This window comes from Diabrotica virgifera, chromosome 5 (assembly GCF_917563875.1).
Source record: "Diabrotica virgifera virgifera chromosome 5, PGI_DIABVI_V3a".
NCBI classification, from domain to species: domain Eukaryota; kingdom Metazoa; phylum Arthropoda; class Insecta; order Coleoptera; family Chrysomelidae; genus Diabrotica; species Diabrotica virgifera.
In genome coordinates this window covers 98978464-99122642 of record NC_065447.1, presented here as the reverse complement: position 1 = coordinate 99122642, position 144179 = coordinate 98978464, and the positions used below count along the sequence as shown (strand labels likewise).

The 144179-nt window shown below is 32.6% G+C and overlaps 4 protein-coding genes across 5 annotated transcripts in view; 3 read left to right on the top strand and 1 right to left on the bottom strand.

Annotated features, from left to right (window-relative positions):
* LOC114341184 (uncharacterized) overlaps positions 1–16599 on the top strand; it is a 25187-nt gene extending 8588 nt beyond the window's left edge. Inside the window, exons 3-6 of the mRNA XM_028291968.2 lie at positions 7914–8041; positions 13348–13564; positions 14943–15078; positions 16386–16599. Of these exons, the coding sequence (XP_028147769.1) occupies positions 7914–8041; positions 13348–13564; positions 14943–15078; positions 16386–16533 (629 nt within the window). The 3' untranslated portion in view covers positions 16534–16599. The remainder of the gene's footprint in view (positions 1–7913; positions 8042–13347; positions 13565–14942; positions 15079–16385) is intronic.
* A 6817-nt stretch (positions 16600–23416) lies between these two features.
* On the top strand, positions 23417–61132 carry LOC126885415 (uncharacterized). The gene is made up of 2 exons (XM_050651983.1): positions 23417–24624; positions 61021–61132. Exons 1-2 carry the CDS (start codon positions 23417–23419, stop codon positions 61130–61132), a joined length of 1320 nt encoding a protein of 439 aa, XP_050507940.1.
* A 13321-nt stretch (positions 61133–74453) lies between these two features.
* Positions 74454–98053, bottom strand: LOC114342413 (uncharacterized). The gene is made up of 6 exons (XM_050651497.1): positions 97931–98053; positions 93331–93369; positions 89363–89490; positions 83019–83235; positions 78218–78353; positions 74454–74669 (listed from the first exon to the last, which is right to left on the bottom strand). Exons 1-6 carry the CDS (start codon positions 97965–97967, stop codon positions 74546–74548), a joined length of 681 nt encoding a protein of 226 aa, XP_050507454.1. The 5' UTR covers positions 97968–98053; the 3' UTR covers positions 74454–74545.
* Positions 98054–139053: 41000 nt separating this feature from the next.
* The window catches only part of LOC114342414 (uncharacterized), a 26650-nt gene continuing 21524 nt past the window's right edge, over positions 139054–144179 (top strand). Inside the window, exon 1 of one of the 2 annotated variants that reach the window (XM_050651496.1) lies at positions 139054–139205. In XM_050651496.1, the coding sequence (XP_050507453.1) occupies positions 139169–139205 (37 nt within the window). In that variant the 5' untranslated portion in view covers positions 139054–139168. The remainder of the gene's footprint in view (positions 139206–144179) is intronic. The other variant, XM_050651495.1, reaches the window with a different exon arrangement.

Below are 144179 nucleotides of genomic sequence, written 5' to 3'. Positions count from 1 at the left end.
AGCTATTTGAGTAACTGGTACTAAAAATAATTGAACTGTTAGTCAACATAACTGTTTCTTATTTCGGACTAAGATACCGTCACTTAACAATACAAGTACATAAAGTAATATCATTTTTATTATAGAAAAATCACTTGAAGAAATACAGTATTGGCTAACAGTATTTCTTTATATACATATTGCAGTTATTTTATAGAGTTAGACACATATAACTTCTCCATAATATGAGTAGACGGCATTCTAGGAACTTAGTCTCGGTAGATTATCGGAGAATAGGCCATTTTTGGGAAAAGTTAATTACCAGCGATTTTATTGCTGGAATCGAATCTTATGATGGTATATATTAATAATATAGGTATGCAAAGTCCGCAGAGAGTGTGCTACTTTTTTTTCAACAAAATGTTTAATTTTTAACTAAAATTTTAGATAACTAATTGTTTATTAAAAATAACATAAATTGGCAATATAAAAGCTCTTTTTGCATAGATTATAATTCCAGAAACCGATGGAAATTTAATGAACAGTTTAGCAACAATTGAATTGTTAATTGAAAATTTACGGTCGCTATAATAACTACAATAATTACGATACATAAGAATACCTATGATTTTTGTATAAAGAGACACTGTATCTATTTAATGTACTTTGAAGAATAATTGAAATTGGACCATTTAGACGGCCTCAGGAATATTTTAACATTATAAACAATTTTTTGGCTTATAAACAAGTAGAATATCTCCGGAAATATTAAATTAAATTAAATCATTAAAACAGTATTGGAAAAGATACGGCAGGGCGCTTCTTTCAAAAGAAAAAACATTTAATTGTGATAAGTGGTTCCTGAGATACAACCGGTCAAATTTGACCTGCATTTACGGCAAAAATATAAACATTAGGATCATAATTTTCAAACCATTACCTTTTTATTTCGGTCCTCTGTCTTCGTACCCATTTTTATATCTTTAAATGCTCATAACATATATTATTATAATAAACACTATCGATATTACGAGTGCAAATTGCCAAAAATAGCAAAATTCAAATCAAAAATTAGGTTGGAGAAAAGTTAATCTGAAAGTTCAAAATCGGTATACGTTAAAAAAATGCATTTTCTCGGCTTCCCATGGAGCAATTTTCTTCATTGTTTTTTTTGTTCCCAGGTAACTCGAGCAGAGCCATCTAACTAACGCATTATTAAATGTCAAACTTGCTTTTGTTTTGTTATAATAGATTAATTTTTTTATAGGAAAAGAAAACTTCATATTTTTTCCAGTTGTAGACTTTTTTTAGATGAACTTACTAAAAGTGTAGCTTTTAACGTTAAAAACACAAATATTCTCATTTGAAAGCTGTATAATTAAAGGTAAAATCTTTGGAGTTATAGAGCAAAAATTGAAAAAAAAAAAGCACGATTTTTGGGTGCCATTTTGTTTACAACAAAAGTAGCACACTATTTGGGGACTTTGCATACCTATATTATTAATATATACAATCATAAGATTCGATTCCAGCAATAAAATTGCTGGTAAATAAATTTTCCTTGTATTTTGCTAATTAGCCCAGAGTAACTGGGAACGTCCGTCAATTACTGGAATCATATTATATTGTCACATGAAGAAAATTTTTTAACATTCAAACCAATGTCAGCTCCATTACCCTAGTGTAGTCTCTCGGAATTCGTCCTATAACTAATTGGTTATTCAGATATTTCAACAAGATCAATGAAATAATAATAGGTACAGTTGCACAGGACACTTTCATTATGGCAAAAGATAACGCTCAACACAGAAATTACAAGTTGGTATTAAGGATGTCTATAAGTGGACCAAGGATTTAAACCGTAAACTTAACAGCTATATCTCTTGGAGAACTTAACAGCTATATCTCTTGGAGGATGTCAGTTACGTCAAGCAGTCTCAGCAAAATATCGCCGACCCACTTTTATAGGATAATACATTGTAGAATCATGTCAGACAGAAAACTAAAAAATTAGCTCAAAACTATTCAAATGTACTGGGTCATGGGAAAAAATGACAAATTTGACATAAGATGTGCAAGATTAATTTGTCAATATATAATAAAATCAATCTGAACAACTTATGTAGCTCAACTGTGAGGTTGGACGCCACAGTGAATAAAAAAATAAACGAAGGGCCTGATAATAAAACTAAGTCAAAACAAATTTATCGGAAAGATTACAAAAAAATTTGAAATTATTTGTCCACTAAATGACATGCCAAGGATACCCGAAAAAACATGAGAACAACTTATCAGTCATATCACCATCGAAGTTATTCAGCTCCTAGGTAATCAGAATGTCAGAGTGAAGGATTAAAACATATATCAGACCGTTCGTAGAGATATATTATATTATGTACATATGTTTGAGATATGTGATCTGGAATAACCCATTTATGAGAATGGACAGCAATATTAGAATTTATAAAACTTGCATCAGACCTGTTATGACCTATGGCATTGAATCAAGAGAAGACACCAATAAAACCAAAAGCATGCCGAAATGAAGACACTAATAGCAATAGCAGGGAAGACAAGAAGAGATTGATTACGAAACAACATCATCAGGGAACAATGTGGCGTGCAAGATGTAGTCAGATGGGGCAGGCAAATATGAAGACAATGGTTCAGTCATGTAAAAAGAATGGAGGAGCACATACTACCAAGAATTGCTCTAGAAGGAAAACCAGCAGGCAAGGGTCCACCGGAGAAACCACCAAAAAGATGGAGAGATAGCTGGCAGTCTACCTCTCAAGAAATACTTCAACGTCGAAATTAACAGATCTACAGATGTACAACGAGTATAAGAAGAAGAGAAGAATATTTATTGAAACATCTCTTCTGTAAAAACAATAATTATTGTAAACGACTGACTATACTTTTAGATCAGTCTTTCAAAGACTGAAACCGAATCTCAAACGGTAAAATACGTTGCAGATAAAAAAACAACAGACGCTGTCGAAAAAATCGCAACGATGAAATGAAATTGGACAGAACACGTCCCAGAACGAATGACACAACGTATTGTCATATAGAGGCCAGGACAAGAAGCACTACAGATCAGAGGACGCCCACAACCAGAAGGTCTGATGACCTGAAGAGTATTAGCCGTAACTGGATACAAGCCGCACAAGACAGAGGCAGATGGAGAAAGCTGAGATGAAAAAGACCTATGTTCAGCAGTGGTAGGTTGATGAGGATAATGATGATGATGATAGAGGAAATGATGATGACTATTTCATTCATAGGAGATTTGGACCAATAGAAAGCTACAGAAATCTGAATTAAATCGATAATTTTTGATAATTGCCCGTCGTTAAGTATATTAAGTCAGATGCCCTTCGTTGCTACGAAAAAATACATTCATTGAAATTAATGACAATTAATGTTTTAAAAATTATAAAAGTGATGACTTTAAACCGTAAAATATTTATAACAACTGTATGTTGAATTTGTACTTACATAAATAAATTACAATAAAATTTTGGTTTTGAACAGTTTTATTCATGAAATAATCACAACAAATTGCACTCGAACTCTAAAATTAAAATAGAATTTTAGAGCTCTTGTGCAATTACTACTGATTATTTCATTCATAGGAGATTCTGACCAATAGAAAGCTACAGAAATCTAAATTAAATCGATCATTTTTGATAATCTCCCGTCGTTAAGTATATTACGTCAGATGCCCTTCGTTGCTACGAAAAAATACGTTCAGTGACATTAATGACAATTAATGTTTTAAAAATTATAAAAGTGATTACTTTCAATCGTCAAATATTTATAAAAACTGTGTGTTTAATGGTACTTATATGAATAAATTACAATAAAATTTTGGTTTTGAACAGTTTTATTCATGAAATAATCGCAACAAATTGCACTCGACCCCTGAAATTAATATAGAATTTCAGAGCTCTTGTGCAATTACTACTGATAATTATTGTAAAATAAATCTACCATGCAGTGTTAAAAAATATTGCGAAATACAGAAATTTAGACAATTCAGATTATCATAATGAATTCAAAAATAACTACCATCACCCAAGAGGTAGAAGATTAGTTATGAATAAACTATAATTTTCTTTGGCAATATTCATAGACTAGAGCGATTAAATTATTAATAAAATGAATAAAAATTAAATGTTTGTTATTTGAGTTAGTTTTAAGAGGGTTATTTTTTTGTGATAGCGACTGCTTTGTTGGTTACACTGCTTGTTTTTTGCGTGTATTTGCTTATATTTCTAAAATCAGCAGATATAAAGTCATTACTTTTTTATATAAATTTCAAAATAAAGGGAATATATTATAAAAATGAAAAGGTTATCAATGTTTCATTAATCTCAAGAGATAATGGTTTATTTTTAAAATTAACCTTAATTTGTTAACAACATCAGAATTAATATATTGTAAAATATTTGTAACAAATAAACGAAAATAAAAAATAAATTGACACTACAATAAATTAAATTAAATTAAATTTTACTTGAGAATAATACAATTATTACACAATTTACGTGATTTTAATTGCTGATTAGCTTTTTGCAATGACAATTTTCGATATGGACAAAAATGAAAGTGCGTTACTTTCAAGCAAATTTTATATGTTTCACAACTAAAATTATTTAACTTTTCATAAAGAATAAATGTTTGCTTAAAATTAATATTAAGAATATTTTCATATAGTTCCAACTTACATAAAAAATAATATATGTATATACATTTACATACCTACAGATTGGACCAAATGTCTGGAAATGTCGAATTAGCTCTTAAATAATTGAGGTACCTAGAGCAAGAGTGGCCTAACCCACAACCCACAATTTAAGTAAAACGCTTTTATTCCATTGAAGTTATCCCTTATTTAAGTATTTTCAGAACAATAGTTGCTTCAGACACTCTGCATCTGAAAATTATTAAGAAATCTCTAAGAAGCTTAATAACATTATTAATAAGATTTTTAGAGATCCAGTATAAGTTTCAAATGATAGAGAAAACACATATTACCTTCATTCTCTAGAGAACTCATAATTGAGGTGCTCAGAGCAACAGTGGACTAACCCACAACCCACAATTTTACCAAAATGCTTTTGTCACAAACATTAAAGTTTTCCCTTATTTAAGTATTTTCAGAAGCAGAGTGACTCAAGCAATGGTTGCTTGAGCCACTCTGCATCGCAAGGTTGGTAAATCAGGTAAATCGAAGACCACAAAAACTAAAGCATGGTCGGATAGAAGGGTACTAGAGTAATGGGAGCGTTTTTTATAAATCAAAATTTAACAAATGTTAACTACCAAAATGGAAAAGATACGAAAATTCTACCAACAGATAAATAGCTGCAGAAAAGACTTCAAACCCAAAATAATAGCCTGTAAAGATAGCGACGGCTCTATAATTAATAACAAGAAACAGATACTAAACAGATGAGCGCAACATTTTGAAGAACTACTTAGTGGCAATTATGAAGATGGCGAGATGGAGGATCCCATGCTTCAAATTAATGAAGATGATCGGGAGCCACTCCCCAACGAAGAAGAAATTAGAGAAGCCATCTTAACACTTAAAAATAACAAAGCCCCCGGTTCGGATAATCTCCCTGCTGAACTCTTCAAAAACGGCGGCGACACCCTCTTGAAACCCATGCATAAACTGATAACTGCAATTTGGCAACAGAAAGAAACACCCACAGACTGGAAGTTGGGTGTACTGTGTCCTCTACACAAAAAGGGAGACATGATGGTGTGTGATAATTATAAAGGCATCACTCTACTCAATATTTTATATAAAGTGTTGTCCAACGTATTGTACAAAAGACTTCTCCCCTACGCTGAAGAAATAGTAGGAGGATATCAGTGCGGTTTCCGTCCTAATAAATCAACAATGGACCAGATATTTACAATGAGGCAGATCCCTGAAAAAACCCTAGAGTTCGGCGTCGACACCTACTACATATTCGTGGACTTCAAAGCCGCATACGACTCAGTTAATAGAGGTAAACTTCTACTTGCTATGGTAGAATTTAAAATACCGCTTCATCTTGTCCAATTAACTGAATTTACGCTCACAGGAGCAGAGAGCGTGGTAAAGATCCAGAACGACTTCTCAAGACCCTTCCATTGTAAAAATGGACTAAGACAGGGTGATGGACTATCGTGTCTCTTATTTAACCTGGCTTTAGAAAAAATAATTCGAGAGTACCAAATTAATACGAATGGTACTATCTTTCACAAATCAGTACAAATTGTAGGATACGCAGATGGCATAGATATCATAGGTAGATCTAAAAATCTCTGGCTGAAGCATTTCGGTCGTTAAGAGCATCTGCACAGAGAATGGGGCTAAATATAAATGTTCAAAAGACCAAATATATGTGTTGAACTAGGTCAAGCAACCCGACACCTACAACAAGAATAATTGACGACCTAGAACTGGAAGGTGTCGACACCTTCATATACGTAGGCTCGCTGCTAACTAAAGATAACAATGTCAGTGAAAAAATTAAAAGAACAATAGTGCTCGCCAATAAGTGCTACTATGGCTTAAGAAACCAGATGGCCTCAAAAATACCTAAAAAAATTAAATTGACGGTCTACAAAACACTAATAAGACCAGTGCTAACATATGGCTCAGAAACTTGGTCATTTACTCAGAATGAAAAAGAACTCCTCAAACGTTTTGAGCGAAAAATTCTAAGACGAATATATGGTGGCATACAAGAACAAGGTTTGTGGCGCAGGCGTTACAACTTTGAGTTGTATAGAAATTTTGGAGAACCTGACGTTGTACAATTCATTAAGGTAGCTCGCCTTAGATGGATACTGGATAGGTCATGTAATCAGGCGAGAGGAAGATGCCATAGTCAGAAAAGTTTTTGACCGAAGAGAGCCGATTGGACAACGAGCAAGAGGAAGACCGAGACTTAAACGCTGATTTAATATCTATTAGAGTTAGGGCATGGAGAAGAGTTGCCAGAGACAGAGGCGAATGGAGGATTGTTCTGAAGAAGGCTTTCGCTCATAAAGAGCTGTAACGCCACTGATGATGATGATGACAATTTAACAAATTTAATAAATTACATTGCCAAAGCTACGGAGACATGGACAAAGAAGTGAGATATCAAGTAGAAGAAGCAAATATACTGGCAGGCTGCCTTAATAATACTATGTTGCGAAACCGACACTTTAACACTGAAATGAAATCAAGAATTTATAAAGCTAGTATTCGGTCAATGATGACATATGCATCAGAAATAATACCCGATACAGTTACAACTCAAAAACTGCTAGAAACGGAGAGACGAAAGTACTGAGAAAATCACAGAAATTACGTTGAGAGATCGGCAGAGGAGTGAAGACGTTAGAAGACAATGTAACGTACATACATTGTATAAACGAATAGACACTAAATAGAAAAAAAAGAATGGAATAACTAGGTACCTAAGGAGAATGAGGAGACAGTTGAAGATAAATCACCAATCGGTAGAAGAACTATCGACTGACCGCGCAAAAGTTGGAGTGACCACCTTTCTTAGTGGTATCAATCTACCAATCGATCCGCCAAAGAACAAGAACGAGAATTGCCTATAAAGAGAAAGGAGGGGAAGAAGAAAAGTTAACAAGAGATAATTATGAAATGCTAGTTAGGAATTAAATTGTACTTTGTGCTTTCAGAAAACTGTGTTTCAGTGAACTAATTTCTGTGAATTGCTTTCGGTGAACATTTTCGTCGAATTTTTTCGGTGAACTCTTTTCCTAATTTCTTGCAGAACATGCGTATCCCCTTTTTTGTTCAATTCGTACCATCCTTTTAAGAGATAATTATTAGTTTCCAGACTTTTGGTCCAATATTACATGTATTTTAAAAAGTTGATCTATTTTAATAACAAATATATCCTTAGTCCTCAGAAGAACCACCAGACAAGCCCTAGGATCCATGGGAGGTTCATTTTTAGCACAAACTGAAAGGAATATTATAAACAACTGTAAGAAAAATGGACTATCAGATCAAGGCGCTGACGATCTACAGGTAAAAATTCAAATATTAGTTCGAAATTTTCAAAAACAATTTAAAAATAGAAATTTTGTTTTGATGCAAACTTTTAAACACATAATGTATAGTGTTTAAAAAACAAACGGAATAATTTCATTATTTCGTGATTGAGCGATCTTGAAAATACATCACAAAACAGGACTATTCTTATTTTTAAATTATGATTTTATGACACATAACATATCATACAGGCGACATAATCCATCTGGGAGTGATGACCTAATCGATGATTTTTTTATTGATAATAGGGGTCGTATGCTAGCTCATTTTAAAGGTTATTTAATTATCTATTCTGTAGTAAAAACATTAACATAATTATTATTAATTCAGGATGTCCAAGAGAAAAATGTCTGTAATTTTTTTATCTATTTTAATGCTATCAGAAACCAGAAAAATATTTATTTGGCAAAACACTATTGTAAACTTATATTTCAATTAACTACGATGATAGTTATGGTTTATGTCAGCCTTAGTTTAGTCTCCCACACAAAAATATGAGCGCTGGAAATTCAGATGAAGGCAAACAAAACAATAATAATTTAACTAGACATTGTTTATTTTTCATTAAAGTTGCAATAAAATAATGTTTTATCAAATCAAAAATATACAAGACCACGCCAGAACCTAACAGATCAGCTTATACTTATGGCTCTTGGTACCTGTCGGTAGCTCATTGGTATCTTGGCTTTTGCTTCTGCAACATCCTATGAGGTCCTAGATGTTGTTGGCAACCAGGCCTAGAGATGTTGGCTGTTTAGATGTTAGTTCATGTGTCCTAGTTGCATCGCCAGCAATTTAGGTTTCATTCAGGCTCAGGAAGTCCTCCAGAAAGAAGAAGGGTTGCTCAATATTTTATTTGACACAAAAAACTATAATACATATTACATATCAGACACTAAGAAATTAGAAACCAAAGCCCTTGCCAGTCTCCAAGAAATAATCGAAAAATTGGAGAAAGGCAAGGATCATTTAAATGGAATTAATTAATAGTTAAATTATATCGAACCATATCTGACGAGACTTGAGATTAAATATAAAAAAAAGATTAGAAGAATTATGAAGATATGCTTACAAAAAGTCATACGGTAGTATTAAACACTTACCCCAATAAAGAACGTGTGTTGTAAAATGAAGCTATCAGGCCAGACCGGGCCTTAAAAAGTCACCAAAGATAAAAGAAAAAGAGTCACCAATTTTATAGAATAGAATAGAATCAAAATATGCTATATTGTCAAGAAAAATTGTACAATGTTATCGACAAAGATTATAAAAAGTCAAGAAAACAATAACAATGCAATGTACTAAAATTACATAGTTCGTCAATATAATTAAAAATAATAATAAAAATAAATTATATAAAATAATATAAAATACTTATTTAAAAATAAAATAACAACAAGGTTACAAAATGTATTTTGAATTAACTAAATAACATACATTATTTTTGTATTAATTTAAATAACTTTTTTAGGCACCCTGTAAAAATAATTAGGTTAATGATTATTATACGTATATTATATTAAAACGATTATGGACTACAAATAAATTTGAAGAAAACCAAGTTCATGGTATTTACAAAAGCACAAAATATCAGAGTTAGACTAGTACTGGATAATACAGAAATTGAGCAAATATCTTCGTACAAATACCTTGGAGCATGGATCACAGAAGATACTGATCAGAAAAAAGAAATAAAATGCCGGATTGAAATTGCACGATCCATTTTTAACAGAATGAGGAAACTTTTCTGTAATCACAATATCAATGCATGTTGAGGCATGGACACTAAAACAATCCAACATTAAAAACCTTGAAGCATTCGAAATGTGGTGTTATAGACGTATTCTGAAAATATCATGGACAGATCGTAAAACAAACGCACAAGTGCTCGAACAATTAGGAAAACAATGCGAAGTTTTAAATTCCATAAAAATCAGGAAGTTGGAATACTTGGGGCACATCATGAGAGGTGAAAAGTACGAACTATTAATGAATATAATGTAGGGCAAAATCAAAGGCAGGAGAAGCGTAGGAAGATGTAAAATCTCGTGGCTACGCAATCTCCGTGAATGGTTTGGGTGCAGCTCAATTGAACTATTCCGGCGCGTAACCAACAAATTATAATTGCCAGAATGATTTCCAATCTCCGATAGGACCAGAACGCGGAACATTAAGAAGAAGAAGAAGACGTATATTACTAAACACGGAATTGAATCTCCTTTCGAATGATGTAGCACACGACCACTATTCTAATTTAAAAAAGTCATCGACTACGTCATCCGTCCCAGATTGATGATATATATTCCAAAAAATCATAATTTAAAAATAAAAATCGACCTATTTCGGGATTTATTTTCAAAATCTCTAGTTTACCAAATTAATAATAAATATATTTCATTTAGTCAGTTATTTAACGGTAAAATATCGCAAAACCTCTAAATTTTAAAGAACCGCTTAGATTGACATGCAATTTGGCACACACATAGCTAACATATCAAAGAAAAAAAGTGATATTGTGCCGATATGTGCTTTTGTCCTGGGGGTGGTTTTCACCCCCTTTTGTGGGTGAAATAATATTCGTCCAAAGTAAGTCATGAAATCGATAAACTTGCTAATTTTAAGTAACTTTTGTTTTATAGAGTTTTTTCACTAAGTCAATACTTTTCGAGTTATTTGGCAGTGAATATGTTCATTTTTTCAACAAAATAACCACGCTTTTAGACGGTTTATCGCTAATAACTCAAATAGTAAGAATTTTGTGGAAAAAACATTTTTAGCAAAAATATAGCCTGTAAAAAATTTAAAAACATGGTGTATATATCACGTCTCTATACCTAGTAGAAGCAGAGTTATACCTAATGAAAAATAGGTTCATATTCGTCAATTTTCAAATGGAATATTTTAACGTGAAATAACCAAAAATGAAGCACATTTCGGGGAAAACTAATTACAACTTATTTAAAGTGTTTAAAAAAGCTTTATTTTTGTTTTATAAAAAAAATTTCTAGGATCAAAAGTAAACAAGTTACGCTCACAATAAAGTTAGTCCCTTTTTGTTTTGGTAAAAAAATCGAGAAAATCACCCCCCAATTAGTTTCTTAAATGAACTTAATCGTTACGACTTCACAAGTTTCTTGACTCGTGTATGTATTGTTTATGTGATATGTAAGTTTCATCGGTTCAAAGTCCTTATTATTGAAAAGGCTGTAGTTAAAATGGGTTGAACGAGTCACTGATCACGAATGTATGCAAATTTAGAAACACCAAATCTTAATCAATATTTGTCTAACAGAAAATTAAAAAAATACATGATATTCAGAAAAGCAATGCTGCCTTTTTTTGTTTTTCGATATTTTTGGTATCTCTAACAATTTTTCAGTTATTTTGAAAAAAAGCATATTTTTCAAAATTAAAAAATTTTAATTTGTAACCAAATATTTCAAAAATAAGCACTTTGAATCAATTAAACTTACAGATCATATAAACACAACATAAGTAAAATAATTTGTGGAGCGGTAACGATTAATTTCATTTCAGTTGCTAATTAGGGGGAGGTCTTCCCGTTTTTTTTTTGCCAAAACAAAATGGGTCAACTTATTTTGAGCTTAATTTTCTCAAATTTAATGCTAGAAACTTTTTGTAAAAACAGAAATAAAGCTTTTTTTAAACACTTTAAAAAAGTTATAAGGGGTTTTCCCCAAAAAGTGCTTAATTTCACGTCGAAATATTCTATTTGAAATTTGGGGAATATGAATCTATTTTTCATTGGCTATAACTCTGGTTCTACGAGATCCAGAGACCTAACGCGTATAACATTTTTTTTACTTTTTTATATGCTATATTTTTGATAAGAACGTTTTTTTCTACAAAATACTTTTTGAGTTATTTGCGAAAAGCCGTCTAAAAATGTAGTTATTTTTTTGAAAAATTATCATATTCACTCGCAAATAACTCGAAAAGTGTTGACTTGGCGAAAAAGCTCTATAGAACAAAAGTTGCTTAAAATTAGTCAGTTTACCCATTTCCTGACTTATTTTGGACATATATTTTTTCACCCCCAACAGGGGGTGAAAGTCACCCCCAGGGCAAAAGCACACATCGGCACAATATCACTGTTTTTCTTTGACATGTAAGCTATAAGTATGCCAAATTTCATGTCAATCCAAGTGGTTCTTTAAAATTTAGAGCAAAAACCGTGAAAGAATGTACCAATTTGGCTTTTACAAACTATATAATTCAATGATACTTTTTTGTTTGATTGGGTTATCTTATGTTTGTAGTTATTAGAATGTAAATCATACAGAACAAGTTATTTAAAATTTGAATCCACAAGGCCTTCATCATGTGATATTTTATACATCCATGTTTACTACAATATTTAAACTCAATGTTTCCATGATTTTTTAAAAGGCATAGCGCCAAATGTCGCCTGTCAAAATGTACAATGTGTTTTAAACGTATTCATTTTTTTCGAATCTTGAGAAAAGTAATAAATATTTTTGAACATTTTAAACGCAGAATGAAATAGGTACTACATTATTACTGAGGGCCGAACGTCTCTGAAAACTTCTATAATGTTTATTTTAATAAGTAACAGGGTTGAAAATACAAGAGAAAATTTTATTCTGATTTTTATTTGCAAATATTTCATTTAAAAGAAACTTTGTATTTATTCTAAGGGACTTTTAGGCCCTTGGTAATAACGTAGTCTTTCATTATGCGTTTAAAATTTTCAAATATACCTACTTATTAGCTTTTTCATGATCCAAAAGGAATCAAAACATTTAAAACACATTGAAAATTTTGACAGGTGACATTTTGCGCCTTTCCCCTAAAGCTCAAATGGTGTTTACCCAAATATTTATTTTTAATTTTGGTGGCTTAGCCAGCAACTTGTGAGCATTAATGATGATCTGTTCAGATCGAAAACTAGTTCTGCTTTTGTAATGTGTACCTTTTCAAGGAATTTTAATAAATATATCTTTTACAAAGAATTGTATTTAAAAAAAAAATTTATTTAAAATTCACTAAAAAAGGAAAAGAAGTTAAAAAAATGGTGAAATTAGCGATGGACATAATTAAATTTCTCACTCAGGATATTTAAAAAAAGATTTAATTTAATTCAAGTTGTACAATATTTACAATTTCCAAACTGTAAAAGTAATAAAAAAATTGGATAATTTACAGATAATTTACAGGTTTATTATCAAAAGTAATAATAAAGTGCAATTAATTAAGCTATATTTTACTGGTACCTTTGTTTTGAATTGTTTTTGTTTTAGGCTACATACGCTAAAATGAAGTCGTGCATGTCCGGCACAAAAATTTTTGAAACTCCTAGAAATGAATTTATTAGCAAAATGGAAGATTGCAGTCGTGACGCAATTAAAGAAACTAAATCTTGTTTGGCTAACAACCAAAAATATTTCCCAGAATTCGTCTTGGATCTTGCAAAATCGATGGTTAAATATATGTACGATGACAAAGATCTATTTAGAGGTAAGTAGAGTAAACAAACTTCTTCTTTCTCATAATTCTTAGTAACCAGATTCTTCATATCTCTTATATTCATACTTCCTTACATCTATATCCTGGATCTGGTCCATCCATGTCTTCCTCGGTCTTTCCTTTTTTCTTTTGTTTCCCATTTTGGCTTCATGTACCTTCTTTGTTAGTCTCTTTTGCTCCATTCGTTCTATCTGACCAAACCAGCTTAATTGTTAGTTTTCCATCTTTTTCATTTTCGGTTCTTGTTCCAGGTCGCTTCTTATATTATCTTTATTTCTGAATCTCTTAAACTTCGTAACTCCAGCTATTCTTCTCATATATTTCATCTCCGTCGGGTTTATCATTGACTCATGTCTCTTGTGCACAATCCTTATGCCATTATCGGATTTACTGTGCTGTTGCATACTCTGAGTTTTCATTTTCTGATTTCCCAAAAATTAGTTTTAATTAATTGTATATTTTATAGGGGATGATTATATTAAACTGTTGATAATCTATATCATCATAATACGTTGTAATGGTAGGGGAGGAGAGTATACTAAATTTGCAGTTACTCGAGCGTTATCGGGACCTATTGGGTTGTGAAGATCCTAAAACCAAAATACAGTTTTCCATTTAAGCGGGGACTTTCAATTTTTTAATTTAATTTTCCATTTCCAACAATGTTTTTTTCCGATTATAACGCCATATATCCATAATTATTCGAAAAAATGTCTCAAATTAAGTTACTTATTTTTAAGTAAGGAATACAAATCTGCAATAAAAAATGCTATTTAAGATATTAAAGTAACCCCCACTCCACATTTGTGGAGAGTCGTGTTTGGTGTCGTTCGATAGATTTTTCAAAAATATTGAATACACGTATCTTGCAGTTTTTAGATCTGTTGTTCACTTCGCAAAATATCGCGGGATTCATAGAATAGAATAGAATATAAATAAGCCTTATTGTCATGGAAAGTTTTACAATTTTATCGACAAAGCTTATAAAAAGCCAAGAAAACATAAAAATAAGAATTCAATTTACTAAAATTACATAAATAAATCGTCAATATAATTATTTAAAAATAATGATAATACTGAAGTAAAACAGAAACAATCAATTGAAAAATTAAAAAATATAAATAAATTGCAATAAATAAATAGGGCAGATTTTTTTTAGCACCTTCCTTAACGAACTCCCCTGTATTAAGATCCAATATATGGTAAGGGTATATTTACAGGATACAAGGTTTCTCCCCATGTGATTTTTTGACGCGCTCAAGAAACTGCAAAAATTCCCGCTTGGGCTCTCCTACCACAAATGAAATCACCTTATAATAATGAAAACAGTGAAATGAATATTGGTGTTAAATATATTTTTCTATTTTAGATTCAGAAATTGTCGGTTGCATAAATAACTTGGGAAGGTACACAGTACAAGTTGAGTATATTAGATGTTTAACCACCGTATCTCAAAAAACTGGAGACGATGAAAATATTCCTACATCTAGGGCAGAATTTTGCAGGTAAATATATTGCACCTTATGCTCTACCGTTTAATTTACACTTTGTCTGGTTTAAAATTAAAATACATCTATTTAAGATACTCAGATTATATTATACAATAACTAATAATATTCATTATCTTCAATAAATAATTAGTATCAGTAAGTATTCATCCAGGTAATCACTACAGTTATATTACTCATATAGAATAAGCAATAGGCGCAAGTAACGTACCTACCAAGTAATTTTCACCCTCTATAATTTGGTCCCTATAGAAAATTTAAAAATATGCAAGACACGTCAAAGTTATTTGTGAGGGAGGCATTTTTTAGAACAGTTTTCAACTAAATTACATCAACCCTCTAATTGAAGTGGACACAACCGCCAAAATTTTTAATGGAAAGGGAGGCTGAGTGATACCTTATTTCCAAGGTCGTACGACTACCTTTTCAAAAATACCACATATATTTAATTTGTTTTCAGTACTTTTCAGTACTTTTGGAAAAATCTTGGACTCAATACCCCAAATATATGTTTGGAGTTCTGATCGCGATACTTAGTATCTCAGCTTTACTTGATTTTTCTTAAAAATACGCCCAAAAAATACTCAAGATACTCCAATACTCCAAACAAATTTTGGAATGCTGAACTCCTCAATACTTAGTATTTTTACGGTTTCACTTGATATTTTCAAACGCACTAGAAAGAAATAAAATGTATATGGTATTTTTGAAAAGGTGGTTGAACGACTTTTAAAATGAGGAGTCACTCAACCCCCTTCCCATTAAAGATTTTGGGGGTTGTGTCCGCCCCCGCTAGGGGGTTTATGTAGTTTAGTTGAAAACTGGTATACAAAATGTAGAAATAAATTTGATGTGTTTCTTCTAATTTTTAGATTTTCTATAGGGACCAAATTATAGAGGATGGCACATTTTCAAATTGACACTGCATATCTGAAGCATTAGTAATGAGAGTTAAATTAGGCTTATTTTAACTAATACAAAATAAGAATTAAACAGGAGATAAACAACAAAATATGATACAACTTAAGAAATGTTAAAAGATAACCTTACTGTAAGTTCTATAATATTTTGAAAAATATGTTGATATTCTTCTTTAGTTCAATTAGAGAAAAATAAGTTAAAGGTAAAAGGAAGAGGAAGAAGTTCATAAGCAGACACCAACATATAACAGTACAATAATTTTATACTCCAATAAAACTTTAATCTTAATTACACTTAGATTTTAATAATGGCAAACAAGTAATAGTCATAAGTAATTAACAAAAAACGCTTTCATTAATTTTTTATTTCCTGTTTTTTTTTAGAAAATTCGTACCAGCAACCGAATGTTTCCCAGACACTATTAAACAGCACTGTGTAAATACTGCAAAGGTCAACAAGTTCTTCAGCGACTACAGTAATGCTATCGAGACTCCATGTCAAGATTCTGTTAAAGAATCTAACTACCTTTAAATCCAGTCTGAATTTATGTGATGGTTATTTTAAAATTTTAAAAACGTAATAAAAATTATAAAACCAGTTGACCAGTTTTTTTACCTCTATATAAAAACCCACCTGTCACCTAACAACTATTACAAAAATTTTGATTTCCTTTAGCATAGGCTTACAATACTAATTAGCTTAAATTCAATCCCATTAATTCGTCATTCACTGCAGAGTTGTATGCAATATTACAAGCACTTATCCATATAAAAGGGTCGTAACGGTCCCCGTCTCTCATATTAGCCGATTCAATAATATACAGGGTGAGGCAAATAAAGGGCCTATTAGAAATATCTCGAGAACTAAAGGCAACAGAATCATGAAAATTTGAATTAAGGGGTTTTGAAGAGTCATCTATTTAATGAAAATATTTTCATCTATTTGCTACTTCCGGTTATACCGGAAGTTGCTTATAACTTCGTTTTTTAAAATGAGACACTCATTTTAAATAGATTTCACTTTTTAGATTTTAGTATATTTTCACTTTTTAGATTCTCTTCGATGTCTTCTTTCTTAAAATATGAGGTTATGTAATGTTATACAGGGTATTTTAAAAGATAATTACGTTTTTGTATTAATTTCGTAGCAATATTCACACCCTGTAGAATTGTAGTAGTTTGACATAATATAAAACTCTACTTACGTTCAAATGATTTTTAAGATAGTCTACTATTGTTAAGAACCATTAGTATAGCTAAATTTTTAATTTTAGTATACAGGGTTGATCGAAACTCGGAATGAGTATTTTCTGAGTTTTCTTAAATGGAGCACCCTATATTTTAGTATTGTAATGAAATGATATTTTATGGTACTTTTTTATTTCTTAAGCATTCCCTATACCTAACTGCTTTAATTTGTGCTTAATTGTTAATCGCACCAACAATTTTAACTACGTAGGTATTTTGATAGCTAAACCATTATTGGTAATTCTAAGGATCAGTCTGGATTAATATGTATTTATTTCTGAAAAACCATTTGTGATTAAATTTTTTCACGGCCAACTTAATAAAATTTTACGTATTTTTTGTTGCAATTAATGTTTAGCTTGAATCATCAAATTAAAGCAATTAGGTATAGGGAATACTTATAAAATAAAAAAGTACCATGAAATATGATTTCATTACAATACTAAAATACAGGGTGTTCTATTTAAGAAAACTCAGAAAATATTCATTCCGAGTTTCGACCAACCCTGTATACTAAAATTTTAAAATTAGCTATACTAATGATTCTTAACAATAGTAGACTATATATTAAAAATCACTTGAACGTAAGCAGAGTTTTTAATGTCAAACTGTTACAATTCTACAGGGTGTGAATATTGCTACGGAATTAATAAAAAACGTAAATATCTTTTAAAATACCCTATATAATATTACAAAACCTCATATTTTAAGAAAGAAGATATTGAGGAGAATCCAAAAAAAAATATACAAGGTGTCCCATTATAAAAAACGAAGTTATAAGCAACTTCCGGTATAACCGGAAGTTGCAAAGAGATAAAAATATTTTCATTTAATAGATCATTCTTCAAACATTCCAATTTCCGTGATTCTCTTGCCTTTAGTTCTCGAGATATTTCTAATAGGCCAATTATCTGCCTCACCCTATATATAAGCGCACTTCACACTATCAAATGTCTATACACCAATAATCCTATTTCCTCATATTTTCAATCAGAAATACCGACCCTAAATAAAAATAACATTACTGTCGACTTTATGTTTGTCCCATCGCATTCAGGTATGAAGAAGCAGATCTACTAGTCCGCTTAGCATCCTTCAGACAGGACGCCATTCATATTAACCAGATTTGTTCCGATGACTTGCTGTCAGAAATAAAATTTAAATTGTTAAGTGCGTGGTAAAGTAAGTGGAGTGCATCGTAAAATAAACTCAAGGGAATCAAACAATTAGTGAAGCAGTGGCTCCAACCGACAGCGAACAGAGCCGACCAAGTGACAATAACACGTTTGCGGCTGGAACACAGCAACTTAACACATAAACACCTCTTTACGCAAACTGTGCTGGCTATGTTTGAAAACTGTGAAACAAAACTCTCTCCCTGAAGCAATATATTAACTGAGTGCAAAATGTCGTCCCTGCCATTTCCAACTATCGAATGTGAAAAGTGGTACTTTTCAGGAGAGCAAAATAACTCTTTTTTAGGGACTCCTAAATCAGCGCATCGACAAATGGGAAAATTTTTATGTTTTTTGTATGTGATGTTTACTCCTTGTTAGATTGATGACAAAGGCTATAGCGGGATAAGATGGTCAAAAATGCCTCCGCATCGATCAGCCCCGCTACTTATGTTTTCGATAAAGGATATAAAATTATGCCCTCATGCAAATTTTTAGCTTCCCAGAGGTCCTAAAACGTCTTAAATCAAGAAAAGAAGAATTTTTAGGTTTTATTTTTTTGTGAACGCAATTTTACCTTAAAAAATGTGAAAAAATTCCAGAGGTTGTATCTTTTGAATACAAAATAACCTAATTTTTTTCAGATTTTTGTAATAAAAAATGAGCCCAGGAAAATTTATTTAAATTTTCAAAAAAATTTTAGGTTATGATAATATGATTTGGCCAACTTTTAAATAGTATTTTTTTGTGTACTTTTTGCCGTTCTTTTAAATGGCAGAGGCAGAATTTTTAATATCTGTGCGGAAAGAACGAAAAAATCGAAAAAACCGTTTTTGGCTGTCTCGAGATGCTGTAACGGTATAATATTTTGCTAAGAAACTTAAGACATTCTCCTCGAGTGTAGACAACCAGTTCTACCTTCTATACGTCAATGATAAAGCCAATAATTAAATAATATTGTTGAATGATGTGTACGTACTTGACATATGCGAAACACGGCCTTTTTGATGGCGCATGTGTTTCGTTTGATTTTCTATTTCTCTCTAAGACGATGGTGCTTGATTTTTGGGACAAACGAGTCGTTGTTGGGTGTGGTTCTTTGTTGAGACTAGTCATTGGAGCTGTTACAAAAAGTGTATGGTGTAAAATTGCCTATGAAGGCGATCAAAAATATATGTTTTGGATACGACCATATTTTTGGTGAAATTTTTCCTACCCATTGGTGATGGCTGTGGTAAGATTCTTAAGGAAGTGCTGAGAATCTTTTGTTAATAGTGAATAGGAAAAGCTGAATTATTTTCGGATAAATTTGCTCCAAACCGGACCAGTTAAAAAAAGGATTGCATTGAAGGAGAGATAAAACTGAGTGGAGAAATTAATTTTAACCCTGTGTTTGAAAGAAAACAGGTATGTCGTTGTTCTTTTGTTTTTTTAATAGCTGTAGGTTAGTAATAAATAGAGTCAAATTCATTTTGCTTGTCAACTGTTTTACTGTGGGTGTAAAAAAGTTGATTGGATAAAAAAGTAGCTACATTTAAAGGAATAACTTTAAAACGTATTTTAAATTTAAGCGGCAGATTTTGGTAATTTAATATATATTCTGGGATGGGTTTAGCAGCATTTGAATATATTCTTTTTGTTTCATTACATGGGGTGTGATAACTTAGTAAAAGTTAGGCTATATTGCCATAGAAGATTTAAATGTAATCAACTATACAGATGTAGTTTTATGAACGCATTTATTTATTGAAGTGCTCTTCAAAGTAGTTTTATTTAAATTTTGAGTAGAGAAATAAAATACTTTATCGAAACAGCTACTTGTTATTTTGGGGATATTTAAATTTTGTAAATTAAAGTACATAATTTGGGTACTTAATGGGACTATTTTTATTTAAGGGTTTTAGTACGGGACATTTTAGTACTGGACGTTTTAGTACGGGACGTTTTAGTACGGGACGTTTTCTTGAAGTCACACGCTTTCAACAGAGAGGCCATTTGAGCGTCATGGCATGTCAAGGAATGGACTGATGGACCCGATGGTAGAATCTTAAGCCCCTACATAATCCGTTGTAGATATGGTAATCTGTGGAGAAGATTCAGAATTAAGGTTTTTTACACTTCATTATATTAATTAAGTTATATTCATGCTTTGCTTGGACTTATTTTTTTTTTTTGGATAGTATTAAGAGGATGAACTTTATTATTTGTACATTTTTAATTTTTAATTTAAACTTCATTAAGAGGATAGATCATCTAGGATCATTAGGAGTATCTATTGATTTTTTTTTGCCGATGTTAGTAACTTATTTTTCATGAACAGAAACATATAACTTTAGGGTGTAATAGCCAGTTATTAATTTTTCTTTTTTTTACTGCTACCATTTATTTAAAGTAACCAATATCTAAAGTTTTTGAAATACCTACATCACAGTTTAAATTGTAATGGGGCAAAGGCAGGGATTTTATTGGAATCTATAGTTTAAAACTTTTCAAATATTACCTACGGTGTGTTTCATTCTGCGCTTGCGTACGCTATGGGCCGATTGCTAACCGCCGCGTTACCCGAAGTTCGTTCGCCTTAATCTTTGTTACCAAGCTTTGTTGTTATTTTTTTTTAATTGAATTTAATGTTCGGGGAAATATATATTTAAACAAGTGGATTTTAAATTTTAATAGTTATATTGCGGTAAGATAATTTTGTCACCTTTATTTTTTTTTACATTATTTAGATAAATTTGTCACAAAAAAAATACTTGTAGTCACTCTTTAAATATTTCAGATAGTTAATGTCACCTAATCACTTGTATAGTGTGTTTGTAAGAGACAACCTCGTAACCGACGTTAGTATTACATCATAGGGTAATAAAGTTGTTAAATAAAGTTGTTAAATAAAAGTTGTATATGGGTTACTCGTGTCTTATTATTATTCCTTTGCTTCATTTGGGGAATAAGTTATAGTTATCTGTTTGTACTGGCTGGCAATAAAGGAAGCTGGCGCCCAAGTATATTTTATCGTTCTATTTGAATCCACCCCACCACCGGTGAGTTAGTTCGGAGCCAGTACCGTTGAAGAACGACAACGGCCTACATATAACTGCAAGGTGAGTAGCATTAGTGCTGTGGTGTTTGTTTTAGTATTTATCTACGTGCTAACCCGTCTTGCGCGTTATAATGCATCTCGGGACAGCCAACTTTAGGATTTAGGATCCTGACTACAACAACTGAAAAAAAACTAAAATTGTGAATTTTGTCATAAAATTTGGTATGTGGGGTTATAATAATTGTACGCGCCACTCACCCCCAATTTTAATTTGAGTCAGAGCGCATCGTGGATGCGTGCGGTCATCACCCCGACTGAGGGGAAGGACGACAGTACTCATTCGTCTTCAGGGTAGTACACTACATACAATTTTGTCACTATCAAAGAGCAATAAATACATTAGCATTTATAGTGTTTTTCAATAGTTATTCAGTAAATACAGAACACTTCAAGCGTCAGCTACAATTTTGGTCCTTCGTAATAAACCAGATCTACAGTTCAATTAATAATAATAAGATTAGTTCTTTTAAAAGCATTGTGTTTCGTGGAAGTGACGCCAAGCCAAGCCGAAAAAGCGCGCGCTCTAGACCCAGTCATCCAACGATTCATCATTCATGAGAGGAGCGCTGCATTGTAGGATTCTTCGATTCTTCAACTGGCCGATCGCAACGACCACATCGAGGCGAGAACAGACAAATATTCTCAAGTCAGGTACCTATTATACAAATATTCAGAGCTAATATAATCCTTATTTACCGTTTTCCTATACCATTTTTCAATTATTCAATGAAAGCAATTTAAATACATTTTAACATGTTTTAATTTTAATTCAATTACATATTTCATTTTATTTATCTTACGCTATACTTATCTATTAAATAATAATATTACATATATTATTAAATATAATATTTATTATATTATAAAAATAATTACACAATATCATTATATCGCATATTTATATAGTACAGTCATATTTAGTATTCGGTTTTATTTTAGTTAAATTCTATTTGCACTTTTAAATAAATCTTGTTGTTTTTGTTTTGTTAATAAATAAAATGGAACATTTAAAAACATTACGTGTCAAGCGAGGTAGCTTGGAAGCGCGACTAGCAAATTTTCAGATATACGTTGAAAAATGCATGACACAAATCGATTCAATAGACGATAGAGTCTTAAAAAACAGACTTTCGGATATTGAAAGTCTACTCGCGGAATTTTCGGAGCTTCAGGTAGGCATTGAATGCTCGGTGAAAGAAGAAGACTTACAAGGCGAGTATGACAAGCGCAAGGCATTTGAAAACGACTTTTATTCAATTATTTCAAAAGCGCAAGGTCTTGTCAAGGAAAATAGTACAGATAATGTAGGTTCAGCTTCGGTTTCCAATCCAGAAAATAGCAGATTCCCTAGCTCATCAGAAGTACGATTACCGGCCCTAAATCTGCCAATATATTCAGAAGAGGCAGGTGAATGGCTCCAGTTTCGCGATAGCTTTGATAGCTTGATAAATAACAACCATTCCATTAGCAATGTACAGAAATTTCACTATCTAAAGAGAGCTTTGAAGGGTGAAGCATTTGAAGTTATCGCCAATATCCAGGTCACGCACGACAATTTTCCGATAGCTTGGGATTTATTGTGTGACCAATATACTGACAAGAGGGCATTGTTGCATGTACATACCAAGGTCTTATTCGATATCCATCCTGTAAAAAAGGAATCTTCAAAGAGTTTAAGCCACTTGCTAGATCATGTGAGGATGCACTTAAGGTCTTTAAAGTCATTAGGACAGCCTACAGAATCATGGGATACTTTAACTATATATTTGGTATTCACTAAACTTGATCCAGTGACAATTAGAGAATGGGAATCAAAGGATTTCATGAATGATACTCCTAAGTTGTAAGCTGTTCTCACATTTTTGAAACAAAAGTCAAAAATGCTCAAAAGAATGGAGGAAAAACCTACAGAGGCAAATTCAAGCCAAAACGTAAAGGGACAAACTTCTAAACCGCCAGCAAAGTCTAGTAATAGATCTAATTCTCATGTTCAGAGAAGTTATCACATCTCAAATCGTACTTGTGCATCATGCGATGCTCTAAATCATAAAAGTTATACATGTACAAAGTTTCCAAGGTTGTCTGTGCCTGAACGAACCGATTTAGTCAAAAAATCCAATTTGTGCATTAACTGTCTAAATCGGGGGCATCAAGTTAACAATTGTAACTTTGGTCATTGCAAAAATTGTACTGTTAAACATCATTCTCTGTTGCACGTTTCCGAACCTTCTACATCTAACACCAATGCGCAACAGTCTCTATTTACATTTAATTTAAGTTCAAAACAGGTACTTCTATCCACTGTCTTGTTAGAGGTAGTTGATTCAAAGGGAAATCGTCATGATTGCAGAGCACTTTTAGATCCAGGGAGCCAGTCTAATTTCATTAGTTCACATTTATGCCATAAACTTGCACTACCAAGAAAGCCTACAAATATTACGATTTCAGGGGCATTCAAGGTAGAATCCAAAATTGAGGCTGTTTGTCAAATTCAAATTGTGTCTAAAAACACTCCATTTACTGCTCCTTTAGTCTGTTTGGTAGCTCCAGAAATATGCGATGTTGTACCCGAAGCTCCTATTGATCCAGTATCTCTTTCGATACCTACATGTCATAAATTAGCAGATCCTGATTTTCACATTCCCAAACAAATTGATCTTCTCATAGGTGCTGCGTTGTTTTGGGAAACATTATGCATAGGACAGATTCGTCTTAAACCTTCAGGTCCGTTTCTTCATAAAACTAAGTTCGGTTGGATAGTTAGTGGTCCACTTTCAAAGCCCCTTCTTTCAGACCGATCCAGTTCTTCTCCAAGTTATTCACAAAACTTAAACATACAAAGTCAGCTTGCTCGCTTTTGGGAAATAGAGGAGTGTTCTGACTTAATTCAGTCTCCAGAAGAGAAATCTTGTGAAGATATGTTTACTTCTACACACTACAGAGACAACGAAGGTCGATTCGTGGTCCCAATACCCTTGAAAGAACCTATTTCTAGACTAGGTGACTCAAGATCCATTGCACTTAAAAGGTTTCATGGTCTAGAACGTAAACTTCAGCGGAATGCACAGCTTCGAAAGTTATACACTTCATTCATGAGAGAGTATAAAGAGTTAAAGCACATGTCCAAGGTAGACCCGTCGAATAATACAACACAGTTCTTTTTGCCACTTCATGGCGTATTAACCCGGCACCTGCCACGTGGCTTTGCAAGGCGCCAACTGCCACGTGGGGTGCTCACAGCACCCATTAAAAATTTTCTGTGATCTACTTGTTTAAAAAACAAAATAATGTGTTGAGTAACACAAGAATATAAATAAACATGTTTTATTAACTTATTAGCCACTAATATGTTATAAAAGTTAAAAAATAAAATGAAAAAGGTGTTGTAAGCAAATTAGCAAGTACCAACCCATAATAAATGAAGTCAAGTAAAATATCTAAAAAAATTAAGATTTAGTGAGTATAGAGTCTATATTAATAATTTAAATCAGTTATTTCAAGAAAAAATTTATATTTGACCTGTTTATCAAAAATACAAAAAAAATTTAAAACTTAAAGTGCCAGATGATGACACCCCAATTCAACTTTAGAGCTGTAAGTTCAGAATGACACTAAATAACCACTTCAAACACTAACACATATACAGGGTGATTGATTAGTGTGAGGAAGCTCAGTAGATCTGTTATAGTAAAAATTACAAAAAAAATTTACTGACAAAAATTGTAGGCAGCTTTAAACTCCACATTTTAAAATTAGTTACAACCTTACAGGGTGTTCCATAAGATGGTGGCAGACCAAACTTATATTTTTTTAAATGGAACACCCTGAATTTTATTTTAAGTTTTTTTTCCTTCACTTCCACATCACAACAATGTAAAGTTTTATTATGTTATACCGGGTACTTAAAAAGTTATAGCCAGTATTACCTGAAAATCGTATGAAGTTTAACTACCTGTATAATTAAAAAGGAATATAGGAACATTAATCTATTGCAACCATAGTTTTTTAATAATTGTTAAAAATTAAAAAAAAAATTTTCGTTTTCATAATATTCGTTAAATCAAATACAGGGTAAGTCAAAATGCAAGTACATTATTTTCTTGGTAATTTTAAATATGACATCCTGTATTTTATATCACTATCGAAAAGTACTATTATCGTACCTCAAATTTTATGAAGTACTCCCTATACCTAAAGTTATCAGTTTTCTAGATATATTTATTTTTCCATCAAAGTATTAATTTGGTAGATATTTTAACGTTTACCAATTATTATTGTGAGTTGGCCATGATTGATTTCTCAGAAACTGACAGTTTGACATTATTGTTTATTAATTCAGTAACGAAATAACGACACAGAAAAGAAAACAATTTATTTTAAATAAAATTTATTAAAAATAACCGACGCAAAATTTAAAAAAAATAACAACACAAAAAAATAAAAAACAACAGTAATTTTAACTTATCTTACTTAAGTAAGGTGTTCAAAATGACCTCCCAAAACATCTATGCATACTTGAAAGCGGTCATTAAAAGAGTTGCTTACATTACTAAGCATTTGTAAAGAAATATTTTGAAATACAATTCGGATTATATTTTTCATATCATCTCTTGTTGTTGCAGGTATTTTTTATACTTCGTTCTTAACGTAACCCCAAAAAAATAAGTCCATTTTATTGAACTCTGGTGACCTTGGGGGCCACCTTACTGGTCCATCCCTTCCGATCCATCTTTCACCAAACTGATCATTAAGTTCACCACGTACTAATTCGTTGTGGTGCGCAGGAGCGCCGTCATGTAGAAACCACGTTTGTTCACGTATATTAAGTGGAACCTCTTCTAATAATATCGGTAACTGATTTACGATAAAATCTAAATAAATCTCACCATTTAAATTATCTTCAAAAAAATATGGTCCTACTACATGGTTACCGACGATACCTCCCCACACATTTAGAGACCATCTTGTTTGACTATGTGTTACTATGTGGTATGGATTACTTGTTGAATAGTAGTGAAAGTTATGCCTATTAACAGAATCGTTTCGATGGAATGTAGCTTCATCACCAAATAGGACATAATCAAAAAAATCTCTCTGCTCATTAATTTTTTCTAAAGCCCATTCACAAAATACTATTCGTTTCTGAAAATCATCATTATTTAATTCTTGGTGCTTTGGAATATGATAAGGGTGCATCTTGTTTTTAGATAGAATGTTTTGAACAGAGTAGTAACTAAGTTCTTGTTCATTGGAAATACTCCTTATACTTGTGTGTGGGTTTTCTGTAACTGCCATCAACACACTCATTTCGTTTTCCTCTGTCACACTAGTTTTTGTTCGTTCATGTTTTCATAATCCACTGAACCAGTGCGGTTAAATCGATCTTTCAATTTTTCAAATGTATGTTGTCTAGGTTGCCGCCTATCTGGAAACCGTTCTTGATAAATTCTAGCTGATAGTAATGAATTTTTATTGCATTCCCCCAAAATCCAGATCATATCTACCATTTCATCAGTAGTAAAATTCATTATTGCTAAGTTAAATTGAATTAATTACTGAATTACTAAATAATGATTGTTACTAATTTACGGTGTACCGCAATACTGAATTAATAAACAATAATGTCAAACTGTCAGTTTCTGCCAAATCAATCATGGCCAACTCACAATAATTATGGGTTAACGTTAAAATGTCTACCAAATTAATACTTTGATGGAAAAATAAAAATATCTAGAAAACTGATAACTTTAGGTATAGGGAGTACTTCATAAAAGTTGAAGTACGATATTAGTACTTTTCGATAGTGATATAAAATACAGGGTGTTATATTTAAAATTACCAAGAAAAAAGTGTACTTGCATTTTGACTTACCCTGTATTTGATTTAACGAATATTATGAAAAAGAATATGTTTTATAATTTTTAACAATTATTAAAAAACTATGGTTGCAATAGATCAATGTTCCTATGCTCTTTTTTAATTATACAGGGAGTTAAACTTGATACGATTTTCAGGTAATATTGGTTATAACTTTTTAAATATCCGGTATAACATAATAGAACTTTACATTGTTGTAATGTGGAAGTGAAGCAGATTTCAAATTTAAAATAAAATACAGGGTGTTCCATTTAAAAAAACAAAAGTTTGGTCTGCCACCATCTTATGGAACACCCTGTAGGATTGTAGCTAATTTTAAAATGTGGAGTTTAAAGCTGCCTACAATTTTTGTCAATAACTTTTTTTTGTAATTTTTACTATAACAGATATACTGAGCTTCCTCGCACTAATCAATCACCCTGTATGCTATATAATATTATAGAAAGCTACTATGACGCACAGCTCGGTTACCAAACTTGAAATACCAAATATTTGATAAAAATGTGTTATGGGGTGCTGGTAGCACCCCACGTGGCAGGTGCCGGGTTAAAGGCAGATTCACTTACAACCAAATTACGGGTTGTATTCGATGGTTCTTGTTCTTCATCTTCAGGCTGGTCCTTAAATGATATACAAATGGTAGGACCAACCATTCAAAATGTTCTCTTTCACATCTTACTTCGTTTCAGGCAACATACATCATACATATGTCGTTTCAGCTGATATATGCAAAATGTATCGGCAAGTTTCAATTCATCCTCCACAAAGAAATCTTCAACAAATTCTGTGGAGAGAAAAACCTTCAGATCCGAATTTCAATTAAATACGGTTACGTATGGCACATCTTCAGCGTCATATCTAGCCATAAGATCCATTTTTCAATTGGCTTTAGAAAATACGAATTCATATCCAGTCCCTTCCAAGGTCATCAAAACGACTTCTATGTAGACGATCTACTCACAGGCTCTGATTCATTAACAGACCTGTCCAATATTTGCAAAGATGTATCTTCAATCCTCAAACAAGGTTGTTTTGAATTACGGAAGTGGATATCTAACGAACCTCAAGCCCTTAAACATATTTCAGATTCCAATGTGCAATTACACACATTGAACTTAGGTTCCAAGGAAAATACCAAAACATTGGGCATATTTTGGTCATCTTCGTCAGATGTCCTAACCTACAATTCAGAGGTTTTATTAGGCAACTCTTCTAAAACCGTTACAAAACGCCTAATTTTATCCAGGGTCTCACAGATCTTTGATCCATTAGGTTTACTAAGTCCTTGTGTCATAATAGCAAAAATTCTTCTTCAAAAACTATGGACGGAACGGTTATCTTGAGATGAGTCCGTCCCAGCATATATCCACACAGTGTGGGTAAATCTTCGTGATGAGCTCAATCATATTAATACCTTTACGATTCCTAGACATATAAGATGTAACAACCCTGTTGTAACTGAACTCCACACTTTTTGCGATGCAAGTGAGAAGGCTTATGGTGCCTGCGCATACATTCGAACAATTGACATTCAAGGCAATGTTCATGTTCATCTACTTTGTGCCAAATCCAAGGTGAGTCCAATTAAGGCTCTTACAATTTCTCGATTGGAATTGTGCGGTGCTCTTGTAGCCGCCAAATTGTCCCATCATATTCAGAGGGCGCTCACCATATCTTTCAGTGGCATATTTCATTGGACGGATTCTACAATAGTCTTGGGCTGGATAAACATATTCTCTTTTTCACTAAATACATTTGTTGCAAACAGGATATCTGAAATTCAGAGCAAAACTTCATGTGAAAATTGGTACCACGTCAATTCATCTTCGAACCCTGCAGATCTATTGTCACGAGGTGTCACTCCAACTTCAATATTTGCATCTTCTTTATGGTGGCATGGTCCAGACTGGCTTTCTCTTCCCTCAGTGAATTGGCCCATTGCTTCCGTTTTCAAGGAAACGGAACTTCCTGAAATAAAATCCCCTCAAGTGCTACAAACTACAATAAGAGGTACTGCAATAATAGATATTGAACGATTTTCAAATTTCTCAAGACTTCATCGCTCTATGGCATTTTGTTTACGTTTTATTCATAACCTCAAACCAGGTAACGATAAGTGCCATGGGCCATTGAGCAGTGAAGAACTGTCAAATGCGTTGAACATTCTTTCAAAGATAATTCAAGCTGAATATTTCAGTTCAGAAATAAAATTGTTGAGAGAATCATGCCCAATAAAAAACGGTACTCTTAAGTTTCTTTCGCCGTTTTTGGACGACATGGGTATTTTGCGAGTTGGAGGTAGACTCAAACATGCCTCATGGTCATTCGAAAAACGCCATCCTATTCTACTTCCCAAAGATTCGCATTTTACAAAATTACTTTTCATTGATGAACATAAAAGTCTTCTTCATTCAGGTCCCAACCATTTACTTTCTTCTGTTAGGGACAGGTTTTGGCCCATTTCCGGCCGCAACATTGCTCGCAAAACAGTGCATAGTTGCATAACATGTTTCAGGGCAAAACCCTCTTTTCAAACCCCTATAATGGGTGATCTTCCCAAGGAGCGGGTTACTCAAACGTTTCCCTTCCATTCAACTGGCGTGAATTACGCTGGGCCCTTTCTCCTAAAGGATAGGAAGGGTCGGGGGTGCAAGACGTTTAAGGCTTGGGTTTGCCTCTTTATATGCCTTACAACCAAGGCTATTCATCTGGAGATAGCCACAAGTCTTACTTCCGAAGCATTCGTTGCCTGCTTCAAGCGCTTTATAGCTAGAAGAGGCCGGCCCTTGCAATTATTTTCGGATAATGGCACTAATTTCACAGGAGCCAAGAGTGAGTTGGATGCAATTTCAAATTTTTTACTCAATAATGAGGCTGAGCTAGCTTCATTCTGCGCTAACGATCAAATCGTTTGGAAATTCATTCCGGCAAATTCTCCACATTTCGGGGGAATTTGGGAGGCGGGCATAAAATCAATGAAAGTGCATTTACGCCGAACAATGAAAAACAACATACTCACTTTTGAGGAATTTCAAACACTTTTAATTCAAGTAGAGTCAGTATTAAATTCCCGACCACTCTCACCTCTTAGCTCCAATCCCAATGATTTAAATCCCATTACACCAGCTCATTTTATCATCGGCAGACCATTCACTGCATTGCCTGAACCAGACCTGACGGACTTATCTACAAACCGATTGTCTCGTTATCAACATCTTCAGATGATGCACCAGCACCTATGGCATCGCTGGTCCAAAGAATACATGGGAGAGTTGCAGCAACGTCAGAAATGGTTTTCTGACCCTTCACCTAACATACAATTGGGCAATTAGTTTTAATCAAGGACATGCGGTTTCCACCTCTGTGTTGGCCATTAGGCCGGGTGACTGCCATTCATCCAGGACAAGATGGTGTGACTCGCGTAGTGTCAGTGAAAACAGCTCGTAGCGAACACAAACGCGCGGTTAAGAACATTTCACCACTACCGAACATTTAAGCTTTACTTATATTGAAGACTTTTCGTTATTTTCACTACCGAACATTCAAGTTTTCACTTATATTGAACACTTTGCGTTATTCTCATAACCATTTTTTTTATCTCATTTATGTATTTTATCTTATTTATATGTATTTCCTTCATTCATTTGTATACTTTATATATGTATTTGTGTTGACATACTTGAAATGTATTTCAAGGCGGGTACGCATGTACGCGCCATTTACCCCGAATTTTAATTTGAGTCAGAGCGCATCGTGGATGCGTGCGATCATCACCCCGACTGAGGGAAAAGACAACAGTACTCATTCGTCTTCAGGGTAGTACACTACATACAATTTTGTCACTATCAAAGAGCAATAAATACATTAGCATTTATAGTGTTTTTCAATAGTTATTCAGTAAATACAGAACACTTCAAGCGTCAGCTACAATAATATTTGGAACAACTTTTCCAAATAACTTTTATCGATATCTGTAACGCGAAGCAAATCGAATCGCATATCGAAAATTCACCCTGTTTGTAGTAGGCCGCGTTTAAAATTTAAAGTTCAGTTGACTATTTTAAAAATTGTGAACCATTACCCTGTATGATTGTGCAAAATTTCAAATCTGTATATATTTTTATAGCCGAAACATAGGGGTGTCTTCATCTTAAATGCGACACACTGTATCTTGTCAATTTGTTGATTTATTGCAATTAATTTAGTCGTATTTTTTATAGATTCAAAATATACAATCAAAGTACTGACTAATTCACTAATTTTATTATAAAAAGTTCAAATTTATTGCATTAAAGTATGGAACTAATTATTAATGTGTATTAATAATTAATGTGTATTAATAATGTGTATACATATAATTATGTGTAATAATATAGGGTGAGGCAGATAACTGGCCTATTAGAAATAGCTCGAGAACTAAAGGCAACAGAATCATGAAAATTGGACTGAAGGGGTTTTGAAGGATGATCTATTAAATGAAAATATTTTCATCTCTTTGCAACTTCCGGTTATACCTTCGTTTTTTTAAATGGGACACCCTGTATATTTTTACATTTTTGGATTCTCCTCAACATTTTCTTTCTTAAAATATGAGGTTTTGTAATATTATACAGGGTATTTTAAAAGATATTTACGTTTTTTTATTAATTTCGTAGCAATATTCACACCCTGTAGAATTGTAATAGTTTGACATTAAAAACTCTGCTTACGTTCAAGTTATTTTTAATATAGTCTACTATTGTTAAGAATCATTAGTATAGCTAATTTTGAAATTTTAGTATACAGGGTTAGTCGAAACTCGGAATGAATATTTTCTGAGTTTTCTTAAATGGAACACCCTGTATTTTAGTATTGTAATAAAATGATATTTCATGGTACTTTTTTATTTTATAAGTATTCCCTATACCTAATTGCTTTAATTTGTGAGTTATTGGTGATTCAAACTAAACATTAATTGCAACAAAAAATAAGTAAAATTTTATTAGGTTGGCCGTGAAAAAATTCAATCACAAATAATTTTTCACAAATAAATACATATTAATCCAGACTGATCCTTAAAATTACCAATAATGGTTTAGCTATCAAAATACCAACGTAGTTAAGATTGTTGCTGCGATTAACAATTAAGCACAAATTAAAGCAGTTAGGTATAGGGAATGCTTAACAAATAAAAAAGTACCATAAAATATCATTTCATTACAATACTAAAATACAGGGTGTTCCATTTAAGAAAACCCAGAAAATACTCATTCCGAGTTTCGACCAACCCTGTACACTAAAATTAAAAATTTAGCTATACTAATGATTATTAACAATAATAGACTATATTAAAAGTCATTTGAACGTAAGTAGAGTTTTAAATGTCAAACTACTACAATTCTACAGGGTGTGAATTTTGCTACGAAATTAATAAAAAAAACGTAATTATCTTTTAAAATGCCCTGTATAACATTACAAAATCTCATATTTTAAGAAAGAAGACATTGAAGAGAATCCAAAAATGTAAAAATATACAGGGTGTCCCATTTAAACAAACGAAGTTATAAGCAACTTCCGGTATAACCGGAAGTAGCAAATAGATGAAAATATTTTCATTAAATAGATGACTCTTCAAAACCCCTTAATTCAAATTTTCATAATTCTGTTGCCTTTAGTTCTCGAGATATTTCTAATAGGCCCTTTATTTGCCTCACCCTGTATAATATAATATAATATACAGAGTGAGTTTTATGTATGGAAACCCTCAATTATCTCGGAAATGGCTTGCACTATTTTTATAGATTGTGGTGGGTTGGAGTTTTCTAATGTGGCCGATATTATAATACTTACATTGTTGTCAGATCTTCCGTTTTTCTGAAAATCTAATTAACTTGTTTAGTTCAAATGGAACACCCTGTATATTTTTTGCATTTTGAAGTCTTTAAGAAATACTGATTATTTTCCATGTTCTATTCCCTATACCTGAAGGCCATAATTTCGGAGTTATTGCTACATTTATTTAAAAAACTTTTTAAACAATAAATTATAAAAATAAATTTTTTTGGCCTATATAGACATTATTTTACATTTTGTGGACCATTGGCAACAAAAATGTTCTCTTGTAATTTTTCTCTAAAGTTAACCGTTTTCGAGTTATAAATAATTTAAAACTGAAAAGAAATCGAATATTTACGATTTTCAAGGTTAAAAAACACAAATCAAAAATACTATTTTTGAAACTGCCAAGTACCTATAGAAATTCAAGCTAAAGCCTTATTTTAGCAGTTACCAATAAGTAATTTGAGCTTGTTTCATTCTAAAACATTGTTTTTTCCGATCGTCCGTCCTCTCATACGCGCTTCATTATCATTTATTAAAAAGCAATGTTTTAGAATAAAACGTGCCAAAAAATTTTATAGCCAGGCAGCCCCTGGAAGATGAATTTTGGGTACTCCGCAGTTTCAAAAATATTGTTTTTTATTTTTGTTTTTGAACCTTGAAAATCGTCATTATTCGATTTTTTTCAGTTTTAAATTGTTTATAACTCGAAAACGATTAACTTTAGAGAAAAATTACAAAAGACCTTTTCTTGTTCCCAATGATCCAAAGAACTTAAAATAATGTCTACACGGACCGAAAAAATTGGTTTTTATAATTTCATAAATATTTTTTTTTTTTAATAAATGTAGCAATAACTCCGAAACTATGGCATTTGGGTATAGAGTATATATCATAAAAAATAATCAGTATATCTTAAGGACTTCGAAACGCAAAAAATATACAGGGTGTTCTTTTGAAATAAGAAAGTTCATTAGATTTCCAGAAAAACGGAAAATCTGACAACAATGTAATAATTATCACTGTAATATCGGCTGCATTAGAAAACCCCTACCCACCAAAACCTATGAATAACGTGCAAGTCGTTTCCGAGATACTTGAGGGTTTTTATACATAAAACTCACTCTTTTATTATAATAATTATAATAATTATAATAACATTATATTAATACGCATTAATTGGTTCAATATTTCAATGCAATCAATTTGAACCTTTTATGTTTAAATTAGTGGATTAGTCAGTATTCCCATTGTATATTTTGAATCTATAAAAAATACGACTATATTAGTTGCAATAAATTATCGAATTGATAAGATACAGTGTGTCGCATTTAAGATGAAGACACCCCTATGTTTCGGCTATCAAAATATATACAGATTTGAAATTTTGCGCAGTCATATAGGTTGATGTTTCACAATTTTTAAAATAGTCAACTGAACTTTAAATTTTAAACGCGGCCTACTACAAACAGGGTGAATTTTCGATATGCGATTCGATTTGCTTCGCGTTACAGATATCGATAAAAGTTATTTGGAAAAGTTGTTCCAAATATTATTATAACCCCACATACCAAATTTTATGACAAAATTCACAATTTTAGTTTTTTTTTCAGTTGTTGTAGTCAGAATCCTAAATCCTAAAATTGGCTGTCCCGAGATGCATCTCGAGACAGCCAAAAACGGTTTTTTCGATTTTTTCGTTCTTTTCGCTCAGATATTAAAAATTCTGCCTCTGCCATTTAAAAGAACGGCAAAAAGTACACAAAAAAATGCTATTTAAAAGTTGGCCAAATCATATTATCATAACCTAAATTTCAAAAAATTTTCCTGGGCTAATTTTTCATTACAAAAATCTGAAAAAAAATCAGGTTGTTTTGTATTCAAAAGATACAACCTCTTGAATTTTTTCAGATTTTTTAAAGTAAAATTGCGCTCACAAAAAAATAAAACCTAAAAATTCTTCTTTTCTCGATTTAAGACGTTTTAGGACCTCTGGGAAGCTAAAAATTTCCATGATGGCATAATTTTATATCCTTTATCGAAAACATAAGTAGCGGGGCTGATCGGTGCGGCGGCATTTTTGACCATCTTATCCCGCTATAGCCTTTAAACTGCTTATCATTTTTTTTTCTTTCCAAATCACATTCGTTACTTCGCCTTTTTTATTAACCCTATCAGGAGCAACCTTGTAGTAGAAACAGCGAGGACCAAGGAGGGTCAATAAATGTCCACACATAAATTAATCAAAAACGTGCTTCTTTATTTAAACTAATTTAAAAATAACAATTTTATATACATAGTTCCTAGACGTTAGTGGAGCAGTTAAAATATACGAATTTATAATTTACCCGGAGTCTCCGGCTTCGGTGGAATTAGCATCATCGTAGGATACAGAAACATTTTTGACTTCTTGCTGTGCTTACCGCATACATGCTTGTATTTTGAACAAAACTATGGTTGTTTTTGCTCACTTATTGGCCTTTTTTCTTTTAAATTTTGCTAATTTGACACACCAATAATATCGTCCCTTTCCATTTTGGGATGATGTTGAAGGTATTCAAGGGGATTATATATAGTCCACTCTCAAGTTTCTATAAAAGTATGAGGAAATGAATTAAGTTATAGAAATGCTAATTATGCCATCCAATAGGGCAGTAGTACGCCGACAACTACTAATTATTTGAGATTTTTAGGAATAAAATTATTTAGAAAATCGGATCATGCAATGTTGTGGATACATTTTAACCCTCCTTGGTCCTTCTAGGGTTAATCAAGGATTTGTTTCGGTCCGATGATTCAAAGTAGCGAATGTATAATAGCGAATAACTGTATAATCAAATAACGAAAATCCGTTAAAACGAAATCCTAAACTGCCTCACAAGAATTTCTTGGAAGCGATACTGAAACAAAATTCTCACAAATTGTAAACACGTGCATTTTATTCTTCTCAGCAGTTTAGCATTTTCGACAGTTTACAGATTATAAATGAATAACTGTTGAATAAATTACAACACAAACTAACGAATATGACACATTCAACATTTAGCGTTGTACAAATATAACTTTAGTTACATTTATACAAAACAAAAGTATCGAATATTACCATTTTCGTCACTTTGCAGTAAACCAAATGAAAAAATGTTCATATTCGATGATTTAAACAGCATATTTCCCGCGCTCCTAATCAGGCTACAATAACGAGAATTTGCTACAAGATGTATCACGTACAGGGTGTCCTAGACTAACTTAGCCACGCTATATCTCTTAAACGAATAGAGATTTTCGAATGGGACAAAAAGTGGTCTATTATACTTGTAATTTACTTTAATATGACGTAGAAAAAATCATCCCCTAAATATTCGTCTCTTAGTTACAACCCTTAACTTTAATTTTGTTAATAGCACGCTGTATATTTTTTTATAGTTTTGGATGTGGTCTTCTATCGCCTATTCAACACATTTTTTGAAAATAAAATTGGTTCGTAATTAACCAAGAAAATATCAGTTTAGTTTTGTTAATTATGTGTCCCAGACTAATTTATCCAGGCTATATTTCTTAAACGATTAGAGATTTTCGAATGGGACAAAAACTGATCTATTACATAATTGTAATACACTTTAATATGGCGTAGAAAAAAAATATCCTCTAAATATTTATCCCTTAGTTACAACCCCTAATATTATTATTATTTTTTAAATAGCACCCTGTAAGTTAGGGATGATTTTTTTCTACGCCATATGAAAGTGTATTACAAATGGAATAGATCAGTTTTTCTCCTATTCGAAAATCTCTATTCGTTTAAGAAATATAGCCTGGATAAATTAGTCTGGGACACACAATTAACAAAAATAAACTGATAGTTTCTTGGTTATTTACGAACCGATTTTATTTTCAAAAAATGTGTTGAATAGACGATAAAAGACCACATCCAAAACTATAAAAAAATATACAGGGTGCTATTAAAAAAATTAAAGTTAGGGGTTGTTACTAAGGGATGAATATTTAGCGGATGATTTTTTTGTACGCCATATTGAAGTGTATTACGAGTAGAATATGTCACTTTTTGTCCCATTCGAAAATCTCTATTCGTTTAAGAGATATAGCGTGGCTAAATTAGTCTGGGACACTCTGTATAATGCGAAGGCAAAGTATCGAATCTGAAAAACACGATTTTTCACATTCGATAGTTGGATATGGTAGGGACGATATATGAACAAGGAAGACGTACACTATCCCAAAGAATATAAAGGAAGCCTTACGCTAATAAATAGTCATAAATATTTTTGCATTTTTTTTTTTTGATAAATTCAGAAAAGTTGCATTAATTCGATATTTTAAATCTTAAAGGTTTCACTTTCACTTCCAATTAAAAATCTATCAGTCCTAAATTCAATAACTGTGTATAATCCATTTCTTAAGAAAAATGTTTAAATCAGGTAATATTCTTATTCTATTATCTATTTTTGGGTCTAAGCCGACTAATCCCTAATATAACTTGGTCGGTAGGACAACAATTACATAGGTTGTAAAAACCTGTTTGCTCTTTGTAGGGGTATAAGCAGGTACAGAAATTTAGATTTTAGCATTTGTTTATAAAAGCTGAAGTTCATTTCGTGTTTTGATTCGCAGTGCGTTGTTGCGTATTATTTTTGTCATATAGTTTAAATTGAGTAACGAATAATTTTTTCGCCAAATGCCGAAAGTGACAAGTATTAAACATTTGTGGATAAAAACTAACTATTGTGTTTAAATGTTATTATTCCAACATCATATAAGTATAAATTGAGGATTATTAATGTTGCATTTTAATATTGCATTTTTTCATAAAGGCTCTTGCATATTTTTCACAAATCAATTGCATTAAAATGCGCATTTTTTTACATTTTTTTGGTGCATTATTTCCGGTCCTTGTTAATAACCTATATGTTTCCTGCAGCCAATTTTGATGATAATCGCATTTTTTTACATTTTTTTGGTGCATTATTTCCGGTCCTTGTTAATAACCTATATGTTTCCTGCAGCCAATTTTGATGATATACATAGTTATAAACAAATGAAGATCAAAAACGCTAAATTTTTGCTTTTTTCGTCTATTACTAAAAAGTGAAGCATTTTAAACAAATTTGAGAGTAAGAAACTGATAAATCATATAAAAAACTTCAATATGACGTTCACTGCATATGTCTATCCTTATTTGTTGCTTAGAAAATTTGAAAATAAGTTATAAATTGTGAGATTTTATAAATGTTCATAACTTATGTAAAAATTAAGTTAGAACTTTCTTATTAAACAGAATGCTGAGGCTTCTGGTGCTAAAATTATATTCTAAATTTCAAAGCAATTGGTCAAATAGTTTAAAAGTTATTTAATTTGTTTATCCCAAATTAACGTTTTGCAACACTGTAAGTCAGAAAACGATGAGCTTATAGTAATACTTTGGACAGTTTATGAAAGAAGAAGATTTATGCTATTAACCTGGTTAAAAAAAATGACAAAAAACAATTTTATATAGTGTAAAATTATTTTGCAAGAACATGCCGATTTTTTGCTTATAAACAATAAGAATAACTTTTTAACCGTTACCTGCAAAAAAATTATTTTTCCATATTTGGAAAGACTGAATGTTTATACACATTTATAAAGAAAAACGATTGTCCTAGGAAAATTAGGGACGAAGTTAGCACCCTTCTTTTTTAATTCACAGCAGCTTTGTTTATAAGAATTAAGAAATAAAGCTAGTCGCATTTGAAAGACCATACTTCAAAGTTTTAACTTACCAAGTATACAAAAGATTTCCTTTCAAAGAAATCGTCCACAAAGCTTAAAAATGTGGCCCTTAAAATCGACCAGCGTTGAAACTTAGGTTAGCGATGAGAGGGGGGAAGGAGCTGTTAACTGTATCTCTGGTTCTCGATTATTTATTTCGTTGTTTCTTTTTTTAATCTCTATGTACTTTTTACGTACCTTACGAATATATGCCTTATTTAAATAAACTAATTGTTATATACACCATCAAATTTGTTTAAACAATTTTTTTTTCAATTTTTTAAATAATATTTGATGTAACTTTTATTGTAAAACGTACATATTAGTTATACAGGGCTTGACAAAAATACAGGTCATAAATTAAATCACATATTCAGGGACCAAAAATAGATCGATTGGACCTAACTTACCTTAATACAAATGTGCACATAAAAAAATTATAGCCCTTTGAAGTTACAAAACGAAAACCGATTTTTCCATTATATCGAAAACTATTAGAGATTTTTTATTGAAAATGGACATGTATCATTCTTATGACAGGAACATCTTAAAGAAAAACTATCGTGAAATTTGTGCATCCCATATAAATTTTATGGGGGTTTTGTTCCCTTAAACCCCCAAACTTTTGTGTACGTTCCAATTAAATTATAATTGTGGTACCATTAGTTAAACTCACTGTTTTAAAACTTTTTTGCTACTTAGTATTTTTTCGATAAGGCAGTTTTTATCGAGTTGCGGCTTCCTTTTTAATATGTTTACATAAAAATTTTATGGGGGCTTTGTTCCTTTACACCCCCCAAATGTTTGTGTACGTTCCAATTAAATTATTACTGAGGTACCATTAGTTAAACACAATGTTTCTAAAACTTTTTTGTCTCTTAGTATTTTTTCGATAAGGCACCTTTTATCAAGATTTGGCTTCTTTCATAATATGGTTCAAAATATGCCTAAAAATGTAAATTATAAATAAATTTTCATAAATTCATTAAATGATAGTATCATTGACATATAAGTAATTTGTTAGCTTATTATAATACTTCTACTTTATAATTTTTTACAGAACAACATTTTTTCAGCAAAGTACCGCCCACAACTTACGTAAGTTGGATTACTTGGGCTGGAAGCCCCCAGCATCACTTTCCATTAAACATTTTTCGTCCATTTGCGCACCGAGAGAACAATTTCTTTTCTCCTAAAACATTGATTTCTTTGAGCCATCTTTCTTAAAATTTAACATATCATATTAACCTTAAACATACCGGTTCACATATAAAGAAACACAAGTTTTTTAAACACCACTCAATAATTTCTTACAGATAATTTCTAATTTTCTTATCCTAAAGCTTTTGTCCCTTTATTTGAACACTACAAATATTTTGCCGTTTATGAAATGTATGCTAAGTTAATCCATATTTATATTTGTATACAAGAAATTTTCTTGAAATCAAATAAATATTTTAAATCACAAGAAATAATTTTTCAGAAATACCCTCTGTAGTAACTGTGGTTATAAAATAAAAACTTTCTCATTAATGCCGAAATGTTACTTGCAAAGAAATTTCCTTCCACAAAAGAATTGCGCAGATTAACTATTTATGATTTAATCGTCAGTGTTTGTCAAGATGGCGTGATATTAGTTCATGTTCATATAGATGGGTTTTGGATTTGTTTGGTGTTCGTTAAAAATTAACGGATATTTGGAGGTACGTACCGGGTGCCCAATAAGAATGGCTCTCGGCCATATCTCAGGAACCGTTTATAGTAGAGCTTTGAAATAAAAAATTTTATAACAAAAGTTGCCTCAGGAAAAGCCTGGAAATTATTTTCATAATTGTGGGTCCACCGCTAGAGGGCGTAATTGAATATCAAAAATAAAAAAATCTAAATTTTATAAAATTTTCCTAATGAAGGGGCACTGGAAATCCGATTATTGTATTCTTCATCAAATTCTGCGCATAGTTGATTTAACAAGTTTAACTCTACCTTTGCAAATAAGAAGTGGGGGTGAGTGGGAACCTTGTTATGAAAAAATGGCTGTAAGTCCGATTCTGCTAAATCAAATTTTGAAAACTGGATCTTGTTGAAGACAGATCTTTTCCTTCAATGTAAGCGGATAATTTTGAACCATACTAATAAGTAATAAGCCAGCTGGGAGGCGTTATTTAATTTTTTCAGAAATCTAGTTTTCTTTGGAAAATATTAAATACAAACATGCGTTTTTAATACCATATTACAAAATTAGACAAAATTAGAAACAAAATAGCGAAAACCGCATGTTAATACCTTTTTTCTATCTCGAGATATCTTACAAAACGTGTAAATTTAAAAACATAACTGTTACTGTCACCGGTAAACGAAATTCATTAAAAGTAGTGTGCTATGGAAACAACAAAGAAACATTTTCCAGCTGTCAACGTATATTAGGTCTTTACAACGCTTCTCATTTGTTTCGAGCCTCGTTCATATATCGTATATTAATATTATACACGGATTATACGGCATATGACAGAGGCTCGAAACAAATGACAAGCGTTGAAAAGCCCTATCACAAAGAAATAAAAACAACTATTTAGTGATGACATAAACGTTCAAATTTTTGCCCATCATTTTCGTTGCAAACATTTTTCAAGAGTAGATTGAACAGCAGTCTCAATTTCTGCTCTCGATATGCTTTGAATGGCGTTTAGTATTCTCTGGATAATGTATTCTAGAGTAGTGTATGATGAGCAACAATTTGAATATTTAGGTCGTCACTAAGTTGTTCTTTTTGTTCTGTGTTATATTTAATTTTAATAGTATTGTTTCTCTTTATATTGTTGTTTTAATTAATTATATTTTTATATGTTGACATCTGGAAAATGTTATTTTGTTTTTTTCCACAGCACACTACTTTTCATTAACTTAGTTTACCGGTGATAGTAACAGTAATGTATAAAATTTAAACGTTTCTCGAGATATCTTGAGATAGAAAAAAGGTATCGACATGCGGTTTTCGCTATTCTATTGCTAATTTAATCTAATTTTATAAAGTATGATTAAAAATGCATACTTATATTTAATATTTTCCAAAGTAAACTAGATTTCTGAAAAAAATTAAGTAACGCCTCCCAGCTGGCTTATTTTTTATTAGGATGGTTCACAATTGTCACGTTTACATTGAAGAAAAGGATCTGTCTTCAATAAGACCCAGTTTTCAAAATTTGATTTAGCAGAACCGGACTTACAGCCATTTTTTCATAACAAGGTTCCCACTCACCCCCACCTCTTATTTGTAAAGGTAGAGTTAAACTTGTTAAATCAAATATGCGCAGAATTTGATGAAGAATACAATAATCGGATTTCCAGTGCCCCTTTATTAGGAAAATTTAGTAAAATTTAGATTTTCTTATTTTTGATATTCAATTACGCCCTCTAGCGGTGGACCCACAATTATGAAAATAATTTCCAGGCTTTTCCTGAGGCAACTTTTGTTATAAAATTTTTTACTTCAAAGCTCTACTATAAACGGTTCTTGAGATATGGCCGAGAGCCATTCTTATTGGAACACCCGGTACATACTATTGTGTTTCAATTTATCAATCAAAGATAGAATAATTTTTTTTATTTTTTCTAATATAACGCGGGCACATAAATTTGATACACCCTTTATATTGATTTGTAAATATTTATTAGAAGTTAGCTTTCACGCAAGGTGGTTTCTCCTTAATGAATTTTTCCATGAAGAATATTAAAAAAATTTGTAAATAAAAGTGAAGTGAAAGTTATTTAGGATTATTATTTTAAACCGATTGTTTATTAGGGGAACGGTAGAAGCTATAGGTAATTATTTCTTAGAAAATTAAGGTAAAGAAAATTTGGAATTTTAATCTCTTTTTGTTTAACCCCGAGAAAATTTTGTAGAATTTCCCGAAAGTAATTATTATGATGGTAGGAATATTTTTGAAAGTATGAATGGGGAGTGGTGTTTCGAATAAAAAAAAAAGAATGGGGAAGAAGTAATGTCTCTGATTGGTTTGGCAATTTGGAATGGGAAGGAGAGAAGGTTTAATTTTCAGATAGTTTTGAAAAGAAGGAATTATTGTGTTACCGGCAGCCGAGAGGAGCAATCAAAAGTTTTCGTGAGTAGTTCAGAAGCAAGTACTAGTAGTTGTATTGATAGTGAGAGTAGCTGAAAAGTGGAACGAGAAACAAATCAAATCGAGAAGAAATACCTCTTTGATTCTGTAAAGTCCAAGAGAGTAAGTTACAAGAATTATCGTTATTAAAATTATTTGTGACACCAAGTAAAAAGATACTTGGGTCTCAGGAGATTATTGTTGAGAGAAAGAGAGGAGAGAGTTTTGGAGTTTATTGAACGAGTACTGGCAAAAAGAGGCCTGGCTTGTGTTTTGGAGAAATAGTTGCTGGTATCCTGCTGGATTGTTTGCTGAGAACGGAGAGGGATTTGATTGGTAGCCTAACATAATCAAAAAGGAGGAGCTGTTTGGGTCAAGAGGAGACATCATTGTGTGTGAATCAAAAAGGTCAGTAAATAACCTATCTGATAGATTTTCTTTATAATCAGAAGTTAAATTTTTTTACGTAAAAGCATATGCATTTAGGATTCCAACATTTCAAAAATTTAATAGGAAATATAAGTAATTTGCGAATACCAAATTTGTTTGTTAAGCTTGTTTTTTATTAAGGGTATCAAGAACAAAGCGATAAATATTTGTTTGAATTAGATTAATTTATATGATAAAAGTTTCCTTGGACAGTTATGCCCACAGGATTTAATTTATAAATTTATAGAGCATTGATTTTGATAATAAAGGTATTTGTATGTGTTTATTTATGATTTTTCTATTTATTTCCTTTTCCTATTTTATCCCGATAAGGACCAACTAAGAGATACTGAAGCCACGAGAAAGGATAAGTATTACCTAAGAGAATTTAATTAAATTTTTTTTGACAAAAGGCACCCTGAGATTTTTTTCTTAATATTTTTATGTATGATTTGCGGTAATTAAATAATTGATCAAATAAATATTAATTAATATAAAAGTAATAGAGAGCAGATCACAACATGGCGAATCAACGTAAGGCATTAAAGTATCTCTGGTTGTGAATTTGAAAGGATAAGATACGGAAAAACAGATGAAGGAAAATTTATTTGCCCGTCGGAAAAAGTTGATATATTTACAATTTATGAAATATTTTGTTTAAGTTAATTTTTTTATCTAGGTACAATTTTACATATTTATTTTATTTTTGATTGATTTGAATTTGGATAAATTTGAAAATTTGTGTGGTAAATTTGATTATATTTGGGGAGAGAAAAATTTTCGTCTCTACAGCATACAAGGTATTTTCGAAGTTCGTATCAGGCGGGGATAAAATTTTAACTACATGCCGACCACCAGAAGCAAAAGCAAAGAAAACAAAAAACAAGAGGAAAACTTAGAACAAGAAGAACATATAGAACAAGAAGACATTTTCGAAACAACAATCATGGCAACAGAAAAACAAAAATTATCAGGAATAGATAAATTATTACAACTGATGCAACTCCAGTCACCAAAAATGGATGAAAATAAACGTGAAACGAAACAAGCAATGGAAGAAAATCAAAGGGAAACACAACGAAAAATGGATAAAACAAAACAAAAAATGGGTCAAAAAATGGATGAATCACAACAAAAAATGGATAAAAATGAGGAAGAAACAAAACGAGCCATGAAGGAAACACAACAAAAAATGGATAAAATGAAAGAAAATCAGGAGGAAACAAAACAAGCAATAGAAGAAAACAACAGAAATATAGAGAGTATCAAGAAGGAAATGGTTAAAAAAATTAAAGAGATTGCAGAAAAGAGCGAGAAACAGGATATAGAGATTAAAGAAATTAAAATCAAAATGAAGGAGATAAAAAATTGTCAGAAAAACGAACTAGAAAATTTGGAAAATAAGTTGGAAAATGCTATTCAAGTAGACAGAGAAGAAGTGGAAAAAAGGATTACAGAAATCGAAAAACAAGTCACCGGAAACAAGACGCAACAGAATTTCGGAGAAAGAAGGGAAACTATTATCCATAATACAGAGGATGTGAAAATAAGATTTGGCGGGGATGTAAAAAAATTACACCCAGTAATTTTCATAAATAATTTAACAAAGAAAGTACAATACATCGGTAACTTCGAAACAGCCAAAGAAACGATAAGGAACCATCTTAAAGATGAGGCGAGTTTATGGTTTGATAGCAAAGAAGAAGAATTTGACAATTGGCATAAATTCGACCAAAAGTTCCCGAGTTATTTTTGGGGAAAATACAGCAGCTAGAAATAAACAAGGAGTTGCAAAATGGGAGGTACCATGATAGAATGGGTATTTCAGAATAAACATATGCACTACAATTATACAACAATGCAAAACATCTACAGTACAATTATTCTTCCGAACAGCTAGTAGAACTGATAGCCAGACATTCTGAAGATACCTTAGAAGATCACATAGCGTTACAAAACTACAAAGATATCGACAGTTTATGCAAATTCTTACAAATACGAGAAGCAAAAATGAGAGAAAGAGAAATAAGAAGATCGCAACAAAATTATAGACAACGCGAAATTCAAGACTATAGAAATAGAAGACAAAACTTTAGGAGAGATTATACAAGAAGAGAATATATTCCGAGGAGGGAAAACAAAAATAGAGACAACGGAAGAGGAAACTATGAACAAAGAAATCGGCAATGGAACGAAGATAGATATCGAGAAAACCAAAATAGAAATAACAACCGCACATATCAAGAAGACAAAAATGATAATAGAAGGAATGAACAAGAATATCGTGGAAAGCGATACGGGTCCGACAGACCAAGAGAAAATAGAAGAGCGGTAAACAATACGCAAATAGGTGAATATGAGGATGAGAGACAAAGCGATGAAAGAAGAAGCGAAGAAAAACAGCAAGCGTTTTTTCTCGAAGGCGCTCACTAGACACAAAAAAAACAAACATGAATTTTTTGTCAACCGAAGGAATTTATTAAATTAGCCGGAAATAATAATAAAAGAAGCGTAGTAAATTTAAAATTTGTAGATGGTTTTATCAAGGAGGAACCGATTAAAATTATGATTGATACTGTTTCGGAAATTACATTGATTAAGAGGAAATTAATAGAAGAGGTTGATTTATCGAATTTAATTTACAAAATTCCCAGGGTAAATTTAGTGGGTGCAAATAAACGGATTTTGGCAACTATAAATGAAGGAATACGAATAAGGATACGATTGGGCAAGAAATTTTATGCACTACAATATGTTATAATACCGAACATGATACATGATATGATCGTAGGAGTGGATGAATTGTCAGAAAAACATGTGGTGATAGATTTAAAAATAATACGATGAAAATCACAGAGGAAAAAGAAGAAGAACAGGACGTTCTGGAAATGGACAAGGAACATGAGAAACGGAAATAGGATAATGTAGACAAAAAACAAACGGTGGAAATAAATTTGGCAATGAAGCAAGGACAGAGAAGGAAGAGGAAAAAGCAGCAGAAGATAAGTAAAGACAATGAAGCCTGGGATTCCTCGAAAAGAGAGATGAGCCCAGAAGAAGATAAAGAAGAAAAAGAGTGACAAAAGAAAATGAAGCTTGGGATTCCTCAAAAGAAGAGATGAGCCCAGAAGAAGAAAAAGAAGAAGAAGAAGAAAAAAGATGGACAAAAGAAAATGAAGCTTGGGATTCCTCAAAAGAAGAGATGAGCCCAGAAGAAGAAAAAGAAGAAAAAAAATTGACACAAGAAAATGAATTTTGGGATTCCTCAAGAGAAGAGATGAGCCCAGAAGAACAAGAGATCAGAATAGAAAAAGAAGGCGAAAGAGATACCATTGAAACTGTTGTATTTGAAGAAGAAGTATGAAAAATGGAGGTGGCAGAATACACAATAAACATGTGTAAAGAATCGGAGGAAAAAGAAATAAAATTGATATGTGGAGAAGAAAACGAGGAAAATCTAACCTTGTGTCCATGTTACTGGCAAGTATCACACGTTACCATCGAGCAGTGAATCATGTTACCCTTTGAGCACTTTTAAATTTTATCGCCTAACATCGACTTAGAATCGCCACTATTTTAAAACAGATTTTTACGACATCTTTCAAAAATGTAAATCATATTTCTCGATGTCACCTATTCTACAAGGTTGCTGGTTTCATGTACAAAGCAGAACGCACTGAAGATGATCTGATCTAGATTGAAAAGAAACGTTTTGCGAATCCTTTTGGATGACTTTTTTATAGTTTTTCAATAAACTTTTTATACCATTATACAAACGAAATTTTTACTTGTTCTCTATGATTTTTAATTATGGTATACAGCCAGCTACTGGGACTTTCCCATTGATTTTGTTTTAATAATACAATAGCATTAAATAAAACGTATTTTTAATGGCGCAGCTGTGTAGCCTTGTGACGATAATATAATTTTATCGCCTGGAGTACGCCAATGTATGAAGCAAAACGTTTTTTTATACCGTCTCTTGACAGTATAAAAGACGGGACGAAAAGCCTTTGAAAAGCGTTTCTTGCAGAGCCGTGCCGTGCTATGATACGGCGAGGCAGTCGCATCAGGCGGCATCACAAGGGGGGCGGCATAATCAGTAAAATAAAAAAAATTGTCAGATTGTGTAAAAATGTTGTCAGAAACTGTAGAAAAAATTAAAAGTTACGGATAATATGGCTAATGACCAAATGAAATTTTAATGAAATTCCAGAAAATTTTGATATAAGTTCCGAATTTCCAGCTGAAAATGAAATTCGAGCCAGGAGAAAAAAAGCGTTTATTTGACTAATAAAAATCTGTGGACGAGCTCTTAACAGATGAAGCTAAATTTAAAATAAATTTGTTTATCTATATTTTAGACATTATCGTTAATTCTTTGATTGATGGATTTTCGTTTCTAGAAACTCATAATAAAATTTTTAAATTTTTATATGATTTTTTAAATTGAGAGAAATAGATGATGAAACAATAGAAAAAAATTGTATGCATCTTCATTCAATATTTTCAATAGAAAAAGAAAAAAAATTCTGATGATATAATGATCTAGAATCTAGAAGAATTGCGTGATATATTTCAAATGATACCATACTCCATGAAACCTTTATAGGTTTTGAACTATTTGTGCCAAACTGACCTAATTTCTTTATACATAGATGTAGTTGTAAGCTAAGAATTTTATAAACACTCCCTGTCTCGGTAGCTAGCGAGGAAAGAAGTTTTTCAAAATTAAAAGCTATTTACGAAGCTCCATAAGACTATAAGATGAACAAAACTATAAAATATAGCACTTATTTCAATAGAGTTCTGACTAGCTGCTACAGCTATCTATCCCCACTAGACTACACCAATCTGATTGACGAGTTTGCCAAAATTAAAGTCAGAAGGGTAAAGTTATCATTTTTATAAAAATGTTACTAAGTGCATGGGCGCAAAATTTGCTTACAATGCTTTTTAAATGCATTCACTATTTTTTAAATTCTGAAAAAACTAATCAATATTTTTGAAAAATTTAAACGCAGCTTGAAACATTACATTACTAGCGAGGGCCGAAAGTCCCTTAGAATAAACAAAAGGTTTCCAAATTACACTCAATTTTCTCTTTTTTTTTTCACCCTGTAACTTATTCAAATAAACATTATAGAGATTTTCAGGGACTTTCGGCCCACGGTAATAATGAAATCTTTTATTCTGCATTTAAATTTTTCAAAAATACTAATTAGTTTTCTCACGATTCGAAAAAAAATTAATGCATTAAAAAAGCATTGTTTTAATGCATTTAAAATGTTTTGTTTTTAAAATAAAAGTTTTCGTTCATTTTGTGTAGTTTCTTTTAATAAAAATAAAAGTTTAGTTTCAATAATATTTAAGGGGCGGCATTTCGAAGACTTGCAGCATATTGGAAAGATGTACCGCACGACTCTGGTTTTTGTTAGCATTTCGACACAGGGATGCTTTCATCTAGTGCAGCTTCATTCGCAAGTTGGTCCACTGCTGCGTTTCCCTTGATTCCCACGTGTGATGGCACCCATAAAAAGTTATTTCTATGTTTTTTGTTGATAGTAGTATAAGTTAGTTTTTTATTAGCATTATAATTTCATTTGATGGATACAATTGCTGTAAAGCATTTTAGTGTACTTAATGAGTCAGATATTATAATGTAATGAGGTGCGGATTTTCTTCTTCAAACTTTCAGTGCCTCTAAAGTAGCCGTGTTCTCCAGTAAATATGCTACAAATCAGAGGGAGTCGTATTTTAAAATGGTCTGCTCTATGTATGTAAGCCGCTGCTGGTTCTGATTGAGGTTTTGGTGCATCAGTGTTCAGAATTTGGATATAGGAATATTATTTCATGGTATGATTTATGTATTACTGTTGGGTTAGTGGATGCTTTGGGATAGCGAATAAGGGATGTATTTACAATTTGTGAACTAGTTGACCAAGAGGGAAGTTTTGGGTTGGATTTATGATGGCACTAAACTGCTCACAGTCGTAACCATTGAAGTTTAATATTTCATTAGAAGGGAGTGCATTCATAGGTTTATTTTTGTAATTACTCTGCATGGGATTTTAATGATTTGATGATACACGAGCTGCATAATTTAGTGACAATTATTGCCTTCGTAAGTGTAAAGGTAATTCGTTAGCTAATACTTGAAGGCTATTGGTTGGGCTAGTTCTATATGCGCAAAGAGAAATTCTTAGTAACCTTGTTTGAATTAAGTTTAGTTTTTTTAATGTAGTTTTTTGGCAGTATGAATAGTATGATAACATATTAGAATAGAATAGAATAGAAATAGGCTTTATTGTCATGAAAAATTGTACAACTTTATCGACAAAGCTTATAAAATGTCAAGAAAACAAAACAATAACAATTCAATTTACTAAAATTACATAAATCGTCAATATATTTACAATAATAAAAATAATAATGAAGTTAAACAGAAGTAATCAATTGCAAAATTTAAGTAAATTGCAAATGCATAGTCTACCTAGTAAATAATAAGTTTAAAAGTTAAGCTGCTGCATATGACACCCAAATATAGACAAAAAAATGATAATAAAAATACTACTTGTGCAAAGGGTACTGTAATTTCTTAGTTATTGATTAAGAAAATCTTCTACTGAATAATATGGTCTTTCAGATAGGTAGGCTTTTGTTAGTTTACGGAATTTGGGGAAAGATGCTGCAGATTTAAGTTGTAGAGGGAGATGATGGTAAAGTTTTTTTGCGGAATATAATATAGATTTCTTTACTAACTCAGAGGACGGGGTCGGCATATAGACGTCAAACGTAGAATTTCTCGTGAAGTAATCATGATTAGGTCTTGGTGAAAAGACATGTAGATGTTTACGAATTAAGCAAACAGTTTCTAAAATATACAAAGATGGAAGGGTTAAAATTCTGTGATCTTTGAAGTAACTTCTGCAATGTGTTGTTCTTCTGAGGCCAAACAGATAACTAATTGCTCTTTTTTGTAATTTGAAAATAACATCGAATTGGGCAGCTGTACCAGAACCCCAAAAAGGAAGACCATAACGAAGATGTGACTCGAACAAAGAAAAATATGTTATTTTGGAAGATGCTAAATTAAGTTCATTCGAAACAGATGTTATAGCATAGCAAGCTGAGGATCGTTTCTTCCTTAACAAATCGATATGGTGGGACCATTTAAGGTTGCTGTCTAAAAAAATACCAAGAAATTTTACAGAATCAACGGTACTGATCTGGCTGTTATTAAGAGGTAAGGGTTGAAGGACTCCTTTATAAGACAATGCTACTGTTTTATCTACGTTAAACGAGAGTAAATTAATTGATTGGTTGACTTACCTGTTAAGGAGGGACAATCATAATTGTCCTATCTTACATTTCGAACATTTGTACTTATGGTAGTGGTCTTTTCGGGCCGCTGATCACAGTTTAAAGAAGCAGAAGAAGAAAAAGAAGATTATTAAGCTTCTTGACAAGTGACGTCCGCGCATCACTGTTTTTTTTTTATTTTTATCGCACAAGACATGGGTGGGTTCAAAAGAATCAATGGCGGGGAGCGTACAAATGTTCGAAATGTAAGATAGGACAATTATGATTGTCCCTCCTTAACAGGTAAGTCAACCAATCAATTCATTGTCCTTCACATAACATTTCGAACATTTGTACTTATGGTAGGCTGTTGAAAGATTCAACAATATTGTGCGATAAATAAACAAAAGTACATTGCAATCCAAAAATGAATAGTACTTAGCAATTCTTTTTTTTTTAGAAACTTTACACAAAATATATACATGTGTATACCTAACTAACATATTAGAGCTATTATTAATTAAGATTCATGTTTATATTTTAATTATATGAGATGTGTACCTTCAACCAGGTACAAATAAACATAATAAGAAAATTAATGTTGTTACTAATATTAGTAACCTACACATGTAATAAAATTACAATTACATACAATTACATGGACTCACCAGACAATACGGTTTTGCAAAGAGTCCGTAATCTTTTGCTAGAGGTTTATTATAAAAAATATTGAATACTTGAGAATGTTCTGTCCATCTCGCCGTCTCTCTAATATCTTCTATAATCCAGTTCTAACTCCCGCTGAGGTAGATGCATGTCTGACACTATACACTTTAAAAATATTAGTGTCTATATTTTTAATTTAAAAAAAAAATGTTATATTCATCTACTCAACGCCTGGGTAGATGTTGCTTTATACGTCTCTTTTTTTTTGTTTTTAGTTATAAACAAATTGTCTTCCGATTGAGGACGAATGTTTTAGAAATCTCTAAACACTCTCAACTGTGTTTTTTTTGATTTAAATAGGTTGATATTTGTTTATTTATTATTATTATTATTTTTTGGGGAAGTGTTTATCCTATGTTATATCAAAATGTCAATTTTATCTTGATCCATGAAAATATTCTGAATTTTTATTAGGTACAGGGTTTGCAACCTCTGAACTGAAGTGAGTGCAATCAACATTACAAGTTTGTAAGTAAGATCTTTCAGGGAAAGGCTTGTGAGACGAAATAATGTTTCTAAATAAAGTAATACTGGTAGAGGGTCCCAAGTTAACTAATATTTGGGCAATTAAGGTTTGAGGTTATATATACATTTGTAAAAAAATTTAAAAATATTTTTGTAATATTCTAGGATATCTTCTATCAACGCCAATGCAGCACTGTGAATGTTTATACGAGCTATAATTATAATCCTGTTCTACGATAGATTTAATAAAATTAAAATTTGATAATTCATAAGCAAAATGGTTATTATTTTATACTAAACCGTCATCATCTCTTGAAAACTGTATCATACAGATTTAGTGATTTGTTGTAATAGATGGCTAGATTCTTAAAAAGCTTGCCTGACAAGAATATGGAAACCCAAAGGATGTCCTGGATATAAAAGCCCCAAAAAAAATTCTAGATTAAATTTTTATCAGGTCCATAATTATCATTTTGGTTGTGTAAGGTGTGGTGATCAAAGGTTGTGTACCAAGGCTGAAAAACATAAAATTTAAATCCATGCCAATCTAGAGTTAAGGCATTGGCTTTCTCTGATCCGGGGTCCTACAAAAATGTTACAATTCCTATATTCGTTGAAAAAGGATTTCAAGCCACTATATGCTGCTAGTAACTGAAGTACATTTATATGTAGTTGTTGTTCATGACTCCAAAAACCATGAGTTTTGTTATCAATGCAGCATACCCGCCATGCTAAAAGATATATGCATCGCAAAATATTTCACATAATAGGATTATTTTATATTTTGCTCACTAATTGGTATGTTATTTAACCACCAATTGTAATCGTTTTTAAGTATTTAGGTATGGTCATTTTAGTGTTATAACTATTAGTTTAAGAAAGAGGCTACTTTTCTTTTTTATTTATTTATATATTTTTTTTTAGTATAATTTTCCATATTTAACTTCCATAAATGGACGAACTGTTACAAACTGACCGATTAAGGCTGCAAATGATCTTATTTTACATGTACTTTTATTTTTGATGTTCTGAATACTATTAGATATTTTTTTTTGTCAGCAGGTGCAAAATATATCAGGTTCGAATCAAACGTAAAACTAAGAAAAGTTATATTTTGTGTGGGTGAAAGTATAATTTTCCTTTTTTTTTATTTATAGTAAATCCCAAGCAGAAAAAACATAGAAAATGTTTAAACAATATCTTCTTTACATTTTAAATATGATTTTGAAATTGGTAAATGGTCCTCTAAATAATTGACAAAAGTAAAGCCTCCTGTTATTAGATTATGTAGGGCTGGTTTTAAAGTTTTTGTAAATATAAAAGCCGAGATATTGTTCAAACCAAACGGTAAACAGTTTAATTAATATAAAAAAAGTTCTGTACTTAAATTTTAAATATTTTTTAGAATTTTAATGAACAGGAATAGCAAAATAGACAACTTTTAAATCTATTTTTGCCATAACCCTTGAAAATGAGCTTGAGGACTGACCTATTATAGTCTTCCAGCTTAAAATATTCTAATAGTTCTAATAAAATAGTTCTATAAAGCAATTCAATTGTTTTAAATTCAAAACAAAATCTCTGATTTCCGTCCTTTTTGGGCACAAAAAACTACGAAAAATAAATTGTCCTTTTGTATGTGAAGAAGGAGAAGTAGTAATTTTTTAATTACTTTTCAAGTATTTTTTTTTGTCATACGACCAGCTTGGGTCTATGAGAACTTTTGGTGCTCTCTCTTCAGAGGGCGTTGTTTTAAATAGAATATTAAAAACTTAGACCCACCTTAAAACTTTCTTATCTGAAGTAATCCCTTTCCATATTTTAATACAGTTAGCCATATTACCCTATTAATTTTTATTGACCTTTAGTATGACATCCTGGTTGTTCTCATTTGCTTTTGGTACTGCTGTCTGTTCGATTGTTTGTATCTCGATGCAAGTAGAGGGTGATTTGAGTACTGACTTTGTCCAATTCTTGGTCTGCTCAAGGTTGGATTGAAGTTTAAACGCTGCTGATTAAAGTTGCTAGATTCTGAAAGAACTCTTGATGGATGCTGAGTGGAAACAGCAGCTTGGCTTTGTAGTACAGTCTTTGGATAAACAGTGGTCTTTTGTGGCTTCGTAATGACTTCGAGATGACTTAATAAAGCTGATTTTGTATCTTTGTTTAATATTTTTGACAAAACCAAACAAAAATTTATTGTAAGTACACTTACTAACTTTGTAATATCAAGGTAGACGATAAAAATCAATGCAGAATGTGCAAAAAGTAGTTAAATATATTTTATTCTATTCTAAACTTCTGGGCTACTATAAGTAACTCTGCGAAATAGGAGTAGCTCAAAATAAAGATTTTCTGGGCTACTAAAAAAAGTACCCTCTTCTAGTTTTATTGTTTGAGGACAAACCAAACAAAGCAGTTAAACTAATATATTTTGTTCTATTCTAAACATCTGGACTACTGTAGAGTACCTCTGAAAATTAGAGGCAAGTCAAATAATCATAAAGATTTTTTGGGCTGCTTAAAAGCACCCCTGCTCTAATTTTATTGGTAAACCCTTTATTTTGTTCTATTTTAAACCTTTGGGCTCTAATTTTATTGTTAAACCCCTAATAATGTAGTCTGTATTACTTTGGGCTACCTTAAGGTATCCTTATTGACACAAACAATATAAATTTTTGCATAATATCATGTCTGTCGGACATTTTGCTACAAAATAAACATTAATAGGAAAACCAGTGCAGTGTGGCAACATAGCGCCTGTTACATCTCTGTGTGTTTTGACAAATACTATTGACGTTTTAAGTATTTCGAATAGGGAAGAAGGCGAGATATAGTAACTATGACAACAGAGAAAATATATTGATAACAACAAAAAAGGACCTCAAGTTTGAATTTGAAGAAAATTGTCATTTCGTAAATATTAAATATTTATAGTTCGATCTATTCACAAATAATTTAATTTATCTAACATAAAATAATTCAAAAATATCTTATAAATAACTTGGTCTTTTGGGATAAAACCCAAAAATATCATATAAATACCTTAACTCTACCAGTTTCTGTTGCAAATTTTCATATTTCCGCCTCTTTCGGGATACATAATTATTCTCTGATGACTTTTGTGGTATTTTAAACACTTTCTAATAATTTTTATAAAACTATTTGGAAGACACTTGTGATCAGTACACGCACAGAAAAAAAAAACAGTGATGCGCGGACGTCACTTGTCAAGAAGCTTAATAATCTTCTTTTTCTTCTTCTGCTTCTTTAAACTGTGATCAGCGGCCCGAAAAGACCACTACCATAAGTACAAATGTTCGAAATGTTATGTGAAGGACAATTAGAGTCAGACCAGGTTTTTATTGTAAGTAGATCAGAAGCTATAGTAGCATGAAGAGTTGCAATATTTGAGTTGCTCCAAGTGATACTGGTATCATCAGCAAAAAGAAAGATTTTCCATCGATTTTTAAACTAGTGATGTCATTAATAAAGATAAGGAAAAGTAAAGGACCCAATACTGAACCTTGAGGTACCCCACATACAATGTTTTTAAGACTAGAGTCTGTATCATTTGCTCTAACCTGTTGTTTCCTATCGTCCAAGTAAGATTGGAACCAATCTAAAGAAATACCTCGAATTCCGTAGAAATTTAGTTTTCTTATCAAAATTTTATGATTTACACAATCAAAAGCTTTGGCGTAGTCACAAAAAACGGTGGCAGTGTGAAGATTATTGTTCAGTGCTTGATAAACCTCATGTAGTACAGAAAAGATGGCATCAGTGGTGCATTTATTATTTAAAAAGCCGAACTGATTTTGTGATAAAATGTTGTTTTCAACTAGAAAGGACATAAGTCGGGCTTTTATTAGTGTCTCAATAATTTTGGAGAGTACCGGCAGTAGTGCAATAGGTCTATAATTGCAGGTATTATATAATTCACCACCCTTATGAAGAGGAATAATGATGGCTGTCTTCAGGCACTCTGGAAATTTACCTTTCTCAAAGGAATCATTAATTAGTGAGATGAGGACTTCTAACACATTTTCTGGGAGATTATAAAAATTTTTTATCGATAGACCATCACTACGGGAGGATTTGCTTTTGATACTATTGATTGTTTGGATCAGTTCATATTTATCGACTGGTTTTATAAAGAATGAATTCGAGACCTTTCTTGAATTAGGGAGATAAGCAATGGGATCTTGTTGTGGCAAAATAGTTGATGTAATATTTTTACTCACATTAACAAAGTATTCATTTAGATTTTCAGGGTCTGGAAGGGAAATTGTTTTAGCAGTGTGGGTTTTATTTCGAAGATCGTTTATTATGGACCAAGTTTCTTTTGCAACACTTTTTGAGCTTCCCAAACGGTTATGATAGTAGTCTTTTTTAGCTGATTTTATAAGTTTAAGATAGGTTGCCCTGTACTTGGTGATATATTCAGTGATAGAGATGTTGGTAGTAAATTTCCTGATATAGAGAAGAGAACGCATATTCTTGGAAGATATTCGGATATCTTTAGTAGTCCAGGGTTTGCGATGTTTTGGCTTAATTACAATTAAAGGAAATGCTTTATTGAAGATACAGACAAGCTTATCCAAAAAAGCACTGAAATTATTATCCACGTCCATAGCAGGAAAGCGCCACTCAGAGGTTAAGCAAACATTTTGGAAGTTACGAAAGTTCCGGGTGGAAAAAATCCTGCCTAAACGTCAGGTTTTCGAGGAGGGTTTGCTCAAGATATTAAACTTCGTATAAACTGTTTCATGATCAGGTAGTCCAGCATTAATAATTGTAGAGTGGACATCAATGGGTGAAAAATCTGAGAGAGTATAATCAATTATGGTAGATGAAGTTTTTGTAATCCTTGTAGGAGAATCAACGTGCATTGTTAGACCATACGATTCAAATATGTTGAACAAGGATATTTGTGTAGCACTAGCAGCAGCATAATCAATGTTAAAGTCCCCGCATAAAATTTTTCTACTTTTATGGGGCAGGTCATCTAACAAATTTAGCAGGTTCTGAAAAAATAGTTCCACGGAAGAGTTAGGTGATCTATAAATGCAAATAATATAAAGATTAAGATTCTTATTGTAAATTAACGAAAACTCAAAGAAGGCTTCACTTAGCAGAAAGTCATATATTTTTACCGAAGAAAAATCATTGGTAGTAGATAGAATTAGGGTGCCTCCGTAAGCTGAGCTTGGACGATCATACCTAGCAATTGTGGTGTATTTTTCTGCAAAAAAAGGCTCGTTGACTTCAAGCCAGTGCTCTGTAACCGCAACTACCGGGGGAAATCCTAATTCCTCTAGAAACAAAAATAATTCATCAGTTTTGTATCTTATAGAACTAATATTAATCAGAACCATGCTAAAGTTGTTATCACTAAAACAACTTGAGGATTCTAGTCCCTCAGAACACGTCGTGATGTTTAAAAATTTCGTTTTGGAGAGGCAGCGGAATAGTAATTTCGGTGACATTCCCTTGATTTTTGAAGGTGTATAATTCTTTCAGAAGTTAGAAAGGATCTGAAAGCATCAAGATCAGCTTCCGCCTCATCTGAAACAATCGCATAGGCATTGTTAAATTCCAGCAGAATTCGTCGTAGATTTTCAGTCTTAGTGGGAATTCCCTCGGAAGCCAAAAAGAGTTTAACACTTGTATTGGTAAATCCATCGTAAGACACTGTAGCTGGTTGGTCGTGTAGATAAGCAAGATGAAGTTTAATGGCTTTTAAGATATCCGGATTCTTTAATCTGGCTAGAAGATATCGAGTATTCGAGTTATTGGTTAATCTAACTCTTGGTGGGGTCAAAGGATCCAGATTTATCGAAGGTTCTAAAGTATCTTTCTTAATGAAATTTACAGGCGAATGGAACGGATTCTTAGATTTACAAACTTCGATGGCCTGCTTGTCTGTACGTATGTTTGTGTTTTCTACTTCATCTTTGTTCTTGCGAGAATTGGTAATTGGATTTTCATAGGTGACAGGACTTCTGAGATTCTTCGGATTCTTATGTGACTCAGATGAAAGCGTTGGTTCAGAATTGGAGGATTCTATAGACCATTTTATGTTAACACCAGGTTTCCAAATTTCCTTATTAAATAATAGGTTAATAGTTGTTCTAGATTTTATACCTATTTTGAACGAAGAGCCAGTTGTTGTGTCGGCATCTTTAAGGAGTGCGTAACATCTAATATATTCCTTAATGCCTAGCTTCTCTTTGATATAGTGAACAACTTGTATAGGGGTGTACTTTGGGGTCAAGTTACTAATAACTACAAAGTGACATTTATCTTCTGTAATTTTTGGCTTTTGCTCTGGACTTGGTTCGAGATGTCGGGGCTCTTCAGTTTGGGTACTTGCGGTGGCATAAGATGTATTTTTCTTCAATATTTTTTTTTAGTTGGTATAGTAGATAGATTTTTTGTAAGACTGCTCATTTGATTTGAAATTTCACCGATATTTGAAGAGAGCCTTTCTAATCCCAACTTAATCTCAGTTGAATTTGTGTCTTGGATTTCAACCTTGATAGTCTCATCTGAAGAGCCAAAAAAACTGATGATATATTAAAAATGTCGTGTTCCATCTGCCTTACAGATTTTAAAACCTTTTCAGGATTCAGCAGGTTGTTTAGTTTGTGGATCTCGTCAATTTTTTTCGTAAGATAGTCCAGTTTGCTGTCATTTTTAGTTAATAGGTCATAAGTCTCGATGAAAACAGGTAAATTGTCATTTAGTTTTTTAGTAACTTGAACTAAGGCCTCATCGTTCTCTAAAGGTATTTGATTTTTTGATAAACTTTTAATTTTGTCATTTAAATAATTTAAACTTGGAGAGTCACATATAGTACAAAAGAATCTAAGATGAGAAAATTTTTGTTCCAATAGGGCTTTAGTAATGGTCTTGTTTAATTTTGTACATTTCATAGAGAAGTTTCTTTGGCAATCTCCATTACATCTTAACTGGTTGTATTTATCCGAGTCAGAATATTGTGTAAGAAAATGTTAACAAATATACGTCATTTTCAAGGTTAGATGTGCAAAAATTAACTAGGTCGATATGATGATGGTAATAAAAATTGAAACACTTACAGCTAGTATTCACAACACATAAATCAAAACAAATAACAAAATTTGTAAACACAAGAAAACAAATCAAAACATACATCCGTATACTTCCACTGCTGGAAAACGAATGAACCGTAGCCTAATAAAGATTATTAACTAGAATTATCTGAGACATATTTCTTGTTTGAAACATTTGTTTTCGGTTGCACTGACAGTTTTCCTTTCCATAGATCTTCGCAATTCCATTTATTGGTTTTTTATTTTTTGACAGATACCTTATCGGCGGCCCGGAATAAAAACGACGTAACTGCAAAAAACCAAATTTTTCAAGAGAGCAAACAAAACGGTTTTTAAATATTTTAAATAGGGATTTATGGCGCGTTTACATGTATCCAGTAACTTGCGCCAGTCGCACTGGAACGACAGTGCCGGCATGGTAGTGGCATCATGTAAACGCTTTTTTGTTCCAGTCCAGCGCTGTCTGCCAGCACTGTCTCGAATAGAAAGGTGCTCTATTTTTCATGCCACTGGCATTCCAGTGAGACTGGCGCCAGTTACTGGATACGTGTAAAGTAACGTTTACACGTATCCAGTAACTGGCGCCAGTCTCACTGGAATGCGAGTGCTTGACTAAGACAGCGCTGGATAGGTTCGTTTACACGTATCCAGTAACTGGCGCCAATCTCACTGGCACTTTTATTAAAAATCCTAATACGGCCACTGAAACCACAGGTACGACAGCGACAGCGACTGGAACGCTGTGTTTACACGTGTCTACAACCACTGGCACGGGGTTAGAGGGGACGCGGACGAGTGCCACTAGCACGAAAAATAGACCAGCCCTCTGTTCGAGACAGCGCTGGCAGACAGCGCTGGACTGGAACAAAAAAGCGTTTACATGATGCCAGCACTGTCGTTCCAGTGCGACTGGCGCCAGTTACTGGATACATGTAAACGCGCCTTTAACGTTATTTAAATGATTAGTAATCGTCCAAGAGCATCGGTATGGCGTTTATTATTACAATGATTGCTTTTACTTTTATCCTTAAAGTAACGTTTACACGTATCCAGTAACTGGCGCCAGTCTCACTGGAATGCGAGTGCTTGACTAAGACAGCGCTGGATAGGTTCGTTTGCACGAATCCAGTAACTGGCGCCAATATCACTGGCACTCTTATTAAAAATCCTAATACTGCCACTGAAACCACAGGTACGACAGCACCAGCGACTGGAACGCTGTGTTTACACGTGTCTACAACCACTGGCACGGGGTTAAATGGGACGCGGACGAGGGCCACTGGCATGAAAAATAGACCATCTTTCTATTCGAGACAGCGCTGGCAGACAGCGCTGGACTGGAGCAAAAAAGCGTTTGCATGATGCCACTACCATGCCAGCACTGTCGTTCCAGTGCGACTGGCGCCAGTTACTGGATACATGTAAACCTGCCTTAATGGTTCGAATTTCATTATCTTAACCCATTAGCGCCGTGCGTTGCTTTAAAGCAACGGCAGATATGCCTGTATTTGGGAGGAGCTTGAAGTCATAAGACAGTCATAAAAGAGGCGTGACCTTGCAAATTCCATCAACCATAATCGCTCACACTCGGTTATGCGTATATATTGGCGGTGTTAAGAACTGTTTGTTGATTTGGTGCATTTGAAGTTGAGTATAATATTAGAACGTGAAAATAACGGACATTCCATTTGAGTAAGTACTATAATTTCGATATAAATGAAAATTATTATTTATATATGTTAAATTTGTGTTGATTATACTTCTAACAAAACATATTTTAAATAATTTATATGAATTGATCAATAACTACTTGTCAGTGCCTGTTGTAACCCAGCCGTTGCCTTAAAACAACGCTAGGCACTTGTACTACTTATATTTTAAATTTTATCATTTTTGTTCTAGACGAGGATTTTCGTTTGCTCAAGCCCTTGATATAATTTATAATGATGAACTAGGTGGCGATATTTTTGTAGAACCTCCAGATACAAATAATGTAGACACTGACGAGAATTAATATGAGCCATTCGCGAAAACCGAGTTCCCAGAGGATGTCCGTTAACTCCTAAAAATGAGTTTCTGAAAAAAGATCGAGGTTAGTTTGACACAGCTATTGAACGAAATGATGGACAATTATTATATTTCCGGTGGATGGATAATGCAGCAGTAACAATGTTTTCATCATCCTGCGGCACTCAAGAAGTAGGTCAAGTAAGAAGATTTTCTCAGAAACTCAACGGAAACATACTTGTTTCTAGACCAAAATTGATCGCCAAGTATAATACATTTATGGGAAGAACTGACCATATGGATCAGAATGTAAGTTGCTACCGGATCAGTATTCGTGGCAAAAAATGGTAATGGCCAATTTTTACGTGAATGCTCGATGTTGCATTACAAAATAGTTGGATATTGTATAATAAAACTGGCAGAGAAAAGGTGTCGCAATTAGATTATATAAGAGAGATTGTAAGCACATATTTAGCGAAGTATAGTGTACTTAGTAAAGGAAGTGGAAGACCGTCGGCTTCCTTGACAGCATCTGTCGACAGCCGAGTATCGGATGACATTATTTTGGACAACATACCATCAATCATTCGATACAGTACATTCCAGATGGGAAAAAGAGAAGATGTGCGTCTAAAACATGTAAATCTATCGTTAGATCAATGTGTTTAAAATGTTATATTGGACTATGTAGGTACTTCTTGTTTTATACCGTTTCACTCTCGATAGTGTAAATTTTTATAATTAATCACATCGAATTACATTTTTTTATGAATAAATATCTATTTTTGTTTTATTGCCTACTTTACTGTATCCCAAATGCTTTAATTTTTTGGTTGATTATTTTCAACAAAAACCAGGTAGTGTAAGCGCCTAGCGTTGCTTTAAGGCAACACTTAATATCTCAGAAATGAAATATCTCAGAAAAAATATTTTATGAAGTTTTTTATTATTTAAACACAGTTCATTATTAATATTGCAAAAAATAATACAAAATCAATAATTTATTAATCTCGGCGCTAATGGGTTAATTTAATCCCCCCATTTCAACCATTTTGACAGGGCGTCATTCTTCATCTAAAAATTTAAACATTAAAATGGTGATTGAATAAAAAGTAACCGTCCGGAGTATCGGTATGGCGTTTATCCTTACAATAATAGCTTTAAGTTTCATCCCCATTCGTTCGGAATTCATTATCTCAATTTAACCCCCCATTTTTTAACCTATCTACAGTTGCGTCATTTTTGATCTGAAAATTTTTGTGCACAAAAAAAAATTTTGAAATATTTATTATTCTGTTAATGATTCAGTGAATTTGTACTCTACGAGCCCCTTAGTGGGAAAGTTTTGGGGTAGCTCTGATTTCTTCCATTATATATGGATTTTGGGCTGCTAAATCCGAATCTGAGGTTTGCGGACAAAATTTCGTGACGGAACATGGAAAAAATCACGAAAAAAGCGAAAAATTCCTGCTTTTTCCCGCTTTTTGCTTAAATCCCGAAAATTATTAACTTTAAGTAAGTGGTGTGCTAACAAAAATTAAAGTACATAAAATTCTCTACAAATATCAGTATGTACTTTTTTTTCAGATGAACCGTTCGGTCTAAAGTGCAAGTTGAAAATTGCTAATTTTCAACGATCTCTGTAAACCCAGATTTTACATTCCAAAATTTTATTTTTTATTAGAATGCTGTCATTTGGTACATTTCTGCTAGTTTCTGCACAAGTAATTAAAAAGAGAAAACAGTCGAAATTGTACAAATTCAGTATCACAACAGGCCAGACAGGGGGCCACGTTCTGCCAACAGTTGAAGCTTGGATTTAAATTTTTCTGGCACATATTTTACAATATTTTTTACATCATTAGAAAGAATCACTGTTTTGTCTAAGTTGAAGAAGATCTCCTCTAGTTGATCCACCATTGTTGATGGTAGGGCCATTGACTTAATCACTATTTTGGCCAGAGTTCTGTGAGCAAACATATGAGCTCGTACTGCCCTTGTGTAAGCGTGACCAGGCATAATTTTTTCGGTTCGTTTTGCCGCATATATGCTATTGAAAAGTTCAGCCAATCCACCGCCTTGCATAATTTAACCAATTGCCCCCATGAAGGACATCAATAGTGAAATCCACCGAGCCTTATAACAACATTTGACAGATCAGGATCATCTGGACGACTAGCAAGGATGTCTCTTGGCTTGAGGTAGAGGGGTTGGTCAAATGTCACCAGACATGTAACTTGCTTCAAGGATTTAGTTTTCTCTACTCCGTTCAACCATTCTGTAAATTTTGTGTCATAATCACTTGGAGGAGCGTTGATAAATAGCTGGTAAACAATAAATGTTATTTCATATGGCATGTTTCTTGTGACAGCTTCCATGAATCCATTCCATCCTAAGAAGCCGGGAATATCTCTACGTTTCCCATAGAGCCACATAAGATCACAAGAGCACAGAAGCCACAGATGGAGTCACAGTTTCAGTTGGTGTGAAGATTTCCTTTGGATCTATTATCTTGATTTCTGATAAGCCTTGAGGTTTTCTCCTTTCAAAATGAATTAGTTGAACAGCTCCCTGACTTGCATAAATCTCAGGCGTGAGTTTTGTTTTTCGTTTTTAACCGAGGAATAGATTGGTTAGGTGCTACTGCATGTTTTGGTGCAATACAAAAAATGCCACCCATGACGTGAAAAGTGTTGTATCCGTCGATTTTATGTACTTTAAAATCAGCATTATTGTACACCTGCTGTGTAAAGCACGGCTGGTCAATTTTCGGCGGATCGCCTGCGATTGCTGATTTTTTCAGACAAATAGCTTCTTTATAGGATGAACGAAACCCCAAAGAGGAAACTACAACAACCAATTTTCTTGATCCATACTTTTTGTAGAGTAACACGGGCAACCCTACAAGGACTGGTGAGACGAATGATCTGGGCCTTACCCCCGCTACAAGACTATGAGCAAGCGCGTTACTTTCCTTCTTCCAGTTATCATACCCCCACGTTTTTTATGAAGTACAACTTTTTCCATCATAAATGTACGTAGTGTTTCAGGAATTAGTTCTTCATTTCCTTCTAAAAACTTATCCGGTGGGGGCATTCCTGTGTCTCATAAACCTGGCTCCGGACATCCTCAACAATAATGGCAGCAGCCGTCTGAACAATCCGTAGTCTTTTCTCTTTTTCATTTTTTAACGCTTGTTGGTACCAAGCGTCGTTCAATATTTTGTAACCTGTGTCTTTGAAACAAACCACCGACTTCTTGTTTCGGGACATGGTAATAATTATATCGCTTCCGTATTTTTTGAGTAGATGAGCTTTGGTTGTCTTTTTGTCAGGACGATATTTACCCTTGATTTGGTCGATCAACTCATCGAGCAAAAATTGGCACTCCCCATCCCTATTCTCCAAATAATTGTAATCACCTTGCATTGCTCTTTCAACATCATCGGCAAATGGACCCGATTTTTTAATCTTTTTTTGAGTGATTGGGCGATTGTACAGTTCCCTCATGCATAACCTATGATACCGGCAATCAGAGGCTACTAAGTCTGAGACAGGCAAAAGGCGTTTGATTATGGCTTTGCCATACTGATCATCACGTTCTTTTGTTCGTTTTATAACAGTTTCTTTAAATTTTAAAACTCGAACCTGATACACCATATTGCGGTTGGTTGTCTTTTTACTTTGCTGTTCTATAAACTCAAGTGTTATGACGAGACCACACATAAAACATTGAGTTTTGAAATTAAAAGATGGTGCAGTAGAACGTCTTTGAACTTGCTCCCTATCCTCCTCAACTTTCTTCAAGTGTAAGCGTTAATCATTTTTACATCATTGTAATTTTTACGACCTCACGTTATTAACAGCTTAATTAATTTTACTCTGTCAATAAAAAAAGAAGAATTATTGGAAATAATTCTTATTTATTTATAAGTAGTAGAAATGTATTATGTATTTATAAGAAACTAGGAGAAATTTATCAAATGACAGCATTCTAATAAAAAATAAAGTGGGTTTTGCAGAGACCTTTCAAAATTCGCAATTCTCAACTTGCACTTTAGATCGAACGGTTCGTCTGAAAAAAAAATAGTGATATTTGTAGATAATTTTAAGTACTTTAATTTATGTTAACAGGTCATTTACTAAAAGTTAATAGTTTTCGAGATTTAAGCAAAAAAGCTAGAAAAAGCAGAAATTTTTCGCTTTTTTCGCGATTTTTTCAATGTTCCGTCACGAAATTTTGTCCGCAAACCTCATATTCGGATTCAGCAGCCCAAAATCTATATATAATGAAAGAAATCAGAACTACCCCAAAACTTTCCTAGTCAAAACATAATTTTATTGAATCATAATTGTTACAGCGATGGCTCTTATTTTCATCCTTATTGGTCCGAATTTCATTATCTTAATTTAGTCCTCCCATTTTCAATCCTATTTACAGTTGCGTCATTCTTCATCTAAAACAAGGTCTAAAATGGCGCATATTTCAATAACGACGCAACTACTCTGTGGTGGCTCAGCACATAGTTACAGTTCTGTCGCTATTGTATCATTTGTATACTTACAGTATTTTAGAAGTTAATTATGTAATAAACAAGAATTGACAAAATTTGTAGTTACGTCATTCTTACTCCGGACCGGCGTTATATAGTAAAAATATTTGGAAAATAAATATTGTTTTGCATTCTGGGTAACTAATTATTATATAAAGTTTTTGTTAAAAATATGTGCTTTTACAAGAATTTTTTCTAAATTATATGAAATAAGAAATTTCATTCTAAAGGTGTACGGACAATCCCTGGACAAATAATCCCGGACAAAAATTCACACAAATTATTCCTGGACTAAGAATCCCCAGACAATGAACCCAGTAAATGAACGCCAATTACAGCAATACCGTGTATTTCTCAGGGTCACCACCGAGTTTTTACTCATACTTGTTATCAAGTTATTTTAGAAAATCTTAATCTCAATCCTATTACAAAGTCATTTGAATTTAAATGATGTGAGTAAGATTCCGGCACAGGTAGCAATTAATAAAAAATTTTCTATATTATGGTATCGATTGTCCCTTTAATTATTCTACCTGCTATTCAGTAGGGTAAGTCTCAAAACTGAAGGACGCCATTCCAGTACAAATGACTTTTTAATAGTATCAAGATTAAAGTCTTCTAAAATAATTTGATTCCAACTTCTCAAACAACTCAAAAAGTATGTATTTTATCGAAAAAAATATTCTTAGCAAAAATGTAGCTTAAAAAAATAAAAAAAAAATTCAAAAATGGGATATCTATGAAATCTATAGACCTAGTAAAAGTTGTAGCTCATGAAAAGTACGTTCTTATTTGTCAGTTTTTAAATCGAATATTTCAATGTGATATAATAAAAAAATTAAGCACTTTTCAGGTATAACACATTAGGTAATAGTTATTTTCCTATCAAATGCAGAAAGTCATTCTTTTTCGCACGCGACTGCAGTTTGCCGAACGACGCGAAACGGTAGTTCGGCAAGCAGTCGAGTGCGGAAAAGAGACTTTCTGCAAGAGTTAGGAACAATATTTTTTCTAAGAGTCTTTAAAAAATTACCAAATCTTAATCAATTAATTTAATTAATATGAAAATACATACACAAATTAATTCTTTGACAAGGTTGTCAAAACCAAACTTTCAATATAATTAGTTAGCATGACGATGATTCCAAACGACTGTTATTGTCTACCGATTTGACTTTCGAACATTATGTAAAAATAATTTTATTTCATCGAATTGTCGCGTAAATTTCATTAAAACAGGAACACAATAAGATATATTTGAAATAAATTAGTAAATAGTATCTAAATATTAGATACTTCTATAAACTTAGAAATATGGATACTTCTCTTCATGTATCTAAATATTAGTTTATTGCATGTATTATAATTACTTTAGGGCCATATTAACCTATCTAAATTAACACGCATGCGGAAAAGTAAAAACCGCGTGCGGAAAAGTAACACGCGTCCGGAAAATAACACGCGTGCGGAAAAGTGAAACTTTCTAAACTAAAATGCGTGCGCGAAAGTAGACATTTTTGCACGCTCGTAGAAAAAACTTTTTTAAATCGTTTAAAAATAGATATTTGCCTAACAAGTGCGGAAAGCGATATTTTCCCGCACGAGACTGCCGTTGACCCGAACGACGCGATAGCGGAGTTCGGGCAAGCAGTTGTGCGGGGAAGAAAATTTTGCGCATGAGTTAAAAACAATATTTTTCTAGGGACGTACGTTTAGAAAAAAGTCACAAAAAATAGAGTCATATCAACTTTTATTTAGGAGTGAAAATACACAAATTAATTTTTTGACAAGGTTCTCAAAACCAAACTTTCAATATAATGGGTTACCACGACGACGCTATTGGTCTCCATGACGACGATTTAAAACCATTGTACAAAATTGTCTACTCATTTGACTTTTAAATATTATGTCAAAATAATTTTATTTCATCGAGTTATTGCGGTAACTTCATTAAAGCATGAACACAATAAAATACATTTATAATAAATTAGTAAATAATATTTAAATATTATACAGAACAAGCAAAAACTTCGTTTGTATAATGGTATAGAAAGTTTATTGAAAAACTATTAAAAAGTCATCCAAAAGTATTCGCAAAACGTTTTCAATCTAGATCAGATCATCTTCAGTGCCGAGAACGAAGTATTTCCACGTTAGAATGAATACAGAAGGTTAAAATTTTGACTAGTTAAAAAAAATGTGGAATATACTTACGTTCTGCTTAGTACATGAAACTAGCAACCTTGTAGAATAGGTGACATCGAGAAATATGATTTACATTTAAAAAAAAATGATGTTAGTGGCGACTCTAAGTCGATGTTAGGTGATAAAATTTTAAGAGTGCTCAAAGGGCAACATGATTCACTGCTCGATGGTAACGTGTGGTACTTGCCAGTTAGATGGACACAGACCAACAAGAATATAGGAGATGACAATCTATTTATCAGAGTGAAGTGACATGACAAGACAGGTAGTCAATTTTTGGTTATGAATTTAAATTCAAATTATCAGTTAAGCTAAATGGATGTTAATAACTGTATTAAAGTGTAATTTAAATTATAATGAAATTAGATTTTATTGTAAAAGTCTAAAAGATAACTCTCTGTTACAGAAACAACTGTTGTTATTGTTATGTTAATAAAAATGTTATTCATAGTAAAATCAATGACATCATTGATGACAGTTTAAAAAAGAAGAAGAAAGTTTAATTTAGTTTTGAAATAGAAAGAGAACTGTAAAAAACTTGAAGTAGACAACTAATGGAAGGAAAATACCAGAAAACTTATAATTGTAAAAAGATTTTAAAAAGAGTAATGTTGGTTGCCTATGATTACATAGCCCAACAAAAAAAAATTTTGTCTTGCTGCCGAAAAAAATCAACTGATTTTAGTTAATTCATCTGTGCTGATTCCAAAAATACAAACCTTTTCTTTGTATCAGCTCTAGTTTTCGAGATATAACATACTTATCAAATACTTAAATATTCTTACATTTCTGTATATTCCACCACTATAATTGCAATATGTTTAAAAACAAACTTAACAAATTCTAAGAAAAATGGGCAAATGAACAAAAGGGCCTATTTTGGTGTTCATTTAGGAGATCAAGATAAATCCTGAGCTCCACATGTAGTGTGCCAAACTTGTATTGAAAACTTGCGACAGTGGACGAAAGGACAACGAAAATGTTTAAATTTGGTTTTCCAATGGTATGGAGGGAACCAAAAAATCATTTTGACGATTGCTATTTCTGTCTTGTGAATATAAAGGGCATTAATCGTAACAATCGACATACGTGAATATATCCTAACCTGGATTCAGCAATAAGACCAATTCCACATCAACTTGAGCAGATACCCATTAAAATATTTAGCAGCCTACCTATGTTAACAGAGGATAATGCCGAAACGTTATTTGACGAACTACAGACTAATAGATTTGAGGAAGACAACAGTGATTTTAAAGGGGATTCAACACGTCCTGAGCGCTTTACTCAGAAAGAGCTAAGCGATCTTATCAGAAATTTGAACCTTCCAAAGGATTCTTCTTATTTGCTTACCTCCAGACTAAAAGAAAATAATGTTCTTCGCCCGGACACCAAAATTACATACTACCGTAATAGAGACAAAAGATCTTTTGCCTTTTTTCCTCAGCAAGATGATATGGTTTTTTAAAGGACTGTTAGAAAAAATGGATGTATCGGAGTGCACTCCAGATCACTGGCGTCTTTTTATCGACAGTTCCAAACGAAGTTTAAAGTGTGTCCTTCTACGTAATGGCAACAAATACGAAAGTATACCAATGGGGCATTAGAGTGGAATAAATGCTCAACAATTTTAACAAACACGGTTGTCATATGAGTATTAAAATTCATTACCTCCACAGACACTTAAACCGTTTCCCAGAAAATCTTCACCAATATATCAAAATGTTGGAAATGTGGTATCAGGAAGATGGAGCTATCACATGATGGCGGATTACTGCTGGAGTCTTCAAAGGAACCGTCCTTTTAAAGCCTTTGCAAGAAAATCATATAAAAGGAAGTTTTTAGGTGACGCCGAATAACATATTTTTGTTGTGACGCTGCCGGTTAGGTTAGATGAAAAGTTTAGTTTTTTGGCAGATATGTGTGATGATTTTTGTAAGTACATTATTGTGCAATAAATATCTTACTTTTTATTCGTATTTGGTTTATTTCATGGGTAGCAGCACTACATATGTAAATGGTACTGCGTTAAATTACTCTATATGTTAGAAATGTGATCTCTTGTCGTATTTCCTGAAAACGATCTGATAGAACAAATCTGGTGCCATTTTTGTATTCAGCAGACCCAAATTATCTAGAAAAAGTAAAAAAATTTCCGGCAGCAAACTGTGTGTTTACCAGTGTTATGGTTTTAATGGGTAACAGAGAAAGAGACAATTGATAAATTCAGCTGATTATTGTTTGAATTAGTTAACTAACAATTTGGAATCTACAGATGGTACTGGAGAAAACAGGCTGAAATGGGTGAAAGAAATTTTTTTTTTGATATTACTGTAGAAGTTTTTTTTTAAGAGAGGTTTAGCAAAAAGCAGGTTAAATACGAAATAAAAAATAAAAAAATTAAAAACAAGTAGTAGTGATTGCCTGATATGTTGATGTTGAAAAAAATATAATTTGTTTAAATTACTGAAAGGATAATAGATATGTATTTACTGAAATGATAAGGGATGTTGGACGCCAATTAATTCACAATATCCAGGATAAGAACTTTTTACGGTTGGATTTGTACGAAGACCTTGAGATTTCTAGAGGCATGAGGACAAGCCCCAATTGCGTTAACCGCCAAACTAGTTTAAATCGACCTTTTATTCCTATCCACCGACAATAATTATTCCCCTAACATAAAACAGACTCTATTTATAATTTATCCATTCTTTTTTCTTCTCCTTTGTAACTGTGTTTTCCCCCCTTTCCATTCACCCCACTAGTATCTAATATTTACTACTTCCATACTCCATCACCCATTAACATTATATCAATATACCCCTTGTTTCTTACCTTTCTCATTCCCTCTTTCACTACCCCATCCCCAATACAATTTACCTTCTCTCTTTCCCAATCCGCCTGGATATTATTTCCTAATCATATAGTTATATTGCCATCCCTAACACAGTATACTTTCTTCCTTTATTTCCAATCCTGTTTCATACACCTTTCCAATCTCTTAGTTATTTTGCCATTCCTCATGTCTCTGAATTTTTCAGCTACAAAATTCAAAATTCTCAGTTTGCCATTTCAGAAAATAACCTTCAACCCTCAACATTGATTAGTTAGCTGGCACCTTAATATTCACTCACACAATAAATAGTTTGCCTGTTATGTTATAGCTCATTAAATTTTTTCATCGTTTCCGTTCTATCACTAATTACAGCTCATTTAAAATTGCTTGTCACACATTTCAATTTGCATTTTTGATAATAACACTTATGTCATTCCCCTTTTTTCTACATTCTTTCAAAGCATAATTTCATTTAATCTGACATTTTACATCCCTTACTATTTCAGTAAATACATATCTATTATCCTTTCAGTAATTTAAACAAATTATATTTTTTTCAACATCAACATATCAGGCAATCACTACTATCTGTTTTTAAATTTTTTTTTATTTTGTATTTAACCTGCTTTTTGCTAAACCTCTCTTAACAAAAAACTTCTAGAGTAATATCAAAAAAAAATTTCTTTCACCCATTTCAGCCTGTTTTCTCCAGTATCACCTGTAGATTTCAGATTGTTAGTTAACTAATTCAAATAATAATCAGCTAAATTTATCAATTTTCTCTTTCTCTCTTACCCATTACAACCATAATCATAGGCAGCCAACATTACTCTTTTCACAATATTTTTACAATATTACTAGTTTTCTGGTATTTTCCTGCCATTAGTTGTCTACATTCAAGTTTTTTTCAGTTCTCTTTCTATTTCAAAACTAAATTAAACTTCCTTTTTTTAAACTGTCATCAATGATGTCATTGATTTTACTATGAATACCATTTTTATTAACATAACAATAACAACAGTTCTTTCTCTAAAAGAGAGTTATCTTTTAGACTTTTACAATAGAATCTAATCTCATTATAATTTAAATTCCACTTTAATACAGTTATTAACATCCATTTAGCTTAACTGATAATTTGAATTTAAATTCATAACCAAAAATTGATTACCTGTCTTGTCATATCACTTCAGTCTGATAAATAGATTGTCATCTCCTATATTCTTGTTGGTCTCTGTCCATCTAACTGGCAAGTACCACACGTTACCATCGATCAGTGAATCATGTTGCCCTTTGAGCACTCTTAAAATTTTATCACCTAACATCGACTTAGAGTCGCCACTAACATCATTTTTTAAAAATATAAATCATATTTCTCGATGTCGCCTATTCTACAAGGTTGCTAGTTTTATGTACTAAGCAGAACGTAAGTATATTCCACAATTTTTCTTTAACAAGTCATAATTTTAACCTGTTGTATTCATTCTAACGTGAAAATACTTCGTTCTAGGCACTGAAGATGATCTGATCTAGATTGAAAACGTTTTGCGAATACTTTTGGTTGACTTTTTAATAGTTTTTCAACAAACTTTTTATACCATTATACAAACGAAGATTTTACTTGTTCTGTATGATTTTCAATTATGGTATACAGCCAGCTACTGGGACTTTCCCATTGATTTTATCTAAATATTAGTTTATTGCATGTAGTATAGTATATTATAATGCCATATTAGAAGGTATTCTACTTTCCCGCACGCCATGCGGAAAAGTGCAACTTTCGGAAATGAAATGCGTGCAGGAAAGTGGCTGCTTTAGCACGGCCGTAGAAAAGTTTTATTTTTGTTTCTTCTAAAAGTCTCTAGCATCAAAACTAAGCAAGTTGCGCTCAAAATAAAGTTTAACTGGGCATACTAAAGTCTAAAAATTTAACTGGGCATTACCGCTTTACAATTTACTTTGATTATGCATTTTTGATATCATCTCTAAGTTTTACACGTTAAAAATGTTTATTTTTGAGAGCGCTGTAGGTGAAAGGGCTTAAAGTAGTCACTAATAACGAGCGTATGCAAAAGAACAACGATATTCTTAACCATATTTTGTCTTACAGAAAAACAAAATAAAGCCAAAATATTTATAAAACCAACACCAAAATTTTTTACTTTGAGATTTTTCGTATTATTAATACTTTTAAAATTATTTTGAGAAAACGGCATTTCTCCAAAATAAAAAAAATATTTTACTAAAAATACATTTTTTTTAAATAAGCGCTTTGATCCGATTATACTTATACAGGATATAAGTAATACATATTATAGGTATAAGTAAACGTTAAAGCGGAAACGATTAATTTCGTTTCAAGTGCTAAACATTTTCACGATTTATTTACAAAAAAAAAATTGGCAATTTTATTTTGAGCATAACTCGCTTAGTTTTCATGCTAAAAACTTTTAAAGAAAATAAAAATAAAGCTTCTTTTAAATATTTTAGAAAAGTTTTTATCAGTTTTCCCCGAAAACAGCTTATTTTCTTATTATTTCACGTTAAAATATTTGATTTGGGATTTGAAGATTAAGAACGTATTTTTCATGAGCTTCAACTTTGCTTATACTGCGTCTACAGAATTCATGAATAGGTACACCATTTTTTTGTGTTTTATAAGCTAAATTTTTGCTAAGAATATTTTTTCGACAACATATTTTCCGTTTATTCCGATTATTCCTTACTCTTTGGAAAGGAGTGCAAGCAAAAATGCAATATTCTGCTTCGCCTATGACGCCACAATCTATACATTAATCGTTTGTGGTCTTTTAACTCTTTACGAGTTAGTAGGACCAAAAGGAGCCATGGCCGGTAAAAATGGCAGAAAATAATAATTTATTCTTCTAAACCTAAATTTGCACCATGTTACCATATCGGGGAATAACATTGAGCCTTCGTCGTTTGTGCCTCTCATTTGATTCATTTGCCATATTTGGAGCATATTATGTGGTCTTACTTTGGATTTTGTATCTGGTAGATGACCGATTTCTCTGTTATAAAGAATTTCGTTTTCTTTAGCTAGTAGGTGAATGTGGAGCGTAGCCATTATGATCTGTAGGGGGCATTTATTCTGGCAGGCATGGTACTTTTAGTAGGGACTTCCTTTGTGATTTTGTAAGCATTTTTTTATATAGCTGTTCTCGAGTTTTCATACCATATGGGAGCGCCGTATAAAAGGTAGAATGTACAACCTGAAGGTAGGTTATACATTAATATACATTACTATTTTGAGGGCATTTTTACCACCGATGTTTGACATAATTTTTATTATTGCCGCTAAACTATCGTCTGCTCTATGGACTACTTTAATCAGGCTTGTGAATCTACGACCTGTATCTAGTTGGATGTTCACATATGAGGCGCTCGGAACAACAGTGACCTAACAAACATCCCACAATTTTAAGTTATATATTACTTTAGTATTTTCAGATGCAGAGTGGCTAATAAAGATTATTGACTAGAATTTTCTGAGACATATTTCTTGTTTAAAACATTTTTTTGTGGCCCAAACTGTGTTGAATCTTTTTTGGGGTCTCAAAATATTTTCAGCAAAATTATTCATCTTGTTCGTCTCCATCTTAGAGAACAAATCTCTACAGACTGGAATATGGTAAATAAGAAATATATTATGTCAGTTATTATATAAAAATGATAAATTAATAAAAATACTAACCAATCAATAAAATATAAAAATAGGTTTGCTAATTTTTATTAAGTGTTTTATAATAATCATCTTAGAACTTTAGAATGAACTTAAAAATAGTTAGATTCCTTTACAGCTTCGTTTAATCTTGACATAAATGCTTGACGGCAATATTGTAGTCGTCGAAGAACTTGTTGATGTTCGCAGAAGTTGGACAGTACTGTTTAAGTGTGTCTGGGAAACAGTGATCTGCTGGCACGAAAAATCTAAACAAAGTAGGAAGTGAAACATTAATGAAAGCGGTTTTTGTTAAATGCGTATGTATTTTGCGTATATTGCGTATATTACTTGTTTATCGTTATAACGAGATAAGAAAACATATTTAGCGGTTTATTATATTATATATTATTTATTTGCTATTCCAATGATAATGACAGCAACATTCATTTTTAATGTTCTACAAAAAATTTGTTTATCTACTTTATTTTATTTTAGATTTTTTGATAAATAACTTTTGTTTATTCATTAAGTTGATAAATTCTGATATTCCTTTTTTGCTGGATATTTTATTTTATTTTTAAATATTTCAGTCCTAAACTGCCTTCATAATTTTTTATTCTGAAAGTCAATGCATTTTTTGTTCATTTTTTAAATTATATAGATATGTTTGCCACTACTAAACACTAAGTGTAATTAAGACGTTAATTTTTATTTTTTATTTGCGTATTATTATTGTACTTTGATATATCGATCTCTGAATAGAATAACGTTGTTACTAACATTTTTGGTGATTTTGAGTTAACGTGTTCTCTTGTACTTACAACTTTTTATGGTCTATCTGCCAATATGATCGGTGTGGCTGTAACTGCATTTATAAGAAAAGTTACGAATGGAGTAATAACGTAAATAAAAAAATATTTAAATTATTTGTAGAATAACCGAGTAACTACTGTATTTACAATTTGATTCGCCGCGTAACTGTTACTACAATTTTATTCGCCGCACTGTCTGCTAAGTTTTGATAATTTTGTGCAGCTATATACTACAAGAATAAAAAACCGCTAAACGCCGTAAAATGAGTGGCGCATATAATATTCCAGCTCCAAAAGATCTGAATATTGCGTGGCGCGAAAATGTATTTCCATTTTGATGCAAAACAAAATTCTAGTTTTATTTTAAAAAAATTTTTCATAATATTTGCTCAATTTAAAGTAAAACGCGCTACAAAAGAATAACTTTGATACAGTTTGAAATTTAAAACCCTTTTGTGGCGCGTATATTTTAAATTTAGAAAATATTATGGAAAATTGCTTTAAAATAAAACTAGAATATTGTTTTGCATCAAAATGAATCTACATTTTCGCGCCACGTAATATTCATATCAGATCTTTTGTAGCTGGAATATTGTATGCGCCATTCATTTTTACGGCGTTTAGCGGTTTTTTATTCTTGTATCAGCAGTTCTTCAAAGTTATTTATAAATTAAATTTATGAAGTTGAATGCAATGCTTCTTGATTACACGCTAAGCTTTATAAGTGGTCGCTTTTGTCGCACTATCTCCCAAATGATCTACGGACCATCAAATGTACATTACATTTTTTTCTATTCGAAATCGATTGAAAAAAATATTGGGATGGCCGGTAAATATACTCGGCTTGACCGTTGTCAGACCAATTTTAGCGTCGTGACCACTACAACTACATAAACCATTTCGGGAATAATCGTTAATTGGATTATACTTTTGTAGCTTAATAACTTCTAAACGGCTTAACCGATTTTGATCACTAAGCATGAGTTTAAAATATATTGACCAGTAGTATCTGATGAATCTAAGGTCAAGTATGATAACTAAATCTATTACAGGAATTATTGAGCTTGAAAAACCATTTTTTCCCATAGGAAATAGATTTGATCATACTTATGAAGCCTATAACTTAAAAATTCAAATTTTCCCGGATATGAGGTATACACCGTTAGATTAGTCTAGAGTCCTTCTACAAACGCTCAGTTATTGGCGCAATTCGTAGGTTGAAATTTTGAGATATAATTGTCAAAAACCAAAATTTTCAAAGTTTGTTTTTCAGTATTTCGGCGATACTGAGCCGTGTATATGTCTGATGCTGGCGGCTTAGACACCATTTGAAAGCATAATTCAGCGCTATTGATTTGGTGTACTTGCGGTTCTCCTGTCTCTTCTTGAACCGAAGATAATATTTACCCACCAAAAATATGCCATTTTGTACTTACCAAGTCCTACAGCTGGCTTATGTTTGGTCAAAATTTAAAAACTACACCGGTTCTGAATCGGCCCTGACCACCTCTTCAAAGACAAAAAAAATTCAGATCGGTTTAACTTTTCCACATGCATACATATCCACCAACATTTTCCCTTTTCTTAAATAGAAATTGAGTCATATTTCTGAGCTCGGAAACCTTTTGAACGGTATAACCGATTTTTAAAATTAGACATGCGTTGGAAAGGTAGTGAATAGTGATATTAGAAGCCGTAAAGGTCGGACATAAATTTTCGAAGTTTTTGGGAGTTTTGGGGACGAGAACGAAAAACAGACTCTAAATAAGAAGGGCCGTAAAATCCACACTTTGTGACCAAATGGATGTTTTACAATATGAATGGGTGAGTCTTTTCCTGAAGTTAAGATGAAAGTTGGCCCAATTTTCAATTCAGTCAGATTTCGAAAATCGAAAATTTCGTGTATATATAGTGCCGCGTGTAGGGGGGGTGTGTGTGTGCGCCACTGACGAGAACTGCCGTCCTCTGGTAATACGTATGCCATATAAGAACATCGAAAGGGTAGTTACGATGAACTTTATATTTATGTCAAAAACTGTAACTGCCACAGTTCAAAAACCTATCCCGTAATCAAAAAATATAGACGTGATTCTAAAAAAAGAGCTCAATATTAATATAATTTCTTACTTCTTACACTAAAAAAATGCCATATGTATAATAAGAAAAGAAATCGTAGAAACTGGTATCCTTTTTATCATTTGTGAAAAATGTCATAAATGTCATAAATTCTTTGCAGGGGTCGATATTATTCTGGTGTCAATTCCTGGATTAATAATTGGTTAATATGAATTATAAATTTTGTCATACCTCAGAAGTAGACATAAAGAGAATTTTGTACGTTTATTGTGTCTATTGCTTATTCTATAGGGATGAAATAACTATAGTGATAACCTAGATGTTTATTCACTGTTAAAAATTGTTTAATAAAGATGATTAATATTATTACCTAGGCATTTATCTATGTAAATAATTGATGGATTCGACCGTTACTTGATGGAAGTTCATTTTATCTAACAATAAAAAACTGAAAACGTTTGTTTTCTATACTTCCACAAAATTTATTATATCTAAGTGACTACAGCTGTTTCGGCGGAGTGCCTTTCTCAAGTAATATAGTTTACAATGTGTTTGCCTTTTTAATCTTCAACTGAAGAGGTTGAGGAGTGGGGAGCTGTTTGTCTCGAGTTGGTCATTCAGAATTATATCTGTATTTTTCAGTGAAAAATACAGATATAATTCTGAATGACCAACTCGAGACAAACAGCTCCCCACTCCTCAACCTCTTCAGTTGAAGATTAAAAAGGCAAACACATTGTAAACTATATTACTTGAGAAAGGCACTCCGCCGAAACAGCTGTAGTCACTTAGATATAATAAATTTTGTGGAAGTATAGAAAACAAACGTTTTCAGTTTTTTATTGTTAGATTTATCTATGTATTTTAATTTTGAAGAAGATAATTTGTAAATTAAATAATAGGAATATTTGGTGCAATATATTTACCTGCAAAATTCTTGTCGAGAGTTAGGAATATTTTCAGTGATTCCGGCTTTTTGATATGCATTGTTTAAGCATTCACCGTACTCAATTTGTACTGTGTATCTCCCAAAGTTATTTAAGCAAGCGACCATTTCTGAATCTAAAGGGGCAAAATATATTTAACATTTAGCATACATACACATTTTAATGTTTTCATTATTTTAACGTAATGAGTGATATACAGGGTGTAACAAAAATAAAGGTCATAAATTTAACCACATATTCTGGGACCAAAAATAGTTCGATTGAAACTAACTTACGTTAGTACAAATGTGCACATAAAAAAAGTTACAGCCCTTTGAAGTTACAAAATGAAAATCGATTTTTCCAATAAATCGAAAACTATTAGAGATCTTTTATTGAAAATAGACATGTGGCATTCTTATGGTAGTAGTATCTTAAGAAAAAATTATAGTGAAATTTGGACACCCCATAAAAATATAATGGGGGTTTTGTTCCTTTAAACCTCCCAAAACTTTTGTCTACGTTCCAATTTAATCATTATTGTAGTACCATTGTTAAACACAATATTTTAAAAACTTTTTGGCCTCTTAGTCCTTTTTCAACAAGTCAGTTTTTATCGAGATATTTTGAATATTTTTCAAATCCACCACATATTTTGTATATGGCTAAGTACGATTATGGAGACTTGGTAATAATGTGAAAATTTATTTATGATTTACATTTTTAGGTATATTTTGAACCATATTAAAAAAGAAGCCACATCTCGATAGAAGGTGCCTCCTCTAAAAAATACAAAGAGGCAAAAAATTTTAAAAACACTGTGTTTAGTTAATGGTATCGCAGTAAAAGTTTACTTGGAACATACACAAACATTTGGGGGGTTTAAAGGAACAAAACCCCCATAAAATTTTTATGTAAACATATTAAAAAAGAAGCCGCAACTCGATAAAAACTGCATTATCAAAAAAATACTAAGAGGCAAAAAAGTTTTAGAAATAATGAATTCAACTAATGGTAGCACAATAATAATTTAATTGGAACGTACACAAGACTTTGGGGGTGGGGGGTGGAGGGGGGGGTTAAGGGAACTAAACCCCCATAAAATATTTATGGGGTGCACAAATTTCACTATAATTCTTTTTTAAGACGTTCCTGCCATAATAATGCCACATGTCCATTTTCAATAAAAAATCTCTAATAGTTTTCGATATACATATTCAAAAAAATCGATTTTCATTTTGTAAATTCAAAGGGCTGTAACTTTTTTTATGTGCATATTTGTACTAAGGTAAATTAGGTTCATTCGAAATATTATTGGCCTCAGAATATGTGATTTAATTTATGACCTGAATTTTCGCTCCACCCTGTATAATATATTTATATAATATATAGGTCTGGATCCCGCGTATGAAAAAAAAGTTGATTAATAGCAAGCTGAAAATTTGTTAATGGTTTAAGGGTGTCTAGTCGGATAAACTTTGATATATGGGAACACTGGAACAGGGGCAGTTTTATTTGTGTAACAGGTTAAAAATTTGGAACGGTCAGACAACGAAAACGGCACATTTATTTTGTCCGACAGAATAGACTTGAACTCTCTGAATAGAGATTAAACTAATAAACTATTTTTAATGGGAAATAAGCCACAATGTTACCATAAAAATGATTTTATTAACGTTTCGAAGCCCAAATCGGGTTTCGTTGTCAAAATACAAAATACTACTGTAGTGTTAACAACATTAAGAGATTAAACTCTCATGCAAAAATCACACTGCTATTTATCACCTGTCATAATTCCTGTCATTTGACATATTCTACATGTTCCACTTATTAAAACGCCCATTTGGTGATAAATAGCAGTCTGATTTTTGCATGAGAGTTTAATCTCGGTTCTGAGAGTTTAAGTCTCTTCTGTTGGACAAAATACATGTGCCGTTTTCGTGGTCTGGCCGTTCCAAACTTTTAACCTGTTCCACAATTAAAACTTCCCCTCTTGCAGTATTCCCATATATCAAAGTTTGTCCGACTAGACACCCTTAAGCTATTAACAAATTTTCAGCTTGCTATTAATCAACTTTTTTTTCATACGCGGGATCCAGACCTAATACACTCACCGGCACAAAATTCCACCACCCAAAATTTTTGATTAGGTTTGACAATCTATAACTTTATTATTTGCGCAACGATTTTCAAGATTCTTACACCATTTTGTAGGCACACGTATTGTTATCGTTTGTTATTATTCCGGTAATAAAAACATTTTGAATGCATGGCATTATTTAGGGGGAATGGAAGCGTTGTCTCTTCCCCTAACTTTAAAAAATTCTGTGGAAAAATGAAAGAGCTGATTTTGTTTCATAGTCCTGTCGTATTATCCCGGAGGCATCACTAAAATTTTGTTTTTTGAATTACCCTAATATCTCTTTTTTCTAAGAGCTGTACCATTTTTTGTTAATAAAAACACTGATTGACTCATAAAATGCAGGTTGAATTGATAAGATTTGAATGGCCCGCATGCAGCCCATATCTCAATCCTATTGAGTATTTAAGGGGTGAATTAAAAATAGCTATTTACCGTCATCCTAGGCTTCCAGAAAATTTAGTACAGTTATGGCCGTGGTAGAGGATCGGGCTCTTCCCTAGGCAAGGATAACACATATTTATTCGATACCAAACAGATTTCGAGCACTCGTTGCTGAAATTGGTCGACATACCTGCTATTGAATTGTTTTGTTTTGTTGTTAATTTTGTTTTGTTTTGTTATTTTTGGTGCGTTTAAGTTTGACATTTTTAATTAAATAAACCTTCAAAGCAGTGTTTTTATTTAGAGCTATTACAAAAGAAAACAGATATTCGAATAATTCAAAAAACAAAACCTTAGTTATACCTCCAGGATAATACAAAAGGAGTATGAATCAAAATCAGCCCTCCAATTTTTCCACAGAATTTTTTAAAGTTGGGAGAAAATAAAACGCTTCCATTCACCTCCGTATAATTAATGCCATCTAAGAAAAAAAATATTTGTTACCTGAATAATAACAATCAGCATCAATACCATGTACCCACAAACGATGCAAGAATCTTGACAATCGGAGTACAAATAATAAAGTTATAGATTTTCAAACTTAATCAAAAATTTTGGGTGGTGGAATTTTGTGCCGGTGAGTGGATAATATAATAATATTAGTTATGATGATTTTCCAATTAAAAAATATATGTATATGTGTGTATATGTGTATATAATATGTATACATATAATATGTGTATATGTTTATACAAGATGTTATATGTAAGGAATATCTATCATATTTCAATATACAGGGTGTAACAAAAATGCAGGTCATAAATTAAATCACATATTTTGGGACCAAAAGTAGTTCAATGTAACCTAACTTACCTTAGTAAAAATGTGCACATTAAAAAAGTTACAGCGCTTTGAAGTTACAAAATGAAAACCGATTTTTTCCAATATATAGAAAGCTATTAGGGATTTTTTATTTAAAGTCGACATGTGGCATTCTTATGGCAGGAACATTAACAAAAAGTGAAATTTGTATACACCATAAATATTTTATGGGATTTTATTCCCTTAAACCGTACTTAACCATATAAAAATGTGTGGTGGATACGACAAATATTCAAAATATTTCGATAAAGACTAGCTTATCTAAAACGTACTAAAAGGCAAAAATATTTTAAAAACATTGTGTTTAACTAAAGGTACCTCAATAATAATTTAATTGAAACGCACACGAAAGTTTGGGGAGGTTAAAAGGATCAAAACCCCTATAAAATTTTATGGGGTGCACAAATTTCACTATAATTTTTTTAAGATATTCCTGCCATAATTATGCCACATGTCCATTTTCAATAAAAAATCCGAATAGTTTTCGATACATTGGAAAAATAGATTTTAATTTCGTCAGTTCAAAGGGCTATAACTTTTGTTATGTGCACATTTGAACTAAGGTCAATTAGGTTCAATCGAACTGTTTTTGGTCCCAGAATATGTGATTTAATTTTTGACGTGTATTTTTGTTACAGCCTGTATATGAATGTTCGTTGTTGTTATATTATAAAAAAAATGTCTGGCTAATTGGTCTTTAGCAAAGCCATGAAATTAAATAGAAAAAAAAAAACGCGTAAATAATAATAAATGAAAAGAAAGGTGCACGACATTTAGACAGAAATCATTAGACCGAAAGCAGTAGACCGAACTCATTAGACCGAAAAGTACTTTACCGAAACCTCACTAGACCGAACAGCATTAGACCGAAATGGTAAATAAATTTAAAAAGTTTGCAGTAAAGTACGTTAAAATTTTGTATATATGTCTTTTTGCTTATTATATTTTTTTTATATGATTTTATGTATAGACTGTGTAAATTGTTACTCTGTACAGTCTGATATGAAATAATTTTCAACCGTTAAACAAATTAGTGACGGTAAAAATAAATTAAGGGTAGAGTGAAGTTATGTAACACCATTTAAACTGTTTATGATAACCATCCAAATAACATTTAGTTGTAATTACATTAGTCTTATCGCTTTTACTTCAACAAGTAAAAAGAACTGCTTTTCGGTCTTCTGCTGTTCGGTCTACTGAGGTTTCGGTAAAGTGCTTTTCGGTCTACTGTTTTCGGTCTAATGATTTCTGTCTTTTTACAGTAAACCGAAAAGAAATATTCACACCTTTGTCTCGCCATCTCTCTCTAAACTTAAAGTCTTTTGATTCAGAGGCTCAGCTCAGCATTATAAAAATGTTTTTACATCACGATTAAGATATAATAACTCTACTTACTTGTCAATAGATCTTTGTGATCGTACTTATGTCCAATCAAAGATTTTGTAAAATCCAAAAAGAATTCTGGGTAATATGTTTGGTTTCTAGGCAAACAAGCTTTACTTTCATTAATTGCGTCGCGACTGCAATCTTCCACTTTGATAATAAATTTATTCTTAGGAGTTTCAAAAATTCTTGTGTCGGACATACAAGAGTAGACTTTATCATATGTAGCCTAAAACAAAACCAGTTCAGAAGAAGAAAAAAAACCAGTAAAAATTTATAATTATTTCCACGTACATCTACTCACATTTTTTACATATCACACATTAATGATCACGTTATATAGTAATTTTGATAATATTGATTATGTCCGAATGGTGTGGGATAGCATATCTTTACAGTTAATCAATATTGAAATCCTGAGAAAGGTCGATTTTTATTTGTAAATAAGGACTTGTTGGCATTATATATATAATACTAGTGACGTAATCGACGATTTTTTTAAATGAGAATATAGGTTGTGTGATAGCTCATTTGAAAAGTAACTCAGTTCTTTATTTAGCAATATAAACAATAACCTACTAGTTATTTATACAGGGTGGCCAAAAACATTTTTTGAATTAAATTAATTGAGAAAAAAAGAAGAATATATGTAATTTATTTAATTCGAAATTCATTTTAATGCTGTCCGAAAACAGGAAAAAATGTTTATTTGATAAATAAATATTGTTTCCCTCTTAAATTCAATAATAAAGCTGCCACCCACCTGCCTCTTAGGAGTTTGAAAATTTAATTTAAATCTAACAATACGAATTAAATACGAATTTAAAACAAATTTTTATTTTGTAATATTTTTATTTTTTGTCCGTTTAAAAATATTTATTTCTAACAATTGTAACCCGGCAGTGGTCGCTATATGAGATTTTCTCTTACGGTTTCAGAAAATTGCGCACAACTTTTTTCTGGAAAATTATACGCACTGTAGTTCCTTCTAGTCTCCTAAATATCCTTCCTTGACAATCTAATATAGTCGACCGCTCAGATAGTGACTTAGGGTCGATTTCTCATACCTGCGTTAATCAATGGATCAGTTGACTGAGGTTCACCGGTGAACTTAGGTTTTGTTTGGAATTCATTTCTCATTGTCAGTTCACGTTCTACAGCTTTCGAGAAATGCCAATAGATGGTAAAAGGTAAAAAACCAGCGCCATTTTTTTCGACCTTTTTATGCTGTTTTTAAATAATGTTAAATTGAAGTAATTGTAAGTTTTTGAATTCCCTCTTGTCTTCATCGCTTCAGCATCGATCTGGTTTGCAAATTTTAGAAGCCATGGAGGTGTTACCAACGAAATGGACCAATAAGTTTTCAATTTAAAAATCTTTTAGTAATATTTTAATATTTTTTAAATATTATTAATATTGCTATTAGGATTGAAAACTACTTCATCTTTAAATTTAAGTATTTATAGTCAAATAGTCATTTTAATAATTATAAATAAATGTAATGAAAACAAGAATAATGTTATCGTTTATCGTTAGGCTTAATATAATAAAATAGGTTTTATTTATATTATGACAGCGTTTAGTGTTAATACAAGGCATACATAATCCATGAAATCCTCTGAACTGGGTTCTGAAATCTTTGAACGGCCGAATTCCAGTTGAACGTAGTTTAAACTGTCATCGGTTGAACGTGAACTGAGAAAGACGTTTTTGACTTTAAACTGACGTTCACTAAAAGTTCATGTTAAACTGGAGTTGAACTCGATATAAGAAATTGGCTCTTAGTAGCACTAGATTGCTGAGTCAGTGTGCTTCATGTGAGACATTTTCTCATCGCGCGACCACCGGCGACACCAACTGTGTATAACAGTTAATTTTATTTGGACACTTAAAACTGAAACTGAAAACTTAACACTGAAATAATATCCTTTTATAATGTAACAAAAGGCGCCGTGAATGTGGTCGATGAAATTAAAACCCTATATTCTGTTTCACGGGTTAGTTGTAGATGGCCATTTACCATATATTTTTCAATATTAAATATTGGCGGCATCAACAGCCACATCGTATATAAAGGTAATAATAATAAAACAGAAGAACGTCGTGTTTTTTTAAAGGAATTGTCTTTATCGTTGATGAAACATCATTTTATAAATAATTTGACCATTTCAAACTTACTTCAAGCCTTCGGAATTCTATTGCAAGAATTGCCAAAATAACACGAACTCATCACAACCTGAACCATAGGATATCGGAAAAAAATTGTAATTCGTGTCATCAACCAATTTGTCCTGAGCATTCTTGTTAAGCTTTTGTAAAGGGCGGTGCCGTAAATTATGAAGATAAGGAGATTGATTAATATTGGTTTTCATCATCATCATTCTCTTTGCCTTATCCCTATGCGGGGTTGGCTTTCCTAATTGCATTTCTCCACACAATTCTATCTTGGGACATATCAACGTTAATCCCCTTTACCAACATGTCCTGCCTTATCGTCTCCCCCCAGTTCATCTTTGGCCTTCCTCTCCTACTCCTTCCAGGAATCTGCACTTCAGCTATTCTTCGTATTGGGTGATTAACGTCTCGACGTTGAACAAGACCAAACCATCTTAACCTATGCTCTCTCATTTTGGCATCAATTGGTGCCACACCTAGGCTTCCCCTAATATACTCATTTCTAATTTTATCCTTCTTTGTCACTCCACTCATCCATCTAAGCATTCTCATTTCCGCCACATGCATTCGTGGTTCCTCTTTCTTTTTCACTGCCAAACATTTAGTTATGTGCATCATAGTCGGTCTTGTGGCTCTTTTATAGAATTTTCCCTTCAGCTTCATTGGAATTTTTCTGTCACACAACACACCACTCGCTTCTTTCCACTTCATCCATCTAGCTCTAATTCTACTGCATGCATCTCCACCTATTTCTCCATTACTCTGTAATACCAATCCTAGTTACTTAAAACTAGTACTTTTCACAATCATTTCACCATCCAAAGATACCATTTTATTTGTAGTAACTCCATCTTCAAATGAACATTCCAAATACTCTGTTTCTGTCCTACTAAGTTTTAAACCTTTGTCCTCCAGAGCTTGTCTCCACTGTTCCAGTTTTTGTTCTAAATCTCTTTCACTATTTCCTATTAACACTACATCATCAGCATACATTAGGCACCGTGGAATACTACCCTGTAATTTCGCTGTTATCTGGTCCAAAACTAATGAGAATAAATAAGGACTAAGCACCGAGTCTTGGTGCAATCCTACTTTCACCTGAAATTTATCAGTCACTCCCACACTTGTCCTAACACTAGTTGTTACTCCCTCATACATATCTCTCACAATTTTTACATATTCGCCAGGGACCCCTTTCTTATTGAGTGCCCACCACAGAACCTCTCGAGGAACTCTATCATATGCTTTCTGAAGATCAATGAATACCATATGAGCGTTGGTCTCTTTATTCCTGTATTTTTCCATCAGTTGCCTTACAATGAAAATTGCACTTGTTGTTGATCTGCCCTGCATAAAGCCAAATTGACTATCGGATATTTCGGTTTCTTCACGTATCCGTCTATCAATTACTCTCTCCCATATTTTCATGGAGTGGCTAAGTAGTTTTATAGCCCTGTAGTTTGTTCACTGTTGTATGTCTCCCTTGTTTTTGTAGACAGGTACTAATATACTGCTTTTCCATTCGTCTGGCATTTGTCTAACTTCCATAATTCTATTAAATAGACCTGCTAGCCATCTTGTTCCTGTCTATCCCAATGCTCTCCATACTTCCCCAGGAATATCATCTGGTCCGACTGCTTTTCCTTTCTTTAGTGTTTTGAAGCGCTTGAGCCACTTCCCCGTTTGTTATTCTGGTAATCGTTGCTGATATTGTCTCCGTTAACTCCACAGGCTGTCTGTCAAATTCTTCATTTAATAAACTGTCAAAATAATTTCACCATCTCTTTTTGACATCATTTTCGTAAATTAGTATTTTATTATTTTCATCTCGGATACATCTAATCTGCTTAAAATCTATTGCTTTCTTTGATCTCTGTTTGGCTATTTTATATATCTTTCCTTCGTCTTCCCTGGTATCAAGTTGATCGTATAGGTTTGAATACGCTTCTGCTTCAGCTTTCGCTACTGCAACTTTCGCTTCCTTTTTGGCGACCATATAGTTTTGAAGATCTATGTCCGATCTGGTTTCTTGCCAATTTAATATAATTTTCCCTTCTCTTTTATTTTTCCTTGTACTTCATTTGACCACCACCAAGTCTATTTATCCTCATACTTCTTTACTGACGTTTTCCCAAGTATTTCAATAGCCGTCTCTCTAATAGTATTGGCCATTTTTCTCCAAATTGTGTTAGGGCTTTCTTTCACGTTCCGACATATTTTTTCTACTATTCTTTCCCTGAATAGGCCTTCCTTCTTATCTGTTAGCATCCACCACTTGATATTTTGTGCTCCTCACTAACTATTACCTTGAAGTCCTTGCATTCACGTATGTCTTCTTTCCTTATCATAAAGTTGTCTATCTGGGATTGATGTTGTCCACTTTTGTAGGTAATAAGTTGAGTTTCTCTCTTTTTAAAGAATGTGTTAACAATCGTCATATCCAATGCTGTTGCTAATTCTAGCATATCATCTCCAGCTTCATTTCTAGTTGCAAAGCCTAATCCCTCATGTATTGTTTCATATCCTGTCTTGGCTTGCCCCACATGTGCATTGAAATCACCTCCTATTATAACTTTCTCCTCTGCTGGAATATCACTTAGTACGTCTCCTAATTGGTCATAGAAAGCTCTTCTTTCATTCTCATCCAGACCTGTTTGAGGAGCATACACACACACAACATTCAATACCTCTTTATCAATTCCAAATTTCACTGACATCATTCTATCACTCGTTCTTACAACTTCTACTACGTTATCTTTCTTTTCACTGTCAGTAAATATACCAACTCCGTTTCTGGTGTCACTACTCCCTAGATACCACAATTTATATCCATCACCTAGTTCTTTCGCCCTTTGTCCTTTCCGGATAATATTGGTTTTATTCCGATTATTTTTTTGTATCCTATCATATTATGATATATACCTATTATGTATATTATTATGTTTTTATTATGAGTTGATAAAAAAAAGTTTAAAATTTGTTTTAAAAGTTCTATTTTGTAAAAAAATGCAAAAGTTGGGTATGTGAGAGGAAATCTCACAAGCGACCACTCGCGTACTGACGTACCTAGCGACCCATGCCGGGTTAAAATTAATTGGTTCTTACCAAAGCCAAAAATTCCACAAATTTTTTTTAAAGTACTTACGCATTATTACAATCTTCCCTGATGCACTTACGAGTGAAAAGTTATATTGCAAAATTTATCATTAAGTTGTCACGGAAAAGGATAAAATGTTGAAATTTTCTAACAGCGAGACTGCTTCCGGGTTAACCTTCGGATGACAAAAGGGGGTAAATTTACACAATACTAATATTTAAATTACGAATACGTTATTTTATTTTTTAAAACATTTTAATAATTTTGTCAATTGTCATTTGTGACTGGGAGTAATTTTGGTCATCTGTGTAACAAAAAAAGGTTGGAAGGTTTCATCGGAAGGTTAACTGGGTAATAAAAAAAACAGATTACACAAAGAAAGTACGTTATGTAATAAACATTATCAGATATTAGCATATACAGAAGATATTTTCTCCAATACAGAGGCTGCAAAAAGAGTCTAGTGGGGATAAATATTAGGCTTACATAATATAACAAGAGTAAGATAAGATCGGTAAATAATTCGTATTTATTAGAATAAATTCATGGATGAATGTTCTATGTTTTGAAACGAGCCGATACTTCTATGTATCGGCTAGATATTATAAAAAAATAATATAGAACTAATATCGATAGACATTTATCAAAAGAGATTGGAAACATGGAAAGTGAAAGGCTATGAGAATGGGAATATCAAATAGTTTCAATAAATCGACACAAAACACTGGTGATATAAATCATCTACATAATATTATTATATACTACCTGTTTATGAATGATAGTGAAACGTGGGTTATGCCACTCCCAGACACTCAAAACTGGATATCTAGTAGAGAAAATATTTAAGTTATATTTGTGGCTGAAAAAGGAAAGGATCGTGCTTTTTCAGAAGAAATAATGAAAATAGTAGGAGATGATGTAACGGGACGACCAATAAAAAATAAATAAACAAAGAGTGTCAACACAAGTGACTAAGATAGGAATTAAAATATTAAGAAAATTAATAAAATACAGAAAAAGCCTGTCTAATTTGGTGACAAGAGACCTGGTAAAAAATAAATCGAATTAATTTTTGAATTTTTACCTGTAGTTTGTCAGCTCCAGATTTGGATAGTCCATTTTTCATACAACCAATTATAATATCCTTTTCACTGTTTCCAAAAAATAAACCTCCAATGGATCCTAGGGATTGTCTGGTAGTTTTTCTTAGGGCTAAGGTCATATTTGTTATTCGAATAAACTTATATATGTTAGAAATGATGTTATTATACAATAAATATTATATACATATAATATGCACACGCCCAATAGTGCAGCCGATATGTGAAACAAATGTGCATATAATGATAGAAGCATATAATTTAGACCACATATATTACAAATATAAAGGTTCAAATTTAAATATGAGGCCATCTTAGATTTTGCCTTTTACGAAAATGGCGAGCATGCAAATTGGCGACTATACATATGTGACTTATAGCACGATAACTTTTGAACAAGACATCCAATTTTAACCAAGTTTTTTTTATAGGTTCTACTTTTTGATATGTAATATCGAGGTTTTGAACCGGAAGAATCATTTTACTAAAAGTTGTGTTTTCCCTGGTTTTTATGTAAAAAATATGTTGTTTTTTTTTCAATTCTTTCACCCTGTATATATTAACTTTTCAAAAAGTTAAAACCGCCATTGAAAAGAGCGTAAGAATATTTTTTAGGAAATATTTTGAACTTTTTAGTTATGTTAATTAACATTTAATAAATGCTAATTATTATTAGGCTAAGGGCCGGTTGTTCGAACGCTAATCAACAATGATCATTATCAAATAATTAATTACTGTCAATGTCAATTGTTAAAACATAATTAATTACAATTCTGAGACTATAATCAATTAATATAACAATAATTATTAACATAATTAATAATAAATCTCATAATTGTAATTAATTATGTTTTCAGCAACCCAAACAAAGTTGACATTGACAGTTTTGGTGACAGTAATTAAATATTTAATAATGATCATTGTTGATTAGCGTTCGAACAACCGGCCCTTAGTCATTTTAACATGTACCTATGTGCGGCAGATTCAATATGAATGCCCGCCATTTTTGTAAAAGACAAAATCTGAGATGGCCTCACATCAAAATTTTAATCTTTGTATGTGTATTGTGTGTGGTCTAAAATAATATATGCTTCTATCAGTAAATTCACAATAATTCTTATATTATTTGCACGAATCTGCCAGAAATAATTTCATAGTTACATGTGAAGATAAGTTATGCATTTATGAATGGGTAATTAACATAACTAAGGAGTTCAAAATATTTCTTAAAAAATATTTTTATGCTCTTTTCAACGCCGGTATTACCTTTTTGAAAAATTAATATATACACGGTGAAAGAATGGAAAAAATAAATAACATATTTTTAAATAAAAAATCACGAAAAACACAATTTCTGGTAAACCGATTTTTCCGGTTCATGACCTCGATCTTATACATCTTAAAAAGAATATACCAAATTTGGTCAAAATCGGGCTTTTCGTTCAAAAGTTGTCGTGCTATTATTCACATATGTATAGTCGCCATTTTGAATGCCCGCCATTTTTGTAAAATGCAAAATCTGAGATGGCCTCATATCTAAATTTGAATCGTTGTATGTGTATTATGTGTGGTCCAAATCATATGCTTCTACCATTAAATGCACAATAATTCTTATAATATTTGCACGAATCTGCCGCACATAGGTACATGTGAAGAAAAGTTATACATTTATTAAATGGTAATTGACATAACTAAAACGATCAAAATATTTCCTAGAAAATACTTTTACGCTCTTTTCAATGCCGGTATTACTTTTTGAAAATTTAATATACACAGGGTGAAAGAATTGAAAAAAAAAACAACATATTGTTACATAAACTTTTGCGTAAAAAAAAACAAAAATATGCTTGATGTGGTGTTATAGAACTTCCAACGGGGAAATATTATTGGACTTGTGGAGCAAGTAATGTTCTCAGAGGAACATATCTGTAGAACTAGGCGTAACACAGGGCGTTCTGTCCAGGGAAAGGGAAAGTCGCTAAATAGTAATAACAGGGCGCCACGATCGTTTAATTGTCCAATCAGCTGGGAGACACCCAACCGTTTCTCACCTGCAGCTCCAAAGGCAGCTTTTGGAAGTTACAGGTGTAGCTGTTTCAGTTGAAACGATAAAAGGAAGAGTTCGTGCCAAGAAGTATACACCAAGAGAGAGTTATGGGTTCCCGAGTTAACCAGGCAGCACAATATTGATCGCCTAAATAATTGGTATCTTCGCATCCATAACTGGAACTTTGGAAATTGATAAAATGTGCTATTGTCAGAAAGAGTCAGGGAAAAATAATGTTTAATATCAGATAGACCACGAAATCGTGTACTTAGAGGTCGAGGAAGTCAAGTAAGAACGAAAACTGTCAGATCTGTTCACAAATATACAAGGGAAAGTGTAATGTCCTGGATAGGAATTGTGATCCGTAAAAAAACTCTTTAATTTTTATCCAATCAACTTTAACTGCTCACAGGTATGTTGAAAACCTGTAGTTAGGCTCTGAAGAGGTGCAAAAGGAGAAAATTGAAAACTTAATTTTCTTGCATGATAATGGACCTCCACATACCATTAGAATGACTACAGACATTATTGAAGCAGAAGGTATCTTTGTTTGGAATACCCTGCTTGCTCACTCGAGCTTAACCCTATAGAGTATTTATTTGTGGGATATGCTTAAAAGAAAAATTAGAGCTTGCCGGGATAATCCACAAAATACCGCACGGCTAGTACAAGCTTCTCTTGAAGGATAGATCAACCTACCACAACAAAATGTTGACAGTTTGATTAGGAGCATGCCCACATTGCATAAGAACTAGATGTGATAAACACTGATTACCAAAAATCACAAAAAAGTAAATACAAACAATTTAATTCGTTTTACATTGAAATTTTTTATTCTGTTGACTTTAAAGCAACTAGTTTCAATTTGTTTGTTAAAAACTTTATTGTTTTATTTAATTGTCATGTATTTGTTATTAAATTCGTTTTTTCGTTTTTTTTTTAAATTCGAACAAAATAATAAGAAATATCACATGATTCCATATAAGTTTGATTGTGTATATATATTCTGTGAGTTTCTTGAACCATACTACATTTAATGTAAATTAGTGTTTCTTGGGTTAAGGGTTAAAAATTAATTAGGTTAAAATTGGACTTAGACTTTATTTTTCCACTTTTAAGGCGAATGCTTCGGCAAGTACCCATTGCCTTTGTCAATATTCTAAAAAATATGCATACAAATAAAAACAAGATATGATTGTAGAATATATTTATTAAAAACTTAACCTCACGTAAAACGAGCCATTAACAATAATGCACAGGCGTAGAATAGAAATTGAAACTGAAAAGAAATTGTTATTGTAAGAGGCTGAAAAGTGGAGATATGTTACAATTCTATGATTTTTTTTATGGTAATACCATACTTTGCCTTTCACCATAACAATTTCTCTTCAATTTCAATTTCTATTCTGCGTCTGTGCATTATTGTTAAAGGTTCGTTTTACGTGGGGTTAAGTTTTTTATGTTCTACAATCATATTTTGTCTTTACTTTTAGGTATGCGTATTTTCAGAATTTTGACAAAGACAAGGGATACTTGTAGAAACATTGATCTTAAAACTGATCATAAAAATAAAATCTAGGTCCAATTTTAACCTTATTCATGTTTCACTGTTCTTTCTAGCGCTATGTTGAATATTGTGGTTGACAGGGAATCGAATTGTCGCACTCCTGTTTCTATTGCAATTGATTGTGTGCTACCTACTTCTGGTGATACCTGAGAAGGTAGCACGAAATCAATTGCAATGAGAGAAAAGTGTTTACGTAATTATAAATGCTGTTTACTAAATTGTTTTTTTTTAAAAGGGTATTTTGTCATTTTTATTATACGGACTGTTACAATTAGGTATATTTTTATTGCCTATACATATATTACAATATTACTATTGTTTATAAAAACATTTATTACCTGCTCTCCCCTCGGGAACTTCTTCTGCATTGGTTAAACCTGAAATGAATAGAAACTATCACTAAAAACGGTTTGTCAATTGAAACCATTTAAAAAACTTTGAATATATTATAATATGTTTATTAGAGAAACTTTAACACTTTCACTGCTGATGTCACGCATGCGTGACCTTAAGTTATTTTGTCAGGTGCTGACGACATACTTGCGTGACATCTGACCAGTTATATTTAACAGAGCATTTTAAATACAGCGTATGCAGCAGAAAAAAACTGACGAAACGAGAAATACGAAAACCCTTTTCTCTCTATGTTGACACCTATAATGCCAGAACTCTATTGTCAGAAGAAAAATTCTTCGAAATGGAAGATGCAATTAAAGAAATTAAATGGGACGTAATAGGAGTCTGCGAAATAAGACACCGTGGTGAAAACTTAAAGAAGCTGAAATTAGGACACCTCTTCTATAGCATTGGCTCCGAAACCGAAGCAGTTTGGAAGTCGGCTTCTTTATCCATAAAAAACATAAGAAGAACGTAGTTGATATAAAAATGTGTCTACAAGAGTTGCCTATGTAACCCTAAAGCTCAACAACAGGTATAAACTGAAAATTATCCAGGTATACGCTCCAACAACACAACATCCAGACGAAGAAGTTGAAGACTTTTATGATGATATATATCTAGCTCTAAAAGACACACCCACCCACTTTACAATCCTGTGTGGGGATTTTAATGCAAAATTAGGCCTTAACGAAGACGAAGCGGAGACATCACTAGGACATTTTGGAACTCTAGGTAGAAATGAGCAGGGAGAAACACTCTAAGGTAGGCCGCACATCAAAGAAACATGAAACGTAAATTACGTTTCATGGAAATAAAACACTGCTAAACAAATATACTTCCGGCCATTTATGAAACTCTCCGAAAATAAAAATGTGTCATGAGCATGAATCACACTCGTTTCATTGGTAGGCAGACTTTGAGATTTGTTTAGCAGTGTTTTATTTTCATGAAGCATGTTTCACGTTTCATGTTTCATGTTTTTCGTTTCATGTTTTTTTGGTGTGCGGCTTGCCTTAGGTTTCTTGCTACAAAATAACCTGTTCCAAATGAACAGTTTTTTCGTTAATAAACTACATAGAAGGTGGACGTGGGAAAGTCCTGATGGTAAAACAAGAAATGAAATAGATTACAATCTCAGTGACAAAAAACAGATTATCACAGACGTGAGCGTTCTAAATAAATTTACTACAGTAAGTGACCATCGAATGGTAAGAGTTACAATAAAAATAGACCTCAAAAAAGAACAAAATCGTTTGATAAAAAAGAAAGCTTTGGAAGCCTGGACGCCCGCATTAAATATTGATAAATACCAACACCATATAAACGCTGCTTCGGAAAGAAATATAACTTCAGATGAAAATATAAATAAATTAAATGAAAATATAATTGGAGCCATTGAAGAAAGTCAAAAAAAAAACTGCCCAAAAAAGAAGAGAGATGAAAAAATAAGCCCAGAAACTAGAGAACTAATCAAAACTCAAAGTAAAATGAGAGGAAGCGAAAACACTGAAAAATGCGTTAACAGACATCAACAAGAAAGTGCCAAAGAAATAACAAAAAAAGCTAAGGAAGTTTTAAACGTAAGGCATCCAGAAAACCATAAAAGAAAATAACAGTTTGAAAGTTTTACAAAGGAAATTGAACAATGGAAAATGTGAAATACATAAACTAAAAAATAAAAAGGGCGAAATAACATTAAACAGAGAAGATTTACTAAATATCGTAGAAGAATTTTATTCGGAACTATATAGGAGTCAAAGACTAAATCAAAATAATCTGAGGGAAACGGTTTCAAAGAAAATAATAAACCAAGGTTCCGAAATACTACCAGAGATAACCACTAGTGAAATCCATCAAGCACTGAGAAAATTGAAAAATGGAAAATCACCAGGCGAAGATGGAGTCGTAATAGAGGCCGTTAAAAACGGAGGCCACATTCTTATAGGTAAAATAAAAAATCTCTTCAACTTATGCCTTCATCAAAAATCGATACCTGAAAAATGGAAAAACGCAGTAACAATACTTTTGCATAAGAAGGAAGATAAGACAGACTTAGAACATTACAGACCCATTAGCCTGCTAAACCACTTATACAAACTCTTTACAAAAGTAGTGACATCAAGAGTAGAAAAGAAGCTAGATTTTTATCAGCCAAAAAAACAAGCTGGATTTCGATTAAACTTTGGAACAAACGACCATCTGCAGGCAGTAAAGTTACTAACTGAAAAGTCAATAGAATATAATAAGCCCCTTGCCCTAGCATTCGTGAATTTTCATAAAGCCTTTGACACGATAGAGCTGGACAGCATTTTAGAAGCTCTAAATGAATGCCGCATTGACTATCGTTACAGTACACTTATCTATAATATTTTTAAAGAGGCAACAATGAGTGTTAAGTTACATGATAAAACCAAACAAATAAGCACAGAACGCGGCGTAAGACAAGGCGACACACTCTCGCCAAAACTATTCATAACTGTTGTGGAATATGCCTTTAAGATGCTCAACTGGAACAATAAAGAGATCACAATAGACGGAGAAAAGTTAAATCATCTTCGTTTTGCAGATGACATAGTCCTTATAACTGATGACCTAGGAGAAATAAAGGAAATGCTAAATGAGTTAGATGCTATCTGCTGGAAAATAGGTCTGAAAATGAACTTTTCTAAAACTAAATATATTACTAATCTGATTCCTAGTGGACAAGAAGTATACAATACGTAAAAAAGAAGTAGAACTAGTGGAAAAGTACATTTACTAGGGTCATGAAATTAGAATTGGTAGAGATAACCAAACATGCGAAGAAGATTAACTCTTGCTTGGGCAGCCTACGGAGCTGTGAGAGACATATTTAGGAGCAATATACCGATCGGTTTAAAAAGACAAGTGTTTGATCAATGTGCGCTGCCGGTAATGACATATGGAACAGAGACACTGACTCTAATCAAGGCAACAGCGTCGAAAATGCGGGTTGCTCAAAGGCGTATGGAAAGATCCATGCTGGGTGTAACCCTACGGGATAAAATAAGAGATGAAGATCTCAGACAAAGAACCGGTATCGCAGATGTTATAAAACGTATCACCATGTTTAAATGGAACTGGGCAGGACACGTTGCCAGGCTGAAAGATTCAAGATGGACACGAAAGTTGATGGAATGGAGACCAAGAGAAGATAAACGCAGTAGAGGAAGGCCGCCTACGCGATGGACAGATGATATCAGGCGGATTATTAAAAACTGGAAACAATCAGCACAAAACCGTGAAGTGTGGAAACAATTGGGGAAGACCTATGTATAGCAGTGGACGTGAATTGGTTGGATGATGATGATGATAATGCAGCAGATAATTCAGATCTTGTTAGAGAAACATTACATTCAACTTCATACATTTAATTTATAAATAATTTTGAAAAACTCCTGATACAAGAATAAAAGATCGATAATCGCCGTAAAAATGAGTGGTGCATACAATATTCCAGCTACAAAAGATCTGATATGAATATTATCTGGCAAAAAAATGTATTTTCATTTTGATGCAAAATAAAATTTTAGTCTTATTTAAAAAAATTTTTTCATAATATTTGCTAAATTTGAAGTAAACGCGTCACAAAATAGATTCAAAATTCGAACTGTATCAAAGTTACCATTTGTGGCACGTTTTACTTCAAATTAAGCAAATATTATGATAAAAATATTTTAAAATAAAACTAGAATTTTATTCTGCATCAAAATGAAAATATATTTTCGCGCCCCATAATATTCATATCAGACCTTTTGTAGCTGGAATATTGTATGCACCACTCATTTTTACGGCGTTTAGCGGTCTTTTATACTTGTATCAGGAGTTTTTCAAAGTTATTTATAAATTAGATGTATGAAGTTGAATGTAGTGTTTCTCGATTACCCGTTAAGCTTTAGAAATAGTCGTCTCTGTCGCATTATCTCTAAAAAATGATCTAGTGTCCATCGAATGTATTGTATGCGCCACTCATTTTTACGGCGTTTAGCGGTTTTCTTTTTTTTTGGAATCCTGTGAAAATTTATAAATATTTTTGAAAAATTTAAACGCAGAATAAAATATTATATTATTACCGAGAACTGAAAGTCCCTTAAATTAAACAAAAATTTGTTTTGAATGAAAATATTTGAAATTAAAAATCAGCCTGAATTTTTTTTTTCACCCCTGTGACTTATTAAAATATTCATTATGAAAGTTCTCACGGACTTTGGCCCTAGATAACACTGTAGTAACACTTATTCCAGCGCACTGCATGTCTCAATTTCCAATATGAATGAGTCAAATAAAATTAAATTATTAGGAGAATTTTTTTGACCAAGCAACACAAAAAGAATTTGTTTAATCTGTTAATGTTAACTTAAATTATGGCATATTTCCCAAATAAAATAGTAAAATGCATAAGATGCCACAAGGAAACGGCTTCAGAAAAATGTTTAAAATATACCTTTTGGTGGTCATTATTTTAAGCAAAGTATATTTTATTTATTCCTTAATTTAACTTTATTCTTTAGAAATACTCACCAAGTAGTACAACAACAGTAAACATTATCAACTTCATCTTAAGGCAGTTTGGGTACTCGTCACTATCACAGCTACCTTCAGTTTACTTGATCTCTTCAACTAAGCTGTATTTATACAAATTACACATGCTTACTCAATTATCTATTTGTTTACTAAAAATATAAATAAGTATAAATATTATCAAATTTAGTTTTCAAACTTTGCTGGTATATCCGGTGTTTTCTAGCTAAATGGAAACTACACACTTTGTAATAAATATAAATAAACATAATATAAATACATATATATACAGTATGGTGCAAATTCCAGGGATAAATTCGTTATTTTGTAAGCCAGCGACTTTATAGTCCATTGAAATGTTACATTTTTTAGACCATACCTTGCATTTGTAAGAGGAGTCAATTTTATTTTTTTAATATGTAGAGGGATCAGTACAACCTTAAGTTCAAGTTTTTGGGGTCGTCGCCCTTGTCTCCCGGTCGCCATCTTGGAAAAGGGGTGCAAAGTAGTTTCGCGCTATCTCTCGTAAACTACCAACCCTACGGAAAATCTAATGAAATATAAAATGTAGCAAATTAAATTTTCAACAATTTTATTTCTATTACTTTTTATCGTCAAGTGACCAACAAGAAAGATATAAACAAAAATAAGTAAATATTTTTTAACAAGTTTCCTTTTGGAGGTTATAACTCTTTTTCTTTTTCAGTTTATTTTAAAATAAAATAACATTATAACAATTTTGTAGATTTTCAGCCAACAATTTCCACTAAAAACGTGTTTAATTCTACTTATTTATCTAGGATTTACAGCTCTCAAATCTTGACCAGATTCTCGAATGCTCATAAGGATACAACAAAAAAAAAACGTTAGGCTTAATTTTCTATCTTAATATTTTTTTATTCATACAAGCTACAGTAGGAAAAATGAAAGAATACCCATGAACGAACATATAAAACACGCTGTATTTTCCTGTCGCCGTGTCATACAAAAAATTGGCCAGCGCAAGTACATGTAATAATTATTATTACATGTACTTGCGTTGGACAATTTTATTTGTGACAGGGTGACAAGAAAATACAGCGTGTTTTATATGTTCGTTCATGGGTATTCTTTCATTTTTCCGACTTGTATTATGATTTGAATATACCTATGCAATTATTAATCTATTTTTGACCTTTAGAACTTTAGGTAGAACTCGAATTCTCATTAAACCACAAAATTCACATCGGATACTAATTCAGATCTTGACTCGCGGCCTGGAACATCGAAAAAAATGAAAAAATAAGAACTATGATAGATCTTTTTCAACATATAATAATAAATAATATTATTTTGTCTAGGAATTGTCCGTGGATTAGGCTTATTGGGCAGGGTCTAGGACATTTTGCCTTCGCCGTTTCGCCGTCGAGCCATTTCGCCGTCGCCGTTTCGCCGTCGAGCCATTTCGCCGTCGCCATTTCGTTGTTAGCATTCGTACTTATAATTTTGGGATGATCATTACTGGTATATAAGTTTTAAATGGTTTTCGAACGATTATATACTATCACTTTTGCATAATGAAGTTTTTTATTTTTGATGCAGTAAAAAGAATTGAAATTGAAATCTGTAAATATTTTATTTTTCAGACGAAAACAATGTACAGTTGAATACGAAAATATAACTTGGTTTTACTAGCAACATCAGCATTTTATTTACACTGACATTTAGTATAAAAAAAAGTTAGTACGTTATCACGTTTTTGCGACATTTAGTATAAAAAAAGTTAGTATTTTATCACGTTCTTGTAAACTTAACCAATGCCGGGATGGCGACGGCGAAACGGCCGACGGCGAACTGGCTCGACGGCGAAACGGCCGACGGCGAAGTGGCTCGACGGCGAAATGGCGACAGCGAAATGGCCACGGCGAAACGGCGACGGCGAAACGTCCCAGTCCGTATTGGGGATACCGCACAAAAAATGGGCCTCCAGACTCTACCTGGTATATAGCCGGGAAGAGGGTCAAAAATAGCTTAATAATAGCATACGAATGTTAGAATCATAACAAATAAATATATAGATAGAAAAGTAAGCCAAAGGTTTTGTTTTTACTGTATTCCTATGAGAATTCGAGAATCTGGTCAAGTTTGGAGCACTGTAGAACCTAGATAAATAAATAAAATTAAACAACTTTATAGTGGAAATTGTTCGTTAAAATATCCTCTATAAACTCGCTATGATGTCATTTTATTATAAAATGAACGAAAAAAACCTCCAAAAGGAAAGTTCCTACAAAATTGTCTCTTATTTTTCTTTATAACTTTTTTATTGGCCATTTGACGATAAACAGTAATAGATATAAAATTGTAGAAAATTTAATTTGTAATTACATTTTCTGTATGGTCGCTAGTTTAGGAGATACAACGCGAAAGACGTTTGCACCCCTTTTTCCAATGGTGGCCGGGGGACAAGGACGGCGACCCCAAAAACTTGAACTTAAGCTTCTACTGAACCCCCCTACACATTAAAAAAATTAAATTGACTCCTCTAAGGAATCCACTTCCAAAAAAACCAGGAGCCAAAAAGTGCGAAGAATACCGTACAATAAGCCTGATTAGTCATCTCCTAAAATTGTTCCTAAAGGTAATCCATACGAGAATTTACAAGCTATGTGAAAGTCAAATTTCGCCCAACCAGTTCGGATTCATAAATGTACGAGAGAGGCTTTGTTTTCAATACAAGTCTTATTCCAGAGATGCAGAGACGTAAATTGCGACGTATACGCATGTGTCGTTGATTACGAGAAGGCGTTTGATCGAGTTCAACACTCCAAGATGATGCAAATACTAAGAGAAGCAGGAATTAACAAACAAGATCTGAAAATAATTAGAAACCTTTACTGGGAACAGACTGCAAACCTCAGAGTTGACGGTGAACTCACCGAATATGTCAAAATCATGCGTGGAGTGAGGCAAGGCTGCATTTTGGCCCCCCTAATTTTCAATCTTTACTCTGAAAAAATATTTATCGAAGCTTTGAACGAAACTGAAAAAGGTGTTCTACTAAACGGGTACCGGCTAAATAATATCAGGTATGTAGATGACACCATAGTATTTACGGACAACCTAGAAGACCTACAAGGCCTCTTGGACAAAATCTCGTATTACAGTCAACAATATGGACTCAATATAAACGTAAAGAAAACAAAGCTTATGATCGTCAGCAAGAAAAAGATAACAGAAGGTCAAGTCTATATCAACCAAACCCCTGTAGAAAGAGTGCACTACACTACCTCGGCACCATAATAAATGAAGAATGGAACAATAACCAAGAAATAAGAGCGCGCATCGGAAAAGCTAGATCAATCTTCAACCGTATGGGGGCGTTTTTCAAGAGCCACAACCTTTCTCTTGGTATAAAAGTAAGAATACTGAGATGTTACGTCTTTTCTGCAATTTTTTATGGTGTTGAATCATGGGCCTTGAACGAGGATATGCGCCGAAAATTGGAAGCATTTGAGATGTGGCTATATCGGAGAATTGTTAAAATCCCATGGATTAATCGCGTCACAAATGAGGAGGTTCTTAGAAGAATGGGGAAGAACCGAGAAGTACTAACCACCATCAGATCACGAAAGTTGGAATACTTTTGGAATACGAAATGAATCCAGATATGCCCTCCTACAAGCCATCCTGCAAGGAAAAATATTTGGAAAGCGAGGTCCAGGAAGAAGAAGAACATCCTGGTTAAAGAACCTCAGAACCTGGTTCAACACAACATCTGTGCAGCTTTTCCGCGTTGCTACAGATAAAGTGAAGATTGCCATGATGACCGCCATCATTCGTCAAGGATAGGCACATCAAGAAGAAGAAGGAATCCAACCCTAAATGTAACATTTCAATGGACTATTATGGAAAGTCCAGAAAGAGGCTGATTTTTATTTTTAGGTTATGATTTTTTGACATCATCATCATCATCGGTGACCGCTGACAGCCCATGGAGGGCCATGGACGCCCGTTGGGTTTTCTAGGCTCTAAAGTTTTACATGGTGTGGAGTCACACGCATTACTCCTCAAAAGTTCTAAACGATATTTATCTAAAATATTCCTTTCTTGTTTCTTTTTTGGGGAGGTCTTTTCGGCGTTATGTGTGTTTTGCTTGTTTGACTATAGTTGCCCATGTTTTTCTTTCGTTTGCTTGTTTTTCCCATTCTCGTATTCCTAGGTCTTTCAAGTCCTGATTAATACCATCAATCCATCTCTTTCTAGGCCTACCTCTCGGTCTTTTCCCATTTAATTCTTTTCTAAGTACGTTTTTTGTATTCCTCTTATCCTCCATTCTTTCTACGTGTCCTAACCAACTCAGTCGTTTACTTCGTATTTCTTTTACGATAGTCGGTTTCTTAAACATTTTATTTATTTCGTGGTTCATTCTTATACGCCATTCTCCATTCTCCTGTATAGGTTCATATATTTTCCTTAAGATATTTCTTTCCCGTCTAAGAAGTTGTTAATATTGTTCACTCGTCAAGGTCCATGTTTCTGATGCATACATTACTACAGGTCTCATTACTGTTGTGTATATTTTTACTTTTGAATTAATAGATACTGATTTTGACTTTATGATATTTTGTAGGCTGTAGAAGCATTTGTTCCCAAGTGAAAATCTTGCTGTTACCTCATCACTGTTTTTATTTTTTCTGTTATTGTTGATCTTAAATATTTGAAACGGTCTAGTCTTTCAAATGTTTGCCCGCTCAGAGATATGTTGCCTTTCGTTTGTACTTTCTGCCGAGTAATTATCATGTACTTTGTCGTTGAGACATTAACTTCTAGACCCATAGTCTGTGCCGCTTCTTTAAAATATGTATAAATTTTTTTTAGGTCTTTTAATGTCCAGCTGATTATGTCTATATCATCTGCGTAGGCAACGACCTGATCGAGCTTTGTAAATATTGTATCATCCCTATCTACAGGAGGTTTCCTGATTACTTGTTCCAACGCAAGGTTAAAAAGTGTTCCCCTTGTGTTAGAACATCATTAATGTTAAATTCATCGGGCAGTTGATTTTGGATCCTTACTTTTGCTTTGGTGTTGGTTAGGCATAGTTTTACTAATCTGATTAGTTTTTTTTGTACCTTTAACTCTTGCGTTGCTCTATATAAATCCTTTCTAATTATTGAGTCATACGCTTGTTTGAAATCTACAAATATATGATGTAGTTCGGTGTTCCGCTCGTAGAATTTTTCCAGAGTTTGCTTACTGTAAATATTCGGTCTATAGTTTACCTGCCTTTCCTGAATCCTCCTTGATAATCCCCTGTTGTTTGTTCCATTATATTGTTTAGTCTTCCTTCCAATATTTTGCTAAATATTTTGTATCCAACATTTAGTAGTGATATTCCCCGGTAATTATTGCAATCTTACTTATCTCCCTTCTTATGTATAGGGCATAATCATTGCAATTTTCCATTGTTTCGGCATTATTTGTGTGGTCCATATTTCCAGTATTAACTTTGATATTATTTTTTATTATCTCTATAGTTACTCTATCGCATCCTGGAGCCTTGTTATTTTTAATTTTTTTTATTACGTCTTTTATTTCTGCTTCTGTTGGTGCATATTGGTCTACTTCAACATCTCCTACTAATCTTAGCTCTTCTATTTCGTAACGTTGATTTTGTTTATTCAACAGCTCTTTAAAATGTTCTCTCCACCGTTTTAGCACTCCCTTTTCGTCTGCTATTAAGTCCCCATTTTTGTCTTTGCATAATTTTGTTCTTGGTTGGAAACCTTTTTTTTTCAAGATTTATTTCCTTATAGAATAGTTTTATTTCATGTTTTTGTTCATGTTCTTCTAGCCTTTCAATCTTTTACTCACAATCGGTTAGTAATTTATGGATTTCTAACCTTTGAAATAATCAGGAAGCGACTTATTACTTACTTTACTTTTCCAGCTAGCCGGGAAAGTACTTTCCCGGCTAGCATCTGTCACTTTTCTACCTGCAAATGTCAATGTCATTTTTGAATTAAATTCTACGCGTATATTATCAGCTACCCGCAGTTCTGGTGGCGTACATTCAAATTCACTATGAGACATTTTTGTAAAATAAACACAATTTGATTATATGTACAATTAATGGCGTCTTGTATCGCCTAAATGTCAGATTCAACAAACTTGTTTTGTTACCTAGCAACGATCTCACAGATTACTTAAAATAATTCATCTTATCACATAATGAAAATGGATACAGATATTTGAAACGAAATTATTATTGGTAGATTTTGAGTATTAGAAATCCGTAAACTACTAACCGATTGTGAGTAAAATAGTCTACAAACCTCGCGGGAACTCATTCTAGCCTCGCGTCTGTAGCTTACCTCGGTGCTTCGCACCTCGATAAACTACCTTGCCCCTCGGCTGAAATAGAGTTCTTTCCCGCTAGGTATGTAATATACTATTCTTTATTATGTTTCCTCTTTTTAAATCTTAGATGTTTTTTTAATTGTCGTCTTCTTGTAGTATATTCCTCTTTGGTTTCTTCCTTACTCTTATTCAGCATTTTAAGCCTAGCTTGGTTTTTTGTTCCGTCAGTCTCTGGCAATCTTTGCCATACCATCTTTTTTGGCTAGGTTCTTTGTTTCCCCCAACTACTTCTTTTGCAGCTGTTATCACTGCTTCTTTTAAAACCCTCCATTTTTCTTCGATATTTCTGACCTGATTTTCATTAACTTGATTACATTGTTCAATTATGTTCTCTATTTTCGTTTCATATCTTGCTCTCTTTTTCTCATTAGAGGCCAATATATTTGAAGCGTATTTGATAATTTTTTTCACCTTCCTCTGTTTCCTTTGCGGTAATTTTTTGTTTATATTTAATTAGCACAAGGTGGTGATCGGAGCTGCTATTTGCGCCTCTATGACTTCTCACATCTGAAATGTCTGAAGCATGTCTTGCTTCTATTAAGACGTGGTCGATCTGGTTTCTTGTTTTCATATCGGGGGAAACCCATGTTTCTTTGTGGATATTTTTATGTGGAAATTTTGTACTGCTTATCACCATTTTTTTGTCTGCTGCAAAATCTATGATTCTTTGCCCGTTGTCATTACTTATTTCGTGCAGGCTATGTATACCTATTATTCCCTGATATAATTGCTCTCTTCCTATTTTTGCGTTTAAATCTCTCAAAATTAATTTAACGCTATAATTGTTTATATTTGACACTTTTTGGTCTAATCTGGCATAAAAAATTTCTTTTTCTTCTGCTTCTTTGTCCTCCGTAGGTGCATGCACATTAATGAAATTAATATCAAAGAACTTGCCTCTCATTTTCAGAATAGCTATTCTTTCATTTATGTTAGTAAAGCTTTTTACTGCATTCTTGTATCTTTCATTTATTATGAAGCCCATATTACCTTGTCCACATCTTGAATTACCATGACATATTAGATATTTTCCATATTCCCAGATGTCCTCGTTCTTCCATCTCATTTCCCACAACGCTAAAATATCTTTTTTGTATATTTTTATTTGCTTAATAAGGTTTTGTAGTTCTCCTATTTATCCTAATATTCTTATGTTCCAAGTTCCAATTAAAATTTTTCCACTTTTATTTTTCTTTCTTTTTCCTGTTGTACTTATTGTACTTTTGTTTATTTTATCCTGTTTTCTATTCTCTTCCGTATCTTCAATCTTTATGTCGCTATCGTGGCCCCTTCTTGTTTCAGCATTACTTGTTGTATTTTGATTTTTTGCGTTAATTTGACTAGAGCTGGGAACATCCTCCGAATCGCCTTCAGCGGTCAGCCGATGGCGACGGTCCCATCCAATACTCTTTGCTCTATTATTGCCCTGACTTTCCCTAACATTACAAGTATGAGTAATTATGCCTTGGTTTATTATTGCAGTTTTCTCGTTTTTCTAACCTACCTTTACAATTCTGTTATCTTTACCCCTATTCTTAAAATTAAAGTTTACATTACTATTAAAAACAAAATCAAAATTATCAAATGTTCTCATAAAAAAATCATCATTATTTTCTTATTGAACGTATAGCTATTACTATTTTCACCCTCAATGCGGAGGCCGTCGCCATAAGAATTAATCACCTTAATATTAATTTTAAATACATAACTGTTACTACTAAGTACGCTGCAAGCGTCCGCACCGACAGTGAGTATTTTTTCCTCTCTTCGGTTTTCGTTAGTGTCTTCTTCCATTAATGTTTTCGTCTTATTTTCTTTTTTGTTTGTCTCCGTCCAACTTGCTTTAGTTACTTGTTTTTTGAGTACGCTCTTTTCGTTATTTTCGTCGAACTTCCTGTAGTAGTGCCCATTGATAACTCTTCCTCCGAGAGGGATCTATCACCATATTTTCTAGCTTTATTGTTTTTCTGATCTTCTATTACTATAGCTTCATTTTCTTGTGATAAGGTTTGTAATTGACTCAAGGTGAATAATTCGCCATTTAGAAGCAATTTTTTATAAAGAATACCAGCATTTGACCTTCCTTTCTTGCTTCTTTTTGATATTTGCGAGGTTCATTTCTTTGAATTTGTATGTGTTTTGGATAGTCTTCATTTATGAATATGTCTGTACCTTCTAATTTCTTTATTTCTTTGATGACCTCGTTCTTTTTACTCCAATTTTTGAATTTTATGAGGATCGGTCTTTTCTTATTAACATTTTTGCTACCAAGTCTTCGTATCTCTATATTATCCTGATCTGTATTTATTTCTACTTGCAATTTTCTTGATATTTCTGAAATCTTATGCTTGATTTGCATTTCATCTTCATTTTCGATCTCTTCTATTCCTTGGATGATCAGATTCTTTTTTCTTACTTCTCTTTCTAATACTTCTACCCTTCTTTCTTGAATTTGCAATATTGTTTGAAGTTCTTGATTCTTTTCTTTTAACCCTGTGTTTTCTTCTGTTAGTTCCGCTAATTCTTTAGTAATTGTGTCGATTTTGTCTTCTATTCTCATGTTTTGTTTTTACAGTAGGTCTAACTTTAATATTTTTTCAAGTATCGCATGAATTTTCTGTTCCGTATCTTTACTACGGTGGATTTTAGTGTATGGTCACCTTTATTGTAGCAGACCGTAATTACTGTTTTGAACAAAAACGTTATTTAAAATGCAAAAAGTTGTTCTATTAATATTGCTTATACTAAAAACTTTTACTTTAATTTTAAGGAATAATTTACTAATTTTGAACTTTTCCTTTTATTAGAGAAATACAATGATATTTTTGAAATCTTTCTTCTCAAACTCTTCTTTGCATCTATTGGTATATGGTTGACATTTCTTTAGTTTAAATATAAAGTGTACATACCCCAATTCACAGTTTTTCTGAGAGAGCACTTTTATAACCGACTTGCTTGTAACAGGCGGCCACACACCCCGATTTTTTGACATATGTATGTATATATCATAATAGTGACGTCATCCATCTAGGCTTGATGATGTAATAGGTGATTATTTTAATGAGCATAGTGGTCGTGTGATAGCTCATACGAAAATCTATTTAATTCTCTATTCAGTAATGTAAATATTAACATAATTATTTGTACAAGGGATCCAAAAAATATTTTTTAATTAAATTAATTGAAGTAAAAAGAAGAATTAATGTAGTTTATTTAATTCAACATACATTTCACTGCCATCAGAAAACAGAAAAATGTTTAATTGACAAATAAACATTGTTCTTCGCTTAAATTCAATGTTCAAGCTGACACCCATCTGCCTCTTGGCAGTTTGGACATTGAATTTAAGAGAGAAGCAACGTTTATTTTTCTCATTCAGGGACAAAGCAATCGCAATACAATGCAATATTTGGAATAAAAACCAGAGTAGGACTTTCTATTTTCTCTTTGACGGAAGTAACTATAAATGAAATTCAGAATGCATATTGGGAAGTTCAGGAAGTTAATAGAAGAATGTTTCAATGATAAACCAAGAGATGACATTAAATAAAGTCAGTTACCAAGTAAAATTATTTTCAAAAATGAATATCCATTTTCAATTTCGTTGCAAAACGAAAATACAGCCGCATCATATTCTAGTCCAAGCAGAGAGTGCAGCAAGCACCCCTACCGGCTTCGCAACTTATTAGTCTCTCATCAGGAGGCACATATGCTGCTCTCTCTGCAGTCACGGATTGCAACGAACGAAATGGCATAAATGCCCTAGCGGCAACTACTAGAAAAAGACTAAGTTCTCAATCTAATGGCATATAAAATAGCATAATGCTACTCTACATCCCACCAGACTGAAAACAATGGGAAATTTCTCTGGTTACATCTCCGAGGATTCTACAATTTGCAATCCATAACGGATACTGAGACTAAAGAAGATGAGGGAATTTTACAATTTATAATTCACGTCCCATCTTCTCAGCGTGGTAAAGTTCCAACGAGAATGGTTTCCTTCGTACAATCAGAGTAAACATGTAAATCAAAAATGAATATCCATTTTCAATTTCGCTGCGAAACAAAAATATAGCCGCATCATATTCTAGTCCAATCAGAGAGTTCAGCAAGCACCTCTAACGGTTTCGAAACTTATTATTCTCTCATCAGGAGGTACTTATGTTGCCTTCTCTGATCCAACCGAAACAAACTCCGGCGTGCAGTCACGAATTGCAACGAACGAAATGGCATAGATTCTCTAGCGACAACTGCTAGAAAAAGACTAAGTTCTCAATCTAATGGTATATAAAATAGCATAGTGCTACTCTACATCCCTCCAGACTGGAAACAATGGGAACCTTCTCTGGTTACACCTCCGAGGCTTCTACAATTTGCAAGCCATAGCGGATGCTGGTGCTGCAAAAATTATTTTCTTTATCTGTAATGACATTCAAAAAGCTAGAAAAAGTACATGCAGAAAATATATTGTGGGTTTCATTTTTTTTTATTTACTTAGGCATCTATATTTTTAATTTTTTCCGATCCGAATTCGACATTTGCCATCAAGCTTTTTTTAGAAGTAAAACCAGGTCTTTAACACATCGTTAAGGGTTGAAAATACGAGACATTCAGTTTGATCAGGACAAGTTTTTTCAAATGCAGCTGCAACAAAAACTGTTACAGAAACAGATGCAAGTGCAAGGAGGCATTGTTGCTTGGAACTTCATAAAATTTTAAATTCGAAACAAAAGTCTTATAAATTGAAACAGAACTTAATTTAAAATATAATATCAAAGAATAAGTGTTGTTTTGTCTCTCGTTTGGTCCCTAAAAACGATTAAAGTCAAGAAAAAATTAAAATTATAGCAAGCAGTGCAAAACGCGCTCTCATTTGTCGTGACTCCATAAAGTTAAAAATGTTCAAGTTCCGCGTTGATTAGTAGTTTGGGGGCTTTTCGGTACTAAATTGATGCAAACAGATTACTCGGAAAATTTTTGGGTTTGCCGAACACGAATACGCAATTAAGACAGAACCCCGAAAAACCTGGTGCTTGAGGCGTCATTTTCTTAAGTTTCGAGTGTTTTTGGCGCTATGCTGATGCAATCAGATTACTCGGAAGTGTTTGGTGTTGCTGAATACGAATACGTCATCAAAATTAATCTCCAAGGCACTTGGTGGCCAGGACGTACATAGAAGTCACTCTGGCCATTAGGTCCTCCGACTGTCGGTTCTGATAACATATTCGTGTTCAGTAACCTCAAAAGGCCTTCCGTAATCTGTTTGCACCAATTTAGTACTGAAAGCCCTCGAAACTCCAGAAAATGACGTAACTTATTTGTGACACTGGGCCCTAGGTTAGGGTGGGGCGAAAACAAAGAAAAAAATTTTCTTTTACAAATTGATATGCCGTATATGCGGAAAAGTGGTTAGATATTATTGAAAAACGTTATCCAAAATTTGGGATTAATAGAACAATATCTTCCGGTGCCCCCAGAAATTTAAAAATTGACAAATTAAAAAAAAAATATTGAAAAAAAAAACATATTTTTTTTTATTTTATATTAATGTTGTTTTTGCTTGTTTACAACTCGGAACTTATTACAACATAGTTTATTTAATTATTTACTGTAAAGTTTGAAACAAATCGGAAAAAGGGAAATTTAGGAATTTCAAATTTATTTGAAGTCGTGTCATCAATCATTTTTCTAAGTTCATCTGTTGACAATTGATTTGTTATTGGTGGTTCTGATTTTACACCAGTTTGCCAATTAATTAGGTCAAAATACTCTTTGGCTCCAAAATTTATAGTTGGAATTTTCAACTGGCGAATTTCCTTGGTTTCTTGCCCATTCTTAGACTTTAATATGCGCCTCAAACCTAGCTCTCGTATATGGGGTCGTTTATCACCCAACATGGCTACGGGAATATTCTCTGGATGTGCAAAATATCCATTACCTTGAAAGACTTTGTTCACTATTTTCTTTGGTATTAGTGATAAATATTGCGAGCATTGAATCATATTAAATAAATGAATTGGCCCATATTTAACTTCTGGCTCTACTTTGATTCAAAACCTAGTAAGAACATGCACATTTTGCAGATAAGTTGAAAAAATATTTAAATCGGAAGTCGGATTTAAAGTTCCTACATAAAGTCTGTTTGCTCTTGTAATCCATCTCGAATGTGCCATCTTTCCCGGTTGTCGATATTTTAAGCTCTCTGATACGGTACCATTACTTACAGCTTTGCTTATTTCGTACAAATATTTTTGGTCTGTACTTACTGTATTAATATCTACTTTAGGAAGTTCACTTTGAATTTTTCGAAATTCAAAATAAGGTAGGGTTTCACAAGTTTCTAAAAGCTTTCTTATTTCACCCGAAAATCCGGTAGGTCCTGCGGTTTCTCCATCTAAATACTTAATTTAATGTCGTAATCGTAGCTCGTTTTCATGTAAAAGACAAACAGAACCACTGTAATGGTTTCTTAATTTGAAGTTATAGTTTGCGAATTGCACCATTGTGAACGCCAGTATTTACCGCTGTTTCATCGCATCTAATTGCAACCCAAGTAGAAAAGTCTCATTTCGATTTTAAGAAATTGAATTAATTGTCTGCAATATTTTTTGCTGAACCAGATTGTAAAGTAAGATGTCCAAAATACTCAGAGTTTGGTTCTGAAACTAACACCGTATGTTTTTCGGTAATCAACTATTCTAAATGGGCAATAAGCCACAATTTAACTAAAATAAAGGTTTTAATTTTAATTCATGAGAATTTTACTGTCACCGTTGCATTTGGTTGTCTTTTTAAAGGCAACTCACATGCTATGTTTCTTGCGACGGATATTCTTGAGTTGGGGTTGATTTCGTGTAATCGAATGAACTATCTTTCAGTAAAGTCGTCCCAGGAACGCAACTCATAAATATTGGCAATTTCATTTTAAAGTCTTCTACTTTAAAATGTAAAATATATGTTCGAATTACCGATATAAATGAGTCAGATTAAATAAATTATAGCATAATTTTTTACTAAGCAAGAGAAAGCGTATATTCACAAATGTGGGTGGGGCACCACTAAATAACATCCGATTGATCAAAGATTTTAACACAAGTAAGGATTCAATCCTAGACCACTTTTGAGCATATAGGCAAATTATTATTTGAAAATCGATTTTTTGCTCCACCCTACCCTAGGAGCTACGTGAATCAATTTTCATGACGTAATCTTGTTGAGAGACCTCAAAAATATCCGTGTAACAAATGTGCATCAATTTAGTGCCGAAAATGCTCGAAACAATAGATCATGTGCCTTAGCAGTAACCTTGGATACCAGGTTCTCCGGGAGTTGGTTCTGATGGCGTATTCACATTTAGCAACCCCAAAAACCTCCAAGTAACAACAGTGGAACTTAATATGTATTATGCTAATTTTGACAAGTTTATGCATTTTTGTTATCATTTTATACATTGTAAATGAAATTTAGGCATATTTACCCATTTTGTTATTGTAGACATTTTTCTTGATGTCATTCTGAACACAATTTAAAAACTTGTAAGTCTATAGGTGCTGTATTGAAAAATCGATTTTTTTGCTACATGCCCTGGACTATTATATAGTCCGGTTATAGATAAATGAGAAATTTAAAGAGATAGACCAATTGGTGTACAAATGGTATTACCACTTGTACACCAATTGGTCTATCTCTTTAAATTGTTTATTTATCTATAACCGGGCTATAATATGTTTATATTTTAGCTGTTTATCAGTTTGGTTTTTCATCGCCGATTAGTAATTATTACTCTCTATTAATAAACTCGATTCCAAGAGGTATCTTGTTTACTCTTCGAATACTCGAATGATATTAAGTGAAGAAACATGTGCTTTCTACAAATTTATCTTAATTTTTTGATAACGATTTCCGGAGCGGAAATCGAAACGTCAAGTAATTTTTTAGGTAAAATATGTAATCTCCGTTACAACTAATTGTGGCTAATTCCATATACGAGTATGTTATAGTCAAACCCCGAAGTGCCGTCATTCCTAGGTCTGACTAGTCAATCCTCAGGACTGACTAGCGGTCTTAGTAAAGCCCCGAAATAAATTCCATATTCGACATTTGACTAGTCAAACGTAGGAGAAACTAATTTGGTCAGGCAAACATCGAAACTTAATTTTATGAAACTGGGCTTTTACCTGTCAAACTCCGATAGGTTTTTAAAATATCATAATAATTTCTTAGTTTGGATTTCATAAACGTCATTTTTTAATTTTAATGTTTTTGTTTTTATACTGTCGTAATTAAAATAAAAAATTAAAAATTCTTTTTCCATTCTTTTATTTGATTAGTCGAAAAGAGTATGTTTATTGTTCGGTGCTTCATCCCTACTCTGTAAAAACCATGATTTTTTTTATCTAATAGTTGAAAGACTGATATTTTTTATCTTGTATGCAGTGGCAGCTCGTGGCTTTAGGGACAGGGTCGGCAAGGTTTTTTCTCCTCGGATAGGTATGCCATTTAATTAAAAGGCTTCAATTTCATAGAATATTTTTGGTTTTTGTTTTTTTTTTTTTATTTTTTTTTTGTTTTTTTTTTTGTAAACCTGTTTATAAATTAACTCTAGTCTATGTTGTTTCGAAGTAGCAAAATGGGTTATAACGTCATTGTAAAATTTATTATTGTTTTGGAGAGGTTTTAAAAGTTTTTTTTCTATTGACGTTTGAAACAAGTTTGACATTCTCTCATGTTTCATGGTGTTTCGACAATACATTTTGACTTTTTTGAGACAAGAGAAATCCCGTTCATTTGAGGCAGAATTTGCCCACATTTGAGCACAATAATTTATTAAATTCGGGAACAGTTTGTTGTACCTAATGAATTGCAGTATATAAAATTAAACATATTTTGTAACTTATCCCACCTTCCGAAAATATTTAGATCAGCATATAAAACTGTTAATCCATTTTCTTATTTTATTGGAATAAAGAATGATGGATAATTTTTAATGAACTTATCTAATAGATATTTTGAAAATTCCTTGTAAATAATAATTGAGTTATCCTTCCGCTTAAAAAGGTCCGGAGTATTGTTTAAATAATCAAAATGTCAAAAAATTAAGAAAAACTTCGATTTTTTTCTTCGATTTTTGATTTTAACTTTCAAAGTATTCACTTCTGAGAAAAGTTACACTGACATAAAATTTGGGTAACTAAATTTCCTATAATATAGGATTGGTTAAAAATTTTAAAAAGTGTAATCCTTGTTGCAGTACAGCAATAATTGCGAAAAAAACATAAAAAAATAAGTATTCGTATTTAACGTTTTTCAACCATTTATGCTAACACTTACGACCTTCATATTTTAACCAGAAAATTTTATGATATAATAAAACAATATTGTAAATTTCATTAAGATCGATTCAAAACATTTTGCAAAATAAATTTTGCAATCTAGCTTTTGCAAATAAAATTATTTTTTTTAAAATGTTGCAGTACTGACAATAAAGCAGATAGCAAGTTGAATTTTTTTACATATATAGAGGAAAGGTACAGTATTCTTCTATACGTGAAAATAAATTCAACTTGCTGTCTGTTTTATTTTCAGTTCTGCAACATTTTGAAAAAATTATTTTTTTTGCGAAAGCTTGATTGCAAAATTTATCTTGCAAAATCTACTGAAGCGATCTTAATAAAATTCACAGTATTTTTTTATTATATGATATAGTTTTTCTGGGTAAAATTATGAAGGTTTTAAGTGTAGCATAAATAGTTGAAAACCGTAAAATGCCAGTACTTGTTTTTTTATGATTTTTTCGCATTTATTGCTATTTTGCAACAAGGGTGACAATTTTTAAAAATTTTAGCTAAGCCTTTATTCTAGAAAATTTAATTGCGCAACTTTTATGTCGGTGCAACTTTTCTCGAAAATGAATACTTTTAAAGTTATAATCAAAAAATGAAGAAAAAACTCGAATTTTTCCTTTATTTTTTGACATTTTGATTATTTAAACTATGTTCCGGACCTTTTTGAGTGGGAGGATAACTCAAAAATACTATTATATTATGAGTTATTTTCAAACAATTTCTGCAAACAAATATGAGTCACCTCTCAAGGTCCAAATTAAATCTCAACGTCCAAGTACGTGTTTTGTTTATGTTTGCAGATCACCGCTGTGCTCGGCAGATTGTTTTTCTGCCGTACTTGTCATTCAAATAAATACGGGGAATGTGTAATTGGTTGCCTATCGGCTAATATTCCATAGCGTCTTATTGCAAGCAAATGCTCAACTGGGTACGGCTAGCCGAAGAGGGCCATGAATTCACACAATCGCGTCGGGTGTATGGCGGGCTAGGATCCTTAATTTGAAAAGTCTTTTGCGCACAGCGCACAGGGATCACTTAACGTATCAGCTCGTTAGAATTCTTTTAAAAACAATGAATAAAATTTAGTCTGTATTATCTCACAGATATTTTTTTATTTCACAGAAACGAATATCATCAACTCTGATTAACTTATATTTAAAAAAATCTATAATGTGTCTATAAATGTGTGGGTCGGCACTGCCGACCCTGCCGGCCCTGACGAGCCGCCACTGCTTGTATGATATCCAAAAACGTTCTAAGGCATCTTCTTTAACTCTATCAATGCTGGGTATAGGTATTGTTACTGTTTTTCCGACCGTAACTGGCCGAAAAATTTTCTTCAATTAATTGTTTCATAACATTAACCTGACAATGAAGATCTTCAATCGCCGTTTCGTTTCTCCATTCGAAAAAGTAATGTTAATTTCGGAGCCTTCATAATACCTATGCACCAAGCGTTCTGTGGGTCTACATAATAATGTACAAACTGATTACAAATTTTGCACGTATGTTAGCCAAACCTCTCTTTTTGTCAAACACAACAAACCATATTAAGGGAGTGGAGGACACTCCTAAAATGACAAGATGACTGACCATGGTGAGGTGAATGGCTGATTTTAGTTTTGCTTTATGTTTTTGATGGTGGTAAAAAAGAAAATGAGGTTTATTTTTAATTTTATGTGGGGGAACATTGTCAAAATCGAAATTTTACCCTAAAAATACAAAAAATAAAATCAGGTTTTTTGCGTTTACCTCGCTAGAACTCCTGTTCCATTTTAATATTTTTATCTGAAATTTTTACAGTATTTATAATATTATAATATATTATAATATAATACTGTAAAAATTTCAGATAAAAATATTAAAATGGAAGTTTAATAGCAAAAGTTAAGTAACGAAATTTAAAATTTAGCTCTTTAATCACGCTTATGTTAGAACATAGTGTGCAAAAAAGTTTTCTGGAAAGTTTTATACCAAATTTTTTTATACAAAAAAATTGTGCAACTTTTAATATCGACGCTGTACATCCCCAATATAACGCTTTTTTCTAGATACTGAACATGGGCGGGGAATGGCTAATTTTGGTCTTGCTTTATGGTATGTATGGTGCTGAAAACAAAAATGGGGTTAATTTTAAATTTTATATGGGGAAGATTGTCAAACTCACAATTTAAACCTTACAATGAAAAAAAAAATAAATCACGTTTTTTTGGTTTTAACTCGCTGCAACTCTGTTCCGGTTTAATATTTTTTTTATTTTTACATTATATATTTCTCATCTTTTTAAAGACTATCAGACCTTTTGTAGGCTCTCAGTTTTATTCTCGTAAAATTATAAATTTTTTAAAATAAAAGATTCAGATTCGTTAAATCACAAAAGTTAACTGACAAAATTTGAAATTTATCTTTTTGATCACACCTATGTTAAAAAATTGAGTCCAAAGAAGCTTTGTGGGGAGTTATATATCTAGATGTGTTATAGAAAAAAAAAGGTGAAACTTTTCATTTTAAGAAAAACGTGATTTAATTGTTTTTACTTTTAGGGTAAAATTCAGATTTTGAAAATGATCCCCCACCTAAAATTAAAAATAAACTTTATTTTTGTTTTCAGCACCATCAAAAACATAAAGTAAGGCCAAAATTAGCCATTGACCATCCATGGTCAGTATCTCGAAAAATAAGCGTTATTTTGGGGATTTATAACGTCGATATTTTTAAAGTTGCACCATTTTTTTCGATAAATCATTTTGATCTAAATCTTTCCAGAATTTTTTTTATATATTCTATGTTTTAACAGAGATGTGACTAAAAAGCTAAATTTCAAATTTTATCACTCAACTTTTACGACTAAACATTGTAATTCAGAAATCTGCACCTTTTAGTTTAAAAAATTCATAACTTTTTTTTATATTTGCTTATTTGTTTATTGAACATTACTATAACGCAGTTAGTCACTTAAAATTGAAGAATTCAATTCAAATGAATAAAAGTAAATTTTATTAAATTTAGTATGAGAAAATAATAATTTATTAAAATAATTTTTTTTGTTAAATGAAAGAGATATCAGAATTAAAGTTTGATATATTAAGTAACAAATTGTTGCAACAAAGTAAAATTTAGTATTTTTTTTAAATCATATGTACACGGCTTATTTGGTAAATGAATAATATATTACATTTATATCATATTAAATGTTTTTTGATTTCCCTGTTCCATCCTGGAAGAAGTAAGGAACTAGAAATACTAGAAGCCACAAATCATAGGTACTGTATCAAATTCAAAATTGGCCCTGAGAATAAAATTTATTGGAATAATTAATTTAAATTTAGTTTTGTTTTACATAGGCAGTGATTAAAGTAATTGATTAATTAATTAAGTTAAGAATTTGCCAGTCACTCTAAATAAGGAGATAGAGTAGAGCATAACAATACATTATTCAAACAGTAGTGAAGTAAATCTAAAATTTCAGCACATAATAATTACAAAGTTGCCACCTCGTATCATTTTGCTTCTCACCAGAAGAATTTTATAGTGTTCTCATCTGCCTGAAGAAATGTTTTTATCGAATCTGGCAGTGTACAGTATAATACATATCGACGTTTGACCAAGTCTGTCAGTCGATTCTATAATCGCGTTGGAAAAGCCTAAAGGAGATTATTTTTCTATTGATGTTTGACTGAAAATTTAGGTACTTCTAGGTTTGACTAAACACACTTTAGTAAAAGGCCAAAAATGGAATTTATTTCGGGGTTTAGTCCAACAGCTGGGAGCGGATTTTCTTCATAATAAGTAATACGGAGAAACTATACGGGGATATGTTGAATTGGTTGTGTAGATGACTTTCCCCTACGGGCGAAAACCAGAGTGGAGGACGAGGGTAGTTACAAGGTGTCAAATTAGCGGTTTTATTATTTTTTTCTGTGACGCTCATGATTCAGATTGTGCACCAAAATTTGATAATAAGTAGGTCATGACGTAATTAAGCAAAATATCCAGGCGCGGAAAGCTGCGTGGGGAACAACCGTGGGGAACAACGTGGTGGCGAGCAGGGCTGAGAATAAAAATTATATGGGGTTTTTTGGTGACCGTCACCGGTTGCGATCATGAGCGTCACAAAAAACATAATAAAACTTGCGACTTTGACCCCTTACAACTATCCTCGTCCCCCACTCTGGTTTCCGCCTGCAGGGGAAAGTCATGTACACCACTAGTTCAACATATATCCCCGTATAATTTGTACATATTACTTATCACGTGCAAAATTCGCTTCTATCTCACCGACTATTTGACTAAGACTGTTACTCAGACCTGAGGAGTGACTAGTACAGCCTAAGAGCGCCTGAACTTCGGGGTTTGACCATAACATTTAAACATAATGTTTAACTCAAACATGCCACAAGATAAGAATTTTGGAAAATGAAATATATTTTAGGACAACTTGAGAGTACTAACACCATAACCAAACAGTGGACATTTTATAAAATTATAAATTATAAATTCAGACATCATGATATCGATATGAAAATATTTAATTTTAAGAAACACAAGAGCCCCTACTGAAAACCACACTCGCATCTGGCTTGATAGATGTGAGAAGACACCAGAGGACTAACTGCTGATGAAGGATATTTAATTAAGTGATTTAATAAGGACATTGAGTAAAAATTTGATTATTATCATCACCAAGATCTATTCCATCCATTTTCAGATGTAAGCTTTTCTTAGATGTGTCCATTTATTTCTGTTCATTGTTTTTTAATCCGTTCTTGACCAGCCCTTAGTCTATTTGGTTTGAGATCTGTCTCTAATTCGCTTACTTGCTCTTGGTCACTATTCAACAATTCGCATCGTCCAACGGTTGTCTTGCATTCTTCCTATGTGTCTTGCGTAGTTCCATTTTAGCATGGCAATATTTTGGATTTTATCAGTTAGTTTTGATCATCTTATTTATTCATTAAATTTTTGGATCGCTGAGCTTAAGCCATTAACGGCAAAGAAATAAAAAAAATCATTTTTTTTTAGATATTTTTATTGAAACTACGTGGAAAAAGAAGTCTAAGTTTTAAACCTAATAAAGCTTTTAAAAATATTTAAAGTAATAACAAATTGAAAATTTATTGGATCATTTTCATGGTAACGCCTCCAAGGCTCCTAAAATTTGCAAGCCTGATAGATGGTAAAGCAAAGAAAACAAGAGGGAATCTAAATTTTGTAATCCACAACCATGTCTGTTCATTGTAGTAAATTCCAACGGAAATGGACCTATGTTGCTCAATAGGAGTAATATACTAATACAAAATTAAAATGTATACCATTTTTATTCAGTTGCAATGCGAGGCCAAAAGTGTCTTAATTTTTACTTAGTTAAGAGAGCGCAACCAGTACTCTAATCGACGATTTTGCCTCTTATTAGAGGCTTATCAGAGAATGCATAGGTTGCTATCTCTGACCCAAGTTTAAATTTTCGAGTCTATTATTCCCCGCATTGCAACTGACTAGATGGTACTAGGTGCCTAGCGGCATCTTCTAAAAAAGTCAAAGTTTTCAACCTAATAAAATATGTAAATATATTTAAAATAATCTCAAATCGAAAATGTATTGGATTATTTTTATGGTAACACCTCCATGGCTTCTAAAATTTGCATGCCAGATAGATGCTGAAGTGAAGAAGAGAAGAGGGAGTTCTAAAATTTGCAGTTCACAATATCGTCTGTTTAGCGTAGTAAATTCCAACGTAAAATGGATATAATATGTTAGTCAATAGGAGTAATACTAATAGAAAATAAAAATGAACACCATTTTTATTCAGTTGCAGTGCGAAGCCAAAACTGTCTTTATGTTTACTTATTTCAGAGAGCAAAACCAGCACTCTTATCGACGATTTCGCCTCTTATTAGACGCTCATCAGAGAATGCATATGTTGCTATCTCTGACCAAAGTTTATATTTTCGAGTCTATTAGTCCCCGCATTGCAACTGACGAGATGGTAGTAGCTGCCTAGCTGCATCTTCTAAATAAAAGTCAACGTTTTCAACCTAATAAAATATGTAAAAATATTTAAAATAACCTCAAATTGAAAACTTATTGGGCCACTTTCCTGGTAACATCTCCACGGCTTCTAAAATTTGCAAGCCAGATTGATGCTGAAGCTGGAAAATAAACCATAAATAGGAATAATATCTATACACTCGTTATACAAACTTGTGAACTGTAACAAGGTGCGTATACGTATCCTTATTTTTTTTTATACTATTGTTAATGTACTGTTAAAAATCATAAATATAAATATGTCTTAGTTGAGATATTTTCAGGAGAATTTCCCTCTTCCATATCCATCTGGCTTGCAAATTTTAGAAGCCGTGGAGGTGTCACCAGGACAATGGTCCCATAAGTTTTCAATTTGAGGTTATTTTAAATATTTGACACATTCTATTAGTTTAAAAACTTTGGCTTTTATTTAGAAGATTCTGCTAGGCACCTACTACCATCTTGTCAGTGGTCAGTTGCAATGCGGGGACTAATAGACTCGAAAATATAAACTTGTGTCAGAGATAGCAACTTATGCATTCTCTGATGAGCGTCTAATATGAGGCGAAATCGTCGATTAGAGTACTGGTTGCGCCCTTTTAACTAAGTAAAAATTAAGACACTTTTGACCTCGCATTGCAACTGAATAAAAATGGTATACATTTTAATTTTCTATTAGTATTATTCCTATTAAGTAACATAGGTCCATTTTCCGTTGGAATTTATTACGCTGAACAGACAATGTTCTGGATTGCAAATTTCCGAATTCCTTCTTGTCTTCTTTGCTGTACCATTTATCAGGCTTGCAAATTTTAGAAGCCTTGGAGGTGTTACCATGAAAATGATCCAATAAGTTTTCAATTTGATATTACTGTAAATAGTTTTATCAGTTTATTAGGTTGAAAACTTAGACTTTTATTTTCAAGTAGTTTTAATAAAAATATCCGAAAAAAAATGATTTTTTTTTCTTTGCCATTAATGGCTTAAGCTCAGCGATATAAAATTTAATGAAAAAATAAGATGATTAAAACTAACTGATATAATCCAAAATATTGCCATGTTAAAATGGAACTACGCAAGATACATAGGAAGAATGCAAGACAACCATTGGACGATGCGAATTGTTGAATAGTGACCAAGGGCAAGTAAGCGAATTAGAGGCAGATCTCAAACCAAATAGGCTAAGGGCTGGTCAAGAACGGATGAAAAAACAATGAACAGAAATGAATGGACACATCTAACAAAAGATTACATCTGACAATGGATGGAACAGATCTTGATGATGATAATAATCATATTTGCACTCAATGTCCTTATTAAATCTCCCAATTAAATTTCCTTCATCAGCAGTTGGTTCTCTGTTGACTTCTCGCATCTATCAACCCAGATGCGAGTGTGGTTTCCAGTAGGGGCTATTGTGTTTCTTAAAAATAAATATTTTCACATCGAAATTGTGTTATCTCAATTTATAATTTATAATTTTTTAATATGTCCACTGTTCTATTATGGTGTTATGCTTTTTTTCATGAGGATTTTCCAGTGCGTCACAGTTTTTCGATTTCTTTCTAACGCATTAAATTATATGTGACAGAAAAAAACGCACGTCGGTGATTACATTTCGTCGGTGACATTTATAACATTTATTCTAGTTGTCAATAGATGGCGCCAGCGCCATAATCGAAAATAAAATGATTTGCGAATTATATAATAGATATCTACGAATATAATCTGAACAATTTATAAGACTATACAAATCAAAGAAAATACCATTTTTTAAATGCAATAAACACAATTGATTTGATTTTAAGCCAAATTGCAAATAAAATGTGACAACTGGCAGATTTAACTAAAATGTCATGTCACTAAAATGTATATTATCACGGACTTACCTTTTTTTCTATCATTTGTGACGCACTGAAAAATGCTCATGAAAAGAAGCATGGTACTCTTATGTTGTCCTAAAATATATTTCATTTAATAGTCAAAATTTTAAACACATTTTTCTTACGGCTCTAAAATTCTTGTTTTGTGGCATGTTTGAGTTACACATTATGTTTATATGTTATGGTCAAACCCCAAATTTCAGGCGCTCTTGGGCTTGACAAGTAACTCCTCAGGTCTGACTAATGTCAAATAGTCGGAGAGATAGAAGCGGATTTTGCTCGTGCTAAGTAATATTTACAAAGTATACGGGGATATGTTGAGTTAGTTGTGTACATGACTTTCTCCTAAGGGCGGAAACAAGAGCGGGGGACGAGGGTATTTGTAAGGGCTGAAAGTCGCAGATTTTATAATTTCTTTTTGGCGCTCATGATTGAGATACAGCCCCAAAATTTGGGAATAAGTAGATCATGACCTAACTAAGCAAAATCTCCATCCAGATCTCGATCACCCAGGTCACAAAAAAAACTTTATAATTTTTATTTTCGCCCCTGCTCGCCACCCCGTTGTTCCCCACGCAGCTCTCCGTCCCTGGAAATATTGCTTAGTTACATCGTGACCTACTTTTTCTCACATTTTGGTAAACTATCTCCATCATGAGGGTCACTTGTAACTACCCTCGTCCCCAACTCTGGTTTCCGCCCGTAGGGGAAAGTCATGTACACAACGAATTCAACATATCCCCGTAGAGTTTGTCCATATTACTTATTACGAGCAAAATCCGTTCCCTGCTCTTGGACTAAAACCCCGAATAAATTCAATTTTGGGCCTTTCACTAAATTGTTTTAAGTTAAAAAGGAGTACCTAACTTTTCAGTCAAACATCGAAAGAAAAATAATTATTTTATTTTTTTTAATATTGTCTTTCAGGCCTTTCCTACGCGATTATAGAATCGACTGATAGACTCGGACAAACACCGATATGTACTATACTGTACACTGCCAGATTCGATAAAAACGTTTCTTCAGACAGATGAGAACACTATAAATTCTTCTGGTGAGAAGCAAACTGATACAATGTGACAACTTTGTAATTATGTGCTGAAATTTAAGATTTATTTCACTATAGTTTGAATAATGTATCTAATCTTTTATAACTTTCAGACTAAATCATTTGATTTACTATACAGTGCAACAACGTGTACGTGCCTTTTTCTGGATTTGTCTAGAACCTTAAAAAATTTAAAAAAATTTCAACATGGACTGTCAAAGTCAACTGTGAAATAAGGTACGTCAAATCCCTTGGATCGTTGTTACTAAGGGAGGAAAAAAATGTTCAATAATAATTAAGATTTCTTCTTCACAATAGACGAGCGGCACACTCCCAAAAAAGGCTTATTCCTCGAGATACTGACCACAATGAGGTGAATGGTTAATTTTATTTATACTTTATGTCTTTGATGGTACTAAAAATGAAAATGGTGTTTATTTTGAATTTTATTTGGGGGAACATTGTCAAAATCGCAATTTTACACTAAAAATAAAAAAATCACGTGTTTTTGCGTTTACCTCTTATACAACTCGAACGTTCAGTTTTAAAATTGTTTTCTGAAATTTTTACACTATTTATCTCATACTCACCTTTATAAAGACAATGGTATCCGTTTTAAGCTTTCAGCATTATTAGAATAAAAGTTATGAAAGTTATGAATTTTTTAAACTAAAAAGTGCAGATTTCTGAATTGTTTAATGTAATGTTTGTGCAATGTTTAATCGTAAAAGTTGAGTGATAAAATTTGAAAGTTAGCTTTTTAGTCACATCTATGTTAAAACATAGAGTATATAAAAAAATTCTGGAAAGATTTATATCAAAATGATTTATAGAAAAAAATGGTGCAACTTTAAAAATATCGACGTTATAAATCGCCAAAATAACGCTTGTTTTTCGAGATACTGGCCATGGGTGATGAATGACTAATTTTGGCCTTACTTTATGTTTCTGATGGTGCTGAAAACAAAAATAAATTTTATTTATAATTTTAGGTGGTGATAGATCATTTTCAAATTCTGAATTTTTCCCTAAAAATAAAAACAGTGAAATCACGTTTTTCTTAAAAAGAAAAGTTTTACCATTTTTATTTTCTATAACACATCTTGATCTATAACTCCCAACAAAGCTTCTTTGGACTATATTTTTTAACATAAGTATGATCAAAAAGATAAATTATTTCAAATTTTGTCAGTTAACTTTTGTGATTTAAATTTGCAATTCACGAACCTGACCCTTTTATTTTAAAAAATTCATAACTTTTACGAAAATAAAACTGAAAGCCTTCAACAGGTCTGATAGTCTTTAAAAAGATGAGAAATATAATGCTGTGAAAATTTTAGAAAAAAAAAATATTAAAACGGAACAGAGTTGCAGCGAGTTAAACGCAAAAAAAACGTGATTTAATTTTTTTTCATTGTAAGGTATAAATTGCGAGTTTGACAATCTTCCCCTCATAAAATTTTAAATTAACCCCATTAAGCACCATCCACAACATAAAGTAATACAAAAATTTGCCATTCACCGCCCATGTTCAGTATGTCGAAAAAAGCATTATGTTGGGGATGTATTCGCGGTGTGCAAGTACTCGGAAGTTAAACGAGAAACGACAGTGCGCGAGTCGCGGAGAAATATTGCAGCTATCTTAAATAATTCATATTGTCAATTGAAATTGTCAAATTGACGTATATTTCATACCTTCTGTCATTTAAGCAGAAAAATTATATCTTGCTCCACAATATCGATATGATATGCAATTATTATATAAAGGTAAATTTAATTAATTGTATTTTGCTTGCAGTACTGCATTTTAATAACTAATTTTATTCACTACATACAATTATTTACGTTTGCATAATATAACCTGCATCTTATTTTTTCTTCTTATTGTTTTTTGGACTATGGCCTGGACAATCATCCAGTAACCAGGACTAATATAATTGGCCAATATAATTTAAAAGTGCGAATAAAAGTACAGAGCGTAGAAATAGGGGTCGCTTTGCCGAACTTGCACGGTCCCAATAGCGTTGATATTAAAAGTCGCACCATTTTCTTTTCTATAAAAAATTTGGTATAAAACTTTCCAGAAAACTTTTTGTACACTATGTTCTAACATAAACGTGATTAAAAAGCTAAATTTTAAATTTCGTTACTCAACTTTTGCGATTAAACTTAGCAGTTAACGAATCTGCACCTTTTACTTTAAAAAATTTATAACTTTTATTAGAATAAGACTAATAAAAGCTTGAAGCAGGTACCATTGTCTACAAAGAGTTGAGCAATTTATACTGTAAAAACTTTACGAAAAAAAATATTATAATGGAAAAGAGTTTTAGCAAGTTAAATGCAAAAAAACTTGATTTATTATTTTTTTATTTTTGGGATAAAATTGCGAATTTGACCATATTCCTCCACCTAAAATTCAAAATAAATTTTATTTTCGTTTTCAGTAATATCAAAATCATTAAGTAAAACCAAAATTAGCCATTCACCACTCATGGTCAGTAGCTCTTCTGACTTATTTGTACTTTTAACATAAACGTGATAAAAATGCTAAATTTTAAATATCTTCACTCAACTTTAAACTCAACTTCTATTAAACTTTGCAATTCACTAATCTTCACCTGTTACTTAAAAAAATTCATAACCTTTATTAGAATCAGACTGAAAGCTTGGACCAATGTAAGTTCTATTGTCTTCAGAAAAGTGAAAACTATACAATACTGTAAAAATTTCAGAAAAAAATATTAAAATGGATCAGAAGTTCTAGCGAGGTAAACGCAAAAAAACGTGATTTTATTCTTTGTATTTTTAGGGTAAAATTTCGATTTTGACAATGTTTCCCTACCTAAAACTCAAAATAAACCTCATTTTCTTTTTTAACACCATCAAAAACATAAAGCGTGAGTAAAATTAGCCATTCACCTCGCCGTGGTCAGTCATCTTGTCATTTTAGGACTGCCTGCCACTCCCTTAATATGGTTTGTTGTGTTTGGCAAAAAGAGAGCTTTGGCTAACATATTATATGTGCAAAATTTGTAATCAGGCTGTACATTATTTTATGTGGACCCACAGAACACTTGGTGCATAGGTACTATGAAGGCTTCGTAATTAACATTACTTTTTCGAAAGAAGAAACGTCGATTGAAGATCTTGATGGTCAGTCTAATGTTATGAAACAATTAATTGAAGAAAAATTTTCGGTCAGTTACGATCGGAAAAACAGTAACCATACCTATTCTCAGCTTTGATAGAGTTAAAGGAGATGCTTCAGAAAGTTTTGGGTATCATACAAGATAAAAAATTGATGGTTTTGACAGAGTAGAGATGAAGCACCGAACAATAAACACACTATTTTCGACTAATCAAATAAAATAAGGAAAAAAGAATTTTTATACTATTTAAAAACAGAAAACATTAAAATTAAAAAATGGAGTTTATTAAATCCAAACTAAAAAATTATTATGATATTTTAAAAACATATCGGAGTTTGACAGGTCAAAGCCCAATTTCATGAAATTATACGTTTGCCTGACCAAATTAGTTTCTACTAGGTTTGACTAGTCAAACTAGTCCGTGTTTTACTAACACCGCTAGTCAGTCCTCAGTGTTGACTAGTCCAACCTAGGTGTGCCCAAACTTCGGGGATTGACTCTAACAAACACTTGTATTATGGAATTAGCCACAGTTGGTTGTAACTAAAGTTACATATTTCACCTAAAAAATACTTGACGTTTAGATTTCCGCTCCGGAAATCGTTATCAAAAAATTAAGATAAAATTGTTGGAAACACATTTTTCTCCACTTATTATCATTCGAGCATCCGAAGACTAAACATAATACCTCTTGGAATCGAGTTTATTATCAGAGAGTAATTAATCGGAGATGAAAAACCAAACCGATAAACAGCTGAAGTATAAACATATTATAATAGTCCAGGTCATTTAGCAAAAAATAAATCGATTTTTAAATACAGCTCCTAGAGACTTACAACTTTTTAAATTGTGTTCAGAATGACATTACGAAAAATTTCTACAATAAAAAAGTGGGTGAAAATGCATAAATTACATTTAGGTCTGGATCCCGCGTAGGAAAAAAAAGTTAATCAATAGCAAGCTGAAAATTTGTTAAAAGCTTAAGGGTGTCTAGTCGGACAAACTTTGATATATGGGAACACTGGAACAGGGGAAGTTTTAATTGTGGAACAGGTTAAAAATTTGGAACGGTCAGACCACGAAAACGGCACATGTATTTTGTCCGACAGAACAGACTTAATCTCTCCGAACAAAGATTAACTCTCATGCAAAAATCAGACTGATATTTATCACCAAATGGGCGTTTTAATGAGTGGAATATGTAGAATTTTTCAAATGAGAGTAATTATGACAGGTGATAAATAGCAGTCTGATTTTTGCATTAGAGTTTAATCTTTGTTCGGAGAGTTTAAGTCTGTTCCACATTTTGATACTTGGGGGTTTTTGGGGTTGCTAAATGTGAATACGTTATCAGAACCGACTCCCTGGGTACCTAGTTGGTACTCAAGGTTACTGCTAAGGCACAGAATCTATTTTTGCGAGCGTTTTCGGCACTAAATTGATGCAAATTTATTACACGGGTGTGTTTGTGGTCTCTGAACAAGAATACATAAGTACATCATTAAAATCGATTCAAGTAGGACCTAGGGCCCAGTGTTACTGATAAGTAGGGAGCGGATTTTATGGTAAATGCATGTTTCATGCATATTTCGCATATTTGAGAACTTTACTAAATTTTGCATATTTTTAAAGAAACATGCATATTTTGTACCTATTTAAAAACATTCAAGTCCAAAAACAAATTTTATTTTTTTAATTCAACACAAAATATTTCCCCGCACAGACTGTCGTATTTATTAATTCGGGAACTACCTGAAGAGAGGCGGCTCATTCACTGCCTTTTCATTTTTTCTTAGAAAATACCCGATCTTTACACCAAGTATTTACTTATAGTGCTTATAGTACGCCGTTATAAAATGATTGTAAGATGTTAAAATAATGAAGAATGGTTTAATGGAAATCCGAATTTTATTTACTTTTATTATATAGTAGATACCTGTAATTCTGGTGATTCTTTTAAATCCCCTATTGTTAAGAGAGTTTACACCTTTAACCATAGTTTTACGATTTTCTAACTGAAATTGAAATATTCATGCTTTAGATCAGATCCCGTCTTTAAACAGCTTTAAAACCTTGGAGGACATATAATGCGAAATTTTTAATGGAAATTTTGAAATTGCTTTTGGTGCAGAATTTTCGGTTTTAACAAGTTATTTTAAATACGCCCCAAGTACTTCTGTTGATGTTTAAAAGAGTTTTTCAAGTTATAAAAATATTTTTTCTGATCAAAGAAAATGTTTCTTCGTAAAAAATTTGGAAAAACACATTGTAGTGAATTATAATCGAGATATTATAATAAAGATATATTATATTGTTGCTTTATTTTAAATAGGTAACTATTGGTACCAGTTTTTTTAAAAAATGTGAATAAATTGCATATATAAAAATAATGATTTTATTTGAAAGATAATAAATAAGATTGCCGCCTCCCTATAAAATAACCCCCTAGAATAGAATAGAACAGAAAATTTGTGGTTTCTCGAAATCCGCATTTTTTGAATTTTTGTGCATATCTTGAGCATATTTTGTAACTTTTTACTGCATATATATGCGCGTATTTCATCAAAATTGATCGCATATAAATCCGCTCCCTACTGATAAGTCATGTCATCTTCTGGAGTTTCGAGGGTTTACAGTACTAAATTGAGGTTACTGAACACGAAAATGTTATCAGAATCGACAGTCCTAATGAGCAGAGTGATTAAAAAGGTACGTCCCAGACACAAAGTGCATTGGGGATCTATTTTGATAACGTATGCGTGTTCAGCAACCCCAAAAACTGCACGTAATCTGATTGCATCAAAATAGTGCAAAAAACACTCGAAACTTGAGAAAATGACGTCTCTAGGCACCAACCAGGTTCTCCGGGGTTCGGTCCTAATTGCGTATTCGTGTTCGGCAAACCCAAAAACTTTCCGAGTAATCTGTTTACATCAATTTATTACCGAAAAGCCCCCAAACTACTAATGGCGCGGACCTTGAACATTTTTAACTTTATGCCATCACGACAAATGAGAGCGTGTTTTGGACTGCTTACTATAATTTTAATTTTCTCTTGACTTTTATCGTTTTTAGGGGCCAAACGAAAGACAAAAACAACAATTTTTCTTAATATATATTTTAAATTAAATTCTGTTGCGCTTTAGAGCACTTTTGTTTCGAATTTAAAATTTTATGTAAGTTACAAGCAACAATGCCTTCTTGCACTTGCATTTGTTTCCATAAAAGTTTTTGTTGCAACTGCATTTGACAAAAACTTGTCCTGATCACACTGAATATCTCGTATCTTCAACCCTTAACGATATGTTAAAGTCTTGGTTTTTACTTTTAAAAAAAGGTTGATGGCAAATGTCGAATTCAGTTCTGAAAAAATTAAAAAAGTTATATACCCAAGTAAATTAAAAAAAAAATGAAACCCACAATATTTTTTCTGCATGTACTTTTCTAGCTTTTCGAATATAAAGAAAATTTTCTTGGTTACTAACTTTATCCAATCTCATCTCTTAGCTTAACATTGAAACATTCCTCTGTTAACTTCCTGAACTTCCCAATAGTTCTCCTGAATTTCATTTATCGTTATTTATGCCAAAGAGGAAGTAGAAAGTCCTACTCTGGTTTTTATTCCAAATAATGCATTGTATGGCCATTGTTTTGTCCCTGAATAAAAAAATAAATGTTTTTTTTTTGGCTTAAATTCAACGTTCAAACTGTCAAGAGGCAGATGGGTGGCAGCTTGAACCCTGAATTAAAGCGAAAAACAATGTTTATTTATCAATTAAAAATTTTTCTGTTTTCTGATGGCAGTAAAATATATTTTTAATTAAATAAATTACATTCATTCTTCTTTTTACTTCAACTAATTTAATTAAAAAAATATTTTTTGTATCCCCTGTACAAATAATGATGTTAATATTTACATTACTGACTAGAGAATTAAATAGCTTTCGTATGAAGCATCACACGACCGGGGTATTCCCATCTGGGCTCAATATAATCCTTTAGTCCTTTATGATACCCCAGGTACATTTTAAAAACCCTTAAGTCGTCTCGAGGATTAAGAGGTAGGTATTAGTACCCCACTAGTAGGTATAATAATAATTTTATCTTAGAATTTTCTTTCTCTCTCTTGTCGTTTCCCCATTGATCGTGATGTCTTCCAATATTCTGAACAATTTTTTCCATTGGTCTCTATCTTCTGCTTCGCAGAATGAAGTATATATTAAGGAAAATATTGGGTTGTTTGCGAATTTAAGAAACAGTTTCTCTTGGTTGGAAATGTTGGCCGTGGAATCGATTTCGCTACTGACACATAGGATAAAGTTGGTTAGATGTTTGAGACATATTGACTGTTTGCTGCGCTATTGACTGCTACTCCATTGCGCATGTAGTCGAAAGCAGTTACGTTTTTATCTTGAAATTATACCTAATTTAGCTTCTGTGTAGGTATTTATTATGGTAAATATGTATTTACTATAAAAAAGGTATTTTTTCCATTGAGATGTAAAATTATTTGAGAGTAAAAATGAATATCCCATGAGCCGAGTTGGTATATTTTATATCGGACAGTTTTAATCTTTGCGCCGACTTGGGACATTTTTAAAAGACCTACCTGTTTCTTGGGCCGAGATAGGCACGACCACTATGCTCATTTAAGTAATCACCTATTACCTCATCACTCCCAGATGGATGACGTCATTATTATGATATATACATACTGTTATGCTCTATTAATCTATTTAATTAGATTGATTAGCAAATTCTTACTTTAATTAATTATTCAATTATTTTATTTACTTCCTATATAAAACAGAAACTAAATTCAAATTAAATTTTCCAATCAATTTTATTCTCAGTGCTAATTTTTTATGGGATACAATACCTGTGATTTGTGGCTCCTAATATTTCTGATTGCTTACTTCTTCCAGGGTGGAAACAGGGAAATTGAAAACACTCAATATCATATAAATGTAATCTATTGTTTTTATCAAATAAGCCGTGTCCATGTGATTAAAAAAATATTAAATTTAAACTTTGTTGCAACAATCTCTTACTTAATCAATTAGACTCTAACTCTGATATCTCCTTGTTTTGACAAAAAAATTAGTTAATTAATTTATTATTTACTCATACTAAATTTAATAAAATTTACTTTTCTTCTTTTGACTTGATTTCTTAAATTTTAAATGACTAACTGCGTAAAAAAAAGTTCAATAAACAAAGAAGCAAATGTGGGTTTGATATAAACAAATTTTCTCCATTCCGACAAATAATTTGACTGACGTTTTTTTTCTTCACTGCCTCGTTCTCTGGATTGCGCCGTCCTTGATTCTCCCAAACACGTACTCTCTGGACGTTGCGAAAAAGTCCCTCTCGTCACGACTGCTTTCAAAAATTATACAGGATTTGCTTGAATTCTGTTACTCAGTTTTCCTTGTTCGATATCTTATGCAAAAAGATATTAATCAGCTACTCGTTCTAGACAAAACAAGAGAAGCTCCCTCGGACCAGGAAAATTGACTCTTCAACCGGTCGACAATTTGGTTTCCACTTGATTCTGCTCGCAAAGGCCGATTACACACACTCTACACTGATTACTAAACTTTTAAAACAAAAAACTGGACTGCTTTCCACCGATGTTAATTACACAGTGACCTCTCGTCTCTCGCCAAATTCTGACTCCTAATTTCTTCTCCCTTCTACCTCATCTTTCCCACTCTATCAAAAACACGCCTCTCTCAAAGCCATTCATACCCATTTCTTCTGAAACAAATATTTTTCCACAGAACTTTTCCAATTTGTCATTTTTCAAGAGATATCATAATTAGTTATTTCCCACTTTCTACTTCTAACCTCTAAAACCTCATACAATTGTATACCACATTAAAAACCTTCCCAGAAAGGATCGTCTTTGTTTTCGTCAACGATGTCCACTTTCTAATCACCGAAATGTTTGTTCATGTCCCATTCATTTCGGCGAATCACTTATTAGTCGTTTCACTTTTTTCCGAAACAGTTGCCTAATAGCAAAATTAAATTCTAAACAATTTTGGTGATGAAAATACAGGGCGATGAAAAACTATCATTTTATGGTCGTTGATATTAATTTAATTTTTTCTGAATTTCTTTACAAAACAAAACAATTTTACAACAATACATAATATGTCAAAAATCATAACCTAAAAATAAAGATTAACCCGTTTCTGGACTTTCCGTAATATTCCATTGAAATGTTACATTTATGGTTGTATTTGTTAGAGGAGTCAAGTTTATTTTTTAACTGTGTGTTCAGTAGAAGCTTAAGTTCAAGTTTTTTGTCGCGTTGTATCTCCTAAACTAGCAACCATTCAGAAAATTTAAATATACATGAAATGTTGAAAATTAAATTTTCTACAATTTTGTATCTATTACTTTTTATCGTCAAGTTGCCAACAAAAAAGTTATAAACAAAAATAAGAGTTTGTAGGCTATAACTTTTTTTCGTTCATTTTACAATAAAATAACATCATAGCGATTTTATAGAGGATTTTTCAACAAACAATTTCCACTATAAAGTTGTTTAATTTTATTTATCTATCTAGGTTTTACAGCGCTCCAAACTTGACCAGATTTTCGAATTCTCATACGAATACAATAAAAACAAAACCTTTGGCTAACTTTTCGTATTCGATTAGCATACATTCGTATGCTATTTTTAAGCTATTTTTGACCCTTTTCTCAGCTATATAATGAGGTAGAGTCTGGAGGCCCATTTTTTGTGCGGTATCCCCAATAGGCCTAATTCACGGATAATTCCTAGAAAAAATAATATTATTTATAATTATACGTTGAAAAAGATCTATCATAGTTATTATTTTTTAATTTTTTACGATGGTCCAGGCTACGAGTCAAGATCTGAATTAGTATCCGATGTTAATTTTTGTGGTATAATGAGTTAGAGTTGGCGTCATTGTCGGTAGTTCATCTACCAATTCATTTTCTTCAATAATTAATATTGATATGTCCACGATGTTGCTGCAACTTTCACCAATACAATAGAGGTACACTGCTGAACATTTGAGGTCTTCTTTTCGGCAACCACATGCACTTCCAGTTTCCATTGCATCTGCTAAAGATGAATTTCATAAGCTCGGGGTACTGGAGGCTTCGAAGTTTGGATTGGTGTCCAAAATTTTCCATGCTTTTTCCAGCCTCAATTTTCTGGATCACAATGTTTACCGAGCCATGACTGAATCTGGTGATACACTCTGAGTCTGTGGAAATGAGCTGCATCTTGTGTTGGAGGAAGTGAGAAGAGATTAAATGCATTTTTTGTCATTGTTTTAGCGAATCGTTTGTATCTCAGGGTTTAAAGAGAATCGTCTGTATTTCCGCCATATAAAGAGACGAAAAACGTTCGCTGACAACAGTGAGTAAAGATACTGGCGCACTGACAAATAATTGTCCCTGGAGGTTTCTTACAAATAAAATAACCACCACTCATGATGTGCTCTTAAAGAAAACACAAAATGCTTATCTAATCACAAAAACATAAATTTTACCCTCAAGACTCTCAGTAAACTCAAAATATTTTCACAATTTTTAATACTACTGCCCGTGGCCAAACAGGTAGCACAACTTTAAGAATAAGTTAAGTAAATGGGGACCGACTGATGTGCCACCTAGGATAAATTATAATAATAAAAGTAATACAGGCAGATATTCAGTCCGGTACGGAAGAAAACTAACGTAACTGCAAATTTTGTCATTTCCTGTTTATTGCGCAATTAACTTCTAAAATACTATGTAAAGATGATACGAAAATATCGAACAGTTGCGTCGTTACTGAAATACGCGCTATGTTAGGCCTTGTTTCAGATGCATAATCACACAACTGTAGATAGGGTTTAAAATGGGGCCGTTAAATTAAGATAATGAAATTTGAACCAATATCGATGAAAATAAAAGCCATCGTTGTCACAAAACAAATGCCATACCGATGTTCCTGGAAGATTACTCTCATTTTAAATATTTAAAAATCGTTTTTTCCTCGTCTGAAGGAGTTTGAATTTTGCTGTTGCGTCATTCTTTTTCTGGACCGGCAAATTTGTCCTCAAACAACTTCTTGGTCCTTTTCTATATTTATATGCTTAGGGTTTTAAGTTTTATAGTGGGGAGAAAGGTTAAAAGTAGATTAATAATTGGAGTATTGTAATTAGTGTTTTTAAAATAGTTCCAGAACACTTCTATTTAGAAAAACGAAGACTGGTACACTTATTTATCTCAGAGATAAATTGATTCCATCAATTCTCAATTTTTAGTACCGGTCATAGGCGTCCTTTTAGGGTAGGGAAACGGATATTTTATCACATATTTTTCTGTGTTTAACTTTTAAACATATTTGACACTGGATTCTTAAACTACTATGGGGTATTCTTTTACTAAAACGTACTCTTGCTTTAAGTCGGTAGGATACGCCGTGTTCTAGAAAAATCGATTTGAAAAATGTTTCTGTTTTTGAACTTGAAAAAAACATAAATAAAAACTATTTAGAAAACGAAAACTTATACGTTTATTTATCTTCCAGAGATGAATCGATTTTATCAATTGTAAATTTATAGTGTCGGTCATAGGCTAGGGATGGCGGTTTTTGACAAAACACCGGTTTTCGGTTATACCTGTTTTTTTGCTAACAGTTTAACCTGGCGGTTATAACCGGCCAAAAAATGAAAAAACCGGTTTTCGGTTTTTTTAATCCAATAGGTTACAAAGTTACATTTACAATACACTTTAGTTTGCGATACTCTATTCGACTCAATATCAATATGGTCAAAATTAGTATTATACTATCGAAAGAACATGTATCACTTTTAACACGTTTTGTATATTTGTAGAATAGGTACATTTTAACTCATTTAATACTTCCTGTATCAGTGTATCGTTTTGAAAACGTAGCGAAATTCTTGGAGATTCGTATTCGTAATCAGTAATCAGTAATTCGATATTCATAGTCAGAGCATTATTTTTGGTAATCAGAAAAAGTCATTCACCCACTTTCAATGTCAAGAGTTAAGTGTGACAAATAGATGATGTTTGCACCTAATTCAACCAGATCATTTCTTATGTAAATGTTATGATTACAAATACCTTTTCAAGGAAATATTATAATAAAACTTAATGTTTCTGGCTGATGTGAGAGTGCACTTTCAGTTTGCTTCTGTATTTTATAAAATAAAATAAAATTTGAATTATGGTTTTGTTTGGAATAATTATATATATATATATATATATATATATATATATATATATATATATAATATAGCTCAACAGGCCTTAAAGGCCCATGGCTTGGAATTTCTCCACGGTTTTTCTCCATTTTCTCCCGTCCATGGCCGCAGTTCTCCAATTTGATATCCCGATTATTTGCAGGTCTTCCTTACATGCTTCTAGCCACTTTTTCCTGGGTCGTCCTCTTCTCCTCTTTCCTTCCCCTCTCAGCAGCGAGTCCTTTGCCCACCTTCCGTCAGCCATTCTCGCAAGATGACCTAACCAACTTAGTCTCTTTGTTCTGACCATCTGGCTTATTTCTGGTTTCCGGTACAGCTCTCTGATCTCTGCATTTGTTCGTCTCCTCCAAATGTCTTCATCGTTTTTTACTCCCCCGAATATCTTCCTTAGGACACTCCGCTCCCAGATGTTCAGCATATTTTCTTGGTTTTTGTTCATGACCCATGTTTCGCTCCCGTAAAAAACTGTGGGCTGGATCACTGTTCGATAAAGTCTTAATTTTGCCTCTCTGGAGATGTTTTTGGCTCTTAGTAGTTTGTGTAGGGCTCCGACTGTCTTTCTTCCTCTCGAGATTCTTTTTTCGATTTCCTGGCTTTCTTCCCCTTTTGGTTGCGTGTTCTGCCGTCTGGAGCGATCCATGTTTCTTTGTGGATTTTCTTGTGGTCGAAGTAAGTACTCATAATTCTCAAGTTGTTTTCTTGCGCAAAGCCTACCAGCATCTTCCCATTCTCGTTACTTTCGTCATGTTTACTTTTACCTCCAGTAGTTTTTCGGTACATCTCTTCATTCCCCACTTTGGCATTCAAATCCCCTATTACAATTTTAATATCATATTTTGGAATTTGATTATATATAATTTCAATATTACCATAGAAATCCTGTTTAACATTTTGGTCTTTATTCTCTGAGGGAGCATGCACATTTATTAGACTTAGTTTTCTAGTCTTACCTCTTAGTCTCAACCTACAAATCCGTTCAGATATGGGCTCGAACTCCACTATCGCACTTTGCAGCCGGTCACTAACTATAAAACCAGTTCCCAACATCCGGTCTTCGCCACCACCACTGAAAAAGCTGTAGTTGTCTATCATTGTTACCCCAGTTCCCTTTTGTTTTGTTTTTTGCATTACCAGGATATCCAGTTTGTACTGCTTCATCACTGACACTATATGTTTTAGGGCGCCTGCTTCATAAGTACTTCTCATGTTCCAGGAACCTATCCGGAGTGTGCTTAAATGACCTTTATTTTTTCTTACTTTTGCTTCCCCTATTAATAATCCTTTCGTGTCCTCATTCATTGCCATAGTTACATTATCCTTTGATCCATCCCGGCTGCTCAGCTCTAGTTTGCTGGTGGGTCCAGCTTTCCTTTTGTGCGGTTCCATCTCCATACTCTGCCATCTATTGTGATCTTCCGAAACCCCCTTTTTACTGTTCTACCTTCCCTTCTGGCCTCTTGTGCTTTTTCCTTTATTTCCTCTTGCATTCTTTTCTGAGTTATTGTCAAGTCATCGTTTATGAAAATTCTTTCTTCTTTATAATCTTTTAATTTTCTTTTGTTTCTCATTAGCTTCTCCTTTTCCTCTTGGTTTTCTAGCTGCAGCAGGCATGTTCTCTCTCCTATCTTAAGAGCTGATTTAATTCCTACTTGTATATGTAAAGTTTCTTCTATCTTTTTTCCCATAGCCAATTTCAGCATCTCTGGCTCCTCAGCATCTATATCCAAACCGGTTACGATCACGTTATCCTTTTTCTTCTCTTTCTCTAGGTAATCTAGTCTAGTACTTAATTCTCGTACTTGCTTCTTTGTCTGCTCACTTTCCTTCCTAATAGCTTCATTTTCTTCCCTCAGCTTTTGATTTTCAGCTCTTAACTCTTTTAGCTCTTCTGCGTAAATTCTTTGCTCACTTTTAATATCCTTCACATCCAAGGCCAATTGTTTTAGTATTTCCATCATCTCATCTTCTCTTTCGACTCCGCTTCCTTTTCTTGTAGTTGTATCCATCTGTCTACTTTTCTTCACGACCCCTTTCTCCCCCTATTCATCTCCTTTTCGCATTCTCTTGCCCTCGTCCTTCAGTTCGTCGGACGACATTTTTTATTTTTGCTCCGCTTCCCCCCAGTAATAAGTCGTTTATCGAAACTAGCGTAGAAAGTATATTCTGCTTCGTCCGCTCAGAGACGAAACCCCGTTTGGAATAATTACTTGAGAATAATAATTATGATTGGGATCCAAAATAATACCTAACCTAATCCTAATCACCGTAAAAACCTAATAACCGGTTTTTACTTTAAAAAGAAAAAACCGGTTATAACCGGGATAAAAAAACAACCGGTAAAACCGGTTATTGCGAAGTAAGAAAACCGGTTTTAGGTTTAAACCGGTAGGTTTTTTCCATCCCTATCATAGGCGTCCGTCTTGGGTAGATCAACCAACTCTCATAACTTGCTTTAATTTTTAAGCATTTTAGACAGTAGAGTATTAAATTATGAGGTATTCTAGTACTAAAATTTACTCTTGCTTTAAGTCGGGAAATAAACCGTTTTTTTTTTATTTTTTTTTTTCAAATTTTTCTTAAATTCAAAATAGGTACGAAAAATTTTAAAATTGGTTTTTCTAGAAAACGGTGAATCCCACCGACTTAAAGCAAGAGTACCTTTTAGTACTAGAATACCTCACAATTTTAGAATATATTATCAAAAATATTTAGAAGTTAAAGACAAAAAAGTTATGCGATAAAATAACCGTTGCCCTACCGAAAACGGACTCCTATAACCGGTGATAGAGATTCGCAATTGATGGAATCGGTTTATCTCTGGAAGATAAAAAGACGGACCAGTTTTTGTCTATCTAAATGGAAGCGATCTGGAGATATATAGAAACTAATTACAAGGCACCATCTTCAAAGAGCTTTAGCTCCCTTAGGAAACACTTTGAATTAAGTGAATTGTGTTAAATTGTCTTAAACTTGTCTTGGGAAACTTAAAATTATATACAGGGTGTTCCATTTAAAGAAAACATAAGTTTGTGTCACCCTGTCAATACGGGTAGCCCTGTATATTAGAAAATATTTTTAAATTATTATGATCCTATCTCTACCTCACGTTTTACCTAAATAACTTTTTTTGGTATCTCTTACGACAAAAGAGTAATTGGACTTTGTCACACTAATGCCCCACCCTGTATACGAAATAACTATAAACCATCCCGCCTCTTTGTAAATAGACTTATATTAAGATTCTTGAAACATATGCAAAACTCAGAAGTTCGTGGAATTTTTCACGATTCACGAATTTGCTTAAAAATCTAGGACTCCTGCCGTCTTACAACAACTGTTTAACCTTCCTGCCGAGTACCGAAAAAGTATTGATTGCATTTGAGGCAGGACTCAGAAAAACACGGAATCAGGATAAAAATTTTCCGCAGAATTTTCCAAGGGACCAGTATACTTAAACAGTACGAGACGTCATGCCAACATTTTTTTTGATCATTTTGAAATAAATATGTTTAGTTTATTTAGTTGGCAAGATCCAGAGAATCATGAATTGTTCATTATTTTCCTTGCATGTTTGTATACATCTATACTCCGTTAGCCCATTTGCAACCCTCCTGCTCAAAAAATGTTCTTCATAGAATCCATAGTATCCTGTCATTCTACGGATATGGCAGGACTCAGAAATTCATCGCAAAACCCTATTTTTATTTTTTGGGAAAATCTAATTTTTACAGGAAAATGTCTCAGGAAATTTGTGGATATTTCCACAAATTGCAGTTACCTCGTCTAACCTTCCACTATTGCAGAAGGCCGGACTCAGAAAATCGTGGCTAAACTTCTGTATAGTAATATCTCCTAGTCTATTTGCACCATACTGTATACTTATTTATATTATGTTTTATTTAAATTTAATACAAAGTATGTAGTTTTCATTTAGCTGGAAAACGCCGGATATACCAGCAAAGTTTGAAAAATAAATTTGATAATATATTTATATTTTTAAATAAACAAATAGATAACTGAGTAAGCATGTGTAATTTGTATAAATACAGCTTAGTTGAAGAGATCAAGTAAACTGAAGGTAGCTGTGATAGTGACGAGTACCCAAACTATATTAAGATGAAGTGGATACTGTTAACTGTTGTTATAGTACTTGGTGAGTATTTATAAAGAATAAAGTTAAATTAAGGTATAAATAAAATAAATTTTGCTTAAAATAATGACTACTAAAAAGTATATTTTAAACATTTTTCTGAAGCTACTTCCTTGTTACATCTTATGCAATTTACTATTTTATTTGGGAAATAAGCCATAATTTAAGTTAACATTAACAGATTAAACAAATTCCTTTTGTGTTGCTTGGTCAAAAAATTCTCATAATAACTTAATTTTAGTTGACTCATTCACATTGAAAATAGAGACATAGAGTGCGCTGGAATAAGTGTTACTCCCCCCCCTTATTAACCTATTTATTTTTAGCACATAAGCAAAACGCTGGGACAGGTCGATTTTTAAATTAATCATAGTATATTATAGCAGGGGTCGGCATCCATAACCGCATGCGGCCCTTTGAAACTTTTTGCGCGGCCCGCCGAAACACTAATGTAATTTTAGGAAAAATCAGTAAACTTATGAAAAATAATAAATTAATGACAGAAACACAACAGACGATTAAGTATTGGGACCGTGCAAGTTCGGCAAAGCGACCTCTATTTCTACGCTCGGTACTTTTATTCGCACTTTTAATTATATTGGCCAATTATATTAGTCCTGGTTGCTGGATAATTGTCAAGGCCATAGTCCAAAAAAATAATAAGAAGAAAAAATAAGATGCAGGTTATGTTTAGCAAACGTAAACAATTGTATGTAGTAAATAAAATCAGTTATTAAAATGCAGTACTGCAAGCAAAATACAATTAATTAAATTTACCTTTATATAATAATTGCATATCATATCAATATTGTGGAGCAATATATAATTTTTCTGCGTCAATGACAGAAGGTATGAAATACACGTCAATTTGACAATTTCAATTGACAATATGAATTATTTAAGATAGATGCAATATTTCTCCGCGACTCGCGCACGGTCGTTTCTCGTTTTCCTTTCCAAGTACTTGCACACCGCGAATAGAAGTTGCATGGACCGAATTCACTAGAATATTAAGGAACTTAATAAGGCATTCAGAAAAAGAATAAAACAAGACATCAGAGACAACAATACCAAACAAATCGAAAATAGACAAAAACAAGAGTATGGAAAGGTTAAAAACACTAAATAGTAAAGACCGACAACAAAAACCTACACCAGAGAAAAGATAAAAGTGTAATCACTATTAACGACAAAAATAAGATATTATTGTTGAAGATTACTATTTATAAAGAATTATACTCGTCCAGCGTAGCAAAAGCAGATATGGAAACCACGGTATGGAAATAATAAATGTAGGATCAAAATCACTATCAAAATTACTAACCAGGAGGTTATAAATGCCTTAAAACAGATGAAAAATGAATATAGGTGTATAGAATATAGATTAGAGGTCCTTCAAACGAGCAGTAGGAGTATCTCTAAAAGAACATAGTTGAAAATAAGAAGGTGTGAAGCAGGACGAAGGTGGAAGATCTAATTGGAAAAGTTGCACAAATGAAATGGGACGGGTAGGACACTTGGCATAACAAAACAACGAAATGTGCATGAGAAACATTATAAGTTGGAGACAACACGAGCACAGAGGAAGAGCAAAAACGATGGCTAGACGACATTAAAGCAAAAAAGAAGAGAAACTGGCACTAAATAACGCAAAACAGAGGGAAGTAGAGAACTCATGGGGAGGTCTTTGTCCAAAAGTGGATGCAAACAGATTGAAGAAGAAGAAGACTATTTAGGATACATTTGAATATGCATAAAAATTTTTATTTTGAACATGGCCCGCCATCCAAAAGAGGTCACTCTTCAGGCGACAGACACAAGTTTGATTTTTTTTTAATGAGAAAGTACATCTTGTGACACCCCATTTAATAGCTTTTGAAATACTGATTACAAAAATGTATAATACCTTAATCATTTTTAATAGCGTAGGCGCAAAATTTCGTTAGAAATATTTTTAAATGCATTTATTTCTTTCGAACCCTGAGAAAATTTATAAGTATTTTTAAAAAATTTAAACCCAGAATGATATATATCAGTGTTTTCGGGGGTGTCGAAAGTCCCTGAGAACTTCTATAATGATTATTTTAATAAGTCACAATGGTGGAAAAAAGGGAAAATTTAGTATGATTTTTTATTTCAAATAATATCATTCAAAACAAAACTTTTTTTTATTTTAAACTATTTTCAGCTCTCGGTAAGAATATAATCTTTCATTCTGCGTTTAAATTTTTAAAAAATATTTATAAATTTTCTCAACATAAAAACATAAATGCTTTTAACAATAACAAGAATAAAAAACCGCTAAACGCCGTAAAAATGAGTGGCGCATACAATATTCCAGCTACAAAAGATCTGATATGAATATTATGTGGCGCGAAAATATATTTTCATTTTGATGCAAAATAAAATTCTGGTTTTATTTTAAAAGATTTTTTGATACTATTTGCTCAATAGGACTTTTCATCGATTGTGGTTTGTTTTGGGCTCCTGTCACATATTGTATAATCTGTATATAATATTAATATACACGGATTATATGACATATGACAGAAGCTTGAAACAAATGACTGTGAATGAAAAGCCCTATTTGAAATAAAACGCGCCACAAAAGAATAACTTTGATACAGTTCTAACTTTGAATCTCTTTTGTGGCGCGTTTACTTCAAATTTAGCGAATATTATGAAAAACTATTTTAAAATAAAACTAGAATTTTATTTTGCATTAAAATGAAAATACACTTTCGCGCCACATAATATTCATATCAGATCTTTTGTAGCTGGAATATTGTATGCGTCACTCATTGTTACGGCGTTTAGCGGTCTTTTATTTTTGTATCAGGAGTTTTTCAAAGTTATTTATAAATTAAATGTATGAAATTGAATGTAATGTTTCTCGATTACGCGTTAAGCTTTATAAATGGTCGCCTTTGTCGCATTATCCCCCAAAAATGATCTAGTACACTAGATTTTTTTCTATTCGAAATAAAATGGAAAAAAATATATTGGGATGGCCGGTAAATGGATCTGGGATTCCTCGCTGCCTGATAAAATTTAGCGTCGTAACCACTACAACTGCATAAACCATTTCGGAGATAATGGTTAATTGGATTATTTTGTAGCTTAATAACTTCTAAACGGCTCAACCGATTTTGATCACTAAACATGAGTTTGAAAGATATTGACAAGTGTATCTGATACATCTAACGTCAATTATGATAACTGAAGGTGTTACATGAATTATTGAGCTTGAAAAACCGTTTTTCCCATAGGAAATAAATTTGATTATACTTATGAAGCCTATAACTTAAAAATTCGAATTTTTCCGGATATAAGGTATACAGAGCCCTTCTACAAACGCTTAGTTATTGGTGCAATTCGTAGGTTGAAATTTTGATTAATTGTCGAAAATCCAAAACTTTCAAAGTTTAGTTTTTCAGTTCTCAGCTATAGTGAGCCGTATGTATATCTGATCCTGACGGATTAGACACCATTTGAAAGCATAACTCAATACTATTGATGTGGTGTATTTGCAGTTCTCCCGTCTCTTCTTGAACCGAAAATATATACATACCCCCCAAAAATATGCCGTTTTGTACCTACCAAGTCCTGTAGCTGGCTTATGGGTTGCCATAAGTCGCAAGCTACACCAGTTCTAAATCGGCCCTGACCTTCTCTTCAAACACAGAAAAAAAATCAGATCGGTTTAACTTTTCCACATACATTCATACATATCCACAAACATTTTCCCTTTTTTTAATAGAAATTGAGTCATATTTCTGAGCTCGGTAACTTTTGAATGGTATAACAGATTTTCAAAATTAGGCATGCGTTGGAAAGGTAATGATCAGTACTATCAGAAGTCGAAAGGTCAGATTTACGTTTTTGAAATTTTTGGGAGTTTTGGGGACGAGAACGAAAAACAGGGCCCAAATAGGAAGGGCCGTAAAATCCACACCCTTGGACCAAAATTGATGGTTCACATATGGATCGGTGAGTCTTTTCCTGATTTTAAGGTGGGATATGGCCCAATTTTCAATTCAGTCAGATTTAGAAAATCAAAAATTTCGTGTCTATATAGTGTCGCGTATAGGGGGGTTGTGCGCCACTGGTAAGAACTGCCGGTCTCTTGGGATTCGAACGAAATTTTACGCCTATGCCCTTACAGAGGATTAAAGTATTATACATTTTTGTAATCAGTATTTCAAGTGCTTTTAAATGAGGTGTCACATGATGTACTTTCCCAGTTAAAAAATCAAAGTTGTGCCTGTCACCTGAAAAGGGATCGCGTAAAGTTCGAAACATTGATGCTATAATATACTATGATTATTTTAAAAATCGACCTATCCGACGGTTTTGCTTATATGCTAAAAATAAATAAGTTATATTATTTATACCTTTTAAAGTAGACGACTATAAATGATGTTGGCAATATTTTATGAGTTACGTTCCTGGGACGACTTTATTGAAAGATATTTTATTCGATTACATGAAATCAACTATGAACTAGAAATCAATTTATGTTTCGTGGACCTTAAGAAAGCATTTGACAGGGTTAAATTAAAGGACATCATCCATTTGTTATACTCAAGAGAGGTACATCTACCAGAACAACACAATAAAAATAAGAGAAGATGAACTAACTGACCCAATTGACGCTGGCAATGGGGTAAGACAGGAGGATTCCTTGAGTACTTTATTGTTCAACCTGATAATGGAAAAAATAATAAAAAAGTAAGAACTAAAAAATGATACCAAATGGGAGAAAAACAACTTAAAATAATTTGCTATGCAGAAGATTAAATATTAAGCTCTTAAAGTGAAGATTATTTATAACGTATGCTGCACCAATTTAACATATCCGCCAGAAAATTTAACATGTTTATTTTCCCAAAAAACAAAAAAATGCATCCTTATAACGGCAAATCCAATTAGTTGTAAACTGAAGCTGGATGGTCAGATAATAGAACAAGTGATGGA

What these genes read in the sequence shown, in the direction of transcription:
- LOC114342413 (XM_050651497.1), bottom strand. Translation starts at nt 97,967, where the DNA reads ATGAAGTTGATAATGTTTACTGTTGTTGTACTACTTG. An exon ending in TACTGTTGTTGTACTACTTG is followed by an intron (nt 93,370 to 97,930) that starts GTGAGTATTTCT and finishes TATTCATTTCAG; the next exon opens with GTTTAACCAATGCAGAAGAA. An exon ending in TCACAAAGATCTATTGACAA is followed by an intron (nt 78,354 to 83,018) that starts GTAAGTAGAGTT and finishes TTGCCCCTTTAG; the next exon opens with ATTCAGAAATGGTCGCTTGC.
- LOC126885415 (XM_050651983.1), top strand. Translation starts at nt 23,417, where the DNA reads ATGGAGGAAAAACCTACAGAGGCAAATTCAAGCCAAAACGTAAAGGGA. An exon ending in TACACTTCATTCATGAGAGA is followed by an intron (nt 24,625 to 61,020) that starts GTATAAAGAGTT and finishes TTTTTGTTCTAG; the next exon opens with ACGAGGATTTTCGTTTGCTC.